Here is a 127,653-nt window from a genome sequence, read left to right on the forward strand (position 1 = left end):
ATATAAAAAAAGAAGTCATTCACAGACTGGCTTTTTAATTTACCCACAAACACTCAACTGTTAAATTGCAGAGCCAGTATTTGCGATACACATCTGATGGTTCCAAGGTGGAAGGCTCTGTGCCTTCAATTTGTTTGGATGCAGTTTTGCCCTTGAGTCTTTGTCCTCAAAGTGGGAGTATGACAAGAAATGATGCCTTCAGGAGTGGGGCCTGCTGGGAAGTCCTTGGGTCACTAGGGCACTCCCCTGGAAATGAGTATGGGGTCTTAGAAACTCCATGGCTTTCTGTTAAGGTCAGATCCCTTACAGTGGTGGCGCATGCCTTTAATGCCAGCACTTAGGAGGCAGAGGCAGGTGACTCTCTTAGCTCAAGTGAGTTCCAGGACAGCCAGTGCTACTAAGGAATCCTGTCTCAAAACAACAACAACAAACAAACAAAAAGCAAACAAACAAGACAGACGATCAGATCCCTCACTGTTGTGCACGTCTTGTTGTGATAACCATCAGAGCCTCACCAGGAGCCAAACCAAGGGGACCACTGAGTGTTGGACCTGAAACTTCCAGAACTATTACCCAGTTGAACCCCTTTTCTTTAAAAAGACAGTCTCCATCATGTCTTTTAACATAATAATAAAAAATGGTCTAAAACACAGGGTAATTTCTCCTCTGACCCAGGACACATGCTGACCTTGAAAACCATGAGCTAACTCCTTGGATGGTCCACAGTGGGTGTTGAGAAGGAGCAGTGGCTTCCTCCTGGGAACAGAAGAACAGGAGAGCAAGGGAAGCTCTTCTAGAGTGGTTGGTAGGGCCTGGGACCATGAACCATGTTAACTCAGCAGCTGTCAGTTCTGACTCAAGTGTTCCTTCCTACCCAGACTCTATGCCTTTGTTACAGCTCCTCTTTTCATTTTTCTCTTTCTACCCCCCCCCCACCTACTGATAGCTCAAGGGGAGTCCTTCCACTAAAAGAAAGCAATCAAGTTTCACAACAGCAAATCATCAGAGGGACCTCGAACTTCACCCTGCTGTGGAACCAAAAGACATGGGTTGCTGGTCTGAATTATTCTTTTAGTCATTGATTTCTCTATTCTTATCTGAAAATGATGGTGATGGCATTAATAGTTTTTCATTGTACATAATGAACTAAAACAGAAAAATGGATCTGAAAATGACCTCCCATACGTGCACACAAGCCTGTGCTTCAGAATGATGGGGGAGCTGTGACCATATTCCTGTCTGGGTGTCAAAGTCTTTGAGAAAGAATGCAGACCTGAAATATCATGGGTATGCCTGAGAAGGAGGAACAAATACAGCTCGAGTAAAAGAATCAATATGCCAGGGGGATAGTTCCAACATGAAATACTGGGCCTGTAACCAAACAATCAAAAGCTCACCATCATTTTCTATTCATCAATAAACAAGCAAAATGGTCAAAGAACTGCAAAATCAATAATTGTGAGAAACAATGAACATTGAGTCACCTCATTTCAATCAAGTTCCAGCCATCTGTCTCACTAGAGACAGCTCCTTTGGCTTTCCTATATTCCCCAGGATTTATGACATCACAAACATGGGTGAGTATGCCTTCATGCTTTTCTGCCCCAAGGATATTTTTTAAAGATTTGTTTGTTTGTTTGTTTGTTTAGTTTATTTATATGAGGACACTGTGGCTGTCTTCAGACACACCAGAAGAGGGCATCAGATCTCATTACAGATGGTTGTGAGCCACCATGTGGCTGCTGGGAATTGAACTCGGGACCTCTGGAAGAGCAGTCAGTGCTCTTAACCGCTGTCTTAACCGCTGAGCCATCTCTCCATCCCTCTAAGGATGTTTTGAATGCAAGCAGTGTTCAAAGCTGGCTCACGTGCTCCCCACCCTTTTTATCACTGAGCTCATCTCTGTGCGAGCTGCATCACAGGAACTGAGTGACTATAGCCTCGGTGGAGTTTATGATAAAGGAATGATGTGCTCCCACCTGGTGTTCATCTTCGAACAGCTATCATTTGTGTGTCAGACTTCAGTGAGAGAAGCAAAAGCTTGTGGAGGTTCTAGCTCTGGTACTTTCCCCTACTATACCAAAACCTCTTAATAATAGAGAAATACACCAATGGTTTGGGAGAAAAATGTATTTCCCGAGTTTAAAACACACACACACACACATACCCACACACACAGACACAGAGAGAGAAATCTTCATTGTGTCTGGATACTGCTATTCAGAGCTGAACTGGTCAACTGAGGCTTTTTTTAAAGCCTTCATATATGGAGAAGAAACAGCTCCTTCACTAAAACCAGGAATATGCTTGGCAGAGTCAATAGTGTCCTGGGGGCAGGGCCTTGGAAGAGCGATTGCTTCAGATCCAGATAACCCAGTTCTTCCCACCTTCCACCATTCAGGGTTATAGTTACCAGTCTCAAGGTCATCACACACTTCATTGGCAACATTCTTGAGATACTCTGTGTTCCCCTTGGAGAACATTGCTTTATTAGCCTTTTTCCGCTATAATAGTTTGAGGGCTCTGTCCCATTCTAACCCCCGTTCTCTAAATGGAAAGATCTTATGTTCCTTATTAAACTTTCTTGAAATAAGGTATAGCTTGTGCAAGACCTCCCACTCGAAAACTTTTCCCTTATATTCTGATCTCCTGGCCCTTGCTCTCAGGACCTCTCACTGAAGAATGGCTGTCTCCTGATAGCCCCTGCCACAGTCAGCCAAATACAGAGGCAGATGCTCGCAGCCAACCATTGGGCTGAGAACAGAATCCCGAATGGAGGAATTAGAAAAAGGACTGAAGGAGCTGAAGGGGTTTGCAGCCCATAGGAAGAACAACAATATCAACCAACCAGATACCCCAGAGCTCCCAGGGACTAAACTACCAACCAAAGAGTACACATGGAGGGACCCATGGCTCTACCTGCATATGTAGCAGAGGATGGCCTTTTCAGACATCAATGGGAAAAGGGGCCCTTGGTCCTGGGAAGGCCCTATGCCCCAATGTAGGGAAATGCCAGGGCAGGGAGGTCAGAGTAGGTGGGTGGGTGAGTGAGTGGGGGAGTACCATCATAGAAGCGAGGAGAGGGTGGATGGGAGGGAGGCATTCCAGGGGGAAACCCGGGAAAGGGGATAACATTTGAAATGTAAATAAATAAAATATCCAATTAAAAAAATGACCTGCTGATCCAAGTCAGTTGACTACTGTATTCCCAGTCCTTGGGACCCTGAGATAGATAGAAGGATCATTAGTTCAAGGCCAGGCAGGGCTATATAGTGGCCCTATGTAAATAAAACATTAAAAATAAACAAACACTTTAACTACATATTCAACACTATGATATAAGGATAAACAATACAATTATGTAAGTTAAAATAAATATGAGAGTTGAGTCCCATGTTGTTTGTCTTGCTGTGGTAGAATCTGAATTATTTTCCTTACTTTGTTTGCTTTTTAAGTAGACAGGTCCTTTGTCCTAGTGCTGCCTGAAAACCCAACATTTGAAGAATTTTTTGAATAGCATCTCCACTATCTGCTAAAGCAGTATGCAGGCTATGCCTCTGAGAAAGTGAATGTGCAGATTTTTAAAAATTATTTCTGTTTTTTTAAAGATCATAATAGTAGAGTCCATGCTTCATCAAGGAAACTTCTCTTTGCAACAGACAGAGAACATTAAAGAAAATCACAGTCAATCAAAATGCAGAGTGTGGAGTCCTTTCCCAAAGGACATAGCTACAAAATCATCCCTCCCTTAAGGCTTAGGAATCGCTGTGAGAGAGGGGGCAGAGAGATTGTAAGAGCCAGAAGACCAGGGACTTTGCTGCAAGGTTGTGTCTCCTGCTAACATCAGAAGCTACACCCATGAAGTCTCAACAGCGCGCCTGCCCAAAGAGCAAAAAGCAAAAAGTTACCACCAGCAAACAGGATAAAGTGGGTGGAGGAAATGTAAAGAATTTTTAAAGCTATAATCCAGGACTCCCATACTTTTAGAACTCCCAGAATATATAAGTAGACACAAAGAAGCTAGAAACATCAATTTATTAATGCTGTTCTGTTTAGGGCCCTATTTTGAAAGACTAATATAAATCAGATCCATTCTGATCCATCTGTCTTGAATCAACATTTTTATCAAAAATATCAGTAATTTAATAATAAGTACTTATATTTTTTTCTAGAGTGTAAAAACAGCAAGACCATCAGTAAGGAATTTCATATGAACCTGGTGCAGAAATAGGGTCTCTTTAAATATAAATACTAACTCATATAATCCTCATAAGGAGTTGGAATCTGAGGATGAGATGGGTTTATTGTAATGAAAATGCAGTTAAACTAAGCATGCTATAACTCTAAAGCACACTTTCTTTTCAGCCACTTGGTACCAAGTTTTCTCAGCGAGGAGTTATGTCTTGTTAACTGATGGCTGTTTTTAAAAGATTCTGTATTTTTACAAGTGACAGAAGCAAACTCACATCTAAGAGGACAAGCACCAGGGGACCGATCACATCTGTATACTAATCACACCGGTATGCTGAGATTTGTGCTTGTCAGTACAACTGACCTCAGAGTGTCTTCAAGCCTGTGACAGAGAAATCCCTTAGGGAATGTTGAATTCTGTTCATGAAGTAAGACAATGCCTTTGGAATCAAAGATGGTGCCGATGGCTTTTTCTCAACAAGATGCATGTACCTGGACAACTGATTTTGCCATAATTATGTAAATATTATAATGACATGTGATCTAATATCTTTTTTTTTTTTAATCCAGAAAGACTTTAGAAGAGTCCAGGCCAAAAAAAAAAAAAATCTATCTTTGCATAGTGCCCAACAAATAAGCAGGGCTTTAAACTGAGGCATCTAAGAATCAGACATGTAGAAATTCACGTGAGGTGATGTTAGTAATGCTTGAGAAGGCTGCCTATGCATAGAGAACAACAATACTTGTCTGCTGTTGAAGAATGGCTAGCAGCAGAAGTGGGACACAGAAAATGTCTGTGTCACAGAAGCAAAGGGAATCCCAGTTTATTAACCTGTAACACCAGGTCAGGGCAACCCAGGAGCCATCTGAAAGTTCATCCACAGTGTGTGTATTCAGTCCATGGGTTCTGCCTATTTTGAGATCAGTGAAGCTATTCAGACTGCTATGGCTGCAGTAATGGATAGGAAAGTTGAAGAAGGCAGAAGCCAAGTCATGCTAAATACTGAAGAGTCCCGTAATTGCATAATTTAGCATCTTAAGTATTATAAAATTTTTATTGGATAAAGGTTACCTGTTGCAACTGTACATTGTGAATACATCAATAATATATTGTACTGGCTGGTTTTGTGTCAACTTGACACAAGATGGAGTTACCGCAGAGAAAGGAGCCTCCCTTGAGGAAATGCCTCCATGAGATCCAGCTGTAAGGCATTTTCTCAACTAGTGATCAATGGGGGAGGTGTGGTGGTGCCATCCCTGGGCTGGTAGACCTGGGTTCTATAAGAAAGCAGGCTGAGAAAGCCAGGGGAAAACAAGTCAGTAAGTAACATCTTCCATGGCCTCTGCATCAGCTTCTGCTTCCTGGCCTGGAACTTATAAGTGTTCTACATCTGCTTCCCAAGTATGTATTTACAGGTGGACAACACGACATTCATTTTTTATATCTTTTAATATTAATAAACTTTAAAATTAGAAACAGAGGATATATTTCAAATGCCTGGAAGAAAATAGAAAGTGCATAGCCATCTGCTAAGGGACTAGAGGAACAAACGGGTTCCTAATCATCTAAGCATCTTGGATCTGTTGCCACTGGCAAGGGGAAGGCAACAGACATCCCTAGTTGCATCCCATCCCAAGGCAACAACCACATTGATGACAGCCCCACCACAGAGAACTCTGTCCCTCAAAAGCTTTACTTTATACGGTGCAAAAACCAGAGCAAAATTTCCACAACTAAGTTGCTTTCCTTTTGCATATGTTGTTTTTTCTATATAACATTTGAGACCAGGTGGGAGAAAGAGTTCTCCTACAACTCCAAACAGGGATGGTAGCCTGCTCCAGCTACACAGGTAACCCCCAAAAGCTAGAGCCAAAGGCAGACAGACTTTCCAGAAAATGTCTGAGCATCAGAAGCCTCGTTTGTGGGTAGTTTGATGTGTCTTTATCATGTATCATGGGTGGAAGTATGTCCTCTCTAACAATATATTCAATAGTTAACTATGAATATACAGTAATGTTAGCACACACAAAACAAAATAAAAACTTCTGAGTGCCCACAAATGTGACCTTATCTAGAACTAGGGTCCTCATATGCAGCATCAGGTTGTGATAAGCTATTCTGAGTTGGAGTTACCTAATTCATTGACTAGAATCCACATTTTTAAAAAAGTAAAATTTAGACAAAGAATCTCAAGGCAAAATTGACATAATGCTTGTGTTTCTGTTTGCTATCACCAACAATTCTAGAGGTCAAACCTTCAGAGAGAATGAGCTTTACTGCCGTCCACACTACCATCTTCCATCTTTACCCTTCAATTCTGATGGGTTGCCCCTAATAACAGCCTCCATGAGATTTTTCTGTTCCAATAATAATATTCAAAATATCTAATGGTATCAAAGTTCATCAAAATTAAATTTAAAATAACCTAGAAAGTTCTCCCAAGAATAGAAATCTTCCCATTTTCATTCCAGTTCATGGCAATAGCTCAGACCCACGATGTCAATCTATCAAATCCTCGGAGCTAGAAAGCCATTTTAATCCTTTTTCTTCATCTTCTGGAGTTCATAAAACCACTGGTCTAAAAATGATCATGCAATGCAGCCTCTACCTGACAACCATTCAGCCTCCTGGATCAGATTTCTGAAACATAAATACCACCCTCTCTCCTCAACCTCCCTACATCTGCTGCTGATGTTGTACCAATTCATCCATTCAGCCAGTGATATCTATTATTAGTTCCTATGAACTAATTATATAGTTTTGTATAATAAACTACTTTAAGCACTGGGAAAATAACAAGTTGAAACCGGATACTGAGCACTCTTGCAAAAGACTACTCGTAGGTGAAGATTATAAATGAAACAATTTGAGTATGGATAAAGACTTTAGGAATAAAGTAGAGAAATTTAAGAGAGTTTATGGGCAATTGTCATTTTAAAGTGCTATATATTGTAAGCACAAATCACAACTACCAACAGCACTTCGGCCCACATGTTCCACTTATTGCTTTAAATGGCAGTTTCCTCTTGATTGTCTAGGCCATATCCCTCCGTGCCATGAGCATCACCTTTAAGATCATCTCTTGGGGGAAGGCTTCTCTTCCTTCACCACTGCCTCATTGTAACACTCTCCTCCCTCTGGGGCCGATGGCTGGAAGCTTCTTGCTGGCACTACTCCAGATGTGCTCTCTCTAAGCACAGTGCACAGTACTGATACCCCTTCATCTTCATCGGCATTAGCTCTAACGCACAGTAAATGGGATGCAGAGTTTCTCTGTTGTGTATTCTGCATACTTTATGTCCCATGGTGCGAATGTCACCATGCCCCTTCTTTGTTTTCTTTGTTGTTACCATATTACTCATACGGAGTCATCTAGATTGCTAAGGAGTTTATTTTGTTTCAACCCCAAGCTCTTTCTACTCTGTGGTGCACCCCCCTTGGTTTTATTAGCTTTAGGAAAAATTAAATGAGTTAGCACAGTGGCAGTGGCAGTTGGGACACTTAGCATAGAATGACCTCCGGGTATCCCCTCTGCTCCCTATAATTCTGTCTAGTTCATTTAGAGATTTGATTAATTCCACCCTAAGTCTGAAAAACATTGAATTTTCATCTGCCTATTCCCTTCTACCCTTTAGGAAGAAATCAATTGACAGCAGCTCAAGTTTCTCTCCTTTGTCTCCCTTGCCAGAGGTGAACCCCTGCTGTCCCTGAGTGAGACCAGGCTGTGTGTCTCCAGGAAGCCTCTCCAGTTACAAGTGAAGTCACAGAAAAATCTAAATTCTCCTCCCTACTTAACTCTCTCTGTCCTCCAATTGTGACAACTAAGCCACATGGCACAGAGGCTGACCCTCTTGTGCTCAACACCATGACATTTTTTTTTTGTAGCCTTTCATTCTAAAATCCAAAGACATTAAATAAAAAGGCACAAAGAGAGCCTACTGCAGCCGTCTTGGTGCTTTAAACCCACTAGTGAGTCCCTGCGGATCACCCGGCATTCTTCTCAGCTTCTCACTAACTGTTCACCCCCAGTAAAGTGAGTGAGTAACGGTAGCTTCTTTCAAACCGCACAGTAGACATTCTCTGAACCCACATGTGTCAAGCACTTGAGAGAGGGATCCACACATAGCTAACACCATTGAGGGGCTATTTTTTCATTTAATCTTAAAATGACATGCATAAATTCATAGTTTGCTTCTGAATATTTAAAGGCAGATCACCCGGACTATGATTTTTCTCTGAGAAAATAGTCATGTAACGGATACTCAAGCCGGACAGGCAAGCAGCAGTGTCTGGTTGTAGCTGCAGGACACTGAAAAATTATGTTTATCCCAGGTAAGCCTCAACTCCATCCTGGACAGTTGTAACAACGTTTCCCAGAGCTGACGTGAGAGTGAACATATTACACATACACAGTGAGTGTGCAGCATCAAGTATACAAAAAGCAAAGTGCATTCTCAATTCCTTCTTATACACACAGTACAGCTTTACCTCTAACTTGCTATGTAGCTGAGGATTGCCTTGAACTTCCGATCCTCCTGCCTCAGCTGCCTGCATAGTGGAATTATAGGTATGTGTCACCATGTCAGGTTTACTTGGTGCTGGGGAATTGAGCCAAGAATTTCATATATGCTGAGAAAGTACTCTACCAAAGTACTCTACATTACTAGACGACATTTTCTAACAAGGGTCCATACTTCCGTTCTGCTGATCCAAGCCATACTGTATGCCAGAAAATTAAAGAAACATAAAATAAAAGTGACCTCAATCCAATCCTTGTATGCTTCGCCTCCTGGCCCCACAACTCCACAAGGCTATCCTTGGCCAAATTAATTCCCTTTGTCAATGCACTATTTGTTACTCAAAACTATCTTCTAAATATGGCTCTAATTACGGAAACCTTGAAGGTTTTCCCAACCATCATTTACTGTATAAGTTCTCCTTTGTGCTTCATTAGTATTAACAGCTTTCCTTGAACAAGACCAGTGGAAAACCATCAATAAAGAAGATGGGCATGTGGGAAATTGATGCGCTGCTGACGAGAAGGGAAAGCATGGCCTTTAAAGGACAACTCATCAAAGCAAGTGGCCATGCAGCCTCTGTGTGCAGAAGTTTGTCAGAGAAAAGTCAGATAATGCCAATAGAGCAACCTTTCCAGTTGTACCAAGTCGAAACAGTTACGTCAACTGCAGTTCTACTAGGAACATAGTAGAGCTCAATGTGCCTTCAGGATCATTTTTTCCACAAGTCACACTTCAAAGCAGTAAACATATGAGTGACTTAGCCATGACCACAAAGGGATGGAATAATAGTTATGCCTAGAGCCCTGGTCCCAACTTCAGTTTTGTTTGGGACAGCATTTTTACTATGGAGCCCAACCTGGCCTTGAACTTACAGCCTTCCTACCTTGGCTTTTTGAGAGTTGTTTCGATAGCCCCACAATTTGTTCTACTAGTCTTTCCATTTCATTATGCCTTATTCTTTCGGAACCTCAGATTCTCCCAAAACTAACTGTTCTAAGTAGCTCAAGCTTTTCTCAGTCCAGCACTCAAACCCAGACTGTTCACTTAAAGAAAAAGAGATTCCAAACTATATTTCACACTGAGACTAAAATGCTCCAACATTTAGCCTTAAAGCAAATCATGCCAAAGTGTGGCCCTCACCCCCATCCTTGATCAACCACTCCTTGTCCAACTAAAGTTCCAGGTAAAAATCATCAGCCACCTTGAATTAGATCATTTCCCACTGATAAACAGCCCTGAACAAAGATATAGGCAGTCACTGATTCCACCTGGTCAGTAACTGCTGGACATGCCCTAGCTCCATGTTCCTAATTGCTGAAACAAATGGTTTTCATGGGTGATGAAGCGCCAGAGTGAGCCTAGTGCCTGCTGATAACTAAAATGCATCCACACAGTTCCAGGAACCTGGAGTGAGAAGCTAAGAGATTGCTGATGATCCTGAAGTGGGGTGTGAAGGTCAGAGCATCCTGAAAGCAGGGGGAACTGAAGAGTGCAGGCAAGTGTGACGGGCAGGTCTGGCAAGAAGACTTTACTATTAATGGTTTAAGTCCCAGTTATAATTATTTATATGTCAAGAAGCTTTTGACAAAGGGATCCCTAAAGGAAAGTAGAGGAGCGTCGAGTTGTTGAAGGATGGTCACATGGCGTCATGTTATACCTGTTTCAGCATCTTTCTGATGTCTTGAGGCCAGGAAACACAGAGAAAGTTTATCTTAAAGATAAAATGAGAACAAAACTGACTCTAGTAACTGAAGTACATCAGAGGTGTCTGTGGTTGGCTTTCACCCTTGTATTCACTGTCCAGGAACACATCTACAACCCTGACCTTAAATTTCATGAAGAGTCCCAGGCATTTGAGTAAGATCCCCTTCACTTTCAGCTAGAGAAGAGCTGAACCTTGAAGAAGTTCAACGATGACATCTTCTTCTTTGACTTGCCATCATGGTAGACCACTTAAAGCCAGTGACCTCTCCTGTTCATGCTTTGAAAAAAGGTGTAAATGTGTTTTTTTTTCCTGTTTACATTACAATTAGAATGAGATGCAGAGCGTAAGATGTGTGCAAGCTTTACATTTTTCAATGCTGTCTAGTTGTGAGTGTAGATATGACCATTGCTGCCAGAGATCTAGAACATCACATGGCCAGTGTTAATCAAGAAGTGATGCCCAGGGGCAGGCTTTCCCCCTTTATCTTCTACTATATACTACAAGAAGTTGACCGTTGCAGGTATCACAGGGCATGAGTTTATGACACATGGGAGTGAGTTGGAGAGTCCCCTTCCTATTACTATGATGCTGAGTAAGATTGTGAGGCAGGAGACAATCCTAAGATTGATTATAGAAGAATAGTTTCTATCTCCTCTGTTGAGCCTAGTTGACACACTGAAACTAAAGAGAAATGTCTCTCTGAAGTCGTCTATGTGGTTATAGAGTAGAAATAAAATTAAGATTGTGGGTTATGAAAACTGGCTTCAAAGGCAGAAATAAGCCATATTTGTGACTATGACAAAGGATTATACAGAGTGAAGCCAAGCAATGATTCCCTTTCCTCCCATTCTCTTCCCACTGTGTCCCTGTTGTGAGGTATTCAATGTCATTAATGTCTGAGTCTCCATTTGAAGGCAGCTTCTGAACAAGTTCTCAAAGTGATGATTCAATTTGTGGCTCCTTCCACTCTGTCCTCAGCACCCAGACACCAAACTTGATTTCCTTGCTTTTCTTTTAGAGGTAAAGGTTAAAAAGAACCTTTGGTGTTTTCAATCTTTTCAGTTTTATTCTCCCCTGTATCCGTTAAAGTTACAATTACTGTGATGACAAACCATGGCCAAAAGTAAGTTGGGGAGGAAAGAGTTTATCTGGCTTATACCTCCATGCCCAAAATCCATCACTGAAGAAAGTGAAGACAGGAAGTCAAACAGGCCAGGAGCCTGGAGGCAAGAGGTAATACAGAAGCTATGATGGGGTGCTGCTTTCTGGCTTGCTCTCCATGGCTTGTTCAACCTGCTTCCCTATAAAGTCCAGAAACACCAACCCAGGAATGGCACCGCCCACAGTGGGCTGGGCCCACAAACATAGATCACTAATTAAGAAACTGGTCTACAGGTCTGTCTCCAACACAATTTTTGGAGGCATTTTCTCAATTTGGGTTCCCTCTTCTCAGACAATTCTACCCTGTGAAAGTTGACAGAAAACCAGCCATCAGCTTGACATGCTTTTAAGACAGAATCGTTCCTTTTTTCAAATAAATATCACACTATAAACTTAAACACCCCAATCTCTACCAATTCAAATACTTTTCAAGTCCAGTCTCAGTAAGATTTTACTCTTTTAAGATCCAAAATCTCTTAAAAATTGAAAGTCTCTTAACTGTGGGCTCCTAAAATTAACCATAAGTTAAATACTGCAAAAAGGGAAAACAAGGACATAGTCACAATCTGAGCAAAGCAAAGTCATACTCCAGCAGTATAAATAACTCAAAGCTCAATATCTGGGATTTACTCACGATCTTCTGGGCTCCTCCAAGGGGCTTGAGTCACTTCTCCAGCTCAGCTCTGCCCTTGTTGCACACACACTTTGTCTTCTAAGCCTATGTTATCTCCACTCTACTGTTGCTGCTTTCTTGGTAGTAGCCCCAAGGTACTGGCACCTCCAAAAGCTGGGGTCTTCTACTGCAGGTGACCTCTATTTTCATTAATAGCTTCTCCCCGGCTCTCTTCAAAATCCTCAGTTTCTCTCTGTGACTACTTCAATCGTGGGCAGTTACTGTCACTTCAGCTGCACCTTCACTAATGGCCTCCCCTGACCTCTCACAGTACCAAGCCTCAGATGCTCTCAATGACCCCTTCATGCCTTCAAAGCCAGGACTCCTTAAGAGACTTTTACACAAGACAAAGTCTGGCTGCCAGCACAAGGTACAACTGTGGCTGCCCTAGAACACAGCTGGAAAGTGTTGACCCCGAGGGATCTTTTCTAAGAAGATTTCAACTCAGTGATGCTGACCTCTTTTAATCATGGCTGATTCTTCAGCCCCAGGTGACTATCCTCCACTGTCCCAGCAAAACAAAGGTTTAACTTGGAAGGCTGAGGAAGTAGGATCACGGATTTGAAACCATCCTAGATATCTAGTAAGAAGATCTTGTCTCGAATCAAAATTCAACAATTAGTTGTTACCTCTTTATGGTTTTCTCAGTAGCTGGACCAAAATGGGTACTTCTTACCTAAAGTCTCAACTCTATGTGGAACCATAGCTTCTATGGGTCCCTCTGTAGCTGAAGGATAATACTGATTAAAGACTAGAAACAAGCAGGATTTAAACAAGAGTGCTCACTGCTGAAATCCACAAAGTGTAGGCCTCTTGTAGCTAACTATACTTCTTGGCACTGGAACGTAAGATGTAGATTCATAAAAGCAAGCATACCAAGAAGCTAGGATCTCAAATTATAAGGCTTTTTCCAGCATCAGGCATTATCATCTCCAATACATTCTGTTTGCCAGTAGTGAACCATGCAAATTCAAGTGGAGAAGACGACATTAAGTGGTCATCCAAGGCTTGGTTCATTGGAGAGGCATCCATAGAAACTAGCAACCACAGTCTGGCCACTAGTGAGTTACTCATATGCCTCCCATGTGCAAACACATTTCCCTTTCCTGAGGCCTCCATGTCTGGTCTCACTGTGGGATGAAGTTTCAGTTTTAAACTTTAGTGTCCTGTCATTAAATCAGATCTAGGTACTATTCCCAGATGAAACTTTTCATTTGGTATGAATGCTCAGCTACTCAGCTGTTACTGCATAACATGGTACTCTGAGTTAAGTGACTTACAACATGGATGGTTTTAGGGAACCTGGGGTTTCCAGATGATACAGCTGGGTGACTTGAGGTATGGAATCAACTGAAGCAACCATGGCTGGTACATTAATTTCAAGATGCCATCTTCACCTGGGGAGTTTATATCTTAGTACTACCTGTTCTCCCCAACCCCTCTCCCAACCCACCCCTTTAAGAAACCTCAAGTACTTTATATATCTTCATATGATATCTTCTGATAGCATAGTACCTTTAGGATGTGTGATCTTACCTGATCACTGAATCTCCCAAAAGATGTTCTAGGATGGCTCAGAATATCACTGTTACCATCACTAAACCAAGAAATTCCAAGACTCCAGGGAAAGAAAATAGAAAATGACTCTTCTACATGAAGACAAGGAGTGCATGAAGGAAATCAACTGAAGATAGCCATCCCAGAAACAAGCTACAAAGAACATTGTCCACCCAAAGCCTGGAACTCTCCTGTGCATATTTTTGTTTGTCAAGATTTGATCTAATGCTACTTGCCTTGATCCCCTAGAATACTTAGATGCTCCTTCTGATGGTGTCTGATAAGCACAGCCAACATATCCATTCTTATTCCATTTACTAACGCACCTTAATGATGTGTCTTCTTGAGTAGTTGCTGTTGTGAGCATCTACCCAGCTCACCTTTGCATCCACAACACCCAGGATGATACACTGCCCATAGTGGACCTTCAGCAAACGCTTCATGAATGAGAAGCTGAAGCTGACTTCGTCTACAATCAACTTGGAGCTATCCTTTGGCTTTTGAGGCAGGGCTGAATCCTTCGTCTTTGTGTCGGCTTTCTACTTCCCCTAGGTATGGAAATACAACTATTTTCACATTAAAACACAATTAGGAATTTGTTCTGCCTTAGCTCCTGTGGACTACAGGCGTGACTGTCATACACAAGACCAAAGGGGAGGAGTCTCCGTGTTTCTGGAAATTATTCAACTGTGATACACCAGGCAGGAGCTGACTTCAAAAGGAACATGATCTTAGGTTTGCTGAGGATAGCTCAGCAAGGATCCCAAAGTGGCGCTTGTAACAGGCTGTTCCCCAGAGGGTTCCAGCTGTGACTGCAGCTAAGAGAAAGGGATCTGAACACAGTCATCTTAGGAAACTGAGATCCAGCATTGTCCAGCTAATGGGAAGGCAGGCATGTGTGTGCATGCCATACACAATGAGGCAAATAGATATTCACATAGCATCCTGCAATTAGAATCTTTAAAGACTGAGGGAAAGCCCGAAGGACAAAGGCAACAGGCAATCTAATCCACTTAATGGAGCAAGAAGCTCAGAGCGGAGCCACAAATGCATCATTTGATAATGGTAATGAAAAAGACAGCAATCTATATGTACAAATAGCATTACAGTAGATTTGGTTTAGGGGCCAAACTAAGTTGATGTGAATTTACGAGACTGGCTGTCTCTTGGATATGCTTGGTGAGGGGGCGGGGTGCATTCGATTCCTTTTATTTCCTTTGGGGAACACTAGAAATTAGATTTTGTTCCAAGGTGGGCTTTCCTAGTAAGCAGGCCTTAGGGGTTTTTATTTTTTGTTTTATTGGGTTTTTTATGGCAACTAAACATTTGTTTCCTAAGCTCATTAGTGATGAGAATGGCAGTTGTACAAGTGACATCTATTTGTGGGTGTTTTGGAAGTAGTCTTAAAGGCTGTCCTATCCTATTTGTAGCTTTTGCAGGGAAATACACACACACACACACACACACACACACACTATGCACACATGTGCATGCAAACAGATACAAAAAAAATGCTCACACCACAGACAACAGAAAGAGAGAGAGAGAGAGAGAGAGAGAGAGAGAGAGAGAGAGAGAGAGAGAGAGAGAGAGAGACTTCAGCTGTAGTTTGTACAAGAACACATTTCTGAATCCTGACTTAAGCAGCTGTTCCAAGAAAGTATTTGAAATGTTTCTTGATTCTGAGTGTGTGCTTCACAACTGCAAATCTCGTTATAATATTCCTGTGCAAAATGCTATTGGCAAAGTGCTTCCTTTCAAGCAAGGTTCTCAGACATTCCCCACGGTCATGATGGCCGTGCACTGCGTCGCAAAGATGCGGCATGCATTAAGCCTTTTCTGCTTATGATACCTTGGCTGATATCAGGTGATAGTCACAAAAGGTAAAGAAGTCTACTTGCAACACAACCATGTGCTGATTGACCGTCACTTCTCTCAGCACCTGGGCTGAAGGGAGCCCCTGTTTATATTAAGCAGTGTGAGCATGCGCAAGCCGGATGCCTGGGAAGAAGCTAAGATCTGGTTCCAGCTGTGTGAAACGGGAGGGCGTACTCCATCTCCACTGCTAATTGAAGAAGAGGAAAAGCAGGTGGGGTGACTAGGGAGGGAAATGGGGCGAGCATATGTAGAGTAGGAGACACATGTATTAAAATACCGTCATGAAACATGCTATTTTCTGTGGTAATAAAAATTTTAGTAATAAATACATATTATATATAATACATGTATTATACATATACATGTGACTATTAACCATGTTAGAGGTTTGAAGAGATGTGTGTGAAAAATCAATCTTTTCTAATGTCTTCCAAAGATTTAAAATGCTTTGTGAAAAATCTTACACTGAGCAGTCACATCATGACTTACTTGACAAAACTAGCCACTCCTTCTTTCCACATTCTCTTCTTATCACCATTTTCAAACAGCCCTGCCTCCCCCTCAAAAGATCCATAAAACTCCTTTAAATACTGATCCTTTAGGGTTATGTTTCTGTGTTTCTCTCAGTAAAATTGCCTGGTAAATAACTCTATGAGACATCTTCTCTTACACTTCTATAAATTCCACACTACTTAAAACTGAGGATGCAGGTCAAGCCAGACTAGGAAGCCCCACTCTGTTTTTCTATTACAACCACACCGGAGTGTTCGTACATCCTGCTCTCTAGATCTTCTTGAAACTGGCCCTTGTTATCTAGAAATCCATCTCCCTAAGTATCAGAGTAGCAGTCTTCCCCAGTCAGACAGAATTCACCTGACCCACCTGCTTTTCCCCCTAGTGTTTTACTCTAGTCTAGATCCCTATATAGGGGTAGACAGACAAAGTGCATCTCCAGGACTACTGGCCAGCATGACTCCAGATTCTTCAGAAAGAGTTTGATTCAAAAAAAAAAAAAAAAAAAAAAACGAATAGAGAGCAATGGGGAAGACACCTGCCAACCATCATGGTCTATCATTTGTCCTGTGGTCATTAGTTGTAAGTAGCCCGTCTCTCTTTGATTGTGACCTTTTGAATGCACCTGAGCAGTTAGTCATCCATAGATGACGTCGAACATGTTTCTTTATTACTTTCCTCAGATCACTGAGGCATAAAATAGTGAAACTTTCATTTCTACCCAGGAAAGTACCTTCAATGGGGCTATATTAATTCCTTCTTTCCAACCAAAAGGAGGCTTACTAACAACATTGTGGCTGATTTGATCATTTTACTAACTAGCTATCAGATCCCATAAAGTTTTCTGATCTTGATGTAAGAGAGGAAGGTGCTTCTCTTTTCCCTAACTGAACATTCTTCAGCATTCAGAGGAGGAAAAAAAAAAAAAAAAGATTGGGCTGGAAGCAGAATCTCTTTGCATGGCTTTGTGTTGCTAAAGCAAAATACCCAAGGCTAAGTACTTTATAGAGAAGATTATTTCATTCAGAGTCTTATGGCCTTATCGATTTGGGCTTAGGTAAAGACCCCTTTGATCTCTTCACAACATGGCAGATGGAATCATAGCATGTGTGCAGAAGAGACCATCCTCTGAGGCAAATAGCCAGGGAGAGAGCGAAGGGATCAGTCTGCTCTTATTACTACAATCTGCTTTCTTACTAACTCAACCAGATCTTGGAAACAAATTCTACTGATTCAATAAAAAGATAAATTGCTCAGGATCTGATCATTTCCCTCCACCCAAGCTTTAGTGCCACCCTCCTGAGATCGAGCTCATAGCACATGAGCCCTCAGGACACAAACCAACAATAACCTTAGGAGGCTATTACTGGACTCAGTGGAGTGCCCTCCATTGCAGTCTGAAGGCTTCCCACTGATAGCGTGAATAGTGTATTTTCAAAGAAAATCAACTTCAACCCAACACCCTCTACAACTGAGAGCCTCTCCCAAAGGAGCCCCCACCCTCTGTTCACACAACAAACACACCTCTAAGACCTAGAGTACAGGGTAAGCAGTGTGCTGTTGGGTACATCGTCTTACAAGGTAGCCCCACAGCAGCTGCATCCTTGGTGGTGTTCCTGAACTGAGAGTACTGTGTCCTACCTTACCACTTCTACATGTGACTTCTTGGGAACTCTGGTGAAATAGAAGCTGGAGAACCTATTTCTCACTTTGTACTACAGTCTATTAAAGGCTGCTCATGTGCTTAAGTGGTGATCTTTCTCTCTTCCAAAAACCTCTAGAAATAAATTCCTGGGATTCGAATATACCTCCAGGCCTCAGAAAGCACGTGAGAGCATGGCTTTGCAGGACCATGTGGCACTGCTCGAAGATTCCAGTACATTCTCCAACATCCCATAGGCATTCACTCCCTAGGATGTCTGCGTAATTTTAGAAGGTTAAGAGCTTACCATTCACTCAGTCAAAGCCTCAAACACCGTTCTTCAGGTCCTTAAGCAGCCCCCAGGCTTTGAAAGAAGTTCCCTCAGATCCTCTCTGGCTTGCTTTTGGTGTATGAGAAGCTATAACTCCTCCCCTGAAGCACTATTCATTCAGCCATGGCTCTCCTTCCTTCCTCAGTCCATCTTCTGGAAGAAAAGTCTGGAGAGTGGTAACAGCATAACATCTTCACTTCTCTGCCTCCCCTTAGAATTCATGGGGAAGGGCTGCTGGCCTTGCAAACTAAAGAACGTGTGCTATACGGTGTGTTTAGAGCCTTTCTTCTTCAGCTTTGTATCTGGTATACAGTCATAGCACAGGGGAAAGACTGGTTTTGCAACTATTTTAAACGTCTTTTACTATTGTGATATAGACATCTGTGTAGAATACACACAGATATAAATACTAAGTATGTGACTCTCTGCGTATATTGGAAACTCTTTAAAGGAATACATCTTCCTTCTTTTCTGTCTCCATTTCTCAACACAGAATGGAGCACTTTGTGGGCATGCAACCAAAGTCTGCTATACTCCTTCCTAATCCCCAACAAAGCTAAAGGAAAACCCCAGCATCATGAGATGCCAAGCTCCTCATTTTTCAGAAGAAATCCAGGCCCAGAAAGATGAGGTCATTTATCCAAGGGCACACAGCTAGCTGGGATTCCATTTCTCATACAAATTCATACACTTAATGGCACTGCAGAAGCAGAAGTAAGCCAAGCATATTTGATGACTGGCCTTTGGAGAGTCCAGAGTGGGTAATGGAAAACACTCTACAAATTCCAAAAGTTAATTTTTGCAGATGAAGCACATTTCTCATTCCCTGATCTGGTAGAGTTTGCCAGTGTGTGCCGTGACTAATGCTGGCTCAGCCCAGACTTCCTGTTTTCAGGGCAGCATGACAGATTTGTTGGTATAATTTGGCTTTAATTCATTTCAGGCCAATCCTAGAAACAAGAGGCTATGTCATGTCTCATTGCAACATTAACTCTGTTTCTCTACCTTCACTCCCTCTATTAATAAGCAGAGGCCACGAGATAGGGCAATCTTAACAGCCTGCTGCAGGTGACAGCCAGAAGTATAAATAACTTCTCATTTAGTCTTTTATTTCTTTCCAGGAAAGCTGATGGGTTTGCTCTCCCATCTCCAGCAGACTCAAGGCTGATGAATTCATTCAAGGAAGTTCTCATGGTTCCTGGTGCAATGGATTTCCGGGACAAACTGATAAAGAAAGGAGTTGCTCTTGTGGAATAGCTGATGACCTTACAGTGATTCGGGGTTAATAAAATATTTCCCCTGGGCCCCGGAGCATCCTCATTTGGATCCATCTACTTAGAGCATGGGGTGGATGGAATATTTTCTCCTGATTTTCTTAAAGTTCAACTACTCCAAATTCTAGACTGTGGACAAGAAGTAGGAGAGGTGGGAAGCAGAAGTGTGCAGATGTACAAGAACTTTTCTACAGGGAGGTGACTCCAGATACATGTGACAGAGAGTGACCTTCAGAAAGAGGCTATGAAGGAAACCTTGGGTGAGCTGACGCTGTGTTTAATACCATAAATACTGTATAAACTTTCATGTTCAGATATTGAAAATGTGTCTGATCTATACACGGGCCAAGGTTCTCGTCAGTAGAGAAACAGAAGCCACAATTCTTCATTCCCTGATGACCTTTGCACCTACAAATACCACAGCAGATCTACAGCCGAGGCTGGCCAGACTCTCACGGCAGATCCCAGTGACTGACACGGCAGAGGTTTGAGGGGAAGGGAAGGGTATCTCCTGAGGGAATGAGTGGCTGCCAGGTAAACATCTGTTCATCGGGGGGAAAAAGGCCCAGGCACTTCTTAATTTATATTTTAAAACATACTCATTGGCATGTTACCTATTCTGGCATTGCATGTGACTTTTGTGTATATTATGGAGTGCTCACTGGTCCTGATGCCAAAATATATTCTCCATCGAGACCGTTGAACTGTGTACTTCCTACCTGACCATTATATCCAGTACTGTCTTCTGTTTTCCCAAAACCCCACCATGTGGAGGTCGAGGTGGAATGTGGGACAGGTGGATTGAAGTATGGGAATTGAACATACATCGCAACCAATTCATTCCTTTTCCTATTTTGAGGACTCATGAGGCACGGAATTAGAAGTAAGAATAAAAAAGATTGAGAAGCCCCTATGACTTCCGTTGACTGATCGAAGTTTTCTTATTTTAAAGGAAAGAGAACACCTAAAATGTTCCAAGACACTTAAAGAGTCCAAAGGGAACTGAGGATGTTGCACCATATTTTGAGAAAGCAAAATAAAATGAAAAATTTCCGAGGTCTGCTATCAGAAACTCGATACTTTTATTTGGGGTTGAGAAAGTAAGCATCTCCCTTCTTTCATACTTTCCTCATTACTATAATGCTGGACTCGCAGCTATTACTTTTGAGACAAATCCTCTAACACTGCAGTGGGAAACCAGCTTTATTTTCTCATTCATCACCCATGCGACTCAGCGTCCCCAGTGTTCCAAACAATGCCACAGAGAAGAGGGGCAGCTCCTGAGGCTTACATTCCACTCTTAAATATGGACAGCCAAGAATTAGGAGAACTCATAATAAAGCGCTCTGGCAAGATTTAATATGTTCCTAGCCGGCCATCAGTGCAATAATAGGCTGGGAGTATTTTTATAAATGGATCTTTCCTCTTTAGAGTGGTTTTAGTTGCTTTCCATCCAAAGATTCACTTAAGCAAATGCATAGCTGAGGGGGGAAACAAAAGAATAATGGTTCTTCTTACCTTCTCATTCACCCCCACCTAAAGATGCTTTACACTGGGAGTGCAGGGGGAGAAGGAGAACAGTCTAGAGAAGGGAGATGCTTTGGGTAAATCAGGACGGAAACAGGGAACAGAAATTACAGTGCCTTAAATGCTTGCTTTGTTCCAAATGCTCTTCCAAGGACCAGGCTGGTGAGGATAAATGTAGAGCTAGGGAGACAGCCCCATGCCTAAAGTGCTTCACATGACCCCCATCTCAAGCCAGATACGGTAGCTCGTTTCCAATCTCAGCACAGCCATGCCTGGAAATGGAAAACGGAGACAAGAGAATCCCCAGAAGGGAAGAAGGAAGCCACATATTTATTACCTAAGCAACAAATTTGTTTTGTGGAAGAAAAAAACAGTTGGCATGTCTGGGCTCATTTTAACTTCTCGCCTGCATCAATAATATTGGCGCATGAATGCTGAGGAAGGAAGGGGGCCGAGCTGTTTCTTGGACTTTGACAAATAAGCCAGCAAATGGCAAGTAGTCATTCAATCTCTCTTCTCTTATCCAAGCATCCTTTACCCCCAAACCATTATTTCCCACAGCCTGCAGGGAAATCACTCGGTCTGCAACAGGTACCCCACTTCACTGAGCAACAGCCATCTCTTGTGGGACTCAGCTTGGAGTGTGACTTCACGCAGAAGTCAACCCAGAAACCACACGTTAGGGACAGGAGCCTTTCTTTTCACCACACTCACATCTCTGTACTGTGTCGCTACCAGATCAGATGTTTTCTACTTAAGGGAGAAAAAACATCCAACCCACTGAAAAGTAGGGAAAAAAGACTCACACCAAAGCCAATTGTTGATCTTCCCATGAGGCCCAACTCTAAATATATATGACAGGGAGTTGGCCCAGAAAGTGAGGAAAGGGCCCACGAAGAAGAATCAGCTAAGCTCCACACAGGGTGTACTTCCATAAAGTGTTGAGAGACAACAAGACAAAGTGAATAAAAAAGGTAGGATAAGAGTGGTCAAATGAGGTGAAAGCCGGAAGAGCCAAACACACAAGCCTCATAGTTTTCTGAAAGAGTTTAAAATACATGTCTGTTCCAAAGGCACAAAACTATACCCTTAGGTACCAGAGAGGTAGACGTCAGAGAATCACAAGTTCAATGACATCTTGAGCAACTTTGTGAGATGGTATCTCAAAAGAAAAACACCCAAAATCCTTGCCCTGCAATGTGTATGGCCCTATGTGCAAACCCTAGCATCACCAAACAAAAACCAACATATCACGCCTGTCACTTTGTTGTCCATTTTCACAGGACACGGGTGTGACAAGTTTTCCACCCAGTGAATTTGGAAGATGGTTAATTTGAAGCAATTCAACTCGGGTACATTCTTCCAGGAAGCGCCAGCCTGTGACTGTGACACTGCACCACAGCGACACCTTCTGGTCAATGTATGAGTTGCATTTAAAATCTACGCTATAGGAAAGCTTTGGAATTGAACAGCATCAAGTGATGGTACTTTTTCACACTTCAGACTTTCCCTGAAGTACATCTTCTAGCTGGGGAGCTGAGGGAACTGTGCATATATTATAAATTTTATGATATAAAGTTTCATAGCATGTGATTCACAAATAATAAAATGTACAAAGCATTGTGCCAACTCTGCAGAGAACTGAATACTCCCAGAATGGCTTAGCTTTGTTTTTATCAAGTTTGTAGATTAGTTAGTTGCTAACCTAGAATTCCAAGTCGACCTTTATTTGACAAAGAGACTGAAAAGTAAATGCCTGATTGGCATATGATTTAGTAAAGAAACCACCTAAGTCACCGATGTCATGGAGTCCTGATAGGAGTGTTGACTGGTGTTTCTGTTTTCATTTAAAAGACGCCACAGATACATGCTGGAACTTCAGTCATCTGTACCAGACTGACACCTTCACAGAGATTGATGAGCAGTTTTGAATAATAATATATGATCTTCAATTTGGAGACTATTTACAATATAATAGCTTCAGGCAAGGCACAAATGTTAAATCTAAACCATGTTAACATTTTCCAATCTTTTCTTGAGTAGACCATTGTGATGGTTTGTATATGCTCAGCCCAGGGAGTGGCTCTATTAGAAGGTTTGGCCCTGTTGGAGTAGGTGTGTCACCTGGGGTGTGGGTTATAAGACCCTCATCCTAGCTGACTAGGAGTCAGTCTTCCACTAGCCGTCTTAGATGAAGATGTAGAAATCTCAGCTCCTCCTGCACCATGCCTGCCTGGATGCTGCCACGCTCTCACCTTGACGACACTGGACTGAAACTCTGAACCTGGAAGCCAGCCCCAATTAAAGGTGGTCCTTTATAAGAGTTGCATTGGTCATGGTGTCTGTTCACAGCAGTAAAACCCTAACTATGACAATAATAAAAGACATAAGTCCGACTCAAGCTCCAACTTCTTTAGCATAAATAAGTACATGTTTCATCTAGAAAAAGAAAAAAACATAACAGAATGCTTAACATGGCTGATAAGGCACTGCCAATCAAACTATGAGATACCAATGGTGCCGCTTTGCACACATTAACATGGCTTCCGTTAAGAGGAGTGAGTGTGTGTGTGTGAGTGTGTGTGTGTGTGTGTGTGTGTGAGAGAGAGGGAGAGAGAGAGAGAGAGAGAGAGAGAGAGAGAGAGAGAGAGAGAGAATTTGTAAGGCAGCCAAGAAGTTGCAGTCTTTATTCTTGGCTGGTGGGAATGTAAATCAGTATCTCAACTGTGAAAAGAGTGCAACAGTTCACCAGAAAAGTAAAAATGGACCCAGCCATTCCAGCCGTGAGTGTGTGGATAGGTAAAAGAAATAAAAGCGGGGTGTTAAGTAGATACTCTTCCACCATGTTGTGTGCCATAGTATTATTTACATTAGTCAAAAGTCCCAGGCAATTCAAATAGGCAAGAAAACAGAATATAGACACATGGAGTATATATTCAGCTTTAAAACAAATAAAAATTCTGACCCATTCCACGATATGAATGGAACTTGTAAGCATCATGCTTATTGAATAAGCTAAACACACATACACACACACACACACACACACACACACACACACACACACACAAAATCACTGCATGGTTCTATTTTTATGAAGTACAATGGCACTCGAAGGCCAGAGAATAGAATCACAGTCGCCTGGTGTTGGGAAAAGAAGACAGCACAGTTCTCGTTCAATTTTACATTGGGACGGTGAGATTTCCTGGAGGCAGATGGTGAGGAACTGCAAATATGGATTTTTTTTTAATATCAGTGAACTGTACACTTATAGTAAATGTCCTATGTTTGCCACAAAAATGCAAAAGGTAAAACACAAAGAAGTGACCATGAATCCACTCCACACATACAGAGATTGAGTGAGGAACCTAGGGTTTTACTCTTGCAAGACTCTAAAAGGCAGTGTCCAAACATTTATGCTTAAATATTGTCAAAGAAAAAAATAGGACTCTGGGACTGATATCCTCATTCTTCAGAGAATCAGAGGGCATCAGACAGAAAGCATAGCCTTCCTTGTTGCTAGGCAGGAATAAGATGTTCCTGTGCCCTAGGATGGTGGCTACAGAGAATGAATGAATACCCACAATGCCTAATCATCACCCAGCAATAAAAAAAGCAACCCCACTTCAGTATCACTAGATACCACATGAAAAGTTGGGGCCTCCATGCCTCCTGTACTGGCTGGTTTTGTGTCAACTTGACACAAGCTGGAGTTACCACAGAGAAAAAAGCCTCCCTTGAGAAAACGCCTCCATGAGACCCAGCTGTAAGGCATTTTCTCAACTAGTGATCAAAGGGGGAGGGCCCAGCCCATTGTGGGTGGTGCCATCCCTGGGCTGGTAGACCTGGTTCTATAAGAAAGCGGGCTGAGCAAGCCAGGGGAAGCAAGCCAGTAAGTAACATCCCTCCATGGCCTCTGCATAAGCTCCCGCTACCTGACCTGCTTAAGTTCCAGTCCTGACTTCCTTTGGTGATGTACAGTCATGTGGAAGTGTAAGCTGAACAAACCCTTCCCTCCCCAACTTGCTTCTTGGTCGTGGTGTTTTATGCAGGAATAATAACCCTGACTAAGACACCTACCCTCCAGTAATGAGGGCCCTCACTGGCAAAGTGAGACACCAAGGATTTCTTGGTAAATAGTAGTAATGGAATACTATATAGCTTCCCTTATGCTCCTGGAAAGATGTAAGAAAAATCAGCTAAATTACATAGAGCCCCTGGGGTCCCAGGACAACAGAAGATTTGTGTTTATCTTCACAGTACAGAAAGGAGACCAAGGGGTGAAGCTGGAAATGTACATAAAGAAAAGTTTAAAATCTCTTAAACTCAGGGAAAGATAAACCCACATCTTCAAGATAAGAAGACACACATGAACACACATGAACTAGAAGCAAGAGTCCACATTAAAATGCATCATAATTTTAAGTCTTAAAATTGGGGCTGGAGAGATGATGGATCCGTGGCTAAGAGCATCTTCAATGGGTTCTACTCCAGTTCCCAGCACCTATATCAGGTGGATCACAACCACTAGTAATTTCAGTTTGTACCCTATGGGCACCTACACATATGTGATACATATAAAGTCATGAAGGTAGATACAAACCTGTACACATTAACTAAAAATATGTCTTTTTTTAAATCCTAGGGTTAAAGATTTTAGATTAAAGGTTAAAGATAAAGAAGGAATATCTTGGAAACATCCTGGAATAACAATGCCTTACTTACTTACACGGGAGAAGCAGCCCAAAAGAACTCTGAGGTTTTGTTTTGTTTTTGTTTTTTTTTCATCAAAAATCTATGGCAGCCAGAATAAAATGCCAAGAACTGAAAGGAAATGAATATCAACCTAGATTCCTCTACCAGCAGAAACTTCCTTGAGAAGTGAAGAGATGAGAAAGTGTTCAGATGAAGGAAAACTTGTTTTTTTTTTTTTTTTTTTTTTTTTTTTTTTTTTTTTTTTTTGACATGAGACCACTTTTTTAAAATGGCATAACAACTTTCCTGAAAAGAAAGTAAACTATTGAAGAAAAACTAAGTGGTGGTTTGAATATGCTTGGCCCATAGGAAGTGCTACTATTAGGGGGTGTGGCCTTGACACTACCGTGCTTCCCAACATGATGATGATAGATTGAGCATCTGAAACTTTAAGCCAGTCTCAATTAAAGACTTACCTTGGTCATGTTGTCTCTTCATGACCATAAAACCCTAACTAAGAGAGAAGTTGGTACCCAGGACTCAGGTACTCCTGTGATAGGCCTGGTCGTGTTTTTGTTTGAAGAAATATGGACTTTGTCCTCTGGTTTACTCTCATGAAGAGTATCTTAATCAGGCACAGCAAACTTAGAAAGACAAAATACAGAATGTATGCTTCAAGTATTAAAGGGGCACCAGGAAATGTAATTGCACTAAATCCTATACTCAAGGATAGTAAATGGAATTAAGGAAGTGCTGACCTCAGGGCAAGACCCCACCCAGCTAATCCTATTATTTATGTGATTACAGTTGAACAAGGGATAGTTATATCTATGCATAATTATGACCTTGTTACTGTTTTCAATTGGACATAAGGATATGATTATATATCAAATTGACAAAGGATGAATGGTGATGTCTACTCTCAACTTGACTAAGCTTTATAATGAATAGCTTGGATCCAGACATCGTGGTACACACCTTTAATCCAACAATTCAGGAGTCAGAGGCATGCAGATCTCTGAGTTCAAGGTCATTTTAAAGAGAAAGCTCCAAGGCAGCAAAGCTTAAGTAGTGAGGAATGTAATAGAGCAGGGGGCCATGTTCCAGCCACAGCAAAGACCAGAACTCAGCAGCTTCAGCTCGCTTTAGAGTCAAGAATAGAAGAAGACAATTGATACTAGTTAGCTGGAGCTAAAAAATAGCTGTGATTAAGAAGAGATGAACATAACTGGGGTGAAATCTGGGAAGTGTTTTCTGAGAGCACAAAGAAGCTGTGTTCCAGATACAAGCAAGGTCATGCTGCAGCTGGACTTTGTACTATGTAAGACTTACCCAGTTGATACTAGATTTGAAATCATGAAAGGGTCATGGAGAGCAGCTGAAGCTTGGCATTGTGAGAGGCCAGAAAAGGCCATTCAGTTTCAGTTGTAGTTGACAGCCCAGGACTGAAGGGGTTATGCCAAGAAGTTGAAGCTTGGTACCATAAATAGAGCCTATGAAAGGTTATTGATGAACCCTAGTTGCAGTTGAAGACCCCAGTTTATTGGAGATGCCAGTACCCTGGGATGACTACCAAAAACAGCAGCAGCAATAGAGTGTAGTCAATCAGAACCTAGTGCTGGAGAAGTGGTCCTAGCCCCTTGGAGGAGCCCAGAAGACAATGTGTGGATACCAGACATTGGAAGCTGTAAAATGGAAGTTGCCTTGGAGACAAATGTTAGAGATGCCAGAGCTGTAGGATACCTGCTGAGCAAAGCTGCTAACAGGAAGTAGAACTAGTTCAAGAGAAAGAATTTGTTACAGTCAACAAAGATGAAAGGAGTAGGAAACCTAAAGAGTGCTTTGACATAAGATGGGGAAATGTTAAGTTTGGAGTTTGCACAGCTGGTGTTTAGTCATGCTTTGTTCCAGTATTTGCCAATCAGGACATTTTGGAATGGTAATATATGTTCTGTGCTATTGGAGGTATGTGATCTGCTTTTATATTTTAATTTGACAGAGTATTAAATTCTTAACATTGTTGAAACTGTTAAAGACTATGGGATTTTTGAAGTTGGACTAAATAAATTTTGCTATGCCTAGATATAGCCCCCATAGGCTCACGTATTTAAACAAACCTTTGAAGACCAGAGAGTGGTAAACAGAGGTTTGAATGTGTTTGGCCCATAAGAAGTACTAATATTGGGAAGTGTGCCCTTGCAGGAGGAAGTGTATCACTGTGTTGGTGGGATTTGGGGGCTCCTAGTGCTCAAGCTCTGCCCAGTGTGAAAGAGTTAGTCTTCCTCTACCTGCTTTTGGATCAAGATGTACAATGCCTTGTTCTTACAGCACCATATCTGCCTGAACTCTGCCATGCTTCCCATCACGATGACAATAGACTGAACCTCTGAAACTGTGAGCCAGCCTCAATGAAATTATTTCTTTTAGAAGTTACCATGGCCATGGTGTCTCTTCACAACCATAAAACCCTAACTAAGACACGGGCTATATTGACTCACAAGTAAGCCCCAGAGATCAGCCTTTAGCTATAGACTCGGTACTGGAACCATAACCATGCAATACCACATGGCCTTTCAATTTTTATGGATTCTAGAAATTCATCACAAACACACACACACACACACACACACACACACACACACACATACACACACACACACACACACACACACACACACACACACACACTTGTAAGACAAGCATTCTACCCACTAATCCACCTCTCTAGCACCATATATGATGATCAAATTGTTCATATGTAATTATATTAAAAGAAAATAATCTAAATTTAATTTACTCCGAACTACAAGCTATCTTTAAGTAAGATACATTTTCAAATACAATGATAAGCACATACTAAACAGAAAATAACATCAAAAGAGATAGCATGCAAACACTAACCAAAGAAAAGTAATAACTTCTACATTAATTTGAAATAAGGTATACTTCAAAGCAAACCACAGAGAGGGTCACTATATAGGGACATTTTTCAAAAAAAAAATTTTTTTTAATCATAATAACACAGAGTGGGTAAGCACGAAAACAAAACAATGGTAGAGCAACAAAACATGAGAAGCAAACAATAACAGGACTGAAAAATAAACAGATGTGATCACAGCTGGAGATTCCAATCCTGCTCAACCATTGATAGCGGGTTAGTATTCCAACTCAATTCTTCATAGATTTAGAAAGAGCAATTTGCAAATTTATTTGGAATAATAAAAAACCCAGGATAGTAAAAGCCATTCTCAACAATAAAAAAACTTCTGGGGGAATCACCATCCCTGACCTCAAGCTGTATTACTGATCAATAACACTGCATAGTATTGGTATAGAGACAGGCAGGTAGATCAATGGAATAGAATCAATGATCCAGAAATGAACCCACACACCTATGGTCATTTGATCTTTGACAAAGGAGCTAAAAACATCCAGTGAAAAAAGGACAGCCTCTTCAACAAATGGTGCTGGTTCAACTAGCAGTCAGCATGCAGAAGAATGCAAATCAATTCTTTCTTATCTCCTTGTACAAAGCTCAAGTGCAAGTAGATCAAAGACCTCCACATAAAACCTGGTACACTGAAACTAACAGAATAAAAAGTGAGGAAGAGGTTAAAACACATAGGCAGAGAGAAATTTTTCCTGAACAGAACACCAATTGCTTATGCTCTAAGATCAAGAATCAACAAATTGGACGGCATAAAATTTCAAAGCTTCTGTAAGACAAAGGACACTGTCAAAAGGACAAAATGGCAACAAACAGATTGGAAAAAGATCTTTACCAACTTTACATCTTATAGAGGGCTAGTATCCAATATATACAAATAACTCAAATAGTTAGACTCTAGAGAACCAAATAATCCTATTTTTAAAAAGGGGTTCAGCACTAAACAAAGAATTCTCAGCTGAGGAATATTGAATGGCTGAGAAGCACCTAAAGAAATGCTCAACATCCCTAGTCATCAGGGAAATGCAAATCAAAACAACCCTGAGATTCCACCTCACACCAGTCAGAATGGCTAAGATCAAAAACTCAGGTGACAGCAGATGCTGCTGAGGATGTGGAGAAAGAGTCCCAATGCTGGTAGGACTGTAAGCTGGTACAACCACTCTGGAAATCAGTTTGGTGGTTCCTCAGAAAATTGGACATAGCACTACCTGAGAACCTAGCTATACCACTCTTGGGCATACCCAACAGAAGCTCCAACATCTAACAAGGACACATGCACAACAATGTTCATAGCATCCTTATTTATAATAGCCAGAAGTTGGAAAGAATTCAGGTGTTTTTCAACAGCGGAGTGGATACAGAAATATTGGTACATATACACAATGAGTACTACTCAGCTATCAAAAACAATGACTTCATGAAATTCCTAGTCAAATAGATAGAACTTGAAGCTATCATCCTGAGTGAGGTAACCCAGTCACAAAATATGCACTTACATATGAGTGGATACTAGCCCTAAAAGCTTGGAATACCAAAGAAACCATCCATAGAGCTTACGAAGCTCAAAGAAGAGAAAGGCCAGAAAGTGGATGCCTCAGTCTCTTCTAAAAGGAAGAACAAAATGTTCATGGGGGAAAGAAAGGGACACATAGAAGAGCAGGGATTGGAAAAAAGATCATCCAGAGACTGTCTCACCTGGGCATACACCCCATATGTGCCCAATAAACCCAAGCACTATTGTTGACACCAAATAGTACTTACTGGCAAGAATCTGATATGGATGCTTCCTCAAAGGCTCTGCCAGAGCCATACTGATGCAGAGGAGAATGCTTGCAGCTAACCATCAGACTGAACATGAGGACCCCAATAAAGGAGCTAGAGAAAGGACTGAAGGAGCTCAAAGGGTCTGCAACCCCATGGGAAGAACAAAATTATCAACTATCCAAACCCACCACAGCTCCCAGGGACTAAAACACCAACCAGTGAGTTCGCATGGAAACACCTATGGCCCAAGGTACACATGCAGCAGAGGATGGCATTTTCTGACACAAACGGGAGGAGAGGCCTCTGGTCCAGCAAAGGCTCATTTTCCCAGTGTAAGAGAACATAAAGGTACTGAGGTGGGAGAGGCTCATTGGGAGAGGGAGCACCTTCATGAAAACAATGGGAGGGGAAGGGAGATGGGATTGTGGGAAAGGGATAACATCTGAAATGTAAATTCAGAGAATTTCCAATTAAAAAAATACAAACAAGTGATTATTTAACCAGCAGCCAAGAGAATCATATTTATACCTACAAAGCACTCTTCTATCAGAATACATATTTTCAAGTGCTCAGGAAATACATGACAAGATAGACCAACCCTGAGTAAATAAATAAATAAATAATCCAAAATATTTTAGAATATTGAAAACCTAGATTATGCTATTGAAACTGTAATATGATCAAAATGTATGTGTGTGTAAATGTCAAAGAATAAATTTTAAATTATTGTTTGTATTTTAAATAAAAATGTAATCATATCATTTCCCTTATTCTCTTTCCTCCTTCTTGTCCCTCCCAAGCCCCCACCTCACTTCCTTTCAAAATCATGGCCTTTTCTTTATTATTGTTTCACAGATGTATAAATGCATAAATACTTAAGTTAAACCTGCTGAGTCTGTGTAGTGTTGCTTATATGTGTATGATTTGGGAAAATTACCCTTAGGAATTAGATAATGAAATAGAAGTCTCATCACTGGGAATGACTAATTAATTCTCTCAGTAGTCCCTTGTCATTTATCTGTAGTTCTTTTAGGGTGGGGCCCTTTGAAAATTCTCCCTTCCATGATAGCATGTCTACTAGTGTCATATTTCAGGTCCTGGTTAGGCAGCCATATTGTTAAAATATCATTAGTGTAGCTTCTTTTATTTCTAGGAGGCAGAATCTCACATCAGATTTCTTGGTCCTCTTTTTAGTTATATTTTTAATTAACCATAGTTTTGCTGTATAACCCATCAATCCTACTATATCATATATGTCCAAGAGAATTAAAAGACGGTTCTAAAACAAGAAAGATGAGATAAACAATTTAAATCCATCATACTCAATGAGACTGAAGCAGTAATAAAGTCTCCCAACACAGAAAAGCTCAACTCAATGGAGTCACTGATCAAATTTTCCAGCCATTTAAAGAAGAGCTAACATTTATGTCCTTCTAACTACTCTGAAAAAGATATTGGCTCTTATCAATTCAACTTCTTAAATGAAGCATTAGCTATAACAACACCAGTTAACATACCAACATGGGTTGGGGGACATCACATGAGTCTCCAATCCTAGAAGAAAACCTATACAATTACAACTGAAGAAAGAGCATTTGTTTTCCCCAGGGATAAGCCCCCTAAATGGTTATGGATGGCCATAAAAGACACAGAAACCATTTTTTTTATCATAAAAGAAAATTTCCCCAACCAAAAGGTCACTATCAAAATACAAGAAACATTCAGAACATCAAATAGATTGGACTAGAAAAGAAGGTTCTCTTGGCACATAATAATCAAAACACTAAATGTAAAGAATATAGAATATTTAAAGCTATAAGGGGGAAATACCTAGTAACATATAAAGGCAGAGCTATTAAAATAAAACCAGACTTCTCAATGGATACTCTAAAAACCAGAGGGTCTGTATTACAAACTCTGAGACTACAGATGCCAGCCCAGACTACTATACCAGCAAAACTGTCAACCACAATGGATAAAGAAAATAAAATATTTTATGACATAATGAAATTTAAGCAATATCTATCTACAAACCCAGCCTTATAAAGGTACTAGAAAGGAAACTAAAATGTTAACCACACCCAAGAAAGCACCAGGAATAAATATTTTTAGACTAGTATATCAGAAGACGGAAAAGACACACACACCAGGAAAATAACAGAAGTCAGCAGTGTTCACTGATATCTCTCAACATCAATGGTCTCAATTTCCCAATGAAAAGTCACAGAGTAACAGCATGACAGAGGCAAAAACAAGATTCACTCTTCTGGTATATCCAAGGAACACACATTAACATCAAGGTTAGACATAATCTCAGAGTAATAAAATGGAAAAAGATAGTCCAAGCAAATGGACCTAAGACACAAACTGATATAATACATATCTTAATATCTAACGAAATAAAGTTCAAACAAAAAGTACTCAGAAGGGATGGACACTACATATTCATCACTTATGCAATTACGTTAAAAAATGCAATTCTTAACATGTATACACCAAACACAAGGACACCTAAGTTCATAAAAGAGACACTACTACAGTTCAAATCACAAACGGATAATGGGAGATTTCAATAACCCACTCTCACCAATAGACAGGTCAGTGCTGGAACTGAGCAACAAATGAACCCAACAGATATTTACACAGCATTTCACCCAAAAATAAGAGGATATACCTTCTTTTCTGCACCTCATGAAACTTTCTCCCAAATTAACTACATGATTGGACACAAAGCAAATCTCAACAAATACAAAAAAATTAAAATAACACTGTACATCCTATCTGGCCACCATGGATTAAATAAATATCTAGAACAACAGAAATCTTTTTCTGAATACATTTTTTAAGGTTGTAATTAAGAATTTGTGGGTACATATACATACACATATGTATATATGTAACAATAATATAGGAAAAGAGGCTATTAATTTGAGGGGATAAGAGAGAGACTAAGGAGGGGCTGTAAGGAGGAAAGGGGGATGTGATACAGTTCTATTTTAATTAAAATATATTCTTTTTTGTTGAACTTCACACAGTCTGTGAGTTGTTTCTGGGGTGTTCAGAGCTTTCTGGGGTTAGTATCCCATTATCACTGACTGCATATTATGTCTGTTCTTTTGGGACTGGGTTATTTCACTCGGGATGATATTCTCTGCATGCATCCATTTTCTTAAGAATTTCGTTAAGTCATTGTTTCTGATAGCTGAGTAGTACTCCATTGTGTAAATGTACCACAATTTTTGTATCCATTCATTTACTGAAAGACATCTGGGTTCTTTCCAACTTCTGGCTATCATAAATAGAGCTGCAATGAACATTGTGGTGCATGGATCTTTGCTGTATGTTGGAGTGTCTCTGGGGTAAATTCCCAGAAGTTGAATAATGGGTCTTCAGGAAGTACTATGTGCATTTTTCTGAAGAACCGCCAGACTGATTTCCAGAGTGGATGTATCAGTTTACAACCCCACCATCAGTGGAGAAGTGGACCTTTCTCCACATCCTCGCCAGCATCTGTTGTTATCTGAGTTTTGGATCATGGCCAATCTGACTGGTGTGAGGTAGAATCTCAGGGTTGTTTTGATTTGCATTTCCCTGATGGCTAAGGATGTTGAGCACTTCCTTAGATGTTTCTCAACCATTCGATATTTCTCGATTGAGAACTTTTTCTTTACGTCTGTACCCCATTTTTAATAGGGTTGTTTAATTCTCTGGTGTCTAGCTTTTTGACTTCTTTGTATACCTTGGATATTAGGCCTCTATCTGATGCGGGGTTGGTAAAGATCTGTTCCCACTCTGATGGCTGCCGTTCTGTTTTCTTGAAAGTGTCTTTAGCCTTACAGAAACTTTGCAATCTCATTAAGTCCCATTTGTCAATCTTTGACCTTAGAACTCCATCCATTAGTGTTTTGTTCAGGAAATTTTCTCCTGTGCCAATGAGTTCTAAGGTTTTCCCTACTTTCTCATCTAATAGTTTCAGTGTACCTGGTTTAATGTGGAGATCTTTGATCCACTTACACTTGAGCTTTGTACAAGGAGATAAGAAAGGGTCTATTTTCATTCTTTTGCATGCTGAGTGGCAGTTGGACCAACACCATTTGGTGAATAGGCTGTCCTTTTTCCATTGAATGTTTACAGCTCCTTTGTCAAAATCAGGTGACCATATACATGAGGGCTCATTTCTGGATCTTCTATTCTATTCCATTGATCCACGTGCCTATTTCTGTACAAGTACCATGCAGTTTTCAGCACAACTGCCTTGTAATATAGCTTGAGGTCAGGGATAGTGATTCCTGCAGATGTTTTCTTGTTGTTGAGGATGGATTTCACTTTTCTAGGTCTTTTGTTATTCCAGATGAAATTACACATTGCTCTTTCCAACTCAATGAAGAACTGGGTTGGAATTCTGATAGGGACTGCATTGAATCTGTAGATTGCTTTTGGTAGGATGGCCATTTTTAAAATGTTGATCTTTCCAATCCATGAGCATGGGAGATCTTTCCATTTTCTGAGATCTTTGATTTCCTTCTTTAGAGGTCTGAAGTTCTTGTCATACAGGTCCTTCACTTGCTTAGTTAGAGTCACACCAAGGTATTTCATAGTTTTTGTGACTATTGTGAAGGGTATCTTTCCCCTAATTTGTTTCTCCACATTTGTCCTTTGAATATAGGAAGGCTACTGATTTGCTTGAGTTAATTTTATATCCAGCCACTTTGCTGAACTTGTTTATCAGCTGTAGGAGTTCTCTGGTGGAAGTTGTGGGGTCGCTTAAGTACACTATTATGACATCTGCAAATAGTGATGTTTTTACTTCTTCGTTTCCAATTTGTATCCCTTTGATTTCCATTTGCTGTCTAATTGCTCCAGCCAGGACTTCCAGTACTATGTTGAATAGGTAGGGGGAGAGTGGGCAGCCTTGTCGAGTCCCTGATGTTAGTAGGATTGCTTCAAGTTTCCCACCATTAAGTTTGATGTTGGCTGTTGGTTTGCTGTATATTGCTTTTATTATGTTTAGATATGGGCCTTGGATTCCTGTTCTTTCCAAGACTTTTAACATGAAGTGGTGTTGGATTTTGTCAAATGCTTTCTCAGCATCTAGTGAGATAACCATGTGGGGTTTTTTTTGTTTTGTTTTGTTTTGTTTTTGAGTTTGTTTATATGGTGGATTACATTCATGGATTTCCTTATATTAAACCATCCCTGCATCCCAAAGATGTAGCCTACTTGATCATGGTGAATGATCGTTTTGATGTGTTCTTGGATTCAGTTTGCAAGTATTTTGTTGAGTATTTTTGCATCAATGCTCATAAGTGAGATTGGTCTGAAGTTCTCTATCCTTGTAGGGTCTTTGTGTGGTATAGGAACGAGGGTTATTGTAGCCTCAAAAAAATGAGTTAGGTAGTGTTCCATCGGATTCTATTTTGTGAAATAGTTTGGAGAGTATTGGTATTATGTCATCAATAAATATGATAAAACTGTGCATTGAACCCATCTGGACCTGAGCTTTATTTGGTTGGGAGGCTTTTGATGACTGCTTCTATTTCTTTAGGTGTTATGGGATTATTTAGATAGTTTACCTGGTCCTGGTTTAACTTTGGTATCTTGTATCTGTCTAGGAATTCATCCATTTCCTCCAGATTTTCCAGCTTTGTTGAGTATAGGCTTTTGTAGTAGGATCTGATGATTTCTTGAATTTCCTCAATTTCAGTCCTTATTTCTCCACTTCCCTTTCTGATTTTGTTAATTTGTATACTCTCTCTTTGCCCTCTAGTTAGTCTGGCTAAGGGTTTAACAATCTTGTTAATTTTCTCAAAGAACCAGCTCTTGGTTTTGTTGATTCTTTCAATGGTTCTTTTTGTTTCTATTTGGTCTATTTCTGCCCTAAGTTTGATTGTTTCTTGCCGTCTACTCCTCTTGGGTGTATCTGCCTCCTTTTGTTCTAGAGCTTTCAATTGTGCTGTCAGGTTGCTAGTGTATGCTCTCTCCAGTTTCTTTTTGGAAGCACTCAGAGCTATGAGTTTTCCTCTCAGTACTGCTTTCATTGCATCCCATAGGTTTGGGTATGTCGTGTTTTCATTTTCATTGAATTCTAGAAAATTCCTAATTTCTTTCTTTATTTCTTCTTTGACCCTGCTATCATTTAATAGAGCATTGTTTAGTTTCCATGTGTATATGGGCTCTTTGTTGTCTTTGTTGTTATTAAAGACCAGCCTTAGACCATGGTGATCTGAAAGGAATCATGGGAGTATTTCGATCTTCATGTATTGATTGAGGCTTTTTCTGTGACCAATTTTGTGGTCAATTTTCGAGAAGGTGCCGTAAGGTGTATTCTTTTGTTTTAGGATGATATATTCTATAGATATCTATTAATTCCAGTTGGTTCATAGTCTCTGTTAGTTTTACAGTGTCCTTGTTCAGTTTCTGTTTCCATGATCTGTCCATTGGTGAGAGTGGGGTATTAAAGTCTCCTACTATTATTGTGTGGGGTAAATTTTTTTTGAGCTTTAGTAGGGTTTCTTTTATGAATATAGGTGCTTTTGAATTTGGAGCATATATGTTAAGGATTGAGAGTTCCTCCTGACAGATTTTCCCTTTAATGAGTTAAAAGTGTCCTTCCTTATCTTTTTTGATAACTTTTGGTTGAAAATCTACTTTATTCGATATTAGAATGGCCACTCCAGCTTGCTTCTTGGGGCCGTTTTCTTGGAAGGTTTTTTCCCAACCTTTTATTCTGAGATAGTGTCTCAGATGCAGCAAAATGCTGGATTTTGTTTATGTATCTGATAGCCTATATCTTTTTATTGGGGAGTTGAGTCCATTCATGTTAATAGATATCAAGGAATAGTGGTTACTGTTTCCTGCTATTGTTGCTTTGGTAGGTTGACTTGTGCCTGTGTGTCTTTCTTTTGGTTTTCTTGCTTAGAAGTTTTCTGAACAACAGAAATCTTACAAAAGTCATGGAATCTAAACAACTCACTGCTGAATGAAAAAAAAATCAAGACAAGAATTAAAAATTTAAGACTTGCTAATTGAATGAAAATAAATACACAACATACCCAAACCTATGGCACATAATGAAGGCAGCTCATTAAGAGGCAAGTTTATAGCACTAAGTGCCTACATTAGAGAGAGAGAGAGAGAGAGAGAGAGAGAGAGAGAGAGAGAGAGAGAGAGAACTGAGGCAATCTCATACTAGTAATTTAACAGCACACCTGAAAGCTCTAGACCAGAAAAAAAAAGAAATCACACCCAAAAGGAGCAGATGACAAAAAATAATCAAAAAGGGGGCTGAAATAAATAACATAGAAACTGCCCCCCCTCACACACACACAGTGTACACATACACACATGAGAAGGAGGAAGTAAGAGGAAGAGAAAGCAGGAGGAAAACAAAAGGAGGGGGAGAATCAATAAAACAAAGAGTTATTTCTTTGGGGAAAAAATCAATACTGACAAACCCTTGTGACAATTTTGGAGCTATGGTTTCTTTTTTTAAAAAAAAAAACAGAAATATTATAAGATTATGTTTTTGCTTCATCCCCAGGATATGGGGCTGCTTCAGATTGTCCACAGCAGAAGATTATGATTTACCTCATGTGCTAGCAGGGGCATGATTTTTCTGTCTACAGATAGTTTCTGCAGTTGTGTGATATTTGGAATTCTGGGGACTTTTACGAGGGTATATAAATGCCATAGCCTGAGAGGCGGGGTTGATGGCTGGTTGCTGTTGGTCAAAGTTCATTAAGTAGTCATGCACAGAGAATAAATGAGATATTCTGGTGGTGAAGATAAAACTTGCCTTAAGGAACTCAATGTCCTTACTCATCAGGAAGTAGTCTAATGATAATGTTACCTTCGTCCCCCTCTATCTAGTGTCAGGGGCTTGAAAGGGTGGAAGGAAAGGGGGTGGAGAAGGATAGATAAAAAAAAGAACCACAAAGTAGTAAAAGGCAGCTACACACCCTTATCCAAACTAATCAAAAGCCAGAAAGAGACTATCCAAAATAATAAAATTAGAAATGAAGAGAGATATAACAACCAACAAATATAAGACAAAACAAACGTAAGAATATATTTCAATAACTGTACTCCACAAAAATAGAAAATCCAAAAGAAATGGAAAAGTGATAGTAAGTGATACATATCATTTACTAAAGTTTAAAAAGAGCAGATAATCAGTTTAGACAGACCTATAACCCCTAATAAAATAGAAGCAATAATTAAAAGTCTCCCAATCAAAAAACCACCCAGGGCCAGATGGTTTTAGAAAAAAAAAATCTATCGGATTTTTAAAGAAGAGTTAACATCAATACTCCTCATATTATCCCACAAAATAGAAATAAAAGGAATGTTGCCCATTTTTTTGTATGAGGCTACAATTACCATGGTACCCAAATGGCATAAGAATGTAACAAAGAAAAAGAACTACAAACCAATTTCCCTTATGAGTATAGATGCAAAAATTCTCATTAAAATGGTCACAAAACAAATCCAATAACTTATCAAAAAGATCAACCAACATAATGATAGGCTTCATATCAGAGATGCAAGGAGTTCCAACATACATAGATTGATAAATGTCATCCACCATATAAATAAACAAAAGACAAAAACCATGTGATCATTTCACTAGATGCAGAAAAGGCCTTTAATATGAACTAACCTCCTTTCCTGATAAAAGTCCTGGAGAGATTAATAGTACAGGGACATACCTCACAATAACAAAGGCAGTTTACAATTATCACTTAGCCAACAAATGGAGAGAAACCCAAAGCAATTCCAATAAAATCAAGAGCGAGACAAGGTTTTCCACTCTCCTCATACCGATTCAATATAGTGCTTGAATTCTCTCCTATAGCAATAAGACAGGTGAAGGAGAGTAGGGGGATACGAATGGGAAAAGAAGATGTCAATGTATCTTTATTTGCAGGTGATAGGTAAGTGACCCTAAAAATTCCCCTGGGAAACTTCTACAGCAGAAGACATGGAGAAGTCTTGTGAAACGCCATTGGCTGACCAGTTCTAGAAAAATAGGCAACTCCAAAACTTCAGAGAGAAACCTTTCTGTCATCATCATTAGTCAGACTAAAGTATCTCTGGGGTAAGAAATGTCTGTGTTGCCTCATTTACAAAATGATAAAGAGGCTAAATGGGGTACAAGCCCTCCAGACCCCACTATCCTGATCTCTCCATCTACAATAAATTACATCACACAGTTCTGGGGATTTATAGGCTTTGGGGCTTCAAGAATTAAAAGATTTTATTTTTTCTCTGTTAGTTCCTTTATTCCAAGATGAAAGAGATTGCTCAGAATAAATAAATGGAGTCATATGAAACTGTCCAAGTTTTGATGTGCTTATGCTTTTGAAAGAGGGAAAGAAACCAGCCTCTTGAACCCTCCGTGGTTGAGAACAAGCTGTGCCGGGGGATTTGAATCCATCGCTGACTACTTTGGTCCTGTGTACCTGTAGCCCTGACAGCCTGACACCTCGCTGTAAGATCTATGGCTAACGGATACTTGCAGATTTAAGGACCAGGCTTCAGCAATAGCCTGACACTTGATCTCTGGACTGAAACTTGTGCTAACAGCTCACTGTGCCCTCCAAAATCTGCCCTTCCCCTTAATTGCTACCAGTTTTCCCACCTTATCTCAGGCAGCGCTGAAAGCTTCAAATTAAAACGGCTAATTGGATGAAGACGGAAATGCATCCTTCTAATGGAGCAAGGGATCATGCCTGGGTTTTCTCCTTTGTTTGCTGAAGCAAAACAAAAACATGCATGAAGGCTGTGGTGCAGAAAAGTAAATTAGCTCACTCCAGAGCCACAGAGTGCACGCCTCAGCTAAAACCTAAGATATTTCAGAGACTACTGACCCATCTCCAAGGACCTAAAGCAATTCAAGACAGCAGCTGGCAAATGATCCAAGAGGCAACCTAGTAATCCCTTGCTTGATACACATTTTAACAGTGCAATTTACCTCTATGCACAGGCAAGTTATTTGTACCTAAAGATAATTCCATTACGACATGGTTTTATGACAGTCTTGTGACTGTGGCACCTTACGTGGGTCCCAGGAATAAACAGAGCAGAATAATGAGACATCAAAATAAGGGTTGATTGTGAAATTGCCTAATGCAATTGAAAGTCACGGTGAAGCCAATGGGACATCCTTTTTTTCCTGTACATTATGCTCTTCCAGTAATTTCTTATGGACTAATATGGTCTGCATTAAAAACAAATCTGTACTTGATTCAGGAGAGAAGACCATGTTACATCAACCTATTTTATGTAAAGATGTAATTAAAATATACACAGGGCGATTTCATTCTTTTTATTCAATTACACTGAAGAAGAAGCAGCATTGCCACAGAGTGATTAAGAGACTCAGATTCAAAGGAGTTCGAGAGTGAGATAAGTTACTGGATTTGAGCCATTTAAAAGCCGGGTCCAAGATTAAGGCCATGGTGATTTCCTCTAACAATTCATGTCCAAGTGTGATATGTTTTAATGAGTTTTTATACTCTGTCCTTGTGGAATTACCAAGTGCAGTGAGGCAGTACTATCCTGATGACAGAAGGTGGGGTGGGCACTGAAGAGATACTACCATGACAGCAAGCAGGAGGAGGGGAAGGGAGGAGGTACTACCATGATGATGGGATGCTCAGTAAGAGGTACTACCATGACAGCAAGCAGGAGGAGGGGTAGGGAGGAGATACTACCATGATGGGGAGGGAGTACAGAAGAGAAGAAAGAAGTTAGTCAACAGGAAATAATAGAATCCTGTGTCTATTCAACTTTTTAAAAGTTCTGCAATACTTAGTTCAGAAGAAAAGACAATTCTGTGAGAAAGGCTCAGAAAGCATAATTATAATCTAAATTTTCTTTAGTTCTCACTGTGAAATTTTTACAACATTGGTGTTTTCTCAGCTAGGGTTTTATTACTGTGAACAGACACCATGACCAAGACAATTCCTATAAGGACAACATTTAGTTCGGGGTGGCTTACAGGTTCGGAGGTTCAGTCCATTATCATCAAGGCAGGAACAGGGCAGCATCCAAGGAGGCATGGTACAGGAGGAGCTGCAAGTTCTACATCTTCATCTGAAGGCAGCAAACCTCCAGATAACTAGGACAAGGATCTCAAAGCCCACCCCCACAGTGCCACACCTACTCCAACAAGGCTACACCTCCAAATAGTGCCATTCCCTGGACCAAGCATATACAAGCCATCACAGGTATATAGTCATTGTCTGTGGTGTTAGATTTTTACCAGGACATTTTCATACAGGCATGTCCCTCTCCACACCCTCTTCTCTTCCTTCTCCCACTAGTCCCCTTCACTAGCATAGACACCTTTGCTTCTATTTCTAAGGGATCTGCACATACATAATTTTATCTGCCCATATTAAATCTAGTCTCCACAGCTGCAAAAAACCATGTTGTCTTGCTAAGTCTGACTTAATTTGCCTAATAGAAGAATCTCCACTACATCCAATTTTTTGCATATGAAATAATTTTTTATTATTTTGGCAGTCTTTAGATATTACACAGTGTAAGTGACTTTTTTATTAGTTATATATAGTTTATAAGTTATATCATGGTCATTTTCATCCCCCCCTCCATTAACCTGTCACCTCCCCACACTCTCTCACTGAATTCTTTCCTCTCCCAAGCTCACCCCTCCTATACTTTGATAGTTTGGTGACCCACTGAGTTCAATTATGGTTGCTTGCATGAGTACATGTAAGAGTTTATTTGCTGGAACGTGGGCAAAGGATCAGTGCCTACAGCACTGAATAATTAAATTCCCCCATCCCAGCATTTTCCCCTTGGAAAGAAGCATGATAATCCTGCCATCAACCTGGAATTATAGTGCACTGTGAGAGTCTGCAAGGTATCTCGTCCTCCAGAGGACTTCCCTAGTAGCTTACTGAGTTCCCAGGTACTTAGCAACACAACCTATTCTTGTAGTCATTTGTCAAACTCCAAAGGACTTCTGGTTGTTCCTTCTCCTGAACCTCTCACAGGTACACAAGAACAAGAGAACTCTCTGGGTTCTTCAAGTGCCAGAGAAAAAATTACACAGGCCCAACAAAGTGTCTGCTATCCACATGTTACACAGACACTGTTTTCTGCTCTCAAAGTGTTGATGAGAAGAAAGGAAAAAAACTGTGCATATCTTGTTAGTTTGTGCGTCTTTTGTGATAGTTAATTTTCTTTCCCAGGGAAGTCTACATGCTCTATAAACATATATGTTATGTCTATGGGCCAACCTCTAGCACTCAGATTTGAAAAGTAATCAGATGAATTGTCCAGGCTTGGCTTGAATGTCTGCCTTAAGATGTAATATGGTGATACAAAGGCACCAGCAATCGGGCTTGCTTCTAAGTGGGGAAAGTAATTAAAACTAAAACATATTTGTAGATGGGCAAGCACATTTTCCCATGGCCATAAGCAGGTTTTTAATTAAGTCAGAGCACAGTACTTAACATAAGCCATTAGCTCTGGTAATAGAAATACATGTAAAATTCAAGTCCCTAATTCATCCAGTGATTCAGTCAGGCACTGTGCATAGGAGAAAAGGTAGCACCTGATCTCTAAGGAACTCAGTCTGCAGGAGACAAATAGGTAAACAGATGCTACAAATAATATGAATCTTTCTATAGGCTGCTGGTGCCAAGAGTGTACCAGACCAACAGATGGGGCAATAACAAGAAAGGAACATGGCAATTTAGTTAGACTCTATGGACCATTCATCTGGTATTGTAGATGCTACATAATCCAAAACACTAAGGACAATGAACTCACTGTCCCACTCCAATCCCTGGATTAAAATATAAAATTCTGCCCAAAAGTCAGTGTTCGTGCTGTTCCAATTCACAAGTGACCATGTGTACATAAACTTCCTCAGTTACCTGTGAGACCATGTGAGGAACGGACTACACTGCTCCCCCCATTCCATTCTGGAGTATAGCCTGGTGATTGCACAAGAAACACACATACACACAATCAGTAATGGAAAGAGGAGAAACCGAGCACCCTTACTTAATTCTAGAACTCAGAGGGAGGTGGAGGCAGGAGGATGAGAAGTTTATGATCAGCCTCAACTACACAGGGAATGAAAGTTCTGCCTCTAACGAGATGCTGCCAAGAGGGGAAGGTGGGGAGAGCGAGAAACTGACTCCTTCTGAGACATCACTGCAAACATAGTTAGATCTGAGTCTTGCAGGGTTTAGCTAATAATCTCAGCAAAGGAAAGAAAACAGTGTATAAAAAAAAATGAAGAGGTATGGAGACAATAGGGAAAACCCAGACAACAGGTCATTTCTTTGCCTTGCCAGAATCTGGAGGCACACTGAGAAGATACACACTGGAAAGTCAAGGAAAGGACAGATACGACAGTTTCTGTCACGATCAAGTAAAGGGTCTTTGATCCGAGGCGGGGAGGGAGGGGGTTGCTGAAGAGAGAAGAGCTGAAGTGAGCAGATTATAGTTCACCTCCATTTGGAGGAAACACTAGATAGGAAACTCATCTGAGCCAGGAACCAGAGCGGTCTGGACATGTCCTTGCAGGAGTGAGCCTCAGCTGGGTACGTACAACTAGAAAAAACTCATGGAATGAATGGTTGGTGTCAAAAGCTCATCTACTCTAAAGACCCCTAGTGCCAGAGAAGTGCGAGGAGTATACTGACCACAGGTAATTAATTCCCAGGGAAATATTCTTGCCAGCTTTTAAAGGGCCCTGAATATGAATTATCCGTGGGACATTGTTAGTGGGAGATTTGTCCTTGTGTGTTGAGTCCATCTGAATGACCCAATGTGACCATATCCATTTTCAGGATCCTGTGTTTGCACATGCTCCTTCAAACACAGGATGGGATCCTTGGTGACAAAGGGGACTAAGTATGTGGTGTGGGGATGGGAATGTCCCTGCTCTGCGACGATACATCTCTTGACATTGCACAAGAACTCTCTGACAAAGCAAACAAGTAAGTGTTCAACTGTCAGTGAGGATTAAGAAAGGGGAGCCAAGTGTAGTGACCCCAGTACTCCCAGAATTAGGAAATGGCAGCAGGTCAAAGCTAACTCCTGCTACACAGTGAGTTCAAGGTTAGCCTAGGCTACATACAACAATCTCTCAAAAATGAATGAAGAGTGCTATAGGGCTCAGTGGTTAAGAGCACTCATTGCTCTTCCAGAGGTCCTGAGTTCAAACCCCAGCAACCACATGGTAGCTCACAACCATCTGTAATGAGATCTGATCCCCTCTTCTGGTGTGTCTGAAGACAGCAATAGCATACTTATATATAATAAAGAAATCTTTTTTAATTAAAAAAATAATAAAGAGGATGCATGAAGATGCTCGATATTTTTCAACACTACGTGTGTGTGTGTGTGTGTGTGTGTGTGTGTGTATGACAGAGCAGAGCTATGCATGTCAGAGGACAGCTTGTAGAAATTAGTTCTCTTCTTCCACCATTTGGTGATTGAACTCAGGTCATCAGACTCGGCAGCAAGTTCCCTTACCCACCGAGCCATCTCTCTGGCCCCCTATTCAAAAACCTACCAAGCCAAGTACATTTAAATATTATTTTTTTTTACAGTAACTCATAACTCTCCTTCTGTTTACAATGAAAATATGAGAAAGAAAAATAGATTTTATCAGTGAATAGCTAACAGATGGAACCAGAAACATTTAGGGGAGAGGACACAAAGACAACTATGGTTGCCATGGCTCTTTTTTTTTTGGAAATTCAGTAAACATAAGGACCCAAATGGACAGTGAAATTCCCCATTGGGAAGAGCAGCTTGTTGCTGTTTTCTTTCTTGGGTAATTGCCAAAGCAGACTTTGAATGATGGGAGACCATGCAGGATAACTAGAGTAGCTGTCACTTACCCCCAGCTATTCTCGTTTTAGACTCGCCTAGACCATGCTACCCTCTTACATAACAGTCGCCAACAAGCTGTGGCTATTTTAAATTAATCAATTATCCCAGTGTGCAGAGCCTGAAGGAAATATGTAAACTCAAGAGAGCCCAAGCTCTGCATCCCCGCAAAGAAGAATGGGTAAGAGAGTATTTCAAACGACTTGTCAATTCTGGTAGACACATTCAGGCCCCGGTTCCTTAGTATCACTTGCAAGTCATCTACAAATCTGTTCAAACCCCAGACTGCCATAGAATACCATATTGTTCCTACATGGTCAAATGTTTACCCCCAAATATGTTTGTGCCGATGACAGAAGACAGTGAGAGCACGTAGAGCTCTCTTGAGGCTGCCCAGTGCAATGAAGACTGTCAAACACTAAACACATGGTTTGGCTGAACTTGCATGTTTCGTCTAGAGGTCCTGATCAAGTTGACACAGACTAAAAAGTCTTTTCCAAGGTCACTTCAGAGGCTGCCAGAGATGAGATCACTGTTAACTGTTTTACAGCAAGGGCCTCTCACTGCAGCCAGAACAGATTCTAGTCCACACCAGATCACCACGGTCATTTTCTTTTTGTTTTCCACCTCCTACGAATGGCCCTCTGGTTCACTGCAAGATTGTGCAACCTCCGAAGGGTCTGTGTGAGGCTGTGGGTGTGATGTTTGTGTGGATCAAACTGCAGTCTGCAGTGAAGGGTGGCAGGGCTGAGGGTACCACACAAAAGCCTCCCACGTTGAGAGCCACGTATGGCAGCTTGGTTCAGTGACATGTCTTCAGAAGCCAAAGTCTCACAGATCCAAAAGTTTGCAACATCGTATTTCCTGTCTGGGGAATTCTTACAAATGAAGTGTATGCTTTGTGAGAGGGAAATCCCAAGAAGCCTTTCTTTCTGGAACTATCTGTGTATCAGCTCCACTGATCAATGGGCCCAAGCAGCTTAACTCTTTTTATCACCCTAAAATGGGCTTCTATAACTCTTTCTACATTTTCCATACTTGTCTCTCCTGGACAAGTGTTCCAAAGTTTGGGAAAATTTGAGAATCTTTTAATAACAGATGGGCCCAATACGTATGATGGCTCGGTTTACAGTATTTTCAGCTTCATGATATTATGAAAGTAATTACACATTTATGGGACTGTACTTCCAGTTTTGAATTTTAATCTTTTCCCACACTGGGGTCATGCAATCGGAGACTCCCTAGCGAGGTCTGGTGGCAGCAGCAGGTCAGACTCCAGTGAGGTTCAGGATCCTGAGGGAAATATCAGTACTTCACAGGGTACTCTGCCTGAGATGGAATTCAGTACTTCACAGGGTACTCTGCCTGAGATGGAATTCAGTACTTCACAGGGTACTCTGCCTGAGATGAAATTCAGTACTTCACAGGGTACTCTGCCTGAGATGGAATTCAGTACTTCACAGGGTACTCTGCCTGAGATGGAATTCAGTACTTCACAGGGTACTCTGCCTGAGATGGAATTCAGTACTTCACAGGGTACTCTGCCTGAGATGGAATTCAGTACTTCACAGGGTACTCTGCCTGAGAGGGAATTCAGTACTCTAGATGCACAGAAGGCTTTTTTAACTTACAAGTGTTATTATGGAAGCACTTTCTAATTCAAGGAACATCTGTGTGGTCAAGTTTTATTTGGGGATATTTGTCTTTCAAATGTGGATAAAAATACAAATCTCGGAAAGAACCGATAAGAGATAAATATACTTGGGATTGATATAGATGAAGACAGTCATATAGATAGACTTAGACAAAAGTCAGGAAATTTAATGAGGGATGTGACTCATGTGGTTGTAGCTGCCCCTCTGCCTACTCTCTGTAGCTGGAGAAGGGTGGTGGGGGGACTCTGAGTATAATTCCTGGTCCAAGAATTATACAAGAACCAAAAAGAGCAGGTTGTAGGAGTGCCGGGGGAATTCCAAGCCTGAATTCAAAGGCCCCCAAAACAAGAACATCAGTGAGGAGAAGGTTCTGGCTCAGGAAGAGCGGGGTTTGGGACCTTACTAGGCCTTGCTTCTTCATGGAAAATAATAAAATCCCATCTTTTAATGTGAACATCTCTCTTTTTATATCAAACCCTCTTTTATAACTCTTCCAATGATCTAATAACTTTAAATGACTGTTAGCTCTTAGTTATTACTGCTTTACAAGGAGAAAATTGAAAAATAGCTTGTTTGCTACAAATCCCCATCTCAATTGTCATCTCGTATTTACTGTCAAAGGTAGAAATCGGTTTCTCTGTGAGCCTTACTTTTCTCTTTCTTCTTCTGACTCTTTTCTTTTTCCTTAACTCCAGTGTTTATGCCTGTTGCCAAGGAGTTGGATAATTTCTGACAAGAACTGAGGGGTCTTTTTTGGGGTGTGGGGGTGGATATAACAATGGTAACCCCATGGAAGCAAGCAGCTGTCCAGCCTATGTGCTAAGCTATGTGGGGACGGTGACTGAACACAGCCCGTAAGATGAAACTTAGCGCTTTGGAGCTGCACTGACTCATTGAGACATTTCTATACAAATGCTACCTTCTAGACATGCCAAGCGCACAGCTGAACACCCTTCCCCCCTCTGATTGAAAACAGTTTTGTTTTTCTCACATATATTCTGGTTATGGTTTCTCTCCTTCTACTCCTCCTGGTTTCTCCCCTCTTCCCTCCCATTTGGATCCACACTCTCTCTACCTCTCCTCAGAAAGCAAGCAGGTTTCAGGGCTGCATGTGTAGCTTGGTGGGAAGAGCACTTACCTAGCAATCGTGAGGACCCTGGTTCGAACCCCAGCACTGCATAAAATCACCACTTGAGAGATGTCGACAAGTTCAATGTCAGCTTGGGCTACTTGAGATTTGGGGAAAAAAAAATCAAGCAGAAAACAAGCAGGTTTCTATGGTATAATAATAGAATATGATAGAATAAAAACGGATACATTGAAACAAAAAGGAAGAAAAGAGCCCCCCCCCCAAAAAAAAGGCACAAAGACAGACACACAGACACACAGACAGATAAAATTAAAAAGAAAACAGCCCTAACATGACATCATAAGACAAGGAGCCTCCAGTGATGCTGTTAAGTTCAGTTTTTCTGTTACCATCTACTGCTGGGCATGTAGCCTACCCTGAATTATACTGTTTCCCCAGTGAGACTCCCTTGGAGAACACTGAATGTTCATTACAAATGCTTATCAACTGAAGATTGTCTCAGGGTTAGGGATCAGAGTATGTGTCCTTTTCTCTTTTCAACCTTCCCAACCACAATTTCTCCTCCCAGTCCCTCCCTACCACCTTCCCCCTGTTGCCCCCCCCCACTCCATTTCTCTTCAGAAAAGGGCAGGCCTCCTGTGGATATCAACCAGTCACGGCATATCAAATTGCAGGAAAACTAGGCACCTCCTCTTCTATTAAGGCTGAAGGAGGCAACAGCAGTAGGAGGAAAGGGTCCCAAAGGAAGCAGGCACCAGAGTCAGAGGCTGTCCCTACTCCTGCTATTAGGAGTCCCACAAGCAGACCAAACTGTACAACCCTAACGTGCGGAGAGCTCGGTCAGTCCTGTGCACGCTCCCTGGTTGGTGCAAAACTAAACTCTTAGTGCTCTGTGTGAATCTTGTTATGAACACAGCCCATTTATTACACTCCATAAATGCTGGACGCTTATATCACATTTCATGTGGAGTAGGAGGTAGGGGCCCAGAGGTAAGACCCGTCTCACCAGGCTCTTACAAAAAGGAATAAAAGCTTCCTTGAGTGCTTTATGTTCTGCTGAAGCATTTTAATTTATCATCCCCTACTAGAATTAGGAACTCCACGGAAACATGCTTTGCATCCGCCAGGCTCAGTCTTGCACGCTCAATAAAGTATTATTAAATATATTAGCAAGTTCCGGGAGGCTTGATCAAATCACTAATTGTTTTCTTAGTTATTTTAATACATATACATTTTTCTTGTTTTCCAAATAAAAAAACAAACAGCCTTATTTTCCTCGATAACTATAATTGTTACTTATCTTACTCTCATTTTCAAATAATCTGTATTTGGCTGTGTTGCTTCCTTGTTTTTAGAGACAGGGTCTTCTGTTGTAGCCTCAGTTGCTCTCGGATTTGTGATCCTCCTGCCTCAGCCCAGGGAGCACTGCAATTGGAGTGGTGAGCCATTGGCCTCACTTTTGTTTTCTGAAACCTCGCCCAAGGAATGCTTCGAGTAAAATACAAAACTAATCTAAGAGAACCTCCACCATGTTCTCTCTCCGTTCTTTAAAATTATAAAAAGCAACGCTGAAGACCGCCCTGCCCAATGCCATCCCCCACCATTTCCTTCTGTGTCATACAAAACGTTTGTTAACATGCCCTCGCTCGTCTCCTCAGGAGAACCTGTGCTAGGCCAATTCAATGCAAGCAGATCCTCGGTTCCGAAAATCTTCATTTTCACTTGCAGGTTACTTTATTTCTAATCACTGACAACTGATTCTATGAGTCTTTTAAAGTGCCGGACTCCCTTTGATTTTAGGAAAATGGCTGACAAACAGCTCAAGGTTGCATTTGTGTAGTTTTTCAGATGCTCTGCTTTGAGTGAACGTGATGTTCTTGGGAAACCATGCGCTCCCACTCCATCGCCCAGGCCTTGCCCCCCAGCGGTTCCTATACCTAAAATAACTGCTTTAATTTGGAGTCTATGGCTGTGTGTGGGTGTGCCTGCTGTGTGGGCCTATGTATGTGTGCATGCAGGTATGTTGGCACATATGTACACGGAAATGGAGGCCTGAGGTTTCTGCTGCGTGTTCCTTAACCATCCTCTTCCTTGTTGTTTTGTGAACAGCAGCTCTCAGTGAGTGTGGAGCTGGAGCCCACTGATGTGACTACACTGGTGGGCCACAAGCCCAGAGATCCTGTCTTACCCTCCCCGCACTGAGATCATAGACCTGTGACATAGCACCCAGCATTTTTATAAGAATGGTAGGGCGTGCAATCTAGGTCCACAAGTTTCTGCTGCAAGCACTTTCTGGTGAGGCATCTCCCCAGCCAGAGCAGCAGGCTCACGCCCATTTCCAATTCTGTCACTGTGGTTGGTTTTAATGCCAACTTGTCACAAATTAGAACCACCTGGTTAGGGAGCCTCACCTGAAGAAGCCACCTGATGGCCTTGATAGCTGAGTGAAAGCACACCTGATTGTGAACAGAACCCTCTGGAGACAGTGAGTACAGTAAGAAGACTCCTCTCCCTTCACCTGACCCTCACTCACCTGGCCTCTCACTCACCTGACCTTCAGCTAACCTAACCTTCACTCACCTGGCCTCTCACTCACTGGATTTTCACTCACCTGGCCTCTCACTCACCTGACCTTTCACTAACCTGACCCTCGCTCACCTGACCTTCACTCACCTGGCCTCTCACTCACCTGACCTTCACTCACCCGACCTTCACTCACCTGGCCTCTCATTCACCTGACCTTCACTCACCCGACCTTCACTCACCTGGCCTCTCACTCACCTGACCTTCACTCACCTGGCCTCTCATTCACCTGACCTTCACTCACCTGACCTTCACTCACCTGGCCTCTCATTCACCTGACCTTCACTCACCTGACCTTCACTCACCTGGCCTCTCACTCACCTGACCTTCACTCACCCGACCTTCACTCACCTGGCCTCTCATTCACCTGACCTTCACTCACCCGACCTTCACTCACCTGGCCTCTCACTCACCTGACCTTCACTCACCTGGCCTCTCATTCACCTGACCTTCGATTACCTGGCCTCTCACTCACCTGCCCTCTCACTCACCTGGCCCTTGAGTTGATTGATTTCAGCTGTTGCAGCCAGTTCTATCACTGAAAACAAAACAATGTTGTCAGGCACCCACCAAAAACTAAGGACCAGGAACCTCCCAGGAGCAACTGCTGGGTAGTCAGCCTCTTGGGAAAACTCAGATGCTGTGGGAACACTGCCATGACTGAGGACCTGGCCTCAGGGCCAGGCAATTTACAGGATTCTTACCTTCTCTCTCCATCACATCTTACATCATTAAATTGCCTGTCACAATGCCCATTTCACAACAGTCACCAAATTGTGGCTTAGTTGTTGTTACTATCTTAAGGTACCCTAACCTGATAAATTCTTTATGTATTAAATATACATATGTATCCATCCCATAGTTCTCTAGACTAATACCCATCATACAGAATAAAAAGACACACTGTAATTTAATTAATCATTTTATTCCTTTATCATGGACATTCTTTTATAATATTATCCTTTCTCCCCTCCTGCGAGTAGATTCATCAAAGGAGTTTACTCTGCGTCTGAGAAACAACTTAAGTTCATCTCAACGGCTCTTGGAATATGGCCAGCCTCAAAGCATTAATACCCCCAACACCTACAGTGATGGCCTTTAAGTCTCATAGCTCAATCATTGTTAAAAATTAGGTCCATGATTGCAAAATTCGAAACAGTTATAACAGCCTGTACATGCTGGTTGTAAAGTGTCTTCTCATGCTCCTGATTGGATGGTGTGGGCTTTGTAAGTAACATAGAGGACCTATGTCATCAGAAGCATTCATCAATGGCCAGTCCTGACTTACATCATAAGCTTCAGTGGAACAGACTAAAGGAACCTCCCAGATCACTGCTCCAAGGAGTATAAAGAAACAATGGGGGCCAGACAAGAAGCCCATGAAGATAAAGGTCTCTCTTGTTATGTTCTGACTGTTCAGATATGGCCTCACCTCTGATTGATGATAATCGGGCTGCTCATCCCAACGTACCGAGAGGATAAAACCTTAGGGAGTCACCTCTGTTGTACCCCCACACTGCAGCCCCTTCCCTAGCTCCTCAATCAGCCCTATCTCCAGCCCTACTAAGGTTCTAAGTCAATGCGTGTGAGCCTGGGAAAGTGATGGGCCAAAGTTACAGATAGAGAAGTCCCCAGTGTATAACAGCTCGCTGCTGTGTGCTGTAATTCCACATCCAAATCACATGGAGCACAGGAGAGGGCAGGTCTGCTCCCAGAAGATGTATCAGGTTTCTCTTTTCTTTCTCCTCATCGATCTTCTGTGAATGAATGACTGAGATCAAGATCTACAGGTCTAGTCGTTTCTATCCTCTTTCTCAGACCAGGTCCATTAAGTGGCCTGATGCCAAGATTCAGGACAGAGTAATGGGAAGGCAACAAAAGATCCTCCTTGGGTTTCGGGTCTAACTGTATTCATCAATCCAACAGGCAGGTTTATGGGGTTTGTCCCTTCCTGTCACAGGACCATTTCAGAGTCATTTTGCTATTTGAAGCTGTGTGCAAATGTATCAAAAGTCCCACAAGGGTAACTATGAGTACTCTGGGCATTCCTTCATACCTGTTTGGTTTCTTATGGTTTATTTTATGGGCCTTGGAAGGAGGAAATGGAGGAGAGGAAGCAGGAAAGGGAGAGTCCAGGAGGAATAAATGGCTTAGGATATCCTTGGAGTCTAGAATTGGGCATTAGATGCTCTGGAGCTGCATTTACTAGCTGCTAAACATGGGTGCTATGCAAGAGCAGACAGCACTGTCATTCACTGAGCCATCTCTGCAGCCTCCTAGACCCTGGTTTTAATAAAATCACAAAGCCCTCCCGAGAACCCTTCACCTTCTCTCTCGCCCACATCTTACACCACTGCATTTCCTGACACAATATGACAGCGGTGTTGCACACATAAAATCTCAACAGAATAGTTGCCTAAACGAGACTTCATGATGTCCAGGCCAGTGAACATGTCAGTGGAAATAGGTGGAATTACACAAAGGCTCATCCATAGATAAAGAACTGCAGGCAGTCAGTGGCCTCTGAGAGAAAGGAACCAGTTTCTTTAGGTGCAAGACTCCTGACAAGGTGATCCAATCTCAAGTGGTCAACCCAAAACTTGTGAACATAGAAGCAACACCAAATGGACTTAGTAGGTTTATATATATATATATATATATACACACACACACACATACATATACATATATATACACACACATATATATATACATATACATATATGTGTGTATATGTATAACATTAATTATGAACAAATGAGTCATGAATTTGAAAGTGAGGTAGGGGAAGAAGAAGTTGGGGGGCAGAGAAAGATGGGTAAAAACAATGTCAATACAGTGTGTTCACATATAATATAAAAATTATTTTATATTATATAAAATTCTAGAAAAAAGGAATTTGTTTAAAATTAAATTAATTTTGTTTATACCTAGAGCAGAACCTTAGTCAGAGAAACTTCTTTTTGCTGTGGGTAACAATCCCTGGGGAGATACAACTGGTCAAAAGTACTGAGAATAAAAGGCCATAAATGGGATACCTATCTCAAACATCTGCCCCCAGTCAGGCTCAGGGAAGACTGAGGAGAAGGGCATGGAGAGAATGTAAGAGCCAAAAGATAGGAACCAGTGAAATGCTTCCTTCTAGACACGCCACTGCTGTCATACAGATGAACTCACTGTAGCTGGGGTCACCTGTAGTATACCTACAAAAGATCAAGTCAGTCACAATCCCTGGAAAGGGGACAGACTGTCGCCAGACTCTGTGCCTTACAAAGGAGCTATTTACCGTGGATAATGTGGCCACCGACAGTGTTCCTAAGCCAGTGTACGGTCCCTTACCCATGCACCAATGAGCAGCACTAACCAGATTTAGTGTGTCCTAGTACGTGTTTAATGTCCAGCCTCAATATTACGGCTTTACTTCATCTTGTTTTGTCCTGTTGAGCTGTTGTCTCTTGGAGGCCTGCTTTCTCCTGAAGAGGAAATAGAGGGGGAGCAGATCTACAGGAGAGAGGAGCTGGAGGGGAGCTGGAGGGGAGCTAGGAGGAGTGGAGAGAGACAAAACTGTGGCTGAGATGTACTGTATAAGAGAAGATTCTGTGTTCTACTTAGAAAAAAGACAAAGGAGGGGTGGACACTGGGAGGAGTCGGGGAGAACCACATCCGTCACGGCATATTTGAAGTTCTCAAAAAAGTTCAAGGACTGCCTGACATATTGAGATTTGAGACGCACATGAAAGCACTGAATATTTGATTTAGACACTTATGAAAAGTGGAGCTACTATGTTATTCTGTCAAAAGTGTAAGTCCTTTGCAGACCATTTCTGAGGATTCAGAAAGAATTCCACCTCATTCAGCAAACAGTTTAAGGCCTGACTTTACACCAACAATCCCTTTTCAAACACCTCCTGTGTTGGCGTTATTAGATTAAAATAATAGAGAATACCCTTCATTTCCAATACTATGTAAAATACACACGATCCTTCCTTCAAAAATATATTTCTTTTAAAATATCACACATGTATACCAGTTTATTCCCACTTTAGTGAAAAGCATCTGTGAAATTAACCATCTTAAACTTTGAGAAGTAATTTTAAAAGTTACAACTCCAAAGGCCACTTCTTAAGATACAAATTCAAGGTCCAGGGAGGTTCAGAGATTTGTCTATGGCCACAGTTAGTCCATGACAGGTGTGAGACTGAGGAGAAACTCCCCACAGACAGGTTGTGCCACCAGGAAGGTGACTGCTCAGAAAAAAACAGGCTGCTTTACATCCTCACAGCTGCCACAGCTGGAGATCAATGGCTTGTCTTCCCACATGAAGAACTCAGAAGCCAACACACCCGTTATCAAAAGGCTTGGCAGGGGCCAGACAGAAGTCTCCTCACCATCTACTAGAACGAAAGCCAGTGTTATTCCTTGTTTTCAGATAAAGAGCTCCAGTAGGGAACCAGATAATACAGCTGAACCTTTTCCAGCAGCCTTGGAAACTAGGAAAGGCTCCTCAGCGGCCCGCCTGCCTACCATGACAGGCTGCAACCACCCTTCTAAGGTCAATCAGCTTCAGACCAGAGGAGAGCCCAGGGCGTTGACATTCACAACTTGATCAAAACAAATGGCCCTGTGCCGTGAAACCTGCCGCCATAGTAACAATTAGTGACATCTCACTGAGAAATCAGAAGTTATATCTTTACAGAAAACTCCCCTTCAGAGGGAAATGAGAGGAGGGCACAGGTGAGGAGAATACAGGGAGGCTAGTGTGGTGGCTAGTGAGGTAGCTAGTGAGATGGCTAGTGGGGTGACTAGTGAGGTGGCTAGTGAGGAGGCTTACAGATGTGAAGAGGAAGCTATGCACATGGCCTGGGGAGCAGAGGAGCTTGACAGAGCTTTGCTTACTCACGTCCCCGAGAACAACAGATGGAGTCTCTCCCTGCCAAGTTCTAATACAGTTCATTCATTCCCACCTCAAGAAACTGGACTTGCCAAGGAAAATGAGCTGCTGACAGGGAGGTGGGTATCACCCACCCAGCTAGATGCGCAGCAAGGGAAGCTCAGGGCCTCAAGTCAGTACCTGAAATCAACCAATGTCCATTCATGAAAGTCTACTTCTTTTTTTTTTTTCCTTTTAGTATAAAAATACAGAGGCAACCTCTAGAAGCAATCCACAGCTCCGACTTGCCAGGGCTCTTTGTGAAAATGCTGCAATTACTTCTTATCCTCAAGGGCACTCGGTGGAATAGCCGTCATCTTTCATCTTCAAATATTAAGGCCACCAAGAGAACTACACTTACTCTGTCACTCTAGTACCTTTGAAAATTAGTCTTTAAATACTAGAGCCCAAAACTCTTCCGATGAAAAATTCTGATTCCTATCTACCAGCCACCTCAGTGCCTGGGCTTCCTTCTTAGACTGCTGAAAACTGGGTAGCCACAGCTCTCGCAAGGATCTCCCACGTAGGGCCGGAGGGGCTGGAGATGAGAAATCGAACAAGGCAGGTTCTGGGCAATGCAGGTGGCTCACATCCGCCCTCCACTGTTTGGGTGGTAGACCCTGCATGGAGAGAAGGAGAGAATTTAAAGGACACGGTAAGGAAATGCACTCCCCATGCTCCTGATGCTCAACCAGAGGACAGAGCAGACTTTCATAAAGCAAATACTTTCCCTCCATAGTCTCAGCAGTTACACGGTCGAAGTGTCACAGGGGAACATATCAACATTTATTGGGACTATTCTACACACTGGACACTCCGCCAGGTGTCCCAGACAGTCTCCCTTAGTTTTCATGAAATAAATACGACCATCGTATTTTACAGAGGTGGGAAGTCGAATTCTAAGGACTGCTCCAAAGCAATATATCAGCACACCTAAGGCGAAGCCTAGTTCTCTCTGGAGCCTGCTTCCCCACTCCTGCTTATTGCCTTATTTAATTACTTTTCTCCTCGATGCCAGTGCCCATATCATCCTCTGCACAAGAAAGCTTTGTACTCCGAGAACGCAGTTCTTGAGATTCTGGTGCAATGTTAGTTACTCTTTCTATTGCTGTGACAAGACACCATAACCTAGGCTATTCATTTGTTTTTAAAAAGCATTTAATTTACAGTTTCAGAGGGTTGGAGTCTTTGATAGGGGAGCAGGGGCGTGGCAACAGGAACAGCTGAGAACTCACATCCTTTTGTACAAGTAGGAGGCGGAGAGGGCACACTGGAAATGGTGTGAGTCCTTTGACACCAAAAGCCTACCTCCAGTGACACACCTCCTCAAATAAGGCCACACCTCCTAATCCTTCCCAAAAAGTTCCACCAAGCAGGAACCAAGTAGTCCTATGCTTATCCCTTCCCACACTTCCCCACAAACCCAGGAAACTTCATGCTCTGTTTCTCCAAAAAAAAAAAAAAAAAAAAAAAAATCCCACATATACAAAAAAATATAATAATAATAAAAGTAAACAGATCCTGAAGGACTCAGTTATCTTTAAGAGTCTGGTGACTGGGAGTTTGATCAGTCACACCCCAATGAGAATACAGACAACACAAATTGGACATGATGTGTTTTTTTTTGGGGGGGGGGATGAGGACACAGGGCTGGGAAGGTGGACCTTGGAGTAAAGGAAAGCAAGTTTGATCAGGATGCTTTGTATGAAATTCCCAGATAATCATTTAAAACATTACATTAGAAAAGAAACTCTACCTCTGGGCACGGGCTCTGCCCTGGAGTATGGCTGACATACCTCGCTTCACTCAGTTAAAGAAAACTGATTTTCCCTTTTCCAGCAGCTCTCAACTGCAAATGGCTGAAGAAATACGATAGTTTCTCTAAAGTGAAACATGCCTGGAACTCAGTAGCGATATACCAACAGTAGTGTTTTTAGCATTGGCAGAAACCAGTTTTTCATCATAAATCTTCCATTAATAAAATCTGTTCAAGAAAACATTTTTAAAAGCCATGGCAAAATGATTTAAAACTCCTAGGAAAACTGATGTTTTCATAATCTCTACTTGGCTAAGGTATGTCATAAACACTAGTGTGGAATGAAGACACCCCACACACTTGTCAGTTAAGACAGGAAGAACCAAACAAGAGACTCCCTTTCTCTTTTAGATGACATCTCACTTATTTATTAAGGCGGGGGCAGGGGTGTCAGCATCACCGCAAGGGTATAAAAGCCAGAGGCAACTTGTTGATACTTTCCTTCTGTCATGTGGGTTCCAAGGTGGAACTCAGGCTATCAGGTATAAAAGCATCTTTCTACACCAAACTATCTCACTGGCTAAAGACACACCCTCTAAGGCATCCATAACGTTGTTACCCTCATCTCATGGTAACCCCAACCACCAAATTGTTTTTGTTGCTACTTCATAACTGTAATTTTGCCACTGTTATGAACTGTACTATAAATACCCGTGGAGGCTCTGCCCTGACCTACATAGCAGGTGTAGCTGTAGCAGCTGTTTTTGCTGACACAGCATTTGGTGGAATTTTCCTGCCTGAGTTAGGAGTTCTGCGTTTGGCCTGATCTCAGTCTCGCCTTTCTTTAAGAGAGACCTGTGCTGAGAAATAAAAACTTATGCCATTGGCTGCTGGCATGAGGTGATTTATGTCTTCAGTCAGGTCTAGGGTTGGGCTTGTGGTTTTTGTCTTTCTAAGCCTACTGCTTTGCAATAAAGCTGAGCCTTGATCAGGACTTTGTCTTGGCTCCATTCCTCTCTCGTCTTTGTCCTTTAGTTTCCAGACTCCCACTCAAGGTACCTACGCTGGCTGACAGTCATGGGTCGACTACAAATATCTGACATGTGAATCCCCGAAGGTGTCCAGACCCACAGACAGAGAACCACAGCTCTAAGATATACTCTCAGTGACCTATATCCTTCATCTAGGCTCTATTTTCCTGATCTTAGCACTTTACAATGGTTTGTTAAGATTTGACTGCATAAATGAGTGAAGACATTGATCATATTAGCAGTCCTCATGATCTAACCATGTCTGGAAATGTCCTCCAAAACACACCAGGTGTGCTTGACTAATCTCCTCTTCATCTCAGGACTGCCATGTTGACAATAAGATCGATCTTTACCACTGAAGTACATGAACTCTTCAGAGAAGATGTAAGCAATCAACAAAGACTAACAGTGAGAATTCAGAGAAAAAGTAATCCAACAATAATATATATATATATATATATATATATATATATATATATATATATATATATATATATATATATATATATATATATATATATATATATATAAAGTAGAAGGAAACAGAAGGCTGTAAAAATAAGAAACAAGACAGTATACAATATAGTTAATTTCTGAATAAGTTCTATAACATGATCACATAAACACTATCAAAAAGATAATATATATAAATATTTAGAAATATTGAATGCCTAAGTGATTACCTAATTAGCTAATGATTGTGGTAGCTTATGAAGAAGCGAAAAGAGGTGAAAGATGTTGGTTTTGTCTTAAATATGTAGGGTTATTTTGTGCTTTCATCTATATGCCTAAGAATCTTTTTCTAAAAATGTTGTTCAACATAAAAATAACATTAATGTATCGGGTTTATAATTAGTGTAATTCTTACCTATCTCAAAGTTAAAAGGCAGTAAGCCAAATTTCGGAATCTAATAGCAATTGTGATGCTATCATAGTTAGGTCAATATAATTTCTTCTCCTTAAAATGCCCATAGAAAACATATGAGAAGACGCTGGGGTGGAAACAGGGCTATAGGTGTAGAAGGGACTGTCAACAGAGGCATGAACTAGTTTACTTAAGAAGGTGATCCTTCCCCCAGCCCTCTTTCTGATAGTTTGATTTCCAAAGGCCTGGTACTGACAGAGAGCCATCTCTGTCCTCAGTGAGGCTGGGCCTGACAATGTCACTATCCCAACACATCACTTTACACAAAGAACTAGAGTGCAGAATGGAAACCGGGGGGCTCTTAATAAAAGCAGAGTATGGGCAAGGAGAGCAGCGTTTTTTAATAAAAAGCCAAAGCAGGCAAAAGAAGGTGGGAAGTCACGCTGCATGTCTGAGTCTGTGCTGAGGCTTTTATTGGAGTGGACATGAAAACTGCATTTCACTCCCTTGGACCAGTGGAAGAAGACATAAATAACCTCTTTACTAGTGAGGATTTTTACCTTTTGGTCTTCCAAAGGCTGTTTCTGGGACCTAAGATTCAAGATGGATGTTTCAGAAAGGAGACAGCTAGCTGATTTTCCTAGCTTAGTTTATATCTCACTTTGTGTCGGCCGTTCGGCAAGAACAGCCCCTGCTGCTTTCTGGCTCCCTTTCAGCTCTGTGGCAACTTTAAGACCCCAAGCCTCTCTTTTAATGTCTTCTTAAACAAGCAGTAACAAGTAATGTTACTCAGACTGCTTTCTGAGATGTTAGTAAAGCGAAGTTAAGTTGCCTTTTTGACAACCAGCCCTCTCTCCCAATTCCCTAATTCGTGGCCCACCATATGATAACACAGACATTTCTGAACACAGAGAACCAAATTGCAGACCATGAAGAAATTCTCAGACTAAATATCTGGGAGATGTAATAGCAATACAAAGTTCAAAAGGCCAGAAGTAGATTCAAATTTGGGATTGCTTTTCCTAGCTATTGTGCTAAAGAACATTTAAGGTTGCTTGAACCAGGCACTGTGTTGGGGTACAGTTGGGGTTGCTTTGCCAGGCACTGTGTTAGGGTACATTTGGGGTTGCTTTAACAAGGCACTGTGTTGGGGTACACATAGGGTTGCTTTGACCAGGCACTGTGTTGAGGTACACATGTGGTTATGTTAACATACAATGTGTTGGAGAACACTTGGGATTGCTTTGCCAGGCACTGTGTTAGAGTACATTTGGGGTTACTTTGACAAGGCACCATGTTGGGGTATACTTAGGATTGCTTTGACCAGGCACTGTTTGGAGTACACGTGTGGTTATGTTAACAGACACTGTGTTAGGGAACACTGGGTTGTTTGGCTAAGCATTGTGTTGGGTACACTAGAGGTAGCTTTGACCAGGCATTATGTTGGGGTATACCTTGGATCTCTCTGGTCAGGCATTGTGCTGGGGTACACCTGGAGCAGATGTTAAAGAGATGCCAAGGTTACAACCAAAGACATTGGTTCAAGTTCTCAGCAGTAGAAGACCCAGCAGCAGGTAGCTAAGAATGGACTACCAAAGGGGAATCTTGGGATGCATGCAAAAGCACCGCACAACTGTTGAAACTGATGAAGACTAAATTAAGGTGTCTTTAAAAACTAATAAAAACCACCCACACTGGAAATGTGCTAGAGACATCCTGTACAACTTGAATCATCAGCCAGCTAGTAACTGTACTGGCCACATAATTTTGGTGTCTTCCTCAGCCATGGCCTTGTACCAATGTTTTATGAGGCTGTCAGTAATGACAGTATTTTCCTGCCTCTCAAGAGAAGGGTCCTCTGAATAGTGTAGCGTTAAATTTCATCTGAAGGTGACACTGCATGAAATTCACTGTTTTCAATCTAAGGTTCTACCAGAAAATATTCTACAACCTAATCTGAAGTGTGTTTGATGAAACAGTTATGGCATATTTAGAAATAACTAAGTTTCCATATCTCCTTCCAGTTGTGAACTTGTGTAGAAAATCCAGCTGTTTCTAAAGAATGATTTTAAAAGATTGTGCTTCCAAAGAGAATGGGGTTCCTCAGCTAACCAAGAGTAAAGATTCTGAGTGTCCTGAGATTCTTAACTGTTTCAGTCTGTAAGGGGACCGAATTGTAAAGAGTGAGAATAGCCTCCCAGGAAAGATGGAAGCATGAACTATAACTCTGGAAATTGAGCAGGAAAGAGGTAGATGACATACAAAGAAGTAACAAGGAATCAGCCAGTTTTTCCACAGATTCCTGAAGGCCAAGAATCATCTACTTTATGAGTGTGCTGGAGGTCCAAGTGAAATTGAAGTTCAAATGCTCTTCTCTGTGAACTTCCATTAAATGCCCTAGAAGGACATAAAGGTGGAACAGAAAACACAAAACTCTCTCTTTGGTACAGTATAGCATGGTGGACATTGAAAATCCCAGATTCTTTTCTCATAATGAAAACTTGAGCCACTAAGGAATTAGAAGAAAATCCTACCCCTGGATCTACTTCTGTGCAAGAAAAAAAAAATCATCTTCCTAATGGTAGAGAGAAATCTAGAAACAATTTTGTGACCAGCAGGTCATTTGTCACTGGTGAGGAACACCGAATTCTCACACCCAAACCACGAATTGTGGTTGAAATTAAAGGAGGGCAGGCACAAGATAAGACAAGGCCTGTGATAGGACAGTAAAAAGTAAGGCGGGGACAGAGTTTTGGAAAGAGGAGAGAAACTAGGAGAGGAAAGAAATAGAGGCAAGATGGAGGAAGGTGAGGAAGATCCATCTCTGTGTGGCTTGATTCAGCCACAGGTAGCTATAAGTATCTTATAAGGGATGGATTGTTAGGGGGCAGTTTGTCTTCTGTAAGTGGGCAAATTATATCATATCAATTGAATCTGTGTTTATTGTGTGGACGTTTCGTGGACTGTAAATTTACTGAGATAAATTACTGAGATAAATCTGATAGTTAAGTTACAAGTTGCTGGAGTTTTGAATTTGTCCACCTGGTGAGAGTTGTGACAGTGACCACAGGGGGCAGTGGCATGGAATGTGAGCAGAGTCCAAGACGGGGAACTGCTGGAACCTCTAGAGTCTTGATTTTACCGGGTTGCTGGGAATGTGAGCAGAGTTCGGAGGCAGAGAGCAGGAGGGAGGCCGCTGCTGAGATGAATATACCCCACGGATGCCACACGTCTCAACAATGCCGAGGACAGCAAGGGTTGGTTCTATTTTTTAACATTTACTGCAACAGTGCAGAAATACAAAGTAAATAAATATAGTCTGATTATCATGGGAAGTTGAATCAGAAAAATGTACACAGCTTTACCTCTAGATGCAGGAAATCAGAGCCTGCCTGAGTCTGAAGCTTCTAAGACAAAGGACCTAGCACACACCACCATGAGCCTACCACATCATAATCAAAAAAAAAGTGTACCACACAGCAGGAAGAAAAACATTGTAGTCTATAGAGAATTAAAAGCAAGCATCAAGGGTCTGGGGCAACAGTTCAACAGCAGAGTCGTTTTCTGATATATACAAAGTCCAGAGGATTATCTGCCACACTGAAGGGGAGGAGGAAGGAACACAAAATCATAAGTCATCTCCACTTCTAATTAGACTGACTAGAGCCAGGAGTGACAAATATATAGTCACTTTTAAACACAACAGTTAGATTACATCCATGTCTGTCCTTCTGTTACTTAGGGCACAGCAATCAGTCGAAGACCACAGGCACATAAAGCATAAAATGATAGCTAAGTAAGTATTGCCAAGAGAAACAGAAATGAATGGAACCTGAATCAGAGATGGCTCAGACACTGGTCCTACCAATGGCCATAACATGCTAAAAACACATAGTAGATAATATATGGGGGGGTGTGCTATGGCAATTTTATTGAAAATCATAGGTCTAATTGAAATGCTAAGTCTCAGTAGCTGAAGAGGTGTTGAATCTGGTGATACCTAACATACTACCCATTGATGTTCTATGATTTCCCTTATTGAATATTTTCTTTATTTCAATGTTAGAACATTCCATTCTTTTTATAAAATGTATTTGTTTTTAAATATGTGAGTACACTGTAGCTGTCTTCAGACATGCCAGAAGAGGGCATCAGATCCCATTACAGATGGTTGTGAGCCACCATGTGGTTGCTGGGAATTGAACTCAGGACCTCTGGAAGAGCAGTCAGTGCTCTTAACCTCTGAACCATCTTTCCGGCCCACATTCTATGATTTTAGTATTTTTTTTTAACATTTATTTGTTTGTGGGGGGTTGGCAAGGCATGTGACAGTGCATGTGGGGGTATCAGAAGACAGCTTTGGGACATCACATGCCTCCTTTCTAACTTGGGTCACCACCTTGACAACAAGCACATGTACCTGCTGAGCCATCTCACCAGCCCAATCGTCTAGTCTATGGTTTTAAAACTACAATTTAAGAGGTTGAGGGCAAAAAATAAATAAATAAACAAAAACAAACAAACAAACAAGGACATGTGTGGTTTCTATGTGGCAACTGTGAGATGACTGACAATCTCCAGCTTGAAGCTTTGCCCTCCCATCGTCTATCAATAACATAAAAAAGCATTTACTCCCCTTACAATAAATACTACTAACCTGAAGTCAGGCAGCATTGTTTTGTTTAAGTAGACATTGAAAATGTTTAGATTCTCCTATACAGGAACCGTGGTGGAGAAACAAGGACACTAACCCACCCACAAAATTTTTGACCCAAAATTTGTCCAGTCTGAAAGAAATGCAAGGACAAAGATGGAGCAGAGACCGAGGGGATGCCCAATCAATAACCAGCCAACTTGAAACCCATGCCATGGGCAAACATCAATCCCTGACATTGCTAATGATACTCTGTTATGTTTGCAATCAAGACTGTACCCAGTAGCTGACTAAAACAGATGCAGATACCTACAGCCAAACACTGATGGAGACTGGGGACTCTTATGAAAGAGTTGGGAGGACTGAAAGCCCTGAAAGAGATGGGAACCCCAATGGAGGACCAACAGAGTCAACTAACCTTGAGACTTAACCATCAACCAAAGAGCACACAAGGGCTTGAACAAGGCCATCAGCACATAGGTAGCAGATGTGCAGTGCAGTCTCCATGTGGGCCCCCCAAAAACTGAAGTGAAGGCTCTGCCTAAAGTTGTAGCCTGACTGTGGAATCTGGTCTGTCTAGCCTCAGTAAGAGAGGATGTGCCTACCCTGGCAGAGACCGACTGTGCCAGGGTGGAGGGAGACTCAAGAGAGTCCCCATCCTCTCAGGAAAGAAGGGGGATTGGGAGAAGGGTTTCTGGAGAGGAGGTGTGACCAGGAGGAGGACAACATTTTATATTAATTAGTTAATTGATTAATTAAATTCTCCTGTACAGTTGGGCCAGAAAGATGCCCATCTTTGTGCAGTATTTATCACATACAAAATGGCCTGCACACACACACATACACACATATACATGCACACACACATGCACACACATCCATTCACACAAAACACATACATTCAAAAAAAAAAAAAAAGAATAAAACAATTCATTTCACTGTCTCCTAGCAACTATCCAGCTGATGACACAGTCCTAATGAGTGTATTTATTTTGTGCCAAAAGTGTATTTATCTTGCCAGGGAATTCTGAAATGTGACTCCGACTCCATTTAATTCTCTCGTTTGTTACTAGACGTGTGCACCCTTCTGGTGGATAATGGACTCACTGTTAACAGTTGGTGTCCTCAATACTGTGGCACTTATGCTGAAAAGTTTCTCCAAAACTGAGGATGGCCCTTCGGAAGATTCTAGTAAAATCTGTGCTGTAAATATTCATGTTCCTCATCAGAGACAGTTTTCTTCACAGAGCTCATCAAAGTTTATTTCTATAATTATTCGATGCTGTCTGTTCAAAGTGCAAGCATTATGACAAAGGCGATGACTTTTATTGACGGCTGTTTCCTAAGTCAGTCGGTCCAGAATGGGGGGGAGGAGTGCCTTAATAATGTAGTTTTACAGCATTTTTTTAGTAAATAAATGGAGATGTCCAAGTAAAATAGCATTGGCTGGACACACATTTTAATTTCATTCTTTCACAAATTCCCCCACGAGATGAAAAGAATATGCTTTCTGTTAAGGGATAGATTCATAAAGAAAAATTAAAATGATGAAGAAAGCATTAACCACAAATTTGAAAATTGGGATGTTAATAGATGGGCGGCAAATGACTCCGCTGACCAGAGACAACCCAATTCCACCAAGCAGCAAGTACACCAAGGTGTCCTGGAGCCTGGTGCCAAACGGAACCCCTGGGCGTGGCCATAGATGTGGGCATAACAGCAAAGCTCAAGCAATATTTGTCATCGAGTCCCCATGTCCTGCTTCTCCATACAGAAAACTGATGTTCACCACTCATGGGGGAAAATCCACTTTCAAAGAATTTGAAGAGTGGGACTTGACTTTCTTAATAGAGTTACATCACGCTTTATTCACTTTGCGGGCAGGACAGGGAGGGATGTGTATACAGAAGCTAGAGAACCACCTTGAAGGACAGTTCTCTCCGTCCATCCTATGTATTCTGGGGATCAAACTCCAGTTGGCATCAGGCACCATTAATTACTGAGCCACCTCACTGGCCTAACAGGAAGACTTTAGATTCCCAGGGTTAAGGGGCAGTAGGTTTAGATGAGGGTGAGGGCGCTGTCTGCCAGCAGATACGTCAGTATGGTTTAGATGTGGAGCATATTCCCCAAAGGTTTATGTATTAAAAACTTGGCATTCAACTGTTGGCATTGCTCTGGAAGGCTCTGAAACTTTAGGATACAGGATATAACTGGGTCAAGAAGTCAACTAAGGTAACCTCTCCGTCTCCTCCCTACACTCCTGCCTTTATCTTGCACTTCCGTTCTACCCTGAGGTGAATAACTGGCCACATACCTGCTGCCACAGTGTTCTCCTGTTAATACTAAAAAATAATAATAATAATAAGGTTAAGGACTGTGGGCTGAAACTTCTGAAACCATGAGGTAGGGCTCCCTTTGTCCTACACTGTCTGCACTAGGAATTTGTCACAGTGATATGACTAACATATATCACATGTACCCCTAAGAGTTCAGCTCTCTTGACGCAACAGAGCAGGGCTGGACGAAATGCTTACCTACCCTCCCTCCGTGTGACTCTCCCTTCCTACCTGCAAAGTTAACTACTGAAGTCATGGACCACCCCATAACCATATCCCAACTCAATACAGGAAAGGAGTTGGGCTCTATGGGGCACTTCTCCTTTAACCAGAGGAAACCATATCTCCTTCCTTCTCTGAAGAAATGGTCCTGAGACACAGGGCACGTGCCTCAGTGGATAAGTAGGAAGGTATGGTCAGAGAGGCTCACAGAAAAGCCCTGTCGCATCTTCATTTCTGTCCTGCTTCCTTCCTGTGCTGCTGTTTTGTGAGGGACAGGACTTCCTAATAAAGCCATAGTCCTTAAGATTCTGCTTCCATTTTTGTTTTCTGTGGAGACCAGGCTAAGTGGTCCTACGGAGCATGCTTTACATAAGAGTAAATGCTCTCTCTGCTGCTGTGGGGCCTTGAGCAGCACCTACCCATCACCAGCTCTGAGAAGCGACAGCCTGCTGGAAGCACGGGAATACTTCAGCAGAGCGGACCAGGCTGTGCTGGCAAGAACTGGAGAAGCATATGGAGCTAACTAGGTGTGTGGGTTGAGGTGAGAGGGACACAGAAGAGCTTTCACAGACCTGAGGGGACGTGCTCATGAAACCCAATGCTGTAACAAGAATAACTGAGGCTGTTTCTTGTGACAGGTTGAATGTGTCCTTGAAACTTGGACGGGATGAAATGTACCGTAAATAGAGATGTCAAAGCTTCCTGCGCCTAACACTGAGCAGTGGTCGGAGAGCGGTGGGACCTGGAAGAGCTGCGATAGGTTGTTAACCCCATGATTGTGGTCCCTGTGACAGAACACATTCCCTCTAGGATATCTATTTAGAAGGCACTGGTGAGAGGCTAGACTGTGTTTTTTTAAAACTGTGCATAGGGTATCTAATGTTGCATTTAAATTATAGTAAATACATAATAGGCTGTTTTGAGATTATAATTTCATTTCTCACTTATCTTTCCTCCCTCTAAGTTCTCTCATACACTCCTCCCTGGTCTTCAAATTCATCACCTTTTTTTTCCCAGTTGTTATTGCATGTATGCATGTATACAAATATGTGTGTGTGTATGTGTGTGTGTGTGTGTGTGTGTGTGTATGTGTGTGTGTATACACACATACACAAACACACACTCTTAAATATAACCTGTTCAGCCTGCTCAGCTGCCATCCTGGCCTAGATCCACGATTCCGTGTTGGCCCACTCCAACTGTATCATCTGTGAACTGTCCAGACATGTGAGATCCTGCTGGCTCAGGGCTGCAGGATCTCCATGACACAGGGCAACAGGATGGCCTGAAGGAATCCTGGTGAGGACACAACATTGATGGTGTCACAGAATCCAGAGATCTGGCCCGATTGATTATTTACTGCAATGAACATGTGAAGACATTTGCAGAGGGATATACTATGGGATACACTGTAGCACACTACAGCTTCCGTGATGAGACTTTTTTATGCTTTGCTTTTTCTTGTTTATTTGCTTGCTTGTGTTTTATTTGGGGGAGGAAGATGCTACATGGTTGCAAGGGCTAAGGATGGATATGGGGAGATGAGAGGGGCCAGGATGGATGATGTGAAACTCACAAGGAACCAATAAATATATGCACGTATGAAACCTGTTCAGTCTATACAATGGTACTTGCATGTGTGTTTTCAGAGTTGACCGTTTGGGGGAGAGACGGCTCAGTGGTTAAGTGCACTGGCTGCTCTTCCAGAGGCTGTAAATTCAATTTCTACATACCAAATGGTGGCTCACAAGCACCTGTAATGGGATCCGATGCCCTCTTCTGTGTGTCTAAAGAAAGCGACGGTGAACTCAGAGTTGACCATTTGGCACTGGACAGCCAACTGATGCACTCTTCACCACCCCTTCTGCTCCCAGCTTTCTTCTGCTGCCTATCGTTCTTTGTAGGGTTGATAAGAGTTGTGGAGACCAGTGCCAATGAACATAGATACACACAAAGCACTCCCTCACCTAAGGCGTATTGTAACAGTGTAAAAGAATGGGTAAAAAGATTGTAAGAGACAGAGGATCAGAGAGTTTGCTCTGTGACTGTGTGTCCTGGTAATATCAGAAGCCTATCCCCCATGTCTCACCAACATGAACCAGGATGATACCAACAGACTTGCCAAAGTGGGCAAGGGAAAGCCTATGGAATGCATTATAGAATACCAACCCTACACTATATATCTTAAAACTATATTATTGTATATATATTGTACCTGGTGCTGGATTTTATAAAGATATTTTTATGCAAGAATATATATTACATTGTACAAAATCCTCTCCAAACCCCTCTACTCTCCCCTCTCTAAGCCCTCCAACCTCCACTAAGTCCCCTTGTTTCCTTGGCCAGTTTTGTTTCTCCTTTTATATCATATGTTCATATGTGGTTTCAGGAATCCGTACAAAATCATAGAACTATATATGTGATATATCTACCTGAAAGTGTCTTAATTCACTTCACCCGATTCTCTTCAGTTCACCCATTTTCTTGCAAACAATTTAATGTCTTTATAGATGGGGAGGAAAAGGGAAGGGGAAGAAGGAAAAGAAAGGGAAAAAGGGAAAGGGAGGGGAAGGGGAAGTGGGAAGAGGAAGGGAGGGTTAGTGGAAGGGGAAGAAGGGGAAGAAGGAGAAAGAGGGAAAGGGAATGGGGAGGGGAGGGGTAAGGAAAGAGGAGGAATGGGGGAAGGGGAGGAGGAAGGAAGGGGGGAGGGGGAAGGAAGGGGGAAAGGGGGAAGGAAGGAAGAGGGAAGAGAACCACATTTTCTTTCTCCACTTCTCTACTGGACACCCTAGCTGATTCCACAACAGCTGTTGTAAACAGTGCTACAGTGTACACGTTTCTCTGAGTTGTGTTTGCTTAAAGTACTTTCTGTAAATACCCAGAAGTGGTATAGCTGTGCCCTGACAGATAGATTCTTAGCCTCCTGAGGATCTGCCATACAGGAATTTACATCTCCAGCAGCATCCCTGACCTCATCAGTTTTCTCGGTGACTGCCCTTCCGAGTGAAGCTGGAGTTCCGATGCTTTCACTGTCTTCTCTGATGACAAACGAGGCTAAGCATTTTTCTCATGTGTTTTAATAGACATCTGTGTTTCACGTTTAAGGCTTGTTCAGTTCCTTGGATCACCCACTGTTTTGTTTTCTGGCATTAATATTTGCAGCTCTTTGTACATTACAGGTATCAACATCCCTGTCAGAAGTGTAGCTGACAGCAAGTTTCTCCCGTTCTGTGGGCTGTCTCTCGCCTCTGCTGATCGTTTCTCCGGCTGTGACACTTTTTAATTTCACAAAGTCCTATTTGTCATTTCATGAGGGTATTTGCTGTGTTCACTGGGTCAATTTAGAAAATTGCTGCCTACACCTATACCCTGAAGTATTTTCTTCTAGTATTGACATTTTAAATTAAGGTCTTTGCTCCACTTTGACTTTTGTGCAGGATAAGAGAGGGGCGTCTAACTTCATTCTTCTGCGGGCAGATATCCAGTTTGCTAGCAAAATTTACCTTAAAGGGCAGTCTTTTTCCAGCACATTTTAAAAAAATATTTGTCAAAATGTATAGAAAGTCTTAATTTTCAATTAATTCTTTGAGATTTGAATGCAATGTATTTTTTTTATTATTTCATCCCCAGTCCTTTCCCAACTTCTTTCAGGTCCTCCCTACCCTTCCCACGCCTCATAGCTCCTAACGGTCTTTAAATAATCCACTAGTGTATTATGTGCTGCTCATACACTCCTGGGTGCAGGGCCAGCCACTGGACATGGACATGGCCCTACCTGCCAGGGGGCCACACCCTTAAAGAAAACTGACTCTTCCCTCCTAGCAACTACTATCCACAGATCTTCAGCTTGAGGAGGGAATTCCTGACCCACTACCTTCTGCATTGTGAAATGTGTCTGACTTGATCCTGCATAAGTCTTGTATGCACTGCCACAATCTCTGTGACTTTATCTGTGCAGCTGCCTTTCCGTGCCCAGAGAACACTATTTCAGTCCTACCCCGAACCCTAACACTAACCTCTGCCTCTGATTCTTTACCATCTTTCTCTTCCCTCTTCTACAATGATCCCTGAGCCTTGGGAGGAGAAGTGTGACATATACATTCCATTTAGAACAGAGAACAGGCTTTGAGCAGCTTTGGATCTCTGTGATAAATGTCATAAACTAAAAAAATGAGCTCCTCCAACAGGGTTTCGAGATGCAGTGATCTGTAAGCATAATAGAAAGTCATCAGGACTCGGGGGCAAACCAGCAAAGTAACAGTAGGTTCTGCCCTGGAGCCCGGGCCTGTGGAGCCACATCACAGGTTCCTGGCCCTTATGATGGTTTCAGGCTTGGGTGCTATCTTATGAAGGCAGCCTTACGTATCAGAAAGTGGTCAGCCACTTCCAGAACATTCACACCAGTGTTTCACCAATGGGCACACCTTGCCAGCCCTGTCGCTTTTAAAACCCACATGATACACAGCTGGCTGAGACTGATGACTATTTTTTTCCCCTTGGACAGTACACACAGCACATGAGGATACAGAGGAAGGTTTCAGGTCACTACCACTGATTTCTCCGTGTTCTACAGCTTCCATATATGATGCCTTCAGCAAGAGTCTTACCCAAGTTCCGGAGAATAATCAAGAGTAATGGCAGTAACCTATAACATTTTAGGAGGGACTTCATGGGATCAACAACTCCAAAAAGAAAGGTAACTCATTCCTGGCATTGGCTTTAGATAGCCTGTAAGATCTAGGAGGGGCACTGCCTTCCTATTAAAGAGCATAGCCGTCTTCTATAGCGGTGGGCTTCCAGACGACTTTCTCAAAGGTCTGTAGAATTAGCTATCTTTCCCCATAATCCTTCTTCCCTCCTACCTAGCCCATTTAATCCTTCTTGCTTAATTATTTCCCACTCCCCTTTATGTTACCTGAATTCTAAATCTTTTCCCTTGAACCACACCCCCACCCAACACTCTTACAAGTTTCTTGGCTTCTATGGATATTCCTCATATAAAGATTAAAATCTAACATCCACAAATGTTCAGAAAATGTGCCACATGCTTCTTTCTACGTCTGGATTATCTCGCTAAGAATGATGATTCCAGGCCCCATGGAGTTACCTGCAATTTTCTTGTCAGTTTTGATCTGTACATATTTTACATTCGTTTGTAAGTTGCTGCAAACATATTGGATAGGCTTTCTACAGGGATTATGTTAAATCCCTATCAATTTTAGAACTGAAAATATTGATCCAGTCCTTAGAATGATTTATCTGACCATTGATTTAGCACTTCTTCAGCTGCTCTAGAGAGTATTTTTCACTGCTGGTGTGTGTTACTTTGTAACTGGTCATGCAAGTCTAATTAGTTCATATTTTATGGTACTGTAACAGCATTTTAAGCAATTTATTTTTCTAGTCATTTACTTCTAGAATACAGAAAAATAATTTTATCAACATTGTAGACTCAAATTTTATTCAGTCCAAACATTAGCTATGCCTTTGTTTAATACCCTCCCTTGTGTCTTTGTGTATTCAGGCTGCTGTCGTAGAATACCAGAAACTAGGTGTTTCTCATAACCCCAGAGTCTGGGTAGTGAAAGATCAAGGAGCTAGAAATTTCAGTGTTTGGGGAGAACCTGTCTCTTGACACAGACTGGCTTGTGTGTGTGTGAGTGTGTGTATGTGTGTGTGTGTGTGTGTGTGTGTGTGTGTGTGTGTGTGTAATGTACCCATGTAAGATGCCTATGCATATGAGGGAAGTGTGGTATGGGTCCATGAACATGGATGTGGAGGGCAGAGGCAGAGATGAACAACGTCCTGCCTATTTTATTGTGTCTTATTCCCCTGAGACAGGGTCTCTCACTGAATGTGGCCCCAGGCTAGAAGTCAGCAAGCCCCAGCTATGTCTTGGCTCCCCTTTGCACATTCATGGAGGTAGAGATATGTACTTTGACATGACGAGCTTTTTATGTGTGTTCATGAGGCTCCAGCCCTAACTAAGACTCTATAGTCAACCCATGGCTTCTTGGGGAGAGGGTAAGTCAACTTTCTTTAAAGGTGTGCCTTTGAGTAAGTTGAGCATGCTCAAGTGGATGACCCTGTACTCATGAGTATGTGGGCAGCAAAAATTGGGCACAATAAGTTTTTTTTTAAGAAGATTGAAGAGGTGATGAGGGAAGGAGTATCAATGTATATGGTCTGAATACATTGATAAAATTCTGGTGGGCTTCCAGACAAATTTCTCAAAGGTCTGTAATATTAGTTATCTTTCTCCCAATCTTACTTCTCTCCTACCTAGCCTATTTAGTCCTTCTTGCTTCATTATTTTCCACTTCCCTTTATGTTATCTGAAAGCTTCTATAAACATAGTTGAGTGAACGTCCTTGTGGTGTTGTAGGGTATCTTTTGGGTATATGCCCAGGAGTGATGTCTTTAGGTAGAACTATTTCCAATTTTCTGAAAAGTTGTCAAACTGATTTCCAAAGTGGTTGACCAGGTTTGCACTGATACCCGCAATGGCAGTCTTCCCCTTGCTCCACATCCTTGTCAGCATGAGCTGCCACTTGAGTTATTGATATTAGCCATTCTGACAGGTATAAGATGAAATCTCAGAGTCTTTTGATTTGCATTTCCCTGATGGCTAAGGATGGTAAACATTATGTTACAAATTTCCTAGATATTAGAGATTCCTCTGTCAAGAATTCTCTGTGTAGATCTGTAACCCATTTTTAAATTGAGTTATTTAGTTTGCCGATGTCTAATTTCTTGAGTTCTTTACATATTCTGGATATCAGCCCTTCTTAATTTTGAAAGAAACTAAAAATAGCCTTTCTGTTTTCTTCAATTATCAGCATTTTAATAGATTCAGTCATGCAGAGAGTGGGGCTATTTTCTATGCAAACGTGTATCAAGAGTAATCTAAAAATCTGAAGATGTCATAATCCATTTTATAATAATTTAAGGAAAGGAATATTCTTCAGACTTAGTGTGGTTGCTCCTCCTTCTCTGCTACAGCCATCAAAGATCTGACTCAGAGCTGACTAAACCTCTTCCTGTGGGAAAGTTCATTTAACATTATTGCAACATTGTCCCAGGCACATGAGGTCAAGTTGCCACAGCTAACTGCAAGTTTTTACTTCTGTTAAACTGCTTGCTTGCTCTACTGCCACTTGGAACTGACAGGCTGGATATGGATTTTTGCTTTAAAAACTCCCTGCAGAAAGTAATCGGGGCTGCTCTGTGAGAACTATTTCTCTCCAGGCAGTCATCAGTGGACTTAATAAATACTTTCAGATTCATACTATGGTTTTGTCAAGTGGTCCTTGGGTCTTTGCCCCATGACATTAGCCTCATTCTTATTTGAATTCTTCATAATGGTTGAGCCTTCCTCACCTGAGTCCTGAAAACTCTTACAAGTTGAGCATCCCTCACATGGGACCTGAATATTTGAAATCCAAAATGCTCCGAAGTCTGAAACTTTTTGAGCAAAACCCTGACATTCAAAACTTTCTAATTTTAGTGCATTTAAGGCTTGGGATTTAGAAATGAGAAATGGTCAACTTGTAAAGTCTCTGTAAATGATTTACATTTTGAAAACCTTCAAATTCTGAAGTATTTCTGATCCAAGCATTAAGAATTAGGATAATTATACTATATTAGTAAGCATGAGCACATGTCAGAAAGAACATGATCAAGAATGGAAACAAAGGTAGCTAACCGCACGTACAATGTAAGTTTCCTGATGGCAGGCTGTGGGTTTGAGTAGAGGCAACAGTAACCATGTGCTCCTTAACAATAGTAGGGATGGAGAAGCTACAGGGTTGCTTATGCACGTGACAGGCAAACCTCTTACATTTGTGATTTGGGGACCTTCTCCCTTTTTCTTTAGTCCCTATGCCAATGTCCAGCACCTGTACCAAAAACATCCCTCAGAAGAAACAAGGAGAGCTGAAGGGCTTCAGAAGTCCTGAGTTGTAAGCATGCCAGTATCCCCAAAGAGTAGAGAGGTCTTCTATCTTGTGTGTTCCACCTCACTGCTAGGAATGGAGACCAGTGGCAGGCAACAGTCACAGAAGAAAGACTAGAACCACACAGAGAGACAGCCCACACCCAGCACCAGACTTCCATTCACTCACCTGCTCCTGTAGCCTCCTGTTTGCCCACACCCTGTGGCACACCATACACTCGAATGTGTCAATGTAGTTGTCCTGGTTAATGTCCTGCACGCCCCACTCCCGTTCCCGGAGAGCTGTCAGAAGTCGCTGGTTAGAGATCTCGCCCTTTAGCTTCCACTCTACATAGGTCTCATACAATCCGTCATCATAATCCAGTCGCCTAATGAAGCTTGCCAGTTCTCTGGGGTGAGAAAATTCCGATACAAGAATGGCACTTCTGTTGCTTGGAAGCCAGTCTGCGATGGTGGGGGATCCGTAATACACAGGCACGACTCCCAGCTTCAGTGGTCTCCAGAACTTCTCTGTGATGTAATCATCACAGACTGCATTCTCAAAAGCAAGGATGAACTTATACTGGGCAATGACCCTGTAGAAGGCATCAGCATCCATAGAGGCAGGGTTTTTCAGCTGCTGAGGAAGATCTCTGTTTTGTAAACACTCGCCATAGGAATCAACTTCAATGTAAGCCATCAGCTCCCGAACATAGGTGTCCCTGTCTGATGGTGGATCACAGTCCGACTGAACATACACCAATGGGGCCAGTTTTTGTCTGAGGTTGTTTTTAGACTGTAAAGGAACTAAGTATCTGAGTGACTTCAAGACTTCTACACCTTCCAAGTACTGTGTAGTCAGTGGCAAGTCGGAATGCCTGCTGAATGTAGCAGTATGGTTGAATAAGGTGATGACTGGCTGATGGAAGAGTTTGTAATTGTTTTTTGGGGATTCTTCATGGAAAAGGGCCCACTCATGATGAGCTTTCCGAGGCAGAGGTAAGCTGTCTATGTTAAAGTCCGTACCTAGGAGGAGAAAATAAAATATGAATGAATATATCTTAAGAATCCATGGTTGCTATCTCAGGGTAAGATCATAATATAGAGGAGTCTGATACTATGAATAACAAGTGCATGCATCAGTGTCCCTCCAAAGTTCCCAAGAAGCCAATGGTGAAGCCTGCACCCAAAAACTGACCAAGGAAAGAATTATCAAATGTAAGAATTGTTTTTTCATTCTATAAAAAGGGTGGGGTGCCTGGACAGATTTAAAAAGACATTATTTTATTGCCTCTGCAATGTGTCTTCATGCCAGAGGTGTTGTCTACAAGATAGCAAGAGAAATAAAGACATCAAGATAGACAGACAGCATTAACAAGAAAAGAGCAAGGAAGCCAAAATGGCAGAACACAACTGGGCTGGCAGATGAATGGAACAGGTTAAGTGGAAGGGACCATGCAAGAGTTGCCTCAAGAAATATGCAGGATAGACTTTTTGTCTTATCCAAAATGATTCCTTTCAGCGGAGTGCAGTTGATCAATCTTAGTCAAAATGGTAGTCAGGGGCCCTTAGAGACAAATGCACTGATAACAGTTCTATGTGACAGACAGCTGCAGGGATAGGCATGGATTAACAAGTACATCAAAAAATAAAGAGGCATAACAAGCTTGTAATGAGGAGTGACTCTGCCTTCCTTGGGATTAATTGAAAACCCTCTGAAATATGATACTATGCACACAGACGTGATGGATGTGGTGAGCAGTCATTTCCTGGCCATGTGGGTAGAGTTCCATTTAGAAAAAAACTAATTTCTATGACCAAAAAAGAAAACTTAAGACTTTATCACAATATGGAATTTCTGAATGCTCCTGACAAAGACACTGTGAACACAGACTTGAGGTCTTTAAACATTAGTGTAAGGAAAGAGCAAAACCAAAACTACACACACACACACACACACACAGAGAGAGAGAGAGAGAGAGAGAGAGAGAGAGAAAGAGAGAGAGAGAGAGAGAGAGAGAACAATACTCCATCTTTTACCACTTATTAGGGAATGAAAATGTACCAAATAATTATATCAGTGTGAAATATAGTTTTTGGTGGGCTCATAAAAATTAGTTACTTAAGGCAAGCTCAAATGCTCTCAAATAAATACAAACTTTGATGTCAACATTGCATCAGTAAGAAGTCAGATGAGACTGAATGTGGCAACCTGAAACTACTACAACTACTACTACTCACAGCCTGCTGAGCTCATACGAAGGGCAGATGAGAGTCGATGAGACACCCTGAACCATCAAGCCAACAGTCCAAGGGCCTCATTAACTCTGAGTTTAACCCCACCATCACTGATAGATACCATCCAAAGTGGAGGAACCAACACTTGTAGAGGAAGCAGATACCCCATACCTGGCTGACTGAGGGGCATGACCATGATGAAGCATTTCCAGGAATAGGTACCACATGTGACTGGGATGGATAACCAAGGGGGCCCCTGTAATACCCAGAATCCGGTGATCAAGTGCACAGTCCCCTACATGCTACAAACTTTTCAGGGAACCCGAGTCAGAACTCACTTTGCATTTTGTGACTACTGTACCAATGTTGCTCACTAGTTCTTTCCTGTTCACTAATTCTGCAATGTGTGACACACACACAGTGTCAATCTAATGACACACTGAACCCAGTGGTACAGACAGCTTTTCTTCCTAGTGACTCAAAACAAAGAATTTTTATAAGTGGAGACATTAGATTAAGTTGGAAGATACATATTAAACACGGAGAATTTGCCAAGACATCTCTATGTTAGTATAATGAGCTTGTGTTCTAGATCGCTTGCAAGAGTAACCTCTATGTGTTTAGTTGTCATTGGATATATTTGATATTAAGCATCAGGAAGCATTCTCACCCACATGATTGAAATGGAATACATACGGTCCAGAAAGAGTGTCTGATGGGATTGTTCGTGGAGATCAATAACTATCAACACAGAAAAGAAACAAGGAGACATGCAGGAACTTACGGGAAGAACGGCAGTTCACCACAATGACATTGCCGCTGCTCAGAACAGGCCTAGGCTGGTAGCAGCCATAACAAACGGAGACATGGTTAAAAGCCATAGCAGTAATCATAAAGGGATATTAAAATAAATGAGACCCAAGCCATGCATGGGCCACACTCATTCTCCTAGTGTTTGTAGGGCAGAAGGGTCCTAGCTAACCCTTGGAAGGCTGAGGACTCCTGGTGTTTGGAAAGTCAAAGAATCTTATCTAGCACAGGAAAGGCTGAGGTAAGAGGACCAAGAGTTTGGGGTCATCCTAGACTGCTTAATGAGATCTTGTTTTTAAAACAAAAATAGGAAAAGAAAAAAGAACACACACAGAAGTCAACAATTAACTGTTGTGTCAGTTACAGAGGTTTTGAGCAAGCAACTCCTACCCACTGGGTGTCCACAACTAAGTGCTCGGCCAATACGTGGGAGATTTTTAATCCAGGTCGAAGTGGGACAACAGGACAAAAACTCGAAACACAGAGCAATGGAGGGAATGGAGGAAGCCTAGAGTCCGTGAGGTCCTGAGGGGATATACTGTTAGCATTGCCTTAGCCATACTGAGGATCATGGGAAATTCATATTAAGGATCCTCAGTCCCATTGGAAAATGGCAAAGCCTTCCCTTCTAGTCCATGTGTAGATGTTGATAATGTATGTAGAAAAGGTCCTCTGTAGCTTTCTCTCCGAGTATACTTGTGGCTGGGTGGCAGCTCCCCTACAGAGACTGATCGCACCAAGATTGGCTACACTTGTCTAATACCACGAACCCCACCCCTTTGTTTTTCTGTATGCAATAATCCCGTCTCCTTGTCCAACTCTATGCCAATAACCCCGCCTCTGTTCTGCTCTGTATCATCAACGATGAACTCCTGGGCTGCAGTGGTTTCTTCAGCAGAGATCCAAGACTACCTGACCTAAGCACATCTGTGTATCTGTCTAGTTCTGTTGCTGTTGTTTTGCTTTATTTTGTTTTTTGTTCAACCCCTCTCTACCTAATCAAACCTGCGTCTGGAGCCTGGCTGTGTGTAGCAAGCAGAGCAGGAACACGGTAACCACAAAGCCTCCTCCAGTGCTGCCAGGCTGAGCACAGTCTGAGCTTTAACTCTGCTTTGTCCGCATCACTAAAGTGCAGAAGGAAATGAAAACAGTTGCACCAAGATTTCTGTGACCACTATGAATCTCCACTCGGGTTCTTTGGGGAATACAAAAGGGACTAAAGCAAGCCTGCTATTCGTTACAAGTGTACTGTGTATACAGGTGAGCTGCTATAGAATCCCAGTATCAGAAACAACAGATGAAACCCCTTCACATATGCATCTACAGCATCAAAATAAGCAAACAAACAAACAAACCATTGGGCTGGAAAGATGGCTCAGCAGCTAAGAGCACTGACTGCTCTTCCAGAGGTCCTGAGTTCAATTCCCAGCAACCACGTGGTGTCTCAGAACCATCTATAATAGGATCCAATCCTCTCTTCTGGTGGGTCTGAAGATAGCAACAGTGTACTCACCTACATACAATAAATAACTTTTTTAAAAAAGTACATCACAGAATCTAAGCAAAGCCGTTTATATTTGTTTATGAATTAGTAATACACATGGCTGGACACGGTTGCACAGCCTAATAATCTTAGTGAGACATCACTTTAATGGAGAGAAAAGTTAAAAGACCTAACTTCCCACAAATACTTCACATGCTCACAGTTTTAAAACGCACTTCCCAGTAACGTCCCTGAGACATACACAAGACATATAACACAAGGACAAATCCTGAGGCACCACCATCTCACTAAGTCCTGTGTTGACTGTCTCAAGTTCAAATCTCCAGTGAACAATTTTTCAAATGTCACTCTGTTCCCATAAGCTACTACCCTAGGCCTGCGGCTTAAGACAGAAACCACTCAGAAACAGTGAAACCAGCGCAGATCTCAAACACCATGCTGAGGACATCAGAGCCCACAACAGCTCCAGCATTCTAGAGGGGGAGCTGGCTGAAATAAAATGAATGATCTCACTTCAACTCTAGGGTAATTCTATTACAAGAGTGGAGCTGAGTCAGACAATGCAAATATAAATATGGCAATCTATAAAGATGGGGCAAAGTGTGTGTGTATATATATGTGTGTTATACACACACACACACACACACACAAGTTTATATAGTCACTTTTACTGCCTCTAACATTTAACAGTTTTGGACGCAAAGACTTGTTTCTCTGGGTTACTTTGTGTTTACTGACTATTGGTACATTTATTAGCTGCTTCAAACAGCTGCTGGTGAACAGAACTTAAGTGCTAAAAACGGCGCCCCTAAAGGGAATTGTGGTTAGGGATAAAGTTGATGCTGGCAAATCCCGCCAGACTGCTGATCACAGAGACTGATCTGCAACAGCAGGAAGAGGAGTGACATGCTTTACGAGATGTGTTTATGGGACCTGCCTGTTTATGTGGCACACGGACACCTTTCAGCATCTCCACACAAACTCGAAAAAAACAGAAGACACTTGGATTATTCACCCCACTTCAATCACAAAGGTTAGCGTATTTATCTAGAACTAAAAAGCCAGATGAGGAACAGGAATCAGACTGGCCAACTGCAGAAGTCTAGAATGATGGCTGACCCCATCATGGTGCTGATTCTAGGGAGTGAATGAATGAGTGATTATGAATGAGTGATTATGGACACACTGAAGTACTCCTACAAAATATAGACACCAACGTTAGCATTCTGGCGATACGGTAAACCTAGCCTGCTTACAAAGATGGTGCAGCTTAACCTGAATGAGAGACATGCTTCCCAAGTATCTGCTGAACTTAACACCTATTTAACAACAACAAAATGTCTCTACCATAAAGCTACATACCCTGCAAAAACTCAGTCCTACCAAAAATACTAGAATGAGAATTCAAACTTTCTAAGAAAGGCACTGTAGAGCACAGGGGAGCCCGGGTGGTATCACTCCATGAGTACATTTATTACTACTTTTAAATCCTTTCCCTGTGAATTTTCTTGACTTGTCCACACTTCCTCAGGTCATTCAGTTTTTGAAGTGATGTCAGGGTAAGAAACCTGTTACCTGAAGCTAAAATCAGAACACTGGAAGCAGTCACATGCACCTCTAGAGACACCCTGTCACTTGATCCAATTCAGAGTGGGCTCTGACATGACACTTGACTCAGAGAGTTCAATTATCTGCTGGGCCCCCATCCCTCACTCTCCTCCAACTAATTCTCTCCAAGTGTCCCTCTGCCTGCCCCAGAATCAATTCACCATCATGAAGTCACCCTCCCCAGTTACACACATTCATCACATAGGCCTATTCCACCCTGGGCCATGGAAATTTCTCAGACTCCTTACTGAGCCCCTGCATAGCTGGAAAACCCCATCTACCCTCCTTCCCCCAACCTTGCCTGCATGGAGAAAACTCTGGGCTAACATGTCATAACTCCTCATCCCTGAGTTTCCAGCAACACACCCAAGAGTGACTGCCCAGAGGTTCCATTTTTGACCGTGTATGGGCACAGTCTAGCTCCTAGCTGACACGTCATCACACCTTGCCTAAGAGCTGTTAAAAAAAAAAAAAAAAAAAAAAAAACTTGCTTTAGCCTGGACTTGTGACTTCACTGTCTCTACCTATAAGATAGGTGAACCCATCAGAGAGCTGTCTCCTAATAAACCTGCCTTTACTTACTTTTAACCTGGTCTACTCTGGCCTGTATCTGTGTCACCAAAAGAGAGGAAAAAGCCTACCAGTTTGCATTCTATATTCAGTCAAGTTGACAGTATTAACCCGAACACCCTCCCCTCTGTTTTCTTCACCTGACTCACACAGCTAGATGTTAGATTCTGTCGCCTGCATTTCCACCCCATGAGATCAACAGGTGCATGTGACCAGAAAAACAGACACCAAGTTAGAGAGAAACTGGTGCAACAAATCACTTGTCTTATGAAATTTTTATTGCCTTATTTCTTGAGTAAGTTTTATGCTAATTTTCCACGATACTATTTCATGGCAAATGAGTCTGTCCAGTGCTACCTCATTAAAAGAACACAATGCAATAAAATATAAGCAATGCTTTAGGACTCAGCTATTCTTTGCAAAAACTTATAAAGTCAGTGATTTGAGAAAGAATTAATAAGTGAGAGGTAAGGAAAATGAGGCTAAAAATTGTTAAACTCTCAGTTTTGAAATGAAAGATCGTTTGGTTGGTTGTAAATTTTTGGTTGTGCCATGCTGACACTGTTGGTATAAGGAACCAGCTTTATAGTTGGTTGCAGATCCCTCCAAACCAAGCAATAACGGTGACGTCACCCATAGGTGACAGGGACATCCCCGGCATCCATCTGGTTTACCTCCTCTAGCTTTTACCTGAGAGTGGTTATGTCACAGACCAAATAAAGGGAAGACCCTCTCTACCTTTGCTTTCTCTTTTTGCTCTCTTTTCTCCCTTCATCTCTGTCATCCTGTGTCCCCTTACCCCTACAATAAACCTCTCTCACATAGAACTGCATTGGCCTGGTGTGATCTGTCTGGACGAGAGCCATGCTTCTATTACAACAGACCCGACCCTTCTTACCCTCAGCTGGCAGCCATGAAGAAGTACTAAATTTCATTCTGAACCCATGTGAAATCCTGACGTTATAGCTGGCAACGAAATCAACAACCCAAACCTATATTAAGCTTGTCTGAGAAACTTTTGTCCGAGTTAAATGTAAAAGTAAACAACCAATAAAATTCTGTTTAAACAAGAAAAAATTTCTGACTTGCTGGTGCTTGAAATTTTTCCTTGTCTATTTTTCTTTTGCTTCCAACTATTCGATTGTTAAAAATATTCAAATTTTGAGTGGAAAAGTGCTTTTCAGAGGAAATTTAATCGTGTATATGAACGTTCTGATGTATATACTGACCTAGAGAACTAATAACACATATAGGCAAAGACCAAGTATATTCATAATATCTGTTACAGATTGATCTGGCCATCCTACTAAGACTCCTATGTTAAAGGTTTGGTGATCTGCCTGCCATTAGCCTGTCGTGACGAAACCTTCAAGGTATGGGGCCTAGTGGAATTACACTAGTGAGAATAACCCCAGAGCATGGAGGAGGCCTAGCCCTCTTGTCCTCACGGCTTCCTCGCTGTCATGAGGTCACAAAATTTGCTCCCGGCCAACCTCCTGTGAAAGGCTGAAACAGAAATTAGGCAAAGGGCACACTCAGAACCTGCGAGGTGGTTCTTCTCATTCACCTCAATTATTTCGTCATGGGTAGACATCTGACTAACAGTTCAGCACAAGCAGACAAGGTGGGCAGGAGGAGGGTTAAGTAAGGCTGCAAGCCCAGCACGTGTATTCTAAGGACACGGCAGAGCTTTGGACCAATACAGTGTGAAAATGCTTAGATGTATATACATGTGTTTATGTGTATGAATAATGTGTGTGTTCGACTCAGATCCATAAAACACACAAATCCACATGCCAAATGGTTATACATTAAAACTCTTAAAAGCCCTAAATACAAGTGGAATGTGGCTCGTAAAAGATAAGATTTCACTGTTTCCTGGGAGACTGCTTTTACTGTTGAAATTTTCCTACAGTGATACATTCAGGCCCTGTTTGTCTAATTTTTCAAAGCCAGAAATGTATAAAGACTAAGAAAGCCTCAGAAACTTAGTAGAGTGTGGAAGGGCTCGGACACATTCCTAAAACTGCCACCTGGTCCCCACTGCTGCTAAGAAATATGCCTCTGGCAGCCTGCCTACCTGTAGGACTATCTTGGAGCATAATTTATATGGGAAATTGTGGGGTACAGTAAACTGCCAAGGGTATCATCTACCTCGGAGGGGGAAGGGCAGGACCCTGTAAGCATCATCAGATCAGCAGGTGGAGAAATCTGCTCATTTCCAGCTAAGGAATTATTTCAAATGCAAAGGAAGATCGACACATCTTCTCAGAAGTCCTGCAAGAAAAAAAAATGTCTTGTAATTCAGCTTAAAAACCAGCTAGAGCCCGGCAGTGGTAGCATATGCCTTTAATCCCAGCCCTTGGGAGATAGAGGCAGGCGGATCTCTAGTGAGCTTGAGGCCAACCTGATCTATGGATCGAGTTCAAGGACAGCCAGAACCCTGTCTTGAAAAAAAAACAAAAACAAAAAAGGGGGGGCTAGATTTTTTAAAAATTAAGCTGACATCAAAATAGGGACGCTAGTGCCTATCAAACCAGGTGCCTTACCCTGAAATAATAACACCTCATAATTTAGTGTATTCGTCTTAATGCCTTTGATTGGGTACTTCGTTTCAGGATTTTAAAAACTAAATGTTAGTGATGTCAGTGCTCTTAAAATAGCATGGTGGAAGACAGAAAAGTAATTGAAATATAATGTGTACATAATTTTTAAAACTAAGTTACAAGAAGAAGTTTAAAAAAAACAAAGTAACGACTTGAAGTCAGGTGATGGCACGCATCCAGCAAACACACTAATAATACTCTGGCCTCCGAACAGAGCCTGGTCTGCTGGTGTCTGTTGTAGTTCCTCCTAAAGGAGGCTTCAGTGGCCAATTAACTCCAATTTACCCAGAATGCAGATTTTCTCACTGAAAATCCTGGGATGTCAGATTAGATCCATTCATGCTGTAAGAAAATATCACTGTAATCAGGTAATACATGTTTAGAAAAATGTAACACAAACAGGTAACATACATGTGCTTAAAAAAGACAAACAAAAAACCTCAATGTGGCACTGAGTGCTATCAAACCCTGCACTTTGAAGGCTGAGGCAGGGGGATGGTTAGTTTGAAGCCAGCCTGGGCCATGCAGCGAGCTCATGTCTCAAAACAAGTTGTCTAAAATAAAACATGAACTAATATCGGAGCTACCATGCGATCTAGCAATCCCTACACTTCCACGCCTATTGTAGCCCTACTCACAGCCTGAGTGCGCGGCTGGTGACTGCAAAGGGTGACATCTTGTCATCTGTAGCCTAGTGTGACTAGTCCCTTTCTGCCAAGTGGCATAAGGCAGAAAGAGCTCGCTCACATGCAGAAACTTTTAATCTCAGAGATGTTTCAGATAGGCCAGTGGATGCTGACGTCTGGGGAGAATAGAACAGTAGAGAGAGAAACAGGAAAAGCTAAGGGACAAGGGACACCAGGGCCAGAGAAGGAGCCCGGCTATTGGGGAAGGACATTTTTAACAATAACAATGTCTTGTGCTGTGTTTTAAGAAACTAGGTAAGATTTTTCATCTTTACAGGTAAATGTGAAGAAGTTCCAGAGGACCGTCAGTGTACAGATGCAGCCTTTGAACATCTGGGTTTGAGCATGTCGCCTTGCCCGCTCTGAGGCCATGATTCTAACATGCGCCGGAGGACAGATACGCCCCGCACATAGCTGGCATGGGAGGCTGGAACCGATGGAATCTGCCTTGCTGCTATATGGCTGGAGATGGTGTGCAGCAACCACAGGAGAGAAGGAAGGCTCTGTCTGCAGATGGTAACGGTGGAAGGAGAACGGAGCCCAAGCCTTAAAATGGCCCGGGAGGACCCTTCTGTGAACTTGCACTCAAAATGTCTCAAGTAAAACAGCCAGAAGTTTCTCACTTGATACATATTTGGCAAGGGCGAAGGCTTGGGAGCACATGGTTGTGTGCAAGTACATACATTTCTATGTGCCAAAAAAGTCTTGCCGGTTCCTGTTAGCCGACAAAGCGGCCCTTCCCATTGCACCAACAGTGCCAAACATCTTCCCAGAATTGGTTCCCCCTGAGAAAAGGAGATTTGTTGGATGGCCTTCTCCATCTAATGGTATGTAACAGAGTCTAGTACACAGTAGAGATGCTGGCCCAGGAAAACATCAGAGCCAATTTGATCCTCTGCAACCTGAGAGCCAAACTGGCGCTCAGGGGCCCGACACAGTGCCGTGTGCCCAAGCCAGATCCTTCAGGCCAGCAGCCTGTTCCTGGTGACCACCCCTAACAGCCACTGTGCTCAGGTTTCCGACCATACCGCTGGTCCCCTCTGCCCAATAATGTACACTGGACAGCCGCTGGGTGTTATGGGCTTGGTCACTTGGATGCCAAGTGGTGAAAACGAAACCTCCCCCAGTACCTCGCAGCTAGTGCTTGGGAAAAATAACGGCACTTTGGAGACATCATTGTGTCTGCACAAAAGGGGATCGGGGGATTAGAACGGGCGGATGACGTCATGAGAAAAGTTCCACGTGGGCTGATCCAAGGTGAGAAAATTAAGATAGGATAACATGAAGTCAGGAGGAGCAGGAGACGGGGAGTACCCAGTCTGCTCTCATCCACAGCACAGCTAGACCTGGACCAAGAAGAACTATGGAATCATATTTTTACATATTATAAACCTGCTTCCTGGCAGGCAGGGTAAGGAGAGTGTGGCGATTTCGGTGTATTAAATAAATGGCTTTGCCTGAAAGAGGAAAACCTACATTTAACAAGATAATAAAAGTCAGATGTGGTTGTGTGGCACTGATAATCTCGAAATGAACTCTATGCCGTTCAATATTCATTTGGGATCGGGTTGTATGATGAACTAAGAATGTGTAATCTAGATCATCGTCGGACCAGCTATGGTGAGCATCACCAGGTGACATCACAAAGTCCTGAGACTCAACGCTTGACGTGGCTGCTGGAGCATCAAGAGCTCACAGCTCAGAGTACACCTGAACGCGCTGGTTCCTGAGTCCTGATTCTCAGACTGGATACCAAGAATCAGGCACCATGCAGTAGTAAAAAAAAAGACATATGACGGTTAACACGAGAACGCTAAGAATCGACCTATAAAGGCTAAACCCTATCCTTACTGAACACACACTTCCACTTTCTTCTGTCTCAAGATCGGGGGCTGTAAAAATCTGCAACAGTCATGAAACTCGGCCCCCTTTGAAACCGGCCGTTACTAAGTTTTTCGAATAATGCCTCAGTGTTAGAGACGAGGCCAAAGAAAACGAAACCGAGACGCTAAAACTTCCGAGTAAGTCAGCTGTGAACCAGAGAGGAAGGCCTCCGAAATTGAGAGGGAAGGTTCTATACACCAGCTGAACCTGCTTCATTCCAGTCGATCTTGCAATGCAGGCACGTAATACTGAAGGCACGGGCCAGGTCACTCACAGGCCACAGCCTCACAGTGGAGACACAGCCTAGGGAGATGCTCAGCTGTCCGGGAGTGTTACTCTGGGTCTGGGCAGAACCACAGCGCAAAGCCTGCTCAGCTATTTGAAAGATGCATTCTGTACCTGACCCTTCCCTAGCAATGACTGTATCTCTGTTTCTCCATCTTAAGACTGTGTTTACTGAGAAAAGACCTCCATGAACTAGAGAATGAAGAAGTCGCTTGCTAGGGACAAGGTCACGATAGTTTTATCCTTTCGTTTGTTTACGTTCGTTTTCAAAAATGAAAACACTGAGAGTGTGCTATAGGTTAAGTGTGGTCCCCAAAAACTTAATTGTTAAAACCCCTAATATTTTGATATTTAAAGTGTTTCCTCTAAGAGGTAATTAGGATCACATGGGGTCACGAGAGGTAGGGAACTACTGCCCCTCTAAAAGGAAGAGAAGGGATACTCCCAATCTCTACACCAAGTGTAGCCACGGCAAGGAAACAGGTCTCTACAGCCAGGAGGAGGACCTTACCCAGTGTGGCTTCCCTTACAGGTGCCTTGACCTTGGGCTTCCCAGCCCAAGAACTGTGAGAAGTGTTCCTTAAGCACTCAGGCTGTGGGGTTTGGTAATAGCAGCCCAAACTAAGACACCCTGCTGTCCTGGAGAACGGCTGTGTCTGTCTTCCTTTCCGGTTGTCGTTACTCTATCGAATCTCAGTTCACTAACTTAGTCAGCAAGAGAGTAGGTGAGAAATGTGATGATGATGAGGAGGATAGGATGAGGAGGAGGAGGAGGAGGAGGAGGAGGAGGAGGAGGAAGAGGAGGTATGGATATATTAGTGTACAGTGCCATAATATCCCATCAGAAAAGCAAGCAGATTCCAACACATACAATGCAAGTACATCTTAAGCTCTAAAACGGGCTTCAAACGGCTGAGCCTTTAACAAGGGCTTGGGTTCAACTCCCAGGGCTTATCCATAAATAAATAAAATCCAGCAAAGAGAAGAATCTGATAGAAAGATGAACTTGACTTGTAGTTGGAATTTAGTGAGTGCATGCACTAACTTCAGCACTGTAAGAAATGCCCAGGTGAATCAACCTGTAAGGAGTACATTCATCTTGGCACAGCCATGGAGCTTTTAGCCCATGCTCATGGTTGTACATCCTTGCTGATCACATAATGGGGCAAATTGCTGACTTCATGGATGGAAGATAAATAAACAAGGAGAAAGGAGCTGTTCCCCTTAACCCCAGATGTGGCATGTGCCCCAGTAATCTAAAACCTCCCACTAACCATATTTTAAATCTCCACTATCTCCAAGTAGCCCAATGTGCCTTTGAAGAAAACGTAAGTTTCTAATAACGGGAATATCTTTCTTTCAAAAGCACATGAAGCTCTGAAGTTATCAATCAAAATCAAACAATTCAAACCACTATACTTTAGCCATATTCTTCATGTTTTATTCCTAAAAGAACATATTATCTATTTCCACAGGTGTGTATTTGTGTGAGAATGTGTATTTGTACATGTGCAGGTGCGGGTGTGTGTGTGTGTGTGTGTGTGTGTGTGTGTGTGTGTGTATGTATTTTAAATGCCACAGCTGTATGTGAAGCTGGCATACAGGATAAGAGGAAGTAGTGGGCTCAGTTCACTGGGTTACACACTCCCAGTCTCCTGGTTAAACATGAGTCAGTTCTTTCTCCATCCCCAAATCACCACTGAAGTGGAGAAAATAGAAACCTACAATAGAAAACTGGAGAAAAATCGCTAAACCAGGTGAGGGATTTGCACACACAGTCTGAAAGAGTCTGACAGGTACAGATGCCAGATGCAAGGAGGAAGGTGACGTGGAGGAGGGGGACGATGAGAACTGGAGGACCACACCCCAACAGAGAGTCCGTGAAGGATGGGGTTACGAGCAAAGAGCTTGAGATTGACAAAAAAAAAAAAAAGAAAGAAAGAAAGAAAGAAAGAAAGAAAGAAAGAAAGAAAGAAAGAAAGGAAAAGGAAAAGTGTAATTATAGATAAAGCAAGCACCACTCGGCAGGTGACCCATGTGCTCCAACCCAGAGAAACAGGGCTCTCTCTAGTTTTGAGGTGAAAATAATCAGTCTTGGTTGCACATAGGGCAGGGTGAGCCAGAGAACTATAAACAGGAGGCTCGAGCCAAAACTTGGGGAATGAAGGCCCAGCAACTACGCCTAGTACCCTGAGGCCTCAGAATGTTGGCAGCCAGGTTAACCTGGGGGGGGGGAGGGTAGATGGAGAGAGCAGGGAATGCTTTCCTTCAGAAACTCAACAGCTTAATAAAACTACAGATATACTTAATAATCCCCTGGAAGGACATAGCATTCAGTCAGCTTCCCCTAAAACCCACCCAAGAAAACCAGACAGAAAAAAAAAAAAGGAACTGAAAGAAAAAAAATTTTAACTATTAAGAGTGTATCACTGAGATATTGCATGACCACAACCACTCAACAAAAATACTAAAAGAAACAAATGAAATTAACACTTTCATATCAGGAAAACCTTATAGACCTTGACAAAAGAGTTGAAGATAAAACAGAAATCCCCATGAAAACTAAACAGGGGCTAAGATGGTTCAGCCAAAAGCCAAAGCTGATAGCTATTGTCATTCCCAACACCCATTGGAGAAAGGAGAGGACTCCCACAAGTTGTACTCTGACCTGGACACGTGAGCTTATGACACTAGAATATGCCTTGATGAGCATACATGTCGAGAAAAAAATTAAACAAAAGTAATTAACACAAAAATGTTAGACGTAGGTCCTAATGCTTTGATTTGACCGAGAATCTGCATTTCCAGATGCTGAAGGTCCTCATCCCCAATTGGGTTTTGATTGATCAATATGTATGAGTAAGATGCAGAAAAGAATGGGAGAGAATCGCCATGACTCAGGGTAGAAGGATGGGATGCAGGAGCAGCAGGAAATAAAGCCAACCAGCCGTGTGAGACAAGCTAAGTGGCCGCTGGCTAATTTCCCCCACTGGGCCTGGGGTAGCAGGGAAAGGTTCAGAAGTCCCCAGCCTTTGAGGTAGCCAAGGCCTTTTAAAAATAAGCTAATGTGTATGTGTCACTCATTTGTGGATCCAAGGACAGCCCCTGGTGTGGGTGCATGGGTGTGACTAGCCAGGAGCACAAAGTGGTGGAACAAAAACTCACCGAGACATATGGCACACACATAACGTGGTCAGCAAGAATCCACTGTTAAAAATAATTTAGGGATTCTGGGATGGGATTTATGTACACAAACAATATGAGGGGGTAGAACTGGTTTCTCGGTGAGAGGAGCCAAGTCACAGGGTTCCAGCACGAGACACTAGAACAAAGGACCGGCTGCAGGGAGGAAGACAATTCGAGGCAGAGAGCCAGAAGACAGAGATTTTTACATGTTGATTTGCTTTTAAGAATAAAAGAGTATACAATGGTAATTGTTTAAATGTTGTTAAATACGGAGAGATGTTTAGCTCCACAGAAGGTGGGAAGAATGAACAAATCCTCTAAAGATGATTTAAAGTCTTGCCAGGGCAACTTCTCAGAATCTTTGAACGTGGTCTACATGGGATTTCTGGGATTGTCAGCCTTGTATGGCAAAAATTAGAGCCTAGAAATAGGCTGATAGAGTAAATAGAAGAAAACTGAATTAATGTTAGTTACCTAGATATATAAAATATTGAGGCAGGCAATGGGGTGGAGAAGCAGACCAGAAGGGAGTACACCTTTGTGAATGCAACTGGAGGGCAAGGGGCAATGGGAGTAGGGTGGGATGAAGGGATAACATCTCAAATGTAAATACAGAGTATCTAATAAAAAAAGATTTAAAAAAAAAATGAAATCAAGAAGTTGTAGAGGTGACTTGGTGGATAGTGTACTTGATTGACAAGTATGAGGTCTGCAGTTTTAAAAATAAAATAAAATAAAATAAAATACTGAGGCACCCGATCTTTAAAAAATTGTATTGAAAGCAGGGGATAGGAAGCCTAGTACAGGGGACAGTAGAAACCTAGGTCTTAAGAATCATATAAAGAGAAAGTGGCATATTACAACATCTACCCCATAGAGATATTAATCTCCGTAGTAGGGAGGATTTAAGTATACACAGATGTATAAATAATTTGAGCCTTGATCTCACGTAAGTCAAGGCAAGAGACAGCAAGAAAGCACTGTCTCAAGAGTTTATTTAGATTAATTATCAAAATGTCTGTGGTTATAAGTTTGATGGTTATAGTAAAATTCCTATGAGAGAGAGGTCAAGCTATACCTTTAAGGTTCCAGCCCCTACTTCATGATGCTGTCCAGAGACTTGCTTCCAGAACAGCTTCAGGAGTTGCTACTAATTCCATATAATCTCACGTCATCCAACCTTTCAGACTTTTCTAGGCAGAACTTGAGTCAAGCCCTGGGCTTTCTAAGAATACAGGGGATAGATAACAGATGCTAAAGCTTCCTTTCTTAAGTCTAACCAACTGTCTAATTTTCTTTTCCCTCCCCACCCCTTTGAAGAATTTCTCATCACTCCTATTCAGCAGGAACAAGCCATGGAGAAGCATCAGCCCAATTTCTTGTGTTTGGGTGTCTGGTTATGGTTATTTTTACAAATTATACGTAGGCTGTCATTTTAAGACTTAATTTGGAAATGGTCATAATTTTGAACAGGAAAGAAATAAATGGGATGGATTACTATATTTACTCTTGAACAAAGCATTGTGTAGCCATAATCTTACACTGGTCAGAATCTTTGTAATTAATGTAAAATTGAAGTTATAATTTCTTGCATTGGTACAAAATTTATATATTGATATATAATTAAGATTTTCATTGGTATACACCTGTCTAATGATACAAAATTTGAAATTAATATTGTTACTCTTAGATAGGCATTGTACCTATGCAATTCATTTAAGAATACAAGGCCTTGACCTAATCAATCTAATAGCTGTTTTTCAAACTATTTAAGATGATTAAGTAACACAAGTTAAGGACCAGATAGAAAACTCATGGCTAAGTTAGATTCCAATTTAAATACAATAAAATGCTTTCAATATACTCAAATAAAAATGGCTAAGAGTAGCTAAGGCTTAGCAGAACAAATATACTTTACGTAGACAGATCATCTTCAAAGACATCAGAAATCCACAGAATGTGACATTTAATGTTATTAAGGATCATTTGACTAGAGACATATCTGCTCCTGACAGTACCCCCTTTACATTCGAAGAAGATATTGAGTATCTTTACCTCCAGCCAAAGTTGCTTATCATGGCAAGGTAGCCACTGGGCATAAATTGCCTATTTCATCTGCAGACAAAATACTGTCCAAAAGGACAAACAGATGTGAGATGGTCAACTGCCAAGCTCTGCCAAGACAGGATAAGCTAGTCAGTCCTTCATATTCCTACTTCATTTCAGGGTCTGCCCGATGGCTCTAGACAGATGTTCCATCACTGTAAGAAATTAGAGGACTGTTCAGTTAGTCAGCTGTCTCTGCAATTGTTTAAGTGTTAAAGCTATTTCTGGTACGTCCTCAACAAAAATATACTCAGGTAATATTTAATTCATTCTCAGATTTCTGACGGGGGTTGAAGACTAATTACAGCCCCATAAGCAAACTTATATTAACATTAAAAGATATGATGTAAAATTAAAAACATGGTTTTCAGATTTGTTACAGGCTAAAATAAAAACATAATTCAGGTATAGAATCATAAACTCTTTAAATTATGAATGATAATAGAGTATTTTATCTAATTGACAACTATGATAGACTGGATATTAATTATATATCATACTCTATGATTTATATAATTGTTATAGTTGTACTCGTTTCATGTCTGAGAGAAAAGAGTGTTGTTGTTGTTGTTGTTGTTTTAATTGGACAGAAAAGGTGAAGTGTTAAGAGATTAGTTCTAATGCTTTTTGATTCAATTGGGAATCTGTGTGTTCAGACCCTAAAGGTCCTTGTTCCCAGTTGGTTTTTGATCAATCAATAAAGATAGCAACACCCAGTAGCTGGGCACAGGGCAGGACAGTAAGAGTTGTGCAGGTAGGATGCAGAGAAGAACTGGAGAGAACTACCATGACTCAGATAGAAAGATAGGATGCAGCAGGAAATAAAGCCAACCAGCCGTGTGAGAATTTGGGGCCTGGGCTAGCTGGGGGATGTTTAGGAGTGACCAGCCTTTGAAGTAGCCAGGGCGTTTTAAAAATAAGCGTGTGTGTGTGTGTGTGTGTGTGTGTGTGTGTGTGTGTGTGTGTGTATCTTTCATTCTCGGATCCAAAGATAGCTTCTGGGCAGATACACACGTGACCCACCAGGAACACAAAGTAGTGGAGCAAAAACTCCCAGCAACACAAAATAATAGGACTAGACAGATGGTTCAGTGGTTAAGAGCACTGGCTGCCCTTCCAGAGGTCCTGAGTTCAAATCCCAGCAACCACATGGTGGCTCACAAACATCTGTAATCTGATGCCCTCTTCTGGCATGTGGGTGTGCATGCAGATAGCGTATCCATAGACATAAACATTTATAGGTAATTATGTGTGTTTGATCTGTCTAGTGGGCCAAAAAAATTAATGGTAAATAATAAAATTTTAGAATCTTTAAAGATTTAGTTGAAGATAAATAAAATACACAAAAGAAGAAGCAAGAAAAAAAGAAATGGAGTCACTGGCCCAAAGTTAAGCAAAGTTTCCATGGTGACAGTGATGTAAACAATGCTGGTGAATGATGCTCTGGGATGTATTTACAGTAATGTGAAGGAGAAGACAATTTGGGAGTAATCAAACCCAAACAGGAAACTGACGGCTGCCTCAGAGGGTGAGGAACGGGAGCAATTCCTCATTCTATCCACTCTGATCCTCAAGTGACATGTGCCATGAGGAAAAGTTAAATTACAACATTATATTATAATCGATTTCTGATGTGATACAATGTAACTCTATTCAATTTGAGGTAGAGATATGCGTGTCTGGGGAAACTTATTAAAAGTAAAGCTAAGAGGGCCTATGAGATGACTCTACTTGCTGCCTAGCCTGACGACATGAGTTTGATCCCCAAGACTGACATAAAGATGAAAGGGAGAAACTACAGCGCAGTCCTCTGAGCTCCCCCAGTGCACCACGTCACACATGCTCCCCTGTATATACTCCACACATAATTATAATAAAAACTATTATTATGAAACCAACAGTCCTCTATACAGGAGAGAAGACTAGAGATGACTCTGGGGTTTGGAGGGCTTGCTGCTTTTCCTGAAAACCCAAGTTCAGATCCCAGCCGCCATGTCAGACAACTTGTAACCACGTGTAACTTGTGACTACGTCCATCCACAGAGGCCCCGATGCTCCCGTTTAGCCCCAGCAGGCACCTGCACACAAATGCACCCAGCACATACATGTACACAAACATAAATCAAATTAAATAGGATCAATTATAAAAGAATGAACATATTATTTAGATGTGGTATGCATTGCTCTCATCGCAGAACCTAGAGAAATCCAGTGGGCCAGAAGCTTTCTCCCTGCTGGGTAGCCTTCATCCTGAGAGAAGGTAGGCAGACTGCTAAGGGGAAACTCTCATGTACATTCTTACTCAGCTGTGAAGCCTCCACGTTACAGTGCCCAACCAGACAAGATATTCCCACTGGTCCAATCAGAGCAAATAACTTATGGGGGTAACCAAATGCTTTCGGATTCCCTCCTCAGGAGGAAATTCACACATCTGGTCCTATAAAACCTGGAAAGGCCCATGCTGGGAAGACTAGCCATATGCCCTAGTAGGAAAACTATAGCTGTTGCTTTTCCAAGTGTTAGTGGTGTGCCTTCTACATATTAATATTGACATCCACAGATCACTGCTACTGTCAGCACCATTCGAGAAAGTTTATTTTGCACAAAGTAATGAGAACAAGTGATGGCGGAATGCAGCCCTAAATGAGATGTCCCCTCCACATCTTGAGGAACACCAAGCAAGAGGAGGCAGAGAGAATATAGGAGCTTGACTCTGGAAGGCTGTGGCTCTCCCCGGCATCCCATGGTCACCGTGAACTCACAGCAGCGGAGTTTACCAGCAGAAGACCTGCACGACTTTGACACCTGTCATCGCAAGCAAGATGCCTGAATGGGCAACTGTAGTTAACTTTTAAATGACATCCTGTCATGGACAGGGAAGAGAATAAAAAGGCCAGGGGCTTCCCCAAGTACTTACTGGCAGTAGCCTAGGTGAGAGGGCTCCTATGGTGCCAAACCTCCCTGAAAAGTACTGGAAGTTAAATGTTGCAGAGGGAAAAGAAGGCATTTCCTCCTGTAGTGCGGTCCCTGGTGAGGCGGCCAGGCTCCTAGAAGTAGACTCTCGCTTGGGATCGTATAACCAGCCCTAAGGAGGCTCTTAGGTTACGCTCCCATCCAAAAAGGAGAGGGAGGGAGGGGTGGGTAGGAATGGTGCATGGTGGCTCACAACTGCAATCCCAGCATTTGGGAGATGGAAGAGAATCCCAAGTTCAAGGTCGAAGAGAGAATTTGAGGAAGCCTGGGTACCTGAGACCTTGTCTAAAAACCAAGGAGGGAAAGGTGACAGAGAGAAAAAACACAAACATAAATTCCAGCAGTCAGATGAGATAAGTCATCATGGAGGGAAAGAACTACCGTTTTTATTTTTATCGTTCCAGAGACAGAGCCTTCCTTCCTACATGGCCTTGAATTGCTCTTGCATTACAATCCTGACACTTCAGCCTCCTGCATTCTGGAATTATGAGCAAGGGTACCACCCTAGCAATGCTTTTTTTTTTTTAATTTGGTTTTATTTAAAAAAGATAAAAGTTTGACTTTGAACATTAAGTCTAAATATTAGCTAGATAAAATTATCAAAATTCTTCATCCTAAAATACTTCTGCTGGCACATAACACTGACACCTTTTTCCCTTTGTGCAGTAAAATGAAGCGTTAGTGATACACGAAACTTTCGGACATAACTGGAAGAATAGAAATGCTGGCTTGGTCCATGACCAGCTTTAACTCCATACTGCCCTCTAGTGTTGCCTCGTGGGAAACCACCCTGAAATCTGTACGTGAAGTTTTACTTACCAAAGCCACTAATCAATCCTCCGTCATCTTTATGTGCTCCAGCTCCTAATTCTAGGCCCCAGAATTTGGCTAGAACAGTTTCTTTGACAGTATGTCTTCACTGTGGTCTTTCCCAAATGCTTTCACGAAAGCATCACGGAGACCAGTTAATGGTAAATTTAGAGAGAAATGCGTTCAAAGTCCCAAGCAAATGCTCCTCCCGTTGGAGAACAGAGCCCTTTCACTGTCCGCAGCTCCTTGTGAATCTACAGGTGCTTTCCGAACTAAGAGCAGAGTGGGAGAGAAACTTAACAGGGCATGGGGCATGCGCACAGAGAACCACAAGTGCCCGTGGCAGCAGGACTTCCGCAACTATCCTGACATCCGCAGGCATCTGAAGAGCAGCTGTACTGTTGCCATTAGTAACCGCTTGACCAAATGTACCTAACACAAGCAAGGCAACACAGATACTGTCTGTGCAGGTGGTAATGGGAGGGGTCCCAGACAAATCGTTCCTGCGGGTGAAAATGAATAGGGCCGATAGTAACAGGCCACACTGGTGCAAAGAAGGACAGATACAATGACTGTGAACAACAGCCTTTACCACTCGAGTCTATGAAATCAGAGGACTGTGACTTCTTCCTCAGCATTATGTAGTACTTGATAAAGCCGCACATGTATCCCTGCCGAAACACTGGCGCGCTCAGTTCTCAGCTGCTAGGTAACAGAGACAGTGCTGTGCGCTGCCCTCGACTCTGCTGGCTTTCTGTCCCGAGATGATGCTCCTCCATCCCAGGCCACAGACCTCCTAGCCACACTGGCTCTGCGGACCATGACGTCAGGAACCTGGGCTGGGTGCTCAGGCACAGCGAGACAAAGCCTATAGTGCAGGCAGTGGGCGCAGGGGGTGCAGGGGACAGCGGGGGCAGCGGGGGCAGTGGGTACAGTGGGGGTGCAGCAGGCACCGTGTGCACAGTGCATGCAGTGGAGACCATGAAGACAGCAAAGGCAATGGAGATAGTGAGGGTATGGGAAGGGGGGGAGGAGTAAGAGCGAGCTCTCCTGAGGGGACGCTTCAGAGGACCTCAAAGAAATTCAGGATAATTTTAAAGCTGGTTCCTAAGCTATGCGCTGTTAATAACTCCCTTCCCTGCACTGGCATCTATTCTAAACAAAAAAAAAAAAAAAAAAAAAACCCTCACAAAATGTTTGCTTCCATATCAAGAGAACGATCCTGACAGATTTCCTTCTACAGACCCGCCACTCAGAACGTGGGCATCGACCTAAAATGCAGTATCACTTCCCAGAAACCAACATACACACACAATTCATGTAATATTTCCCAGTGTGGCTTTTCTGTGTGGTATGCTGGGGGTGGACTCCAGCGCCTTCAAGCACACCAAGCTGAGCTCTCCGCCTTTCTCATAAAAATGTTGGTCCTCGTGGCACATAGAAGTGAAAACCGAACGTACCTCTCCTTACACACGGAGACAGTAAAAAGCCATAGGAGAAATCTTCACATCTTCTGAGCATATCAGAAAGGCACAGATTTGTAAACTATGAGGCTAAGGTTAAAATTCAGATTATCCACATGGATACTTAGGACTGTAACACCCAGAGCACAAGGCATTCACCTTTGAAAGGAGTTAAAGCGCACTGCTGTGTCTATAACAAAGTATCTTGGAAATGTTACTTCCTACCCATTCCTTCTTCCTCATGTCTCAAGGTCCAGCCTGTGTGCCCCAAATCCCATCCAGGGACAGAACTGCCACCCTCTATGTGCTGTGAGCTCCCAAAGGAAAGAAGCTGCTGGCCAGAATGAAGTGGCCTCCGTTCTCTGTCTGAAGTATGGCTTCCCTGTGTATTGACTGGGGCTGGATCTTTTCCAGCCCTGGAAAGGACCACTGTGAATGAGGATGCCCAGACAGAGGCTAACATGCTCACCAGCCTCCTCTCCCTAACTGCTGCTAGAAGCTTCTCACTCTCACCCCATTTTTCTTCTGAACAAATTGCTCTCTGGCTTCTCTGTTTGCAAACTGACATTTTTTTCCCCTCCCCTAGTCTGTTCCTAATTAAACAGCCTGACAAGCCTGGTTTGCTAACCTTCACAGAGGTTTCTACTCTGACAGCTCTCTGCTGCCCCCTCTTGTCACCATGCAGAACAGCTGACTCTTGCCACAGCAGCTCTCTCATTGGCATGCCATGCATCGTGCTCAGTACTAGAATTGTAACGGGAAGCAAAATAGAACATGCCCTCATTTTTGTGCAGCTCACAACACAGTAGGAAAGGCACACAATGATCAGTCACATGGTAAACGTTACATCACAACTCAAAGGACTTGTAAGATGTTTTAAGAGCAGGCTAGACCTTGTCAGCAGGTTAGAGGAGGTCTCCTAGGCAGGCTGAGATTGAAGAATGAGAGGAACAAAGAGAATTATAAGGTAGAAGGAACATGCCAGGGAAGGAAGCAGAATTGTGGTCCCAGATAGCAAGTAACGTGGTAATTACATGAGATGGGGGAAAAAGCATCATGGTTAGAGGCTGCAAAGTGGGAAATGAAGCAGCAGAAGAGGCAGGCAGCTGCAGGCAGGGCCACCAGAGCATGCTGGGAGTGGGCACTGACCAGGGAACATGTTATGGTACTAAGGGGAGTCTGTGAGAAAATGGACAAAGGCCAGTATGCAAAGCTGAAAGTTAGGAGAGGCTGTGCCGAGAAGACAGAGACAGCCCTGACATACTTTTGTGGAACTTTAGATATAAAAGAGCAACTGTTCATGGCCATGGAAACAGAACTAGAAGTTGTGCTTTCCTTTTCTTTTTCTTTTTTTAATTGTTCTTTTTGTTTTGTTGTTGTTTTTTGGGTCAGGGTTCCTCTGTGTCGACCTGGCCCTGGTTATCCTGTAACTCACTCTAGAGATCAGGCTGGCCTTGGACTCAGAGATCCTTCTGTCTCTGCTTTCCAACTGCTGGGATTAAAGGCATGCACCACCATGCCCTGGATGGCAGTCATGCTTTCAAGAGAAAAACTATACACACTGTTCAGCAGTGTGGTCTTCACTTTTTCAGTGGGAACTAATTCTCTGGATCCCTGCTATGGGCAAGTGAAGATGAGAACAGGATCTCAGGTGCACCTGGAAATGGAGTCCAGATAAGATTAGCCTAGTCCCCAATTAGCATGTGGTACTTCAGAGTGCTAAGAAGACTGCATTCCATGAAATAAGTTCACATCTATGATCTCTAAGTTAACCCTTCATGTTCTGGCACGCCAAGAGCAAACCAGCTGAGAAATGGAAATTACTGTACTCAACTTGTGATTCAGACAGACAGACAGACAGACAGATGAGAGAAAGGGATAAAGAAAAAAAGAAAAGATTATTTTTAAAACACCACATGAAAATTCATCACATCAGGTATTGTGATTAAAAATACTATACTGTGTACATTTACTAAGAATTAAAAATATTTTAAATGTGAATAGTTTTATTTTAAATTTCCCAGGAATGTGGGATTGTATAAATTAAAGTGACGGGGGTCGGTGTTGAGTTCTGTGCTCAGTTGACGACACTGCACCAGAGGTCATGCAACTCAAAGTCAATAAAACATTCCTCCGTCTAAACCCGGGACTCTGTAAAGGACCCCTGGTCACCATCAATGACTTCACAGAGCCACACAAGTATTCATTATGCCTTCCACATGCCCCAGAAGACTCACACATACTAGAAAAGAGTTCTGAACACAAATTATTACATGGACAGTACCGAGTCAGAAGGAAAATGGAAAGGTCACAGTGGGGAGCATCTCATTCCACTCAATGCTGGGTGTTTTTAGAAACATCTTTGCCCATGAGCCGTGAGGCTTAGCAATGATCTTGCCAAATCAGCTTGAGACACCTCTGGAAGCACGGCAGAGCAAGGGAGGAAAGGGCACCAGAGGCAGTACCGCCAGACTTGCTCACTCGGTACTCCGCAGTTGGTTTCTCTCGAGAATTCCCATCCATGAGGCATAAAAGAGAACACCAGATCAAACCGACCTTAAAGCAAAACCTTAGGATCATTCTCTTAGGTAATGTCCTTTCTCTCTAGGTAAGAAGGATTATCTTCCAGATTTCCTAAAGTAAATATGAAGAGCCCTGCAGAAGCATGATACTTAGTGAATAAATGTCTTGTTGATGTTTTTACCTGCCAGGAAGAAGGTGAGTAGCTAAATTTACATTTTTATACACCATAATTATGGTAAGTTGGTAAGATAAGGATGGGTAGTGACCAGTAACCCAAGGAGTTAAAAGAATATGTAATTAACTTTCCTCTTTCAACACAGTGACTCAAGTCATAAATTCTATCTCCAAGGCACATCTTCCCAGTATTTCCTCCATTGACGCCAACCCTTATCCAGTGATCTATCACTGACACTTAATTTGAGCTACATTTCAGTTTGTTTTCCCGGAAGAAGCAATGGAGAATTTCTGACATATAAGCCAATGATAAACAAAATAAAAAGCTGTGTGTGTGCCGTGTATTCGTAATCCGAACACTCAGGAGATGGAGCTAGGAAGATCATAAGTTTCGGGCTATCCTGGGCTAATCTCAAAAATGTAAGAAATAAATGAGTAAGTAAACAGCTAATCATCCCAGCCCTGCTTAAAACCTTTCCGTTTTCCCACAGCATCTGCAATGTATCAGACATCTAAGATGTAGCTCTGTAGGACTAGCCTGTGTAGGCTACCCTGGGCTCCATTCCCATCTGGTGGCAGCCCACTGACGTGTTTCCTAAGCTCCACCTTATGTCCCTACCACCTGACACAAACATCCCTGTGTGTTATTCCCTTGAAAATTAGAATTCCGTGGACTACTACACCCACATGAGAGGACCACAAAACTTAGTCCTGTGATCTACTCTTTATTCTACTGAAGTGGCTGTTGTCTGCCTAATAACTGCTCTTTGTTTTCCCTTTATGCATGTGGATTTTTTGGCTGCATGTACTTCTGAGTACCATGTTGATGCCTCCTGCCCACAGAGGCCAAAAGAGGGCATCAAAGCCCCTAGTACTGGAGTAGGTCGTTGTGATCCCTCATGTGGCTGCTGGTAACTGAACCTGGGGCCTCTGGAAAAGCAGCCAATGATCTTAACTCCTGAGCCATCTCTCCATTTCCATATGGCTTCTTAAGACATCTAGCCTTTGTCTTCACTTCCAGGATCAGTACTCACAGTTAGCTTGCATGCGAGGGTTGGTGTTATTTACTGGTAATCAAACATCTTCATCATTTCAAGGGAGTTCCAACACATGCCACAGTGTATGGCACAAGGCCACTGAGCCCACTGAGACAAGCGCCGGCAGACCTGGCCTGCAAGGCAGCAACTCCACTTCCGGGCAATCTCAGTTCCCAGAGATCCTGGGAACACTGTAGAACAACCAAGGGAGGGGAAATGAAACTGCAAACAAAGACCTGTGAATGCAATGTCCTGCCGCTCTCACCCTAAAGCCTGTGCTTTTTTTACTTTATTTTGCTTTACGTGTATGAATAGTTCACCTGCATTTATGTCGATTTACCTGGGGAGGCCAAAAGTGGGCACTGGATCCCCTGGAACTAGAGTTCCGAGCAGAAAGTGCTCTTAATGGCTGAGTCATCTCTCTCGACCCCTAATTTGATTTTTTTTTTTTTTAAAGAGGAGAAGAAACAGACTAATGCTGCAGTGAAGAATCTGTGTAGAATTGAAGAGGAGCCAGACTTTGCACCTCCCCGAATCACCGACCTTCGGTCTTCAACCTGTCCACTGCCTCACACTGCCACTAGGCAAGAAGAGCCTCAAATGAACGCTCATTTCTGCTTTCTTTCAGAATTTTAAAGTTGACTTGAGAAACATAGCCATTTCTCATGTCACACCAGAGCAGAGAGAGCGCTTAGTCAAGAGGGAAGGCTAGAGAACCCTTGGCTATGAACCCTTATTAACAATGCTGCGTATCATGCTATTGTGATTGATTTTTTAAGTAGACAGATTAAAACTCAACAGTAACAGGTAGCCTTTTTTATGGGCAGAAAGAAGTTTCTTAGCTGCAAGGAAATAATTTCTTTACGTGTCACACTTTTTCCTAAAAGCTACCTTTATACATTGAGAAAAGCCAGGGTGCTGTTAATCTGCTCATAAATTTTGTTACTGCTTTTGTGCTGAGTTAATTCTGAAAACAAAATGGCTTTGTGGATGACATTTCTATTTCAGCCAAATGAATATCTGCACAGGCCGTGCAGGGTAAAATGCTGGTTTAATCAGGTGGGGCCCAGACAGCAGTGTCCTCCCATCCCCATCCTTCCTGCCACACGCCAGAGATCACTACCCCTTCAAGACCTGACAATTTTTGTTTTCTTGTCAGACAGATCATGCAGAGAAGGAAGGGTTCCTGTCTATAATTCTTAGAGGTTTTAATTACAAAAACAACAGGATATTTGGGCTGCAGATGCAGAGCTATCATACTGAAAAAAATAATTAAGTGGTAGTTTGCAAACTAGATACTAACCGCTTGGCTGCCTTTTCTGACTCAAAGCCCAGAAAGTTGTTGACCCCGTGCTACCCTTCGAGAACTTCAGTTCGGTTTCTATTGCTGTGATTTAAAAAAAAAAAAAAAAAAAAAGCAATAATGAAACCATGGATACACGCTCTGCTTGCTGGCTCACTGGGTTTTTTTGTTTTGTGGGGGGGGGGGTTTGTTTGTTTGTTTGTTTTGTTTTTTGTATAATCCAGGATGACCTGCCCAGAAAATGGAGCTGCCCCCAGTGGGGTACGCACTCCTCCATCAATTAACTATCAAGAAAATGACTCTCAGGTATACCCACAGGCCAATGTGACCTGGACAATCCCCTCCCTTGAGAACAGTCCAGAAAGATGAGGAAACACCTCTCTTAGAAATGTACAAGAGGAAGCTAGAAAGCACTAGCCGAGTAATGGAAGGGTGTGAGGAAGGCCCTATAGCTGGAAACCATGGAGAGGCCCTGTCTGAGCAGCTGGGCTCCTACACACGCCTCCCTCCTCTCTTTAATTACACATGATCACATCAGGACACTGAACATAAACCCCTAAGGGTCCTCTGAAACAAAGACGGTATCTACTGGCTTTGCTACCATTTGCCCTCAGCGGTTTTTATTACGACTCTCTGAACACGAAGAATTGTCCATAAGACACTGTATACCATGCAGGACAAGTTTGGAACCAGCTATGTCACCTGCTCGTCACACTTGCTCGTCACCACTGCTCGAGGTATTTCTGGATTCAGTGAACTCTCCCTTGTTCTATCTATAATCTCTCTTCTAATTGCTTCCTCACAGTTTATGACAATTACGAGATCTTCCTACACTGGGCTCTCACAAGTTGGGGCTGTGCACACCTATGATTCCAGCATTCACATGGCAGAACAGGAAGATACCAAGTTCAAGGCCAGCCTGGATTACATAGGTGTTCCAGGCCCACTTGGGTCATGTGTGTCCCTTTTTCATAAACAAAAACAGAAAGGCAACAACAAAAAGAAGCCTTCCAAAACAGGCTGCTTGGGAACAAATGAGCTCAACTGAGAATGTCCCTAGACAATTAGACAAGACACAGTGAGCCTGAAGGTGGTACCCACTGGTGTTACACCTCCCCCAGTCCCTGAAGGGCAACACCACACCTGGACTACAGCTCTCCTTGCAGGCAGACCTTCTCTACATCTTATGCCTAATGCCAGACTTCGGTGAGGCATGCTAATAGCCAGAGTTGACAGGAGGTAGGATATTACAAGGGTTATGAAGTACCTACCTTACCTACTAAAGAGACCCCTATCCAGAAATGTACTGCAAACGAAACAGCTACCTATCCCAACTACCTCACTCCCATGAAAGTACCCTAACCTCCCTTCCTGAGGGACACTTTTCCAGAGATCCGTTTAAAAAAATCAGTTTTGTTCTAAAAATTGCTGCGGGGGGGGGGGGGGTGGGGGGCATTTCTAAGACTATATTTCAGTAACTATGGATTTGGGATTAAAAACTATTCACTTGTGACTGCTTAATTTTTCTTTCAGACAACTGTCAATGAAGCTAATTCTTTTTATTTCTCAAGTGGATTGAGCCAGACAGACGTGCTCATTATATTTCTTTAGTGAAAGTCTTTATTACCTCCCGAATGTGCTTATATTAAGTAATCATCTCTAGGAAAAAGAGGAAAGAAAAGGTGGGCTGAAGGTAACAAACTAAAGTAACAAAACCCAACCTGGTGTATAAAACACTAGAGGTGGTATAATCTGCCTGACTTCCTTTTCCCTTTTGGGGGTCAGTTGTTGATACCTTGATCACTTTTTTTCTGCCTTTTCTTTTTCAACCCTGCTCCAACAGAGTCCCACTACAGCAAAAGTGACCCACTTACTAAGACTTTGGAACCCTCAGACAGAAAACTTTGTTGAAGCCAGGCATTTGCAAAATAGAATCCCATCACTGGCCAATGAGGCCGGAGGAGCTCAAATTTGAGGCCAGCCTGAGGTACATGAAAACCTTTACTGAGAAGGAAAGAAGGTGAGAAACAGGAAGGACTGATGTGCACTATCCCAAAACACACATGCATAACACCCAACCAAGCTCTACAATAACAACACACCCCTTGATTGTCACTGTAAACAGAAAGGACTAGGTCCTTGGTTAAACATTGCTAGACCAACCCTAGTCCTCTAGTTGTGGTGTTTTGAATTTGCTTGGCCCAGGAAGTGGCACTATTAGGAGGTGTGACCTTGTCAAAGTACACGTGGCCTTGTTGAAGGAAGTGTGTCACTGTGGAGGTGGGCAATGAGATCTTCCTAGTGTACTGGAAGACAGTGTTCTCCTGGCTGCCTTCGGAAGAGGAGGTAGAACTCTCCTCCAGCACCATGCATGCTTAGACACTGCCATGCTTCCGCCATAATGATAAATGAACCTCTGTACCTGTAAGCAAGCCTGAATTAAATGTTGTTCTCGATAAGAGTTGCCATGGTCATGGTGTCTCCTCACAGCAATGAAACCCTAATGAAGACATCCTCCATGGTTCCAAGCCTGAGTAATTTTTGAACACCAGCCATACTAAAAGGACAATGTTAGGTATAGAGGCTGGGGATGCAGAACAATGAGTCAGTGTGGCCCTATCACCAAGTGTGATATCACACACCACTAGAAAAGAAATGATGCACAACACAAAGCCAAGACCATGGTTACCTTACTAACATCCTCTCTGTGCATGGCAGACAGCAGATGGGCATTCAGAGAGAAACTTCCCCTGATGGAAAAAGAGCCAAGGGTGGTTTATAAACGTTATATTTGAACTGGCTTTTGAACAGCTAGGAATTGAAACTAGGATCTTATATATACAAGGCAAGTGTTCTGCCACGGAGCTACATCTACAGACCTTAGTTGAGGGTTTTCTGTCTCTTCCTCTTTACTGACTTTTACAGATCTCCAGCTGTCAGTGACTCCCCCTACCCCATCCTCCTACTGGATATAAACTCTTAAGCCAACATCCTTGCTCAGTCCCAGTGTAACTCCAATCCTTATTTCTTCCTGACCTGGAACTCTTTGTTACATTTCTCAGACACTAAGGAGGCTTTCTTCTTCCACCTGCCATGGTATCAAATCACAACCCAAACACATTTTCCCTCAAGGGTAACTTGAAATTTCTCCTACTTTATTTGGATTTGTTGTTTCACTTGCTGAGTACTGGATACAGACAACCTCACATAGACAAAACACCTGCTCTACCACTAACCTGGCCCCTGCCCCTCCTCTACTTCATGAAGGAAGCCTTTAAAAACATTTATTTGATGTTCCTTCCTGCCTCAGAACCCACCAAAATCTATGGACATTCCTCTAACTCAGTGGTTCTCAACAATCCTAATGCTGCCCCTTTAATGTAATTCCTCATATTCTGATGAGGCCTAACCATAATATTGTTTGTGTTACTATTTCATAAATATAATTTTGAGAAAAGATCCGCTGGACTCCCAAAGGGGTCACGACCCACAAGTTGAGAACCATTGCTCTAACAGTACATGAGTCTCCCAGCATCTAACAGCCTTACATCTACCGGGTAATATCAGAAACCACTGTTCATCTACACTGACAATTAAATACAGACTATGCACTAGATTATTCTGACAAGAGACAGACAATCCCTTTAGGATACAGAGACTAAATTAGCCATGATGTCAATCCAGGAACATTTGTGATGTATATCCAAGATGGCTGATGTTCCATTCTCACCCTCATAACACAAGGTTAATCAATGGGCAAAGCATGGAAGACTGAAATAGACCTATGGAGCCTTGAATGGCACATTAACAAAAATGGCAAACATTAGCACTTGGTTGCCAACAAGAGTGGTGGAAAGTCAGAGGACCTACAGTATGGCAGATCACGGATGAGGCACACTCTTAACACAGCAGGAAGCTGGATGACAGTGAAGTCACCTCTGAGAAAAACATGGACCCTCGTATGACTACAGAATTAAGTGTGAGGCAGATAGATATGCAGTCCTGAAGAGTCACCAAGCAGAGTCCTGCTTTACCAGTATCCACCAGCCCAGCTATGCAAGTTCCAACCACGACAAAAGGATAGTCACCCATCAAAGCAATTGCTATAGAATTTTTAGTTATAAGTACAAGAAAATTCTATACATTAGATAAGACAGAAGAATGAAGTAAAAGCACACTATCTATGCACAATGTGTGTGTGTGTGTGTGTGTGTGTGTGTGTGTGTGTGTGTGTGTGTGTGTGTATACATAGGTGTTTAACTTGCCTCTGGTGTGCTTTCTCAAATGTCTACTAGAGATTCCTAAGAGCATCCACATGTTCAGTTTTGGGCTTTTTTTTTTTTTTTTTTTTTTTTTTTTTGTATCTCTCAAAACTTGTAGGCCGGGACAAAGCTCAGTGATAATACACTTACTGAGCATAGACAAGGTTCTGGGTTCAATCCTCAGTACAAATAAATAAATACTCAATCTGGGAGCTGATGAGATGGCTTAATCAATAAGCTGCCACCACATAAGCAAGAGGACCTGAATTGCATCTCTAGCACCCACATCAAAAAGATAGATGTGGTAGCCAATATTTGTAATCCAAGCACAAGAGAGGCAAAGACAAACAGGCTCACTGCCCAGGCAGCTTAGCCTAATTGGTGAGCCCTGGATCCCAATGGAAGACCTTGACACAAAAGTCAAGGTCAATGCCTCCTGAAAAATGACATCCAAGGTGACCTCTACCCTCTACATGCACACATACACATATACATGTGCCTATATCTACATGAATATGCATGTACACATGCCCATACACACACACACACACACACACACACACACACAATATACATGAATAACTTCCCATCTGTAACTTGTTTGAGGTTTAAGTTATTTGCCTATAATTCTAGTTTATGCATCCTTACCATTGTATAGTATTGTGTCAATACAATATTTTTCCTTTAACTTTATATTTAAAAAGTATTTTTAAAATAACTGAGTTATTTTTAAAGCTTTGCTTAAGATAAAACTATCATAAACAACACATGTACCTATGTGAGAATTCATAAAGATATACAACTACTAGGTTATTTGATATGAATTTGTGTTTATTAGCTATTGCCAAACAAGCATCCAAAGTAGTATAAGTACACTGTAGCTGTCTTCAGGCACACCAGAAGACGGCATCAGATCCCATTACAGATGGGTGTGAGCCACCATGTGGTTGCTGGGAATTGAACTCAGGACCTCTGGAAGAGCAGTCAGTGCTGTTAACCACTGAGCCATCTCTCCAGCCTCCAAAGTAGTTTTCATCAGTCACTATATCATAATCATTTTAAAGTGATAATACCATAAATGCACATCAAACCTGTAATGGTATGTGTACAACACACACACACACACACACATTTCAGAATCATGATTTTTTTTCTGCAGTCAGTTCTAGTTATGATGTTTTGTTTATCAGCTTTGGAAACCTACTACAGTGTTATTAAAATAAAGGGCAATTAAGTGCTTTGATGTATGGCTGAAATCCCAACACACAAGAAGCTGAGGTGGGGGGGGTATGGATTTAGCACTAGCCTGGGCCATATCGCAGAACCCTGTCAAAAAAAACCTAAACTCAATATTTAGTTTCGCTTCATAACAAACAGGGAGCACAGTTTCTCCTCCACACATGTACAACACGGGCTTCTGAGTCCAGAACAGTCTAGATTTTAGAAGGGCTTTTACCATATCCATATTATATTATATCATATCTACAGAACACCTTCAATGTGACCGCAAAATTAAATGGTATTCAGAATAAGCACTCGGTGCTCTTCTGGCTTTGGGATCTGCTCTCAGGACAAGCAAGCTACAGCCTGGCCCTGAAAGACCAGACCTCACTCTGACCCTCATTCACATGTATCAAGGAAGCAACCAGCCAGATCTGGATATTTAAATACAAGTGGAGCATTCTTAATCCAAAAATCCAAGATCCAAATATGCTCCCCAGTCCAAGCTTTTAGACTTCTACCATGTTAACAAGTGGGAATCTCCTACTGATCTTGAGTGACCGTCAAAACGCAGACACACTGGAAATACTACGTAAGATTGTCTTTAGACTGTGTGTGTGTGTAAGAAATGCCTGAGACATGAGTAAAGTGTATCCCATGCAAAAGACACACCAGTGTGTGTGTGTGCATGTGTGTGCATATGCATAAGTGTGTGTGTGTGTGTGTGTGGTGTGTGTGTGGTGTGTGTGTGGTGTGTGTGTGTGTGGTGTGTGTGTGTGTGTGTGGTGTGTGTGTGGTGTGTGTGTGTGTGTGGTGTGTGTGTGTGTGTGTGTGTGTGTGTGTGTTGTGTGTGTGTGTTGTGTGTGTGTGTGTGTGTATGGTGTGTGTATGTGTGTGTGGTGTGTGTGTATGGTGTGTGTTTGTGTGTGTGGTGTGTGTGTTTCAAATCTGAAAAAAAAAAAAAAAGAACCTGAAACAGCTATGGCCCAATGACTTCAGGTAAAAGATACTCTACCTGTACTGTGGATTTCTCTGGCTTTTTAAGAGCCTATGATTTTATCAAATGCTCATGATACCAGGACACTTATGCCCACTGCTCTGTAAGCCTCACTTTGTGGGACATACAAATTCCCTGTCTCTACCTGAGAAAACACTGAGAATGGCTCAATTCTACAAAAGTCTCAGTCTGCCTTTCCAGTGCCACAATTAAACACATGCACACACACACACACACACACACACACACACACACACATGCACGCTCACACCCTACATGCACACTAGCACTACACTCTCATATGCACACATACATGCACAAGCACACACACGCAAACACAGTCACACATAGATCCCATGTCATGCCTACCTGTCTGACACATTCTCTCTACCTTGGTGGTCATGGATCCCCTCTGGAACTGTGAACTTGCTTTTATAAGTTGCCTCTGTCATGGTGCCTTTTCACAGTGACAGAAAAGTAACTAAGAGGCCATGTTTCCATAGCAATCACCTTAATGACTTAGCTCTCTCCCCAGCCATTTCCTCTAACTTTGATTAATCTAACATCATGCTTGTTTATGTCCAATCAGACATCTGTCACGGTGATCAAAAGTTCCTGCCTTCATCACCAATAACATCTGAACTCATGTCAACAATGCCGAAGTCTCGCCATCAGACTCAGTAAACACTACACTTACCTGTGAAAACACTGAGCAGCCCAACTAAACCAGCCTATGTTGGTGTCCTTGTGGCTGTTCTACTGCTGTGAAGATGCACCATGACCAAGGCAGCTTATAAAATGCAGCATTTAACTGGGAGATTGCTTATGGTTTCAGAGGGTTGGTGCATGACCATCATGGCGAGAAGCATGGTGGCACCCGGGCTGACATGGTGGCACATGCTGACTGCTAAGAGCTCACTTCCTGATCTTAAGCAGGCAGTGGAAGAGACTGGGCCTGGCGCAGGTTTCTGAAACCTCAAAGCCTACCCCCAATGGTACACCTTCTCTAACAAGGCCATATCTCCTAATTCGTCTAAAATAGTCCATCATTCAAACATATGAGCCTATGGGGCCATTCCCTGTCAAACTAGCACAGTCAGGATTGTTTACTATCTGCTAAATACCTCGGGCCTCCTACAGAGCCAATGAAAAAATCAGGGACACCAATATGTGATCAAGGAGAGCTCTGCCCTCTCAGATGAGCAGGAACTAAGCTTTGAACAGACATTAACACAAGGAAGGAGGTAGGGAAAGTCCAACTCACCATAGAAGAGGAAGGCCTTGGTCATAGGATGATGCTGGAAGGTCCTGTTGATGGTAAAGAAGCAAGCATCTGCCCCACACTGGCCGAGCCTGCCGGTCTCTCCAGTCAGTGGGGACCACCACAGCAGGATGGGGTAGTTACCAGCATCCACCTTGTTCCTCTCGTCCAAGGCCAGTGCCTCCTTTTTAGGAAATGGATTCGGGTGTTTCGGCTCTCCCTCCACATCTTTATGTCCATCTTGCAAATTAGAGTTTCGAAACTTCTTCCTTTCAAACTTCCCAAGCTCAACCACTACCTGAAAGTGAAGAGAGCCAGTATCAGAATCCAGTTCATTTCATTCAGCACATGTCCCATCTGTCCTGATGATTTTGCTTCCTGTCAGTCTTTGGTAACAACATACCAAAACTCTGTTGTTTTCAACAAAATCTCAAACATTCTATTTTACCAATAAAGACTCAGGAGCCATATGCTAGGATGAAATCCTGCTAGCTCAGAGAGACAGAGAAAGCAACCAGGTGACCTTCCTCGTCAGCCAACATCCCAAAAGGAAAAGCAAGCCCTCCTTCTCCACACTGGCTCAACACCTTTCAAACTGAACGTCCCTCACTTTTACTTCCTCTCTATCCATCCTTCTGATTCCCTATTGCTCTCTATGGGTTTTTCCTATGTTCACTCCCTGTCAACTGGTTGCTTGCTCTGCGTCTTGACCTACGGTTGACTTTATTAATTCTGTTTACAATAAACAGAAAGCGCTTGGATTAAAGGTGTGTGCTAAGGCTGAGCCACATCACAACTAGAAACACGTTTATCCAGAAAATAACATAATTTGGGGACTCACACTGTTATCAAATATCCTGCAGCAAAGTTCCTTTAAAATAGCACACATATTACTATACAATTCTAGAAGTCAAGAGCGAGGCATGGGCTTATTATAGTCTAAACTCAAAGGGCCAGCAAATGTATATTCTTCTCTATAGACCCCATGGGACAGCCCAACCTCTTGGTTTTTTCTATCTTTAAGGAATAGCTCACAATGCTTGTTTGGCTCATGACCCCATTTCAATATTGAGATCTACTGATACCACTTCCCTCACTGCTGATATCAACCCTCTCTGTGACCACATCTAGGAAAGGTTCACTACTTTTAACACTTGTGATTACCTTCAATCTCTATGGATAATTCAAGATTACCTCCTTTCTTGGTCCTCCTTTCTTGGATGCTGTAACAGCACACCTGAGACTGATAATCTCTAGAGAGTAAAGATTTGTTTCTCATAGTTCTAGAGACTACAAGATTCAACATTGAGGAACCAATGAGAGGGAAAGGGTCAGGAAGGGCTGGGGTGAAGCTTAGTGCTAGTGCCCTTTACAATCAAACCAGTGGGCTGAATCCTGGCACATTATTTTAGAACCAGAAATGGTGGTATATACATGTGATCCTAGCACAATAAGAAGCAGAGGCAGGAGATACCAAGTTCAAGATCAACATGGAATCTATCTCAAAAAGAAAAAAGGAGAGGGGGGAATCGAAGTCATCATTTTATCAGCCGCCAGCCCCTAAGATAGCACAGTTCCAGGATAATGGCATCGAGCCCACAGCACAGCACCTTTTCACATCCCACCTCTCATCACTCTGGATTAAATTTCCAACATATAAACTTTGAAGGACATATTCACACCAAAGCCTTTCCCCACCTCAAGCTACATTCACACTAATCACACCTGCAAAGTCCCTTCTGCCACATGAAGTGATATGTTCACAGTTTCCAGAGGTTGAGATTATCTGCCAACCAGGGTTAGTAATTCTAACTGACAGTCAGACACAGAGGGCCCTGAAACCTGTCCCAGGATCCCAAGGGATGATTTACTGACTCTTCCCCAGTGACCCACAGAGGGTTTGCACCTGGAATGGGAGAAAGTACACACACAGCAGCCAGAGACCACTCCTTTTTAATGGGCATGCTTTTCCTGGTATGAGAGAGGGCCCACTGGCCACCAGGCATCACATGGAGTTTGTAACTCCCTGCAAAAAGGGGAAAACTTGAAGTACCCGTGCCAACTAAAATGTTAAGACCTTTCCTATGAAAACCAAGTGCTATTCCAAAAAAGTAAAGCAATTACATTAGCTCTGAGCAACCAAACGCCAGTCAGCCCTTGCCAAGAGCTTTCTCTGCATTTTTATAATGTAATAATATGGCTCTTCCCCAAAAGCTTGAGGGAAGGGAGTTAATTTACAGCCCCAGACCTTTTCTTTATTTGACCTTCCTTGCTAATGTTCAACCAGTAACTTAAGGAGAAAAAAGAAAAGGCTGTCAAAAACTTCAGGAGATGGAACTTAAAATACAAAATGTGTTCCCTACGCCTCACCCATGTCCCCTGTGTGAAGTATAAAGTTCATTAGAAATTACAGAGGCAATTTAAGGAGATAAATACACTCTTAATGTATACTTATCCCCAGATGCCATTGTTGAGTTATAGGAAATATGGGAGACAGAAGGACATTAAACAAAACCCTAAGGATAAGATCAGCAAAATCTACAATCCAAAAGAGAAATAAGCCAGTTTCTTCAACAAATCCAGGACAGGGAACAAAATATGGAACAAAAGAAACCTCCCAAACAAACAAAAAAAAAAAAAAAAAATACAAATGCAAAGTTTGAGATTCGCCACCCAGATGCAGTGCAAAGATGTACTCATTTATTGCAGATTCAAAATGCCATTACAAAAGAGCTTTCCACTGGGGAAATCTAGCGTGCCTGCTGCAGCGGGTACTGAGGAATTACTGTTCCCTGCCTGGGTGAGATGACACTTGTGTGACTTTGGTTTTTGAAGACTGTGACTGGAGAAATGGTTCGGTGACTAACTGGACTTACTACCCTCCTCGAAGACCTGACTTTGTTCGTAGGACCTACACTAGGCAGCTCAAAACTCCTATAAATCTAACTACGTAGGATTAGGATCTGACACCCTCTTTTAGCCTCTTTGGGCACCAACAAAACTGGCACATTTTCACACATACATATACAAACATGTAGGTACATACACAACGCACACGAGCACCCACACACACACACACACACAAATAGATAAACCTTTTAAAGTCTAATTGAGTGACATCATGAGCTCACTCACAGTTCCAGCACTCAGAACAAAGGGGTTTAGGACAGGAGGACAGTGAGTTTGAATATGCCAGGGCAGGAGAGACAGACGCAGACCCAGACACAGAAAGACAGAGATAGATCAACGCAGTCTCAAAAAGAAAAATGGTCCCTATCTGTTAGAAAAAAAACATACCAATGTATAGCGCTACAAGGATTTGTTTGAAAATACCCCATGTATATTCCTGAATGGTTTTTGCAAGTAGGTAATTAAAATTCAAAAATAAAAATACATATACACGTAGACAAAATATAACGGTGTGGATTTAGAATGATGTTCCAGAATGTTTGGGCTTAACTGGGAGGTTAATGTTGCATTGCCATGAGTGGACTACCATTTGTATTATTCATTTTTCTCATTGCTATGGCCAAAAACCCAACAAGAAGCAAGTAAAATAAAGAGTGCTCGCCTTTGGCTCACAAACTGGGAGCACAGCACATTGTGGCAGGGAGGTCACAAAGGCAGCGGCTCGTGTGGTGGGAACATGTGACTAGCTCTCCCCCTCCCAGCGTGGCAGAACAGGGGGCACAGAAGAGATGCTCATTTCCTTTTCTCCTTCTTTCCCTTTTATTTAATCAGGGCCCCCAGCCCATAGCATGGTGCCACAGATATCCAGGTTAGCCTTCTCTACTAAATATCCCTGGAAAAGGCCTCACTGTCTCCTGGGTGATCCTAAACCCGGTCAAGTGAACAATGAAGATTAACCATCATGTCATTGATTTTTAAAGTACAGGGTATAAAACGTGATGTGGGCTGAATTATACACTAAGGTACGTGTGTCTGTACCTAGTGGTACAGCCTGGAAGGAGACAATTACATTTAAATAAGGCCATTAGGGCTCTAATCCAGTATAACTGAGATCACTATAAAAGGGGATGTAGAGCAAAGCTGGGCACTTAGAATCACAGAGGAAAGACCAGATAAACACAGAGGGAAAAGACAGGGAGGCAGGTCTCAGAAGACACAACCCAGCCAACACCTTGGTCTTGGGACAACCCAGGCTCTATTTACAAGACAATTTATCTTACTTAAGCTTCTAGGTGTAAGTTAAGAAGGATCCACAACAGGCTGTTTCTTTAATCTACCTCCACCCTACTTATGCATCTAGCCTATGAACCACTAAAAACAGAACGACTTGGAATACAAGCATTACATTCGTCATTAGCAGTGTTTTCCACATGTCTAATACTCTGAAACACGAAACACACCTCGCAGGACAAGGGGACAGGAGACAGTCTCGATATCTCCAGTGACAACACCAGACCTGAGCCACGACGGGCTTCCTGGTAGAGACCACACCACTTCCTAGGTTTGAAAACCAGAAATGGTGTGCATGGCAGAACCGTCTAGTTTATTCCGATATCCACAAGAGAGCACGGAGCTGAGACACGGGCACAGCGCATGTCCGGAAAGCTACTACGGTAATCCAATGCCTGGGAAGATCGCAGCGTCCCTCACGGAGGAGCAGAAAACTCGAGCCCTGTACACGAGGTGCTCAACTCCCCAGACAAATTGATAAACACTTCTCTAATCTAAACCCAATCAGGAGCATGTAGAATGTCAGAGCCCCTGCCCAACACTTCACAGTTTTCAGAGGTCTCTCATTCAATCCTCATAAGGGCCCTGCAGCAAAGTCCAGACGGCATCTTGGTTTCTGTAAGTCCCATGATTTACCCCCACCCATCATGAATGTGTAAGCACCATCTGGGTTGTGACCGGGAGAACTGGTACTTCATGGGGGGCACATTGAGCTTATGTCTGTACTTACTGTCACTGTGCGATATTTATTTTAACCTGAAACCAGAAAACAGAGATGGAAAGTTAACCTTAAGAAATAAGTGTGAGGGCTGGAGAAATGTCTTGGTTCATCCATCCAGACATCCTTGAGCTAGATTTAGTAATGAAGCCAGCTCAACCAGATTAGGAGGTCAAGGTCAACCTCAGCTACATAGAGAGTTCAAGGACAGGCGTTATTACTAAGACCCAGTCTCAAAAACCAAAAAGCCAGTGAGCTAGGGTGGTCATAGGCTGTAGAGTTAAACCTGCTACTACTATATGACTAAATGGTCATATAGTCAAATTACCTTCTAAATATATATATTCATAACTACAGATCCGGACTGCTCTCAACATTGGCCAGAGAACCTTCTTTTAAATAGGTAGCTTTCAATGCAGAGATGTGTAACTGGTTTAAGTACTGAGAACAAGAAACTTAGTTCTTAATAGGCTCTCTCTCTTTCAACTCCACAACCATCAAGGCTCAGAGAACATCACAGACAAGGAGATGAAAAGCACGTAGGAACTACAGGATGGGGAAGAATACTGTGAAATACTCTTTTCTAGACATGGCAAGGTTCCTGCATGAATGACCTCTTAGCAGCATGATTACCTAAAGGACACCTACATATGATTAAGCTAGCCAAAATTCCACATAGATGGGATGGCTACCCACCAGGCCCCACCCATCACTCAGAAGCTATTAGCAGCCAATGCTGCTACAGAGGAAAGAATCATTCTACTTTGAGGCTATGACCACCAGTACTTTCTCAGGCTCCAGTATGTGGGCCTAGATCCACGCTCTCGTGAGCAGCACTAATCTGACTCTGGGCTATAAGAGAAGGAGAAGGAAGACAATGTAAAGTTGGGGATTGCTAAGGTTTGCTGATTTAAATAAAGATAAATGTTCCCCCACCATCTTCGGCATTTGAGTGTTTGGTCTCCAGGAGTGGCAAGGTGTGGGGAGGGTTAGGAGGTCTAGTCTTCCTGTAGGTGTGTCAGAGGAACTTGGTTGTTTGCAATTCAAGGTGTGAACTCCCAGTCCCCTCTCCCTCTCTCTGTCTGTCTCTCTGTCTGTCTCTCTGTCTCTCTCTGTCTGTCTGTCTCTCTCTCTCTCTCTCTCTCTCTCTCTCTCTCTCTCTCACACACACACACACACACACACACATACATACATACACTTATTTATTGTAGGTAGGAGCTCAAGCTGATACAGTCCCCATGGGAGTCAGTGTGAAGGCTCCACAGGAAGATGGCAATCAATCTACATCAACGTTGGACAATACTACTCTTACTCTTATGCATGCACCCGAAAGACTCTGTATCCTACTACAGAGACACTTGCTGACCCATGTTCAACACTGCTCTACCCATAATAGCCAGAAATTAGAAACAGCCTAGATGTCCATCAACCTAATGGAATTTCATTCATCTATTAATATAAATGAAATTTGCAAGTAAATGATAAAGCTAGAAAAATATTCTGAATGACATAACAGAGACCTGAAGAGACAAATGTGTTTACGCTTATATGTCAATGTTATCTTATAAACTTCTGATAGGTGTGCCATCATCTGCAAAACCACAGCTGTTAGGTAAGCAGTAAGGGATTAGAGAGGGGAGGAGCTCTCCAAGGAGGGAGAGCAGAATATAGTGTTATGGAGAAATAAAAGGTAAACATGAGGATTAAATGGGGAGATGGACAGGAGAGAGTAAAGGATGGAATTTGGGGGAGGGACAACTAACACCAAAGGCCATTTGAAAAACCATAGAGAAACCGACTCCCATAGATGCTTTGTAATATACATAAATATGCAAAAGAAATATTAATGAAACCACCCCAAAAAATAGGGGAGACAATGCCCCAATTAGACATCTTATGCCACCAAGGAAAACTTCCAGTGCCAGGAAAGGGTAATATCTCGTTGAGTCAGTGTTCAAAGGGGTCCTATGGAGAACCCAAAATATCACAGGTTACTCTCAAGGCTTTTGGTTGCTTTCTACACACTGATGGGAAGGCCCTTTTGCTAAAGATACTACTGACTATGTCACTGAACATTGAGACAACCACCTGGAGAACCACTAGAAACTTCACATGCTGGGAGCCGCTCTGCACACTACCAAAGAACAAAGGTGACGATCAAGATCAGCCAGCTACAAACCCTGCAACCTACAACAGCAACCTGCCTACATCACATAATGGTGTGACAGTGGCACAAATGTTATGGGAGTAACCAATCACTTTTTTTTTTTTTTAATTAGGCTTCAGGCTCACTCCATGAGGAAGAATTCATGCCTGAGATTTCCAGGGTATCCAAGAACATCAGAATGGATAGAACATGGCCCTATGGGGAAAACTATAAATACTGTTGACCTACTAAAAGGACATAAATAAATAAAAGGTCCCCTAATGACATTCTACTCTACCTATGGGACACAACACAGAGACCCACAACTAGACAATGTGTAAACAGTGAGAGCTTGGATCACTCAGTTCTGAATGGGATGTCTTCATCAAATCCTTTCCTCAAGGATCAGGGAGTTCTACAGAAGAGGACGCAGAAAGACTGTAAGAGCCAGAGGTAATAAATGACTCTAAGAAAACAGTATCTTCCAGACAAAACAATACTGATGCACATACTGACTCAGAGACCAGGGCAGCATGCACAGGACCTGCACAGATTCAACCCTAGCCAAGAGCCACCTACAAGTGATACCAGCCTGCAATGAGAAAATCAATTTTCTCCAATGGAGTATCACTGGGTATATCAACTATATTCCATAGCAGACTCCATGCCAACACACACACACACACACACACACACACACACACACACACACACACACACACACACGGGGGGGGGGGGGGTGAAGAAGAAAGAATAGAAGAATAGAATTGAAGTGCTCTCCTTTGCAGTGTGTGGGTTCACAATGCTGAAAAGTTAAGCAAACATCAATTACTCCAAGTCCTGGGGAAGAGAACTGGGAAGGAAGGAGATGGTAAAGGCCTAGCAATGAATCTGCTCTACACAACCCAGATTCCCGGTACCTGGAGTGTGACCATCAGAAAGACAGTTGCTGTCACACACAGGCAAGATGCCAGAAGCGTCCTCCTCTGAATCCGAACCATGCTGCCCCGACACGAATGACTGACAAAGGGCTGGCCCGGCCACCAGGTGTCCTCTAGTCAGCCCACAGCCAGAGACAACTTCTCGTGGAGGAACCATCTGGGTGCCAATCTCCTGCTGGGAGCTGGTTTCCATGAAGGACTGAGAGCCAGAGTTCCAAATGGGCCTGGCTTGGCCTGGCGGGCACTGAGAGGGAACAGCATGCAATCTTCTTAGGCTATCATCAGAACAGCTGGAGTCCTCAGACACAGTGCCATCCAAAAACACTGCAACAAATGAATAGCATTTTAACCATTATGAAGGATTGATAGGCCTAGCCTTACCAGGTAAAAAGCACAGAAGTCTTAAGCTAAAAGGAACCTTACAGATCATATACATAAAACTAATCATATCTATATACTTAATACCTCACTCAAAAAAAAAAAAAAAAAAAAAAAAAAGGTAACTGAGACCAAAATGGTCTAACTTCCTTGGGGCCACACAGTTCCAACAACTCCCAATATCTCCCCGTAATTCCTCTGCCATCAGAACATAAATTCCAGGGTTACTTACTTACAAGAAGTTACTTCCTAGACAGGAATAAAGAAACAAACCACACACACACACACACACACACACACACACACACACACACACACACACACACTTCTGATAAAGCTAGGGAGAATAAAGGTTGAGGCTAAAGAAATCAACCAGGCCATCAAGGGCTTCTGTTTTCTGGGTTATTTGCTGAGTCTTTTGCACAAAGTATAGCAAAGCAAGGGGCTGTGCGGGGAATGGGAGTTTCTGAAAGCATCAGCTAAGATTTTCATCTAACTGAGCTGGGTGAACATTTTTGATGTTTTGGAGACAGGTCCCCATGAAGCCAGGCTGGCCTCAAACTCACTATTGTAGCCACAGATAGCCCTGAACCTCTGATCCCTCCCCCACCCCGATTCTGCTTCCTAAATGCTGGGATTATAGGCACTCACCAGCATGCCCAGATTTACAGGGCATTAGGAATGAAACCCAGGGCCATGTATATTCCAGACAGGCAACAAATCAACTGAGACACATTCCCAGCCTCTTCAGAAAATTAATATTGATTGATTAATTAATTAGTTAATTAATTAGGGTCAGACTCTCCCTAGCCTCCCCCATCCCAGTTCTCCAGGTGGGAAGATGCCACCAACTGATTTCCATTCTCACTCCCTGAGATTCCTACCAGAGGGGGACATAGAGACTGAAGTGGCCTCCTCCTGTAGCCAGAAAGGAATTACAGTGGAAGGAGGATGACATCAACCTACCCACAAAACCTTCAACCCAAAACCTGTCCTGACAAGATGCACAGAGATAAAGATGGAGCAGAGACTGAGGAACTGGCCGACCAATAACTTGTCCAACTTGAGACCCATCCCATAAGAGAGAGCCAACCCCTGACACTATTAATGATACTCTGCTATGTTAGCAGACAGGAGCCTATTATAACCCATCCCGAGAGGCTTCTTCCACCAGCAGATGGAAACAGATGCAGAGACACACAGCCAAACATTAGGTGGAACTTGAGGAGCCTTGTGGAAGAGTGAGAGATAGAACTGAGCAAGGTGTGTGTGTGTGTGTGTGTGTGTGTGTGTGTGTGTGCACATGTATGTGTGTAATGGCAATTTACAAGGCAGGCCATGAATTTGAGAGAAAACATGGGAGGAGTTTGAGGGATAAAAGAAAAGGAGAAGAATACTGTAAATATAATCTAAAAAATATATATTACAAAACTACAACTTTGATAAATACTACACACAGAAACAAGTTTAGCTCTGAAATTCACGCATTCTTGGTAGTTTTTAACATTAATACTATAAAATTCATACTAAATGATACTAACACTGAAAACAACCAACCCTGAATAGGACAGCTGTCAGCTGCTGGGTCAGGGAGGAAGGGAACAAAAGGCTCTAAGAACCCAAAGCAGACTTCAGGATTCTATTCGGTGCATATAAATCACTATTAGCTACATAAGCTACGGAGCTAACATTTTGAATTCCAGTCTCAGGTTCTCTCCTTCAAACTTAATTTCAATCTGAATAAGTTACTCAGTATTTCTAGTCCTCAGTGTGTTCACTGTTAATAATAAAGTCCATCTTTTCCCTTGCATGACAGAAAGATTATTAAGTTTTCATTTTATGTGCAAAAGCAATTTACTATAGCTATAATTAGTATGACCCAGATTAGGTAGTAAAATATTCCCATCTTAGATGGGAATAAAACTACATCATTTTCAGCCCAGCTAAACAGGTCAGTGGGTAAAAATAATTTACCATGTGAACCTCCAACCAATGTTCGAGCCCCGGAACTCATGGTGAAAGACTAGAAACCACTTCCAGAAAGTTGACCTTCGACCTTCACATGTATTACTGGCAGCCATATCTGCCGTACACCAAACACAGGCACAATCATATAAATCACTGAAAGTAGAATTAAGACTCAGCTGCCCAAGAGTTTCAGATCTGTCTTTTCACTCAATCTTATTAAAATCACTTTGAAGAAAAAGACAAAATAGAGATTGTTCCAGTTATGACAAAAGGGGAAAAACCTTACTAAATTTAAGCAAATGGCCTGGGATCATATTTTTAGGAACTGGTCTAGAAATCAGGTCATGTGATTTCAAGATAATTGGAAGAAAGAGACGCCAGAAACATGGCAGCTATTAGGACAGAAGGAGTCGAGAATGAAGGAAAACATACTCTGAAGAGAAATTCGGGAGCCAGTTTGGGATATTTTTATAGCAACTATGAAAAGACTGAGGAGTAGAAATACTTAGTAACTTCTCCAAATTGATATTAGGTTTAAAGGAGAGAGCTTGTAGTCTGCAGGGCTTTGCTTTTTGTTTTTGTTTTTGCTTTGCGATTTTTATACAGTCACATCAACTACCAAAGAATAAATCAAGAGTACAAATTCCCTTCACGTACATCACCTCAAGTTAGGTTACTGCTGAAGCCAGGGCTATAGTAAGGCGCCAGGCACCTGGCTGTGATTTAAATATTCAGAACTAAAGAGCAAATTCCAGTATCTGAATTACACTCGGTAGCAACCTGCCGGGCCTCGGGGTACATTTGCAACAGTAGCAGGCAATCCAACCCATGCCAGGAAGTAGCCAGGACCATGTCATCAAGTCACAAGTCCTCCAGCTGGGCAGGGCAGATGGCCCCACAGAGCATCATTGCAGCCCTCAAGCTCCGGTGAAATGGAGCTCCAAGGGATGAACCCTCAGAGTTCTTCAGAGAGAACGTCAAGGCGATGCCCCGTAATCGGCCATTCATAGGCCATGGTATGTAACATCTGAAATGAACTCTGACTAAGCACTTCCTAACTGAGAGCTGAGCTTCCCTGACGCCCTGTGTGGCTGCTCCTCGCTCTGAGGTTGCCTGTCTGCTCTGAGGAAAGGGTCTAGTACAAAGAAATGAGCAGGAATTAATTCCTGTTTCGTTTCTCTAGAAGGTAAGGCAAAGTATCCCAAAGGAAATCCGCAGACTCTGGGTGCCAGGCTGCAGATCTTGGCAGTGAGGAGCCAGCAACAGAACCAAGGAAAGATGTCTGCCCCATCCCCGATGAAGGTGATAAACCAGATCAGGTGACATGCCACACACACTGAGTTGTCTAACTCTGGGACTGTTACTCTTCTTGTTGCTGTAAGAAAGTATGTGACAGGGCTGGAGAGATAGCTCAGAGCACTGACTGCTCTTCTAGAGGTCATGAGTTCAATTCCCAGCAACTACACGGTGACACACAACCATCTGTAATGGGATCTGATGCCCTCTTCTGATGTGTCTGAACATAGTGACAGTGCACTCACACAAAATAAATAAATAAATCTTAAAACAAAATGTTGCTGCCAGCTACCATAAACCACATAGGCATTGAATACACATACATATGTATTTTTAAAAAAGGAGAAAGTATGTGACAAAAGCAACTTAAGGGACTTAAGGGACCCAGGGTAGGCTGGGTTTGGCTGTGAGTGGGCTGCTCACACTGTGTCCAGTCAACATACAAGGGGAAGCTAGTGCTCTGCTCTAAACCAGCACACGGGGTGCCCCTGCCCCTGCTCTCCTTCAGAGCAAGCCTTCCCTTCTCAACAGAACCTTTCTGGAAACACTCTCTGAGAAGTTTCCAGAGTCATGCTTCCCTGACCCTGATAATCAAGATTAACTATCTCCCAAATCCTGACATTCCTCCTCCCTCTCCCTGCTGGCAGGTTAGAAGTGAGGCAGAAGACACACAGCTCTAGAATGACTTCTCTGATTGGTTCTCCATTAGTAATTGGGGAGTCTTTGCGAGGCTATAAAGATTAACACCAGAGATGGGTTTCAGAAGAATCTAATTATCAAACCTGAATGATTCATGGTAATACTTAATTTCTCAAATAGACTCGGTTTTCCAAGGGATATTGTCACTCCATAATGCATAAATCTCCAGTACACCCCTTAAAGTGTGGTTGTCCTTAGGAAGAAATGGCATGGGACACTGGCCAACCCGAACACTCAAAAGGAAAGCCAGATGTGAACCCCATTCTATTTCTCTCACTTCCTTCCATGGTCTCTTCCTGGGGGCCTACTTCATCACCCAGGCCCCACCTCCTTAAGGCTCTACAACTTCCCCGTACAGTGCCACCAGTTAGGGACCAAGCGTGTACGAACATGAGTTTGTGGGAGAGGGTGTTTGGTGCAGAATGACGAGAGGAAGATGCCAGGCTTCTTGGGACAATCCTGCATACATACAAACGCACTGAGATATAGTCTGGGAAGGTTTGTGCTCTATGCCAGATGTGAGTAACATTGGCCAAATTATCACCTTTTCCTTTATTTCCTAAGTATAACCTAAGGAAAGATTTCTGAATGCTGTTTATAAGGGGAAAAAAAAACTTGAGAACTGCTTTATTTTTGTCCTTGAAGAATGCAGGATGAGCAGTAATGCAGTAACAATGGCGGCTCTGATCCTCTGCTGGGCACTGCCACCTAGCAGGAAGCCTTCAGATGAGTTATCTCAACTTCGGGATTTTAACTCACCTTTTTGGTCAATTGATACATTGCCTTTGGCTTAGAAACAAAGACAGGTTTTGGTTTTCTTTTTTCTTTTCTTTTCTAAGGCAGGGTCTGGCCACACAGCATAAACTGGCCTCTAAATCACCTTCTCATGACCTGGTTTCCAGAATGAGTGCTAGAGATACAGGCCATTGAATAAGAATGAGATGGGGGGAGGGGAAGGGGGAGGGGAAGGGGAGGGGAAGGGAGGAGGAGATAGAAGAGGGAAAGCACCTAGTAGATATTAGGGAGAGCATATAGCTCAAGGCAGGACAGCTGGGAGAGTCCAGAGCGGACTTGACTGAGCCAGGCCAAGGGGCAGAGCAGCGGAGGGAAGTACTGCTAACTAGATTAGTTTAGGGGACTGAGTATGACAGGAGGACCCTGTGACAAGTAAGAACTGAGAGATGCTGGGAGAACAGGGCTGCCAACCTGAACTCTGGTATGTTCATAAGCACCTCAGTTAGTCCTCTTTTGAAACCCATTAGCGGTGGAGAGGCCTGAAAAGCATCTGAGAGGCCGTTCGTTCTAAGCCTAAAACAAGAGTACTCTGTATGTTTTTAGCTGGAGCATTCAGCGTTCAAACACTTGGGCTGATTATTCAGCACAGAAACGAATTCAGGCGGTCCCTGAAAGAACTCCACCTGAGTGGACGGTGGAGCAAAGGGAAGCAAGATTCTAGATTGTAGTTTGACATCTCCAGAAAGTCTAGGACTGGCCCCGTGCGTGTGAGGAGTGGTGTGCCCGCATCTGAAGGCATTCCGGCCCTGAATATCGGCTAGCCTGATTCACAATTGGACCTATCCGGGTTGCATGCATTGCACAACACAAATGAATCCTTCACCCATTATTCTAAGCGCTGTTTCAGGGCACCGTGTGAGTGCTTCGGAGTTAATCTATTGGAGCTGTTATGCTAAGAAAAAGGCATTTTGTGTAAGATTTGCTATCAGTTAACGAATAGTGAAAAAACCTCAATCAAATATCATTTTTTTAAAAAGTTCTGTATCTTGTAATACAAAATGAGTCATATTTTTTAAGTGCCCTAGCTGAATACAAAACCCTAAGAAATGTGTGTGGATAATCAAAACCTGCTCTTAGGGAGGCGCTTCCAACGTATCTACTAAATGCACACTGTATCCACCTCAGGAAAGTCCAAACTGCTACTCTCTGGACTCAAGTTCTATCAACAAGTGTTTCTAGGGGGAAGCGCCTAGGTACAAGCTGCAGTTCTCAATTCAGCGGGGCCTTGAGACTTTTGCCTGGGGCCTTGGGCAGGAAGCTGAGTTGCAGCCCCAACTCCGTGCTAAATCAGACCCTAGGGATACTGAGCTCCTCCCTGTTCCCCGAGCCCAAAGTTCCGGGGTCACCTGCTCCCAGCTGTGCTCTCAGTGGCTAGATCTCCTTGCGCCCCAGTTTCTGGCTCTGGAAAGCGGTGCTGAGGGTTTTAGGATCGCACACATCCTCCCTCCCGGGAAACTCGGTGCTTCGCCAGGGCCCAGCAAACTGTCTCCTTTTACTCTCCGCTTCTGCACAGCGCCCTAGTCTCCACCGGCAGCAGGAGACTCACCTTAGGCGTCAGGGCATCAAAACAAGTCTCCAGCACAGTACTTCCACCGTCCTCAGGGGATGCGGAACGCGCTACGGGCTCCCCAGAGTCCTCACTTTCTATTTACCCGCCCGAGCTCTCGCGGAGACCCGGAGAAGGCTCGATGGAATGGCAGGCGCGGCTGCCAGATCATCCGGCTGCAGTCAACCTCCGAGATCCTGGATCCACGTTTTCTTGGATGCGGTGTTTAAAATCCAGCGGTCCGGGCTTCAAAACACTTTGGACCGCCCTCTCACTGGTGCCTCTCAGTGTCATTGGCTCCGGAACGCATCAGGTCCTGATAATTCTGGAAAGTTCTCTATGAAAGCCCCTCTTGAAAGGATGTGCTTTTAAGTCTCAGGAGACTGCTCTCACGAGAAAGGAGAACCGAAGCACAAAGCCAATTCCCAATTTCGGGAAACCAAGGCTCCCAACAGGGGGTTGCTTTGGTCTCAGTGTCTTAGATTGCCAAGTCTGCTGCAAGTTCGTGGTGCCCATGGTGCTGGGATACCTTAGAGACTAAGTCAGTCCTCACTAATAAGATTCGACCCCTTATAAAAAGGTAGTTCCAAATACTATCAGTGTACGTATTCAAATCAGAACAGGTTTGTGAGCCACGGCTAGGTGAAAAATACAGCACGTGAAGTTGTTTTCAATTTTTTATTTACTGGGTTGGTTGGTTTGAGATTTTTGAGACGGGGTTTCAAGACAGTGTGGCCCTGGCTGTCCTGGACCTCGCTCTGTTAGCTGGCCTCCAACTCAGAATGTCCTTGTCTCTATTTTATATAGCCCAGGCTGGCCTTGAACTCATTATCCTCCTATCTCAGTCTCTTGAGTGCTGCCTGGCCTGAAGTAAGCTGTTTTGATTTCTTGGTGGGGTGGGGGAGTTAGGAGTTTTGTTTGTTTGCTTGTTCTTTTTTTTTTTTTTTTTTTTAACAGGACCACTGTGGCAACTTGGCACTGACCTTGGGACAATGTGGTGCACAATGGCTGGAGGGGAAAAAAAGAACAACAATACTGCATTTATTTACCCAAATTGTGATCTCAAAACAGACACAAATAAAAAGCATCAGGTGCTTTCTGATCAATCACTCCTAAGGCTGAATAGCTGTCCTAGTTGGGGTTTGACTGCTGTGAATAGACACCATGGCCAAGGCAACTCTTATAAGGACAACATTGAATTGGGGCTGGCTTACAGGTTCAGAGATCATCAAGGCAGGAACATGGCAACATCAAAGCAGGCCTGGTGCAGGAGGAGCTGAAAGTTCATCTGAAGGCTGCTAGCAGAAGAATGACTTCCAGGTTGGCTAGATGAGAATTTTAAAGCCCACTCTCACAGAGACACACCTACTCCAACAGGGCCACCCCTCCTCTTGGTGCTACTCCCTATGTATACAAACCGTCATAATGGTAGACAGTCCGGTGACCTGTGACTGATCCTTAGCAAAGCAGAATTTTGTGCATCTGAGAAATAACCTTATAATATTTGCTGTCTGTCATCCTGGATATTGAAACCAGAGCCATTGTGCTAAGTAGTTCACATACCCAGGCCTAAGAACATGCTCCACTCCAAAAGGAATCTAAAATTTGAATGTTTGGGTTATTATTATTATTACTATTATTATTATAATTATAGTAATAAGAAACAGGACCTGGTTGTTGAGAGGCATTTTTAGAATCTCAGCACTCAGGAGACTGAGATAGAAAGCTAATGAGTTCAAGGCTAGCCTGTGCTATGTAGTGAGACACTATCTAACTGGTTGGCTTTTTTTTTTTTTTCTTTTTTTTTTTTTTTTTTTTTTTTGGCAACTTGGCGCAAACTGGAATCAACTGGAAGAATAAACCTTAACTGAGAAGATGTCTCCGTCATATTGGCCTGTCAGAAAGTATGGGACCTGGCAACCTCTTCTTAACTAAAGATTAACACGTGGAAAGGCCCAGTGCACTGTGGGAGGTACAAGAAAGGTAGCCAGAAAAGGAAGCCAAAAGCAGCATTCCTTCATCGATTTTGCTTTAGTTCCTGTCCCAAATTCCTGCCCTAACTTCCCTTCCCAATGAACCTGTAAGATGATCAAACCGTTCCTCTCCAAACTGTTTTTGCTCTTGGTGTTTTCTCCTAAGAACAGGAAGCAAACTAGGACAAAAAGAAAGTTGTAGAATATTCATGATGCTCCATGCGGTTATGAAATATGTATATCTCACACCTTCCCACGCACTGAACTTTTATACCTTTAGATCCCAGGCCGAACTGTAACTGTGCTCAGTGGTATCTTTTAATCTTGGGAGGGGGCAGATAGAACTTAGAAAAAAAAAAAAAGTACAAAAAACTAGGGGAAAAAAACAAGTACCAAAATATATCAGATTGTAAGATAAACCTAATCTGTTTCCAGGATCTCCTGCCAGTCAAAGAGCCAGGGGCTGAGGTTAGACCATTTGTCACATGGCAGGTCTTTCCAGTTAAACAAAAAGCCAGTAAGCTGAGAAACATGTCTTCCCTACTCCACATCAGCTTGACAAGCCCAAGGAAATACATCATGAATATAGATAGAGAATTGATTGGGTTTTTTGGTTTTTTTTGGCGGGGGGGGGGGGGGGATATGTACCCAACTTTTGTCCAACAGGGTAGATTTAAATGAAAAGGCTGCAGAGACAGGATGTCACAGTGTTGCTGTGTTTGTATGTGTTTTACATTTCACATAGTGAAAAATGCACCCAGCTTGGGTTTATAGGGACTGAAATGATTCACACTGAAGGAAGAAGAAGAGTGTTGAGGGGGGCTGGGGGGAGCATGCAGAGGAGGGGGAAAGAGAAAACAGGAGGTCTCCATGGGTCAGCATGAGCCCCAGGGTGAAATGCTTCCCCAGGAAGCCAGGCTGCTGGAGCAGAAATAACCCAGGAAGGTTCAAACAGCAAGTATTTGGGGAGCACAGTTGAAGAAGTAGCCAGACTAGCATTAGAGATTTAGGTGAGGGGTGACCCCAGTAATTGCTCAGAGCCTGATAAGTACATCATAACTTGAGTCTCATTCATTTGAATCTAGACAGGGATAAGCATAATTCATATTATTTTACTGGGTTATTTACTAACCAGAAAGATAACTACTCACAAAGGA

At 42.4% G+C, this 127,653-nt stretch overlaps 1 protein-coding gene across 1 annotated transcript; it reads right to left on the reverse strand.

Annotated features, from left to right (window-relative positions):
* Positions 1 to 55,677: 55,677 nt before the first annotated feature.
* FUT10 (fucosyltransferase 10) lies at positions 55,678 to 118,064 on the reverse strand. Its single transcript, XM_080928705.1, has 4 exons — positions 117,821 to 118,064; positions 109,837 to 110,131; positions 74,517 to 75,352; positions 55,678 to 56,143 (listed from the first exon to the last, which is right to left on the reverse strand). The coding sequence occupies exons 1-4, from the start codon at positions 117,899 to 117,901 to the stop codon at positions 55,910 to 55,912; spliced, it is 1,446 nt and encodes a 481-aa protein (XP_080784831.1). The 5' UTR covers positions 117,902 to 118,064; the 3' UTR covers positions 55,678 to 55,909.
* Between the last annotated feature and the right edge of the window lie 9,589 nt (positions 118,065 to 127,653).

This window comes from Micromys minutus, assembly GCF_963924665.1.
Source record: "Micromys minutus genome assembly, chromosome: 14".
In the NCBI taxonomy this organism is placed as follows: Eukaryota; Metazoa; Chordata; class Mammalia; order Rodentia; family Muridae; genus Micromys; species Micromys minutus.

What these genes read in the sequence shown, in the direction of transcription:
- FUT10 (XM_080928705.1), bottom strand. Translation starts at nt 117,901, where the DNA reads ATGGTTCGGATTCAGAGGAGGACGCTTCTGGCATCTTGCCTGTGTGTG. An exon ending in TTCTGATGGTCACACTCCAG is followed by an intron (nt 110,132 to 117,820) that starts GTACCGGGAATC and finishes CTTCACTTTCAG; the next exon opens with GTAGTGGTTGAGCTTGGGAA. An exon ending in ACAGGAGGCTACAGGAGCAG is followed by an intron (nt 56,144 to 74,516) that starts GTGAGTGAATGG and finishes CTCTCCATGCAG; the next exon opens with GGTCTACCACCCAAACAGTG.